This window comes from Rana temporaria, chromosome 1 (genome assembly GCF_905171775.1).
Source record: "Rana temporaria chromosome 1, aRanTem1.1, whole genome shotgun sequence".
NCBI lineage: Eukaryota > Metazoa > Chordata > Amphibia > Anura > Ranidae > Rana > Rana temporaria.
Window position 1 is genome coordinate 635,521,696 of NC_053489.1, and position 144,179 is coordinate 635,665,874.

The following is a 144,179-nucleotide window of genomic DNA, read 5'->3' on the forward strand; positions in this document are numbered from 1 at the left end:
CCCTACCCATCTTTCACCCATTCTTCCAGAGCACCCTTCTCTGCTTGGTAACTGTTTAAATTGGTGTGGAGATCTGCTTATGTGTTGGTTCTACATCTTACTGCGCCTACCTCTAATGCAAACTCTGCTGATGCATGTGTTACTGCCAGGAGGTGCACAATAAGGATACAATAGCTTGTCCCACTTCCACTCACCAGAAAATATGTGCACGGAGCTACCTGTGGGAAGGCAGCAGTGCAACATCATGCTGTTCCACTCGGCAGACCACCTTAGCCAGGTATGCAGTGCATGAGGCACATGTGGCGGCAAGCCCATTTCAGGAAGGGATTATTGAGCAATGTTGAGCTTGGATGTCCATACGTGAAGCAGAGGGGAACATTACACTTACATCTTCAAAACTATGACCTGTCTCACCATGCTGAAAGTTTCAGGGCTCTACATTTAGCCAGTGTGCCCAAGCTATGTTCTTAGGGTTCTTTAAAGGATGTATAGGGTTGTCTAAAGGATGGTATCTGGGACTCAATCCCATCCTTCTGCAGACATGGACTAGCTTTCATTCCATAGCCTCACTGCCCATCTCAGGAGACTTCCACCACCTTTCTTAGGGAATCCAGTCTTATTTGGCTCAGTCACTACACAAGAGAGGCACATTGTCCTCTCTCAGTAAAATTACCTTTGTATTACTGTCACACACTTTATTTCTTAACCCGTATTTTCTCCCCCACAACCAACACTTACTTCACAACTAACTGCACAGATTCTTTGTTAGTGCCACTGGAGTCAATAGGCACTAAATCATCTGCATGCTCAGAAGCTTTACTCAATGTCTTTACAAATTCATTAAAAAATATCTTGATCATCAGATCAGGCACACATTTAAAAGGCACCAGCATTACTCAACTCTATTTGCTATCTATCTATTTATCTATCAAACAAGTCTTTCCAGGTCACTACAAAAGCCTGGGGCAGACAAACTCACTTGGCGTGCCTAATTTTCTCTCACAACACAGACAATAATGAGAATAATGTTACTTCTCACGACTGTCTCCAAAAAAATCCCATTCATATTTTAGCAACTGGTGCCTGTTTCACTGACTGGGGGACATTGACAGACTCTAATTTTGGCAATGCCCACATCTTGCTGCAGAGTGCTCTCTTATTTCCTCATATAACCCAGGTCACTTGCAGTCCTAGAAACTTTCCACTATCAGTGCTTACTTTGACAAGCTCTTTGATATTTTTTCTATGACAGGCTGCCTTTTTCTCTACTTGTGTCAGCAATTTTGACAGTTAAACTTATAAAAAGACTCAACCTTTTGAAGAGCGAGTGCCACTTAAGCGACTTAGTAACCGGTCGCGGGCCACAATGAGCAGAGCGGGTGGATGGCATGTCCGTGTCTGCTTTGCTATACTCCTTTTTTTTTATCGGATTGAAGGTAGGACACAATTCGGTGTATTTCTGGCACTACTTAGAGGTGAATGGAGGGTCCAATTGGTCGGACCCCCCTTTCACACTGATGTGCTGTGGTTTACTTGCACCGTGGGGGAAAAGCAGTGTACCCTTGGCTCCTGCACTTTGCAATAGACTTCTTTTATATTCTGCAGGATTACAGCACTTTCAGAAAGCTCACCAACCTTGCAGGTAATAACAGAAGTCTATGGCTCAGTGAACTGCTCTGCACCTGCTGATCAGTTTGAAAACAGCCCAGTAACCACTGCAGAACAGATATGCCCATATATACACTGTGATTTTAGTAATAAACGTAAATTTAATAACATTTTTCTATTCTATTCCATCCCAGAGCAGGAGGTCGCAGGCCACATCAGAGGGCTCCGTGGGCCACTGGTTGGGCACCCCTGCACTAGACCATGAATTTCAACAACAATTTTCCCATAAAGAAATTTGATTTTTTTGCTATTCTATGCAACTTAATTAGCTGTAAAAGCCTACCTCATATAGATATCCAAATGTATTAAAACTGCTGCTTGGTGCCGGCATTATGAGTGCAACGTCTGCAGACCCAGTCAATTCAGAGCTGCCACTCCAATGATAGTCTATAGTATATTTCCCCACTGCCTGGCCATCCCGTTTCCTCATATTGCAATCATCTAAAATATGCTCCCCACACATTTTTTCCTCTGTAGTTCTGGCCAACCTTTTACTCTCAATATTGCACTGTTTAAAATAATTGTTTTCCCCTAAATACTTAATTTTACATTTCTGAGGCGAACCTTTGAACAGTTTTTTTTTTGGTGCAATCAGTCAAGTATTTTCAATCCAATTGGTGTGTCTTTCTAAACACTGTAATGACAGTTAGGAATGTCGCTACTGTGCAGCTCCAAGGCTTGCTGGAGAGGAAGCTGTACCAGAGAACTGTTTAATTAATTGGGTAAATTATTGCTTTGTCCACCTCTCTTGCTTTCTTAATATTTCCCCCATCAACTCACTTTTCATAAGTTCATTATTGGGGACACAGTGCAGAACAAGGCATGGTAAGTCAATAATGGGAGAAGATTAGTTATAGGGAACATACAATACTAGTGACTAGACCTTCACTTTTTGTTTTTGTTTTGGATAGAGTGGAGAGGGATTAGAAACCTGTCATCTTCCAATGCTGCCTGTGCCCCTGCTAGGGAGATTCAACCTCTCTATTTGTCCTGTACTATTATCAACGTTAGTGAAAATAAAAGAAATCCCAAATTTGGGTTGACATCAACACACTAACAGAGGTTAACCTTCCTGGCGGTATGATTCTTTCAGAAAAAAGTGCTGAAAGCGGTACCATTATTTGCAAGGAAATTTGGCGTTTTATATTGTAGGCCTGCAATTCTTAGGAATAACTCACTTAAATCTGACCAAACAAGAGTCTAGTAGGCATCCCGGGTATGAAATTTTTTTAAAAACAAAATTATAAATTATAATATAATAAATAATTATAAATAATTATAACAAATAATAATATAATTATAATAAAAATTATTCAATAATGTAATCAACTCAAAATCACTGAAATTTGCTCAGTTGCAGAATTGTCGCTGTCATTACTTTTATTTTTTTATGACGAATTTCCCCACAAATCGCTATCGCACAATTCTGCAAGTGATTATAATTTATTATCGCTGTTTTCTAGCTGCTCTAAAACCATTTTTGACATAAAGGGACACTTTTGGTTGCTATGGACAATCTACAGTTTGCAGGCAGAAAAAACAGTTTTTATTATATAAAAGAACAGGTAGGGCACTGGGCAGACCACTAGGGACAAGGGGGTGTGTATTTTTTACATACAGTACTGTAATCTATAAGATTACAGTATACTGTATGTAATGTGTTTGTTTATGTTTTTGAATTTGGCGCCGTTCTCCGCTCCCGTGTGTTGTAACGTCGCATGGAACGGAGATCGGCAGCACACAGAGACACTGTGTGAATCGAGCGAGGTCCCGCTCGCTCACACAGCGCGGTGGCATCGCTGGATCCAGGGACAAGGTAAGTAAACCAAGCCTATGGATGCTGCGAGGCGAGCCCGAGTCTGATTCGGGGTTACCGATCGCAGCCACAAAATTCCACCCCGAGTCAGACTCGGGAACACCGCCAGGGAGGTTAAATCTTCAAATGGGGACACTAGTTCTGATGACCCTAGTGACACACCAGGATTCCCTCACTTTGAAGGGATTTCCTCTCACTTCCTGATTGGCTATGGGACAGGAAGTGAACGAAAATCTCCCCAATGGGAAAAAAAACTGATGGGGGTTATAACCCTTGCTTACTCTAATGCCCTGTATACACGATAGGTTAGTCTGATGAAAACGGTCCGATGGATTTTTCCATCAGTTATCCGATGAAGCTGACTGATGATCAGTCGCGCCTACACACCATCAGTTAAAAAAACTATCGTGTCAGAATGGGGTGACATAAAACACAACGACGTGGTGCTGAATAAAAATGAAGTTCAATGCTTCCAAGCATGCGTCGACTTGATTCTGAGCATGCATGGATTTTTAACCGATGGACGTACCCACAGACGATCGTTTTTTTCTATAGGTTTTTTATCCATCAGATAATTTTAAAACAAGTTCCTATTTTTTTAACCTATGGATAAATAACCGATGGGGCCCACACACGATCGGTTTGGTCTGATGAAAACAGTCCATCAGACTGTTTTCATCAGACTAACCTATCGTGTGTACGCAGCATAAGCAAAAGAAAAACAAGTTTTGCCTTTAGCTAAACTTTACATGTTTTATTTTTTAAAAGCAAATACCGTATTTATCGGCGTATAACGAGCACCGGCGTATAACGCGCACCCCAATTTCAGAGGGCAGTTTCAGGGAAAAAAATGTTTTTAATTTTGTGGTTCATCTGCAGCCTCAATGCAGCCTAGCCTGTGCCCAAATGCAGCCTGTGCCAAAAATGCAGCCTGTGCCCAAATGCAGCCTGTGCCCAAATGCAGCCTATGCCAAAATGCAGCCTGTGCCCAAATGCAGCCTGTGCCCAAATACAGCATGTGCCCAAATACAGCCTATCCCCAAATGCAGCCTGTGCCCAAATACAGCCTGTGCCCAAATACAGCCTGTGCCCAAATACAGTCTGTGCCCAAATACAGCCTATGCTCAAATGCAGCCTGTGCCCAAATACAGCCTGTGCCCAAATGCAGCCTGTGCCCAAATACAGCCTATGCCCAAATGCAGCCTCACCTTCTCTCGTGGGAATCGCCGAGCCGTCATCCGAGCCGAGCCGTCATTTCCTGTTCATTCGGCGGCAGTCACACACACACACAGTCCCGCCTCCGCCATCGGCAATGGACCAGCTTCTGTGATTGATAGAACACTGGTCCAATGCCGGTGGCGGAAGCGGGAATGTGTGTGTGACGTGTGCTGAGTAAACAGGAGAGACGGCGCGATAATTTCCTGCGGCGCTCATCGGCACTCGTCCCCCTCCTTCCCCTCCGAGCCGAGGTACACACAGGTACAGTATCGGCGTATAACGCGCACCCGTGATTTTCCCCATATTTTCAGGGGAAAAAAGTGCGCGTTATACGCTGATAAATACGGTAATTCTTATTTTTGAGCCTGATATATGCAATGATATGTATTCTTGTGTTTTTATCAAAACTGTTAATTTAAAACACATAATGTACTTACTTTGGGTTTCTTTTTCTTCTTCTGCAACATTTTTCCATTCCAGGGTGGTTTGTGGATCTATGTCTTCACAGGTGTCTTCCCAGATTTGTTTTTTTCTCATATTGTCTGTATATGATATTTGTGTTGGATCGAATAGCTCTGACTGTTGTTTTAATAAGTCTTTAAGGTGATGTACATCTATAATTTCTCTGGAAGCCATGGTTGTATCGGCATCTTCTTCCTGCTGACATAGGTCGCAAGACCCTGAGATGACTTTTAGAGTATCAATTAGATTAACAGTAAATATTTATTAAAAGTCTCAATGGGGTGGTAAAGGAGAACCATCACTGGCACCACCGTTTTTTCTTGTTGACCATCACTGGTAAATTCTAGCAACATGTTTTGTTGCACTGATTGTGTGATTTTGAGTACCTACTATAAATTGTACAGATTCTATCATCACACCTGAAAGCATTGTCTTTTAATCAAAGGAAAGCAATAAGGCTGGGTTCACACTACTACACTACTTTCATCCTACTTTGCTCTGCTACATTGGTCCTACATTTATCCTACATTGGTCCTACATCCATCCTACTTTCATGAACAGGATACTACTTTGGTCCGACTTCAATGATATTCAATGGGCCTGAAGTAGGATCAATGTAGGACCAAAAGTAGTACAGGGAGCATTTTCAAAGTCGGACCGACTTGTGTAGGACGCTACAAGACGCTCTCATAGGGAAACATTGAACACAGAGCAAAGTAGGATGAAAGTAGTGTAGTAGTGTGAACCCAGCCTCAAACTGATTAAGAGTAATTACTACCATCTTGTTTGGAACCCTGATAAAAATGTTACAAGATGCCATGTATGTTATACCCAGGGATGGACTGGCCATAGGGACTACAGGGAGTTTCCCGGTGGGCCGATGGCTCAGTGGGCTGTTTTTTTTAAAACGGAGATGCTGCTTGGAGGACTTTTTGTAAAACCCTGGCAGAGCCCCAGTGTGAAAGCACTCAGGCTTTTACACTGGGACTGCAGCGGACGTGTTTTTCAGTCGCTTTACAGGCGCTATTTTTAGCCCAAAAGCGCCTAAAGAAACGCCACAGTGGTCCTACACTCACCCCCTCTCTTTTACACTCACTCTCTTTTTCTTACACTCACCCCCCCCCCTCTCTCTCTCTCACCCTCTCATGATATACAATAATGGATGTAGGGGCCTTTTGGTGGGCGTGATTTTTCGGGGGGGTGGGGGCAGCATTTTATTGAATTAAAGTGGGCCGGTCTGGATGAAGTCCAGGGCCACATTTTTGTCCCAGTCCAGCCCTGGTTATACCCAAGGGAAATAGTCATCCAGGTTTTTCTCAACAAATGATTAATGGAACTCTTCACTGTAAATGCGCACATTGTCTATGGCAGCCTTCATTTTCAGCTACAGGCACAAAACAGTATAGAATTGTTTTATAGCAAAAAGTAAAAAGCAGACAGAATGATAACAATCTGCTTGTTGTATTCATTTTTGATATTTGTATTTTGCTTGGTAGGTCCTGACTCAAAGGGTATACTTCCTTTAGGGAATATCTGCATTATAACATTTGTGTTCTGCATCCGGCTGCCCAGCTGGCTAAATTCTAATTATGGTTCTCTTTTCTTATGAATATCCTTGAATCTGTGCTTTTAAACATGTAGACAAAACAGTTCAATGTTTTCAACCTCACCCTCCCTCTTGAATCTACTGCAGTCTTCCTTACACACAGGTAAGTTGCAAAGCACAAGATTATGTGTTATAAAGAACTTTCCAAATCTAGTTTTATTGTATACTGTACTGTATTGCTAAATGAGCGGATTTCTAACAGATGCAATGTTTTCAGGATAGGTTAAAGAGGAACTATACTCCCCTCTACTCCAGTGATGCTGACATCATCGGTTGGCCTCCTTCTTGGTTCTGAACGTTGGCCATTTTGATTCCGTCCAAGATGATGTTCATTCATCTCAGCAGATGCGGAAATTGTACACTGAGCTCCTCATGCTCATTGTATATTGTTAACAAGCAGGTAAGAATGCTTTAATGCAAAGCAGACAGTGTGGGGTTGATTTACAAAAGGCAAATAGACTGTGCACTTTGCAGTTTCCCTCTGCAAGTGCAATTGCTCCAGATCTTAGTAAATGAGCAGAAGCTCTGCTGACTTCCATCATCCAATTATGTGCAAGCACAAATGCTGTTTTTTTTTTTTTTTTTTTTCCTTGCACGTGATTGGGTATTCTTTGCAAAGTGAAGCTTTAGCTCATTTACTAAGCTATGGAGCAACCGCACTTGCAGAGTTCAACTGCACTTTGCAAAGTGCACAGTCACATTTGCCTTTAGTAAATCAACCCCTATATCTCTTCTGCATTAAAAAGTCTGCCTATTCACTATTTTGTTTTTGTTTTATTAACCACTTAACGCCCGCCGCACAATTATTTCTGTCCGCAAAATGGCACGGACAGGCAGAAGGGCGTATATATACGCCCTTGCCTTCTAGCGGGTGGGGGTCCGATCGGGACCTCCCCCCGCTGCGTGCGGCGGGCGGATTCCCTCGGGGAGCGATCCGGGACGACGGCAGGGCTATTCATTTATAGCCGCTCCGTCGCGATCGCTCCCCGGAGCTGAAGAACGGGGAGAGCCGTATGTAAACACAGCTTCCCCGTGCTTCACTGTGGCGGCGCATCGATCGTGTCATCCCCTTTATAGGGGAGACACAATCGATGACGTCAGTCCTACAGCCACACCCCCCTACTGTTGTAAACACACACTAGGTGAAGCCTAACACGTTCAGCGCCCCCTGTGGTTAACTCACAAACTGCAACTGTCATTTTCACAATAAACAATGCAATTTAAATGCATTTTTTGCTGTGAAAATGACAATGGTCCCAAAAATGTGTCAAAATTGTCCGAAGTGTCCGCCATAATGTCGCAGTCACGAAAAAAATCGCTGATCGCCGCCAATAGTAGTAAAAAAAAAAAAATTAATAAAAATGCAATAAAAATATCCCCTATTTTGTAAACGCTATAAATTTTGTGCAAACCAATCGATAAACGCTTATTGCGATTTTTTTTACCAAAAATAGGTAGAAGAATACGTATCGGCCTAAACTGAGGGAAAAAAATAATTTTATATATGTTTTTGGGGGATATTTATTACAGCAAAAAGTTAAAAATATTGAATTTTTTTCAAAATTGTCGCTCTATTTTTGTTTATAGCGCAAAAAATAAAGACCGCAGAGGTGATCAAATACCACCAAAAGAAAGCTTTATTTGTGGGGAAAAAAGGACGCAAATTTTGTTTGGGAGCCAAGTCGCACGAGCGCGCAATTGTCTGTTAAAGCGACGCAGTGCCGAATTGTAAAAACGCCTTTGGGCATTTAGCAGCATATTGGTCTGGGGCTTAAGTGGTTAAGTAAACTTTTAAACCTGAAACTTTTCACTGTGTACAGCATATGTATTTTTATATATAATCTATATGCGTTATTTTATGAATACATAGAGCACACACAGTATAATTCACATTTATGTACTCATTCCAAATCAACATAGATTACCTTTACATTGCTTTCCTCTGCTGATAGTTTACCAGGAAATGTGTTTGACTGTATATTGACTATTCTCTCCCTTTTTTTGGAGCATTCTGGTATGGGTCTTCCATTGTTGCTGTGTGTAGTTACTGAGGAGCCAGCTAAAGAAATAAAAAAATAAAAAAATAGCTATATTAGGAAAATAACATAACAGCCAGATTTATTAGGAAAATACTATTTTTTATCTGCATGTGGTAGAGCTTCCCACGTATACATTAGTTTTGGGCTCAAATCTTCTCACTGGCTAGCAAACCAGGCATTTTTTTTTCTCAATTATCTCAATAGCTGCTGATTGTTAAGACATCACTGACTATATTATTAAGGTTATAAACTGTGCCAAGTAATGTAAGTGTCCTTTAGACGTCTGTTTGTGGCACAGTTATTAAATCAAATTCCCTGCGATTTATAAAGACTGGCTCAGGCAGATTTTGCGAAAGAGTCTCTCGTATCATCTAAAAGTGGTGCAGCAAGCACCAAATCCAAGTACAGTACCTGTCTAGAAATTGTCATTGAATTTGGCGCATGCTGCGCCGCTTTTAGAATGCACACAAGACACTTTGGAAAAATCTGTCTGTGCCAGTTTATCTCTGCACGCCAAAAGAGAGTTGGTCTTAATTAGCCCCTCTTTTGTTAGATGCGTGTCAGTATTTTTTAAAAAAAAATTGTCGCATTAAATGCCACACAATTGATTTTGGCACATTCAATGCGAAATAATGTAAAAATTATGCATTTAGGAATTTGTTGCAGTCACTGTCAGAGCCAGAAGTGCTGCATGTGCTTCATAAATTTAGTGCAATACCTTAACAAGGGGGATTAGCAGCAGAAACGTGGTGCAGATGTTTTACTGATTTCCCCAATTGTGTGTGTACAAGAACTGTGGCATATGTGTTTAGAACATTGGTCAGCAAAATTCCATTGAATTTAATTGCGCAATTTAAACTGCTTTTTGTTGCACTGCATTTTCTGGATTCATCATGTCCATTTTTAAAACATACAACTTGCTGGACCCAAAGCAGCATGGCTTTACAGAGGAAAGATTATGTTAGATTAATCTCACTGAATATTTTGACTATTTTACTTATGTTTTAGACCAGAGCGGTGTTATGGACATAGACTATTTTCCAGCAAAGCATTCCACATAATAATCTCATAAAAAAAAGTTTTTCAAGCTAGAATGTAACCCTTGGGTAGGTTAGTGGATATGCAGTGGGCTAAAGGGTAGATAGAGTGTGGTTGTAAATGGGGTTTATACAGAATGAATCCAGAGACAGGCAACAAAAACCCAAAAACATTTGGCATGTCATTTTTTGGGGGGGGGGGGGTGCCTGGGAGCCGATACCCTCTTTTCTTTATCGTTACATCACGGGACACAGAGCGGCATTCATTACTATATGGGTTATATGGAGTACCTTCAGGTGTAGACACTGGCAATCTTCAAACAGGAAATGCCCCTCCCTATATAACCCCCTCCCATAGGAGGAGTACCTCAGTTTTTACGCCAGTGTCTTAGGTGTTAGTCATGGTTTAGCTTGCCTCCGCATCCTTGGGATTAGGTGAGCTACCGGTTCTGTCCAAAAAAGCCTGCGCGCTAAAGTGGTCAGTAACCGGACCCCAAACCCTTGGGGTATAGCCCATAATGCTTTCTTTTTAAGAGAGCTGGACCCTGGGCCCAGAACTTAGAAAACCTTTGGGGCGCCTAATGTTTTCTGTTTGCCAGGGTGCTGTATGGGCCCAGGACAGTGGATCCTTCATGGAAGAAGAAGGTTCCCAGGGCCTGAAGGTCTAGACATCCCCACGGAGATGGGGGAAGATTGGACCTCTTGCTTGGCAAAGTCCTGCGGCATGGAGCAGGTAAGTAAGGGGAAAAACCTGCGGGGCTTGGCTCTTAGCAAGTTTTTTCTGGGAGGTCACAGGGGACATGCCTAAGGTTATGCATTGCATCTGGCAAACCAGTCACATATCATGAAGATAGGATGGCTCTATATGTTATATTTCCCCATAAAAAGTGACCTCCCTGGTAGTGTTGGAAAAGCTGTGAGTGGGGCCTTTTATGTACAAGTGTATGTGTGTGTCAGAGAGCTATGCTTACCTGCAAGCCTCCAGGCGATGCTCTATCCAGTCCTCTCCCTCATGCCTGCAAGGCAGGCAAAACGCTGACCTCCTCGTGTGTTCCAGGCCTGCGGCTGCAGGAACAGAGAGGCCCTTCCTCCCAACCCCCCCCCCCCCCGTCGGCGGGCGCGCGCGCGCGGTGCGCGTGCACGTGTTATAGACGCATTTGGCGCCGTTTTAGCTGGGGGGGAAGGGCGGGTCAGTGGTTTAAAGGAAGGGGCGGTGAGGACACACAGTGGCCAGAAAGAATACTACAGTCTTCAGAAGATTGTGGTTTAGCCTAGGAATAGGCTGGTTTTCTTTTCCATCTCATAGTCTTTTCTTTGGCAATACTACTCAGGGGGATAGAATGTTTTTTCTTGCCTAGATTGAAAAAAAAAAAAAAAAAGAAGAAAAGTTTTTCTTTGAAAAAAAAAAATAAAAAAGTGTCATCTAGGGTAGAGGAAACATTTTTTATTCCCCAAACAGGTGTTTGGGCATTTAACTATTATAAGTCCCAGGTACCAATAAGTAGCAGGTGTACCTCGGTATTGTACCATGGCATCAAGATCAGAGGGTACAAAAGGTGGGGATTCCCCCGCAGAATCTGAGGTCTCGGATAGAGCTATGCCGCTGCTTTCCCCACAGGGAGCCTTTGGGCCATCGGGGTCTGGGGCTAGAGCTGACGCGAGTCAACCCAACCCTAAGGTGGTCACGGAGGAGGTGTTACTCGCCTCTTTAAATGAGATGCGGAGAAGCATGGGAGAAATGATAGCCGCAGCCATGCGGGGTAGTAAGCGGAATAGATCTCCGTCACCCGTGCGCGGACCCTCGGAAGAGGAGGTCCTTTCCTCTGGGGAATTGGACCTCTTGGACAGAGACCAAGTAGGTTCAGGGATCGAAGATCCGGATACAGAGGAGTCTGGGGCAGTCTCCCTGAGGGAGAGCTGGTGGATTCAGGGCTTGACGGACTTGGTCCATAAGGCATTCAACCTGCCTGTACCAGATCTCCAGGTATCGACGGTTTCAGCTTTGGGCTCACTGAGGGCGCCTCAAAGCAGTGCTGTGTTTCCGATCCATCCTCTATTGGAGGAAGTCTTGTTCCAAGAGTGGAACAAACCAGACAAGGTTTTCTTTCCACCTAAGAAATTTTCTGTCTTATATCCTATGGAAGAAAAGTTTTCCAAGAGATGGGCTTCTCCTGCAGTAGACGCAGCCATCTCATGTGTTAACAAATCGTTAACATGTCCTGTAGAAAACGTACAGGTTTTCAAAGATCCAGTTGATAGACGCTTGGAAGCCCTACTTAAGAACTCCTTCACTTCTGCAGGGGCAGTAGTACAGCCAGCCGTGGCTGCGATTGGAGTCGCTCAAGCTTTATCGGATCAATTTAAGCAAATGCTTGAACTTATTCCTGCCGAGCAGGCAGAAGAATTTTCGGATGTCCCTAAGGCCATATGTTTTACGGTAGACGCAATCAAGGATTCTATCCAACAAGCGTCACGTTTATCATTATCCCTTATCCATATGAGAAGACTCTTATGGTTAAAAAGCTGGGAGGCTGAGCCCCCATGCAAGAAGCTCCTGGCAGGGTTTCCCTTCCATGGAGGACGGCTCTTCGGAGAGGACTTAGATAAATACATTCAGACCATTTCAAGCGGCAAGAGTACTCTCTTGCCAACTAAGAAGAGGGTTCAGGGACCTGCGTTTAAACGACAGTCCTCCCCTGGGCAGGGGCCCTCTAATGCCAAGCAGTATCGACGGCCTCCTGCAAGAACAAACTTCGGCTTCAACAGCAGATCACAAGGACAGGCTGTTAGGGGCAAGAGGCAGTGGTTTCGCAAGCCAGCAAAACCAGCCCCCAAGTCTACCTCATGAAGGGGCGCCCCCACCCACGAAGGTGGGGGGAAGGCTGCTAATCTTTTCGGAGATTTGGGAAGCCAGCATTCCCGACGAGTGGGTACGGTCTTCCGTGGCCACAGGCTACAAGCTAGAATTCCTAAGGTTTCCTCCTCCTCATTTCCAGGAGTCGAGGATTCCAAACGATCTGGAGAAAGGAGCCGCATTAAGGTCGGCTCTAGATCATCTACTTTCCCAGGAAGTAATAGTAGAGGTACCAGTCCTGGAACAGGGGCTGGGTTTCTACTCCAACCTATTCATCATCCTAAAGCCCAATGGAGATGTCAGGCCAATTTTGGACCTAAAGATGGTAAATGCATACTTAAAAGTCCGCTCATTTCGGATGGAATCCGTGCGGTCAGCAGCTGCCACACTCCAAAAAGACGACTTCATGGCGTCCATAGACATAAAGGATGCCTACCTTCATGTTCCAATTTATCAGCCACATCAAAGATATCTACGCTTTATGGTGGCTTCGCGTCATTTCCAATTCGTGGCGCTTCCCTTCGGGTTGGCTACGGCCCCCCGGGTGTTCACGAAGGTTCTAGCTCCAATCCTAGCCAAGCTAAGGATCCAAGGGGTCACGATCCTAGCATACCTGGACGACCTCCTAGTCATAGACCACTCATCTCCCGGCTTGGAACGAGCAGTGGCCCTCACGGTCCAATACCTCGAGAGGTTCGGCTGGGTCCTAAATCGAGAAAAGTCAGCATTCCAGCCCACAAGGCAGTTGGAATATCTCGGCATGAGATTAGACACGGAACAACAAGGGGTGTTCCTACCTCTGAGGAAGGTCAAAGCCATCAAGGAATTAATCCTACTGGTTCTAAGCAAGAAAGAACCGACTATTCGCCTATGTATGAGATTACTAGGCAAGATGGTGGCTACTTTCGAGGCGGTGCCATACGCCCAGAGCCACACTCGCATCCTGCAGGCAGCCATCCTGTCAGCATGGAGCAGAAGGCCACAGGCCTTGGATATCCCGTTGCCTCTCTCATCAAGAGTCCGGCAAAGTCTGTGTTGGTGGTTAGACCCTCAGAATCTACTGAAGGGAAAATCTTTCAGCCCAGTGGCTTGGAAGATAGTGACCACAGACGCCAGCCTGACGGGCTGGGGAGCGATTGTGGATGGTTCCACTCGCCAAGGTATTTGGGCAAAGCCAGAGAAGCTTTTACCCATCAACATCTTGGAGCTCAGAGCTGTTCGACTAGCCCTCAGGGCTTGGACGTCGAAATTGCAGGGGCTCCCGGTGAGAATTCAATCAGACAATGCCACGGCAGTGGCATACATAAATCACCAAGGGGGGACCAGGAGTCAGGCCGCTCAGAGAGAAGTGAGCTTGATTCTCCTATGGGCAGAGGCTCATGTGCCCTGCATATCGGCAATATTCATTCCCGGAGTGGACAACTTTCAGGCGGACTTCTTAAGCCGCCAGACTCTATGGCCGGGGGAATGGTCTCTGCATCCACAAGTCTTTCAAGCACTCTGCCAAAGATGGGGAGTGCCGGACGTGGATATCATGGCATCGAGACTCAACAAGAAGCTAGACAGGTTCATGTCCCGCTCAAGGGATCCGATGGCCTGCGGAACCGATGCTCTGGTTTGCCCTTGGCATCAGTTCAAGCTTCTTTATGCGTTTCCCCCGCTCCAGTTACTACCCCGCCTGCTGCGCAGGATCCGGGTGGAGCACATACCAGTTATCCTGGTAGCTCCAGCATGGCCCAGAAGGGCTTGGTACTCACTAATCCTAAGGATGGTAGTGGGAAACCCTTGGACTCTGCCTCTAAGGCCAGACCTGCTATCGCAAGGTCCGATCCTCCACCCTGCCTTACGGCATCTAAATTTGACGGCCTGGAAGCTGAATCCTTGATTCTCAGGGGTAGAGGTCTGTCTCAGAAAGTAATCTCTACCCTAATCAGAGCCAGGAAACCGGTCTCTAGGGTGATTTATCACAGGGTCTGGAAGGCCTATATAGGCTGGTGCGAGTCCAAGCTATGGCTTCCTCGCAAGTTCACCATAGATAGAGTTTTAAGTTTTCTCCAGCTAGGAGTGGATAAAGGATTGGCATTAAGCACAATCAAAGGACAGATTTCTGCCCTGTCAGTGTGGTTTCAGCGGCCGCTGGCCACCCACTCGCTGGTTAAGACCTTCCTTCAAGGGGTCTTACGTATTAAACCTCCAGTTAAATCCCCGCTTTGTCCGTGGGATTTAAATCTTGTTCTGTCGAGTTTACAGAAACAACCGTTTGAGCCGTTGGCTGAAGTTCCTTTGGTTCTACTGACAAGGAAGTTGGTGTTTTTGGTTGCCATAGTTTCCGCAAGAAGAGTTTCGGAACTGGCAGCCTTATCCTGTAAGGAACCATATCTTATATTTCATAAGGACAAGGTCGTTCTCCGCCCTCATCCTTCCTTCTTACCGAAGGTCATATCCAGTTTTCATTTGAACCAGGATTTGGTATTACCATCCTTCTTCCCTAAACCTACTTCCAGAAAGGAAGGGTTGCTGCATACCTTGGATATTGTCAGGGCCATGAAGGCCTATCTTAAAGCTACAGAGAAGATCCGGAAAACAGATGTGCTGTTTATTCTACCGGATGGGCCCAAGAAGGGGCAGGCAGCTGCAAAGTCCACCATTTCTAGGTGGATTAAGCAATTGATCACTCAGGCCTACGGCTTGAAAGGGTTGCCTCCTCCAGTATCATTAAGGGCTCATTCTACTAGAGCCATGGGCGCCTCCTGGGCAGCACACCACCAGATCTCTATGGCTCAAGTTTGCAAGGCGGCAACCTGGTCTTCTGTCCACACATTTACAAAATTCTACAAGTTGGACGTAAGAAGGAATACTGATACTGCCTTCGGGCAGGCAGTGCTGCAGGCTGCAGTTTGAGACCCTCGGATTCCGGGGGCTCCTCTTTTTTTTTAGTTAAATTTAAAATTTAAGATTATTTTTCTCAAATAAGTTGGATTTATTATGATTTGAGTATATCTCTAAATTAAATCCTTTTGTCTTGGAGATGTTCTCCCTCCCCTCATTGTAAGCATTGCTTTGGGACATCCCATATAGTAATGAATGCCGCTCTGTGTCCCGTGATGTAACGATAAAGAAAAAGAGATTTTTAATACAGCTTACCTGTAAAATCTTTTTCTTGGAGTACATCACGGGACACAGAGCTCCCACCCCTCTTTTGAGGACCATTTTGGGAGGCATACTGCTTGCTACAAAACTGAGGTACTCCTCCTATGGGAGGGGGTTATATAGGGAGGGGCATTTCCTGTTTGAAGATTGCCAGTGTCTACACCTGAAGGTACTCCATATAACCCATATAGTAATGAATGCCGCTCTGTGTCCCGTGATGTACTCCAAGAAAAAGATTTTACAGGTAAGCTGTATTAAAAATCTCTTTTTTAGAGGGTTCCAGCTGCCACTTCCTCCCGGGGCACTGTGGCGCCGGAAGGAAGTTCAAAACTAATCACAGAAAGTATTATACAGTGTGGTATGCCTGTAGTGGATTCAAACATGCTTGGGACAAACATAGCTCTATACCCAGAATTATATATATATATATATATATATATATATATATATATATATATATATATATATATATATATATATATATATATATATACACACACACACATACGCAGTAACTTGAAAAAGTATTCATGTTTATACCCCTTGAAATTTTCCACATTTTGTCATGTTAAAACCAAAAACACAAATGTATTTTATTGGGATTTTATTTGATAGACAAACACAAAGTGGCACATAATTGTGAAGCGGAAGGAAAATGATAAATGGTTTTCCAAATTTTTTACAAATAAATATCTGAAAAGTGTGGTGTGCATTTGTATTCAGCCCCCTTTACTCTGACACCCCTAACCAAAATCTAGTGGAACCAATTACCTCCAGAAGTCACCTAATTAGTAAATATAGTCCACCTGTATGTAATGTATTCTCAGTATAAATACAGCTGTTCTGTGAAGCCCTCAGAGGTTTGTTAGAGAACCTTAGAAAAAAAAAAGCGGCATGAAGACCAAGGAACACACCAGACAGTTTAGGGATAAAGTTGTGGAGAAGTTTAAAGCAGGGTTAGGTTATAAAAAAAATCCCAATCTTTGAACATCTCACAGAGCTCTGTTCAATTTATTATCCGAAAATGGAAAGAGTATGGCACAACTGCAAACCTACTAAGACATGGCGGTCCACCTAAGCTGACAGGCCGGGCAAGGAGAGCATTACACAGAGAAGCAGCCAAGAAGCCAATGGTAACTCTGGAGGAGCTGCAGAGATCCACAGCTCAGATGGTGATAATCTGTCTACAGGACAACTATTAGTTGTGCTCTCCACAAATCTGTCCTTTATGGAAGAGTGGCAAGAAGAAAGCCATTGTTGAAATAAAGCCATAAGAAATCCTGTTTGCAGTTTTTGAGAAGCCATGAGGGGGACACAACAAACATGTGGAAGAAGGTGCTCTGGTCAGATGAGACCAAAATTGAACATTTTGGCCTAAAAGCAAAATGCAATGTGTGGCAAAAAATTAACACCCTGAACACACTGGCCCAGATTCAAGAAGCACTTGCGCGGGAGCAAGTGTGATTTGCGCCGCGCAAGTACTGATTTGCTCCCATGCAAATTTGCGGCTGATTCTGTAAACCAGTTAAGCCTGAAATGCGGCCATTTTCCCGCGCACGCAGCCTAGCTGTTCCTGCGCAATTTTCGCGCAATTTTGCGCGGGGTGTAAGTTGCGCCTTCATGGAGTTCCCTCAGCGAATATGCAAATTAGGTACTGCCGATGATTCAGAAACATGCGCGTGTGATGCGCATCTTGCGCTGGAAGCGCGCAAGCTTTTTTCCCTGGGCAAACTTGCTCCTGTTAAAAGCAGGGGCAAGTTAGCAAAAGATGGCCAAATGTCATCTGAAGGAGCGCGCAACTTCAGCAGCACCTAGACAGACGAGCTGAACAAGCAGAGCACCCACATTTTCGGGACCTCACATCTGTGCACCAACATGCCAGGGGCAGCTATGGTTCTTGATATTCTATTGACTGAGCCGACTCGTAGGAGGGCACGGGAGAGGATTTACAGAGGGCGCTACAACCTTTTTCAGATGAGTGATAATGAGGTGTATCGCATGTTTCGCTTCAGCCCTGAAATCATCCTTGAGTTGGTAACAATCCTGCAGGATGACATCAGCAGCCCGACCCATCGGGGACAGGCAGTGCAGCCACTGGTGAAGGTAGTGGCAACCCTTCATTTTTTGTCAAGTGGCTCATTTCAGCGCACAGGTGGAGTGGTGGCGGGGATGTCCCAATCCAGCATGAGCAGGTGTGTGCACCAAGTGATCCCTGCAATACTCAGACGAATGGGCATACAATTTATCAAACCAACCACGTCTGACCTGCGGCAGAAGGCAATCAGTGATTTTTATTTATTAGCCAGATTTCCACGCACTGTGGGTGCAATAGATTGTACCCATGTGGCACTACGCCCCCCCCCCCCGGCTCCTCGAGCATATCTACTGCAACAGGAAACATTGGCATTCGATAAATGTGCAGATGATTGTGGATGCACATGGCCTCATATGGCATGTCCGTGCCAAACACCCAGGGTCAAGCCATGACAGTTTTATTTACCGACACAGCCCCATCCCAACCGAGTTTGACCAGAACATGTATGGAGACAGCTGGCTGATTGGTGAGTGACATGGGTGTCAGGTATGACTGCCCCCCCCCCCATGATGCAGACATCACAAGGGGCACATGCACGACTAACATCCTCCTGTCTTTTCCCTTCCAGGTGACTCTGCATATGCCCTGGGACCTCACATGATGACCCCATTTCGTAACCCTCAAACACCAGGAGAGGAAAGATATAACGAAGCCCATGCACGTACCCGTGCGGTGGTGGAGCGCACATTTGGCATCCTTAAATCTCGATTCAGATGTCTGGATAAATCAGGGGGGACCCTATTGTATTCACCCAACTTTGTATGCCAAATCATCGGGGCATGTTGTATTCTCCACAATTTTGCTGAGAGAAGGGGCATGCACATTGAGCTATGCAATGACCTTACCCCCGGACCACGCACCCCCCCCCCCCCCCAATAAACACTATCGGATCTTCTGAGGGAAGAGCAATCCGGAACGGTCTTGTGGAACGTCTCTATGCACATTAAACACACCCTGATCTTGTCACAAGTATAATGCTTGTATGCACACCACTGTGGTCCCTAGCACACACACGACACATGCACCCCAAATTGGATTAGACCCAACAATACCCCATGGTATTAGGGAGCAGCAACGCCGCGTCAAGGCTCCAATTATGTTGCTGTCCATTCATACACCTTTCACATGGCAGAGGGTGACACCCCTTTTCCAGCAGGAGTGCCACCCCCCCCATTCACATACCAGTCACACTGTAGTATACACTCCTCACCGTGTGTAGGGACTACAAATAAATATAAAAACTCATATCCTGAGCATATTAAAGAAAAAAAATCTCATACCCTGAGCATATAGAAAAATAATAAAAAAATCATATTTTGTTGAAAAAAAAAATGTAGACATAAATTTTTTTTTTTGTTTTTTTCTTTGGGCCAAGGGTGCCCCGGCTCCGGCTCCTCAATCTCCGTGGTGTGGAGGAGGCATGGGGTGGGGATGGAGGGGGGGGAGGAGGGGGGGAGGAGCATCAACCCCTACTTCCACACTCCTTGCAGGTGGTGGCTGCATGCCCTCCATGGCGTTGGCCAGGCGGGCAAGGATGGTGTTGGTCTGGGCCAACATCCGCATTTGGCGGGTGGTGGTATCCCGCTGATGCCGGCGGGTAACTCTCGCCTCCTCCTGCACTGCAGCGGTGTTGGCCTGCACAGCAGCGGTATTGGCCTCCACCGCAGCTGTCATCCTGCTTAACAAAGCTGGTGTGGTCTCCAGAGCCACCAAGCAGGTGACTATGGCCTTAGAGTTGCCACTAATTTCCCCCAGGCTCTGTGCGACATGTTTGTCCCGGTCCTCATGCAGGGTGAGGGCATGCTGCATAGAGGTGGAGGTGGATGCCATGCTGTCTGCCAGACGACGCACCTCTCCCACCATGGCCCCTATATGGCGGGTCTGCAGGGCCTGCTCCTCCAGCAGACCGTCACGGAGGCTGGAGGGTATATGCCTCGTTTTGGACAGAGCCTTCCTGGGAGGAGAGGCTCGGCCACGTACAGAGGGAGAAGGGGAGGGGTCCACAAGGGAGGGGCTTGCCCTGGAGGGGGATGATGTGCTGGGCGGGGGGGTGGTGGGTTGCACAGGGATGGTTGTATCCTCCTGGAGGGAGCCAGAGTCCTCCTGGATGAGGAAAAAGGAATCATCCTCCAATACCACTTGCTCCTCCATACTTGTCCCCGGTATGATCTCCTCCTGGACCAGCATAGCCAGAATGTCCATGGGGCCTGACTGGACCCCTGGCTCTGGTATGGATGGGCTGGGTCGAGCCGCAGCCGAAGACGGCCCAGCTTCATCCTCATCATCATCACCACCTGTGGATGACACCAAAACGAAATATTTTGCTGGTGCAACACACTTCTCACATGTTCACTTGTACCCCCTCCCATGATGCACAGCAGATATGAAAGAAAAATAATACTTACATCTTCACTTCTACCCACAAATATGTTCACTTGTACCCCCTCCCATGATGCACAGCAGATATGAAAGAAAAATAATACTTACATCTTCACTTCTACCCACAAATATGTTCACTTGTACCCCCTCCCATGATGCACAGCAGATATGAAAGAAAAATAATACTTACATCTTCACTTCTACCCACAAATATGTTCACTTGTACCCCCTCCCATGATGCACAGCAGATATGAAAGAAAAATAACTTACCAGTCCCCAAGTTCCCAACAGTGGAGTCGTACCCTTCAAGTCCCTCCACCTGCTCCTGCACGAACGTTTGTGCAATAAGCTGCTCCTTCTGATTGAGCCGGATCATACATCGCAGCCCACCTCCCGTGCCACCGGTATGTTTCCTGATAAGAGCCAGTTTTTCACGGACCCTGCGCCTCATATCATTTAATTTCTTCTGGATGTCATCCCAGGTACGCACTTCATTACCCAGGGCCACTATCTCCACCGTGAAACATGGTGGTGGCAGCATTATGCTGTGGGGACGCTCTTTCTTTCATCAGGGACAAGGAAGCTGGTCAGAGTTAATGGTAAGTTGGATGGAGCAAACTACAAGGCAATCTTCAAAGGAAAACCTGTTATGCCGCATACAGACGGTCGTTTTTTGTGATGAAAAAAAAACGACGTTTTAAATCATGAAATAAAACGACGTTTTTGAAACATCATTTTCAAAAACGATGTTGCCTACACACCATCGTTTTTTCACAATGCTCTAGCAAAGCGAGGTTACGTTTCACCACTTTTTTCCATTGAAGCTCACTTCATAACTAGCTTCTGGGCATGCGCGGGTTTAAAAACGTCGTTTTAAACGTAGTTTTTTGCTACACACGGTCAATTTCTGTGAAACAAAAACGACGTTTTGAAAAACGACCAAAAATTCGAGCATGTTCGAATTTTTTTTTGGTCGTTTTTTTGAAGACATAAAACGACGTTTTGCCCACACACGATCATTTTAAATGACGTTTTTTAAAACGTCGTTTTTTTTCATCACAAAAAACGACCGTCTGTACGCGGCATTAGAGTCTGCAAAAAACTTGAGACTGTGGTGGAGATTTACCTTCCAGCAGTGATAAACATATAGCCAGAGCTAGAATGGAATGGTTTAATTCAAAGCATATTCATGTGTTATGCCGCGTACATGCGGTCGCTTTTTGTGATGAAATAAAACAACGTTTTTTATCATGAAACAAAACTGCGTTTTTCAAACTTCATTTTAAAAAACGACAATGCCTACACCCCATCGTTTTTTCAAAATGCTCTAGCAAAGCGCGGTTACGTTCAGCACGTACGACGGCACTCTGTTCCATTCAAGCTCGCATCATAACTTGCTTCTTAGCATGCGTTTTGAAAAACTACATAAAAAATTGAAGCATGTTCGAACTTTTTTTTGTCGTTTTTCCATAAAACGACGTTTTCCCCCCACACGGTCATTTTAAATTACGTTTTTAAAAATTTTGTTTTTTTTTCATCACAAAAAACGACCGTGTGTACATGGCATTAGAATGGTCCAGTCAAAGTCCAAACCTAAATCCAATTGAGAATCTGTGACAAGACTTGAACATTTTAGTTCACAGATGCTCTGCATCCAATCTGACAGAGCTTGAACTATTTTTCAAAGAAGAATGGGCACAAATGTCACTCTCTAGATGTACAAAGCTGGTAGAGACATCCCCAAAAAGACTTGCAGCTGTAATTGAAGTGAAAGGTGGTTCTACAAAGTATTGACTGAATACAAATGCATGCCACACTTTTACATATTTATTTGTAAAACATATTTAAAACCATTTATCATTTTCCTTCCACTTGACAATTATGTGCCATTGTGTGTTGGAATATAAGATAAAATCCCAAAAAAATACATTTACATTTTGGTTGTAACATGACAATTTCAAGGGGTATGAATACTTTAAGGCACTGTTGTGTGTGTATATATATATATATATATATATATATATATATATATATATATATATATATAAATACACACACATATATATATACATACACACTGTATATATATTTGACTGGGTGGACCACTTTTTTTTTTGCAGTCAATCTATGTACTGTAGAATGATCATTGAACAATGAAGTCTCCATGTTTCCCTAAGGAAAGCTTTCCTTTATGATAACCATGCAAACTTCTGTGGCAATTCTTAGGTTTACTCCAAGGTGCTCTCTAATTCAAAGAAAACTCAGTAGTCCTGCATCTACAGTACTCGGTCTTTGCCAAAAGCTCATTATGACTGATAAATGAGGACAAGGAACAAACATTGGAGAGATTTACTAAAACAAGATCGCTCAGAATCTGGTGAGGCTGTGCATGGTAGCCAATCAACTTCTAACTTCAGCTTATTCAATTAAGCTTTGGCAAAACATTTTTGGAAGCTGATCTTTGCAGATCGTGCACGCTCCAGTTTTAGTAAATCAACCCCAGTAGGAAATCACAAGACACATTGAATTAATTTAGCCAACACTTCCTACAAAACAGTAGCTGCTAAACCCATAATACTTTTAGTCTCACTTCCTTTACAGATTCCAGTCCAACTTCCTCTTTTTCATGTTTTCAGAAAGTAACTGCAGCTTTTCAGTGGTGTAATCTCACAACAAGCTGTGTAAAAATGTACACTTTTCTATAAGAAGTATACCAAAACAAGTGGTAAGCATTCTGCAAAATCCTGTTCAAAAAGTTGAGATTGTTTTTCTGATATTTTTATTCTTTTGGCCGATTTACAGGAATTTCTAGGAGCATCATATTTAAAAATGGCGTATATATAGCAATTATATATGTAATTTTGTTTTTAATCAAATCAATTTTTTTGTAATTTTTGATTGAACTTCCTCATGGGAAGGACATAACATTGCAAATCTACTATTACCGTATATACTCGAGTATAAGCCAAGTTTTTCAGCACATTTTTTGTGCTGAAAATGCCCCCCTCGGCTAATACTCAAGTCACCTTTTTGCACCTGATCTCCCGAACCCAGTACCGGACAGCCGTAGGTCCCTTGGACCCCAAACTTGGCACACATATAGCCCCAGTTCTCCTCTACAAATGTGTGCAAAGTTTGCTGTCTGGGGGAGCACCAATTTTTCAAAGCCGGGCACCCCTTCTATATACTCCCATGTTAAACATAAGTCTAGTCATGGACACAGTGAGGTATCGGCACAGTGAGGTATGAACACAGTGAGGCATCAACACAGTGAGGCATCGACACAGTGAGGAATGGGCACAGTGAGGTATGGGCACAGTGAGACATGGGCACAGTGAGGCATGGACACAGTGAGGCATGCACATGGACACAGTGAGGCATGCACATGGACACTCTAGGCTTATACTCGAGTCAATACGTTTTCCCCGTTTTTTTGTGGTAAAAATTAGGTGCATTGGCTTATATTCGTGTTGGCTTATACTCAAGTATATACGGTATATTATATACTGTACATACTAGTTTCAGGTGTACAGGATAACCATATACGTGGACAGTGATAACAGGAGAACATCAGGGAGAGAAGAGGTTTAAACTTTCTGGGTTAAGAGAAGAGAAACATACTGTACCCAAGAAGAAACTAGGTAATGTCTTTTGAGTAATATTACTTTTTCAGGTATTTCGGAGAAAGGGAGTGATAAAAATAACAGATTTCCCCAAGATGATATGGTGTAGTATTAGAAGGATGAGGTGAATTAGGTGTGGCGGAAACGTGGTAATGGAGGGTGTACTAGCTAGCCTCTGTGTAAAGAGTGCAAAAAGAGGGTAGAGGTTAGTGGGGCAGGGGTAGGTAGTCTTCATGCCTCTGGCTACTGACTTGCCATTGAGTACAGTATAAGATCCATGATATCTCTGTAATCTAATGTCAACTAAAAGTCTAACCAGTTATTCCATGTTTTTTAAATGCAGGATGACATTTCCTTGATGTGGGTGATTAGCTCCTCCATGTATGCTATTGACTCATTAACGAGTGGGTTTCCTCCATTTAAAGGGGTATACTTCAGCATTTATAAGATATTTTATATTCTAATTAGTATTTTGTAGCCAATTTCTTTATATATTTATTACACATTAAGGATCTGTATTATAATTATATAATTTTGTGACTTTGTTTGGAGTTCCACTTCCCAAGCACGTACATAGGGAGAAATGAAGTAATCTGATGATACATTAGAGATGGAGTATGTGAGGGAGAGGCAGTGGTTCACTTCTCATGCATAGATTTTCAAATGTGGTGAGGGGATGATTAAAATTGTGAGAAGTTTGTAGAGAGAAAAGAAAATGGGCAAGTTGAAGAGCATTCCAAAGCATATTTTAATCACTTCAGCCCAGATTTGGCACTGAGTCGCTCTGACAATTGCGCGGTTGTGCAACGTTGCACCCCAAAAAAAATTGACGTCATTTTTTCCCACAAATAGAGCTTTCTTTTAGTGGTATTTGATTACCTCTGCGGTTTTTAGTTTTTGCTCTATAAACAAAAAGAGAACAACACTTTCCTGGTGCCTCCATGGCAGCATACCAATGGTTGTGGCTCCGCCCTCGTCCAACCCACAGGACCACGTAACTCTATAAAAGAAAGAGCTACTCCCCCCCTCAGGTATTCTTTTTTCTGTCCTCATCCCTGCAGGATCACAGATCAGCCCTGCCTCACCGTCATATGGTGTAACCATTGCAGGTTCATGCTCTCCTGCAGTATGGAGTCCCATTACTTGGACTGCTAAATGCCTCACATAAGTATGGGAGCCCGTTTTTCTGTGGATCTTTTTGGGGCCCGTCTAAAAACATCCAGGAGCATCTCCTTCTCCTCTGTGGCTTTTGGCTGGCTATTTTGGGGCAAGACAACACAAGGTACCTTTTAGAGCCTACAATAGCATTTCAATGTTTTTTTGCCTCACCCTCTTCATGTCTGCTGACATTTCATCCATGTGCACCTGATTTTGAATCCATGTGCACCTGATTTTGAATCCATGTGCACCTGATTTTGAATCCATGTGCACCTGACAGTGCATCCATGTGCACCTGACAGTGCATCCATGTGCACCTAGCAGTGCATCCATGTGCATCCATGTGCACCTGACAGTGCCCCTGACAGTGCATCCATGTGCACAGTGCATCCATGTGCACCTAGCAGTGCACCAGACAGTGCATCCATCCATGTGCACCTAGCTGTGCATCCATGTGCACCTGACAGTGCCCCTGACAGTGCATCCATGTGCACAGTGCATCCATGTGCACCTAGCAGTGCATCCATGTGCATCTGACAGTGCCCCTGACAGTGCATCCATGTGCACCTAGCAGTGCACCTAGCAGTGCATCCATGTGCACCTAGCAGTGCATCCATGTGCACCTGACAGTTCATCCATGTGCGCCTGAGGCCTCTTCCAAGTGTAACTGGCACTACCTGTGCGCCTGACACTGCCTTCATGTGCACTTAACACTGCATACATGTACACCTGACACTGTCCTGTGTCACCTGACACTGCCTACATGTGTATCTAACACTGCGTCCATATGTTCCTGGTGCTGTCTCCATGTGTACCTGGTCCTACCTCCACGTGTATCTAACACTGCAACTATGTGTACTGGCGCTGCCTCCATGTGCACCTATCACTGCATACATGTACACTTGACGCTATCCTCGTGTGCGCCTGACACTGCCTCCATGTGGGCCTGGTGCTACCCCCATGTGTGTGTGCCGGAATGCCACCCTCCTGTAGGTTCATTTCTGGGAGCCGTTAGTGGCCTGATTCTACCGCCGGGTGCGTTGCCATTTCCTTCCCCCTCTCTTCCTATGCGGGCGCTTCGCGCGCGTCTCCCAACACAGCTTCATCATCTCGGAGGGGCGGAGTCACAGCGGAACGTCACGGCGCATGCGCAGTAACCTTTCTGAGGCTGAGCGGTGGCCATTTTGGTACACCCTGGCCGAGATTGTCTGTCTTAGATTAATGGCTAATTTAAGTCTGACAAAAAAAAAAAAAATACATCTTTAGGTGTCTGCTTCCCTTCACCTCCCTCTTATAGAGCTTAACCTATATACTGATGATGTGTAGGTGTGTATGTATGTGTATGTATATCTATGTGTATGTGTTTACATGTGGGTATATATACATATGTGTATACAGTATATATTAATAGTATTATTTATGCCTTCCTATACTTTACGTAATTAGATTTAATCTTAGTCCTAGCCGCTCTGATATACAATGCCGCATCAATAAAGATCCTCAACATACGCTAGGTAAGGGCTGCAACATAACAGGTAAGTTCCTTCATTCAAAGAGCTTATGGCATATGGAAAACACTCCTTTTTGTTTGTTTCCGCAGCCCGCACCGAGAACCACCCGCAGGGGTTCTCTAGAGGGGCATACCTCCTGCAGTGACTGAGGTCACCCCAGCATACCCCAAGCAGGCATGACATGACTCTGCACATCCAGGGGAAAAGGCCTGTTGAGTTTGTGGGGAACAAACCTTACTGGGAATATTGGCGTGTGGTCCAAAGTCTGTCTACAGAGGAGAAAGCAGTAAAGCGCTATCTTTTCTCCAGACCGGTTCAGAAGCTGATTCGCATCACATTGTGATAATTTTATCACCACATTAAAAGACACGATTCCGTGGGAAGAAGATCCGGTATCCTCTGTCGATTCCGTGGGAAGAAGATCCGGTATCCTCGGGAAAATATTGTTTTCCTCACCTGACGAATAAAGCTGCAGCCGTTACCTTTACGAGGTTAGGAGAACGAGCGGCGATAAGTGGGGAAAAAATGCATCGCCTACAATCAATGTCTCAAATTTTCTGTCTGCTGACATTTCATTCATGTGCGCCTGATTTTGAATCCATGTGCACCTGACAGTGCATCAATGTGCACCCGACAGTGCATCCATGTGCATCAATGTGCACCCGACAGTGCATCCATGTGCATCCATGTGCCCCTGACAGCGCATCCATGTGCACCTAGCAGTGCACCCGACAGCGCATCCATGTGCAGTGCCCCTGACAGCGCATCCATGTGCAGTGCCCCTGACAGTGCATCCATGTGCACCTAGCAGTGCACCTGACAGTGTGCACTGGTGGAAGCAGATGCTCAGCTCCTTGATTCAGATCAAACTTTAGGCACATCGGTCATGACATTAGCCAGGAATGCAGCCATCAGTGTCCGTGGGTGCTCCCCCAGAGCCATGCTATACTTCATCACAGCCAGAAGGGCATTACGATAAAAGCCATGGTCGGCGGACCTATCTGCAATGCATTCCTAGTGTCGCATCCCATATGATTGAAGGCCTGGTTCGGCAATAAAGAAAAAATTCCCCAAGATAGGAGAAGAGAATTTGCCTCGCGGGCAGCTACCAAACAAAGATCAAGAGAGGAGGCTGGGAAGGCTCACAAGCCACCCTCCCAAATTGAGCAATCCTAAGACTCGTTGTCAACGGTTGAGAGCCAGAAGTCCTTTTGCCCCCCTTATCCACCGGTCCGGTAGTAGCAAGACTCAGGCTTTTCTGCCTACGTTTGGGTGGAAAACTGCACTGGTCCATGCAGCCTCCACGGTCCTTCAAGGACTTTTTCTCTTCTGGTGATTCAAAACCATCCTCCACCACTTTCTCTCCGACCCACCAAATTCCGATCTCCAAAGACAAGAAAGAAGCTCTCTTTCAGTCCAATCTTTCGCCTGGGCTCAAAGTAGGCGATTTGCGCCTCCAATCCAAATATCTTCCCTTTGGAATTTCATCCCAAAACCTTTTTACCAAGGTTTTAGTAACCATCCTAGCTTCCTTCTGGGAAAGGGAGATCAGGTTCCTACATTTCTTCCAGTTCGAATGACTTATCTACTCAGTCTATTGGCGCTTATGCACGCATCTGGAAGCTTTATTTAACACCCCGAAGAAGCGACACCGCCTTCAATCAGAGAGGATCCCTGAATTTGTACAGAAGGTGGACGAAGTGAACCAGTTGGCATCTACAATCTCCACTAGGGTTTTTTCTGGCACAATGGAGAAAGGGGCATTTAAGACAAACAGTTATCGGGAAAGTCCAGCCTTGGTAGTGGGCATGACCTCCCAACCTCCTAGTTCACGGCTTCCTTGACCCATCTCATGAACCATTCTTGCATCTGAGGCAAGTCATCTGGGCTGGGGGCTGACACATCACCTAGAGAACCAGTTAGTACAAGTAGGATGGCGGCTCAGTTCGGAAAGAATCTCCGATATCCTAGAGCTAAGAGTAGCATGGATGGCGCATCTAGTCCCTCTTCTTGGGAGCAAGTCCATGCTGGTTCAGACAGACAAGGTGGCAGTGGCCCATGTTCAAAGCCAAGTCGGGACGCACAGCAGGTCTCTGACCCAGCGAGGTGCCCCAATTGATAAATAGACCGAGAATAATTTGATTAATCTTCAGGCTGCCTACGACCCAGCCCCAAGATTCAGCTAGCCGTTCGCCTTTTTCAAGACCTTTTAACAGCAACAATGGATGATCACTAGGCCTGCAGATTTTCCGTTGGATATACCAACAAGGGGGTACTCCCCATTTAGATCATAGAACTTCCAAAAGGGATATGTTTTCCCTAATGATTACTCTGAAACTGCCTTTTCTCCAGCTCCTGACGTTGGTGAGGGTTGCTATCCTGGCAGTCACGCTATTCTGGCAAAGAAGACAATGGATTTCCACTATTAGCCAAATGGCTCGGTACAGTTCCCACACGCGGACAACCTCCTATATCAAGACGACTTCTTTCACCCACATCCAGGGATCCTGGACATGAAGGCCCGAAGGTTGGGCAGAACAGACTGGGTGACCTAATTTGCTCACATGGTTTCACCCAGACATTATTACAGGCAAGAGATTCATCCACCTATGCCACCTACTAATAGGTTTCGAAGGAGGTTCACAGAACTGGAAGAATCCAGCCATTTCAATTCGCTAGGTCCTGGGGGTCCAAAAGATTCTACTCTTTCTACAAACTTGTCTGAACTTAGGCTTAGGTCCTAAAGCACTCTGAAAGTTCAGCTTGGAGCCTTGTCAGCTCTGACGGGCGAACACTAGGCACAGAGTCTTCTCGTGGAGCGCTTCCTGAAAACAGTCAAAGACTACGCCCTCCCGGGAGGACCCACACCCCATATGGGTGTCTGACAGTTGTCTTAACAAACCCTTCCTTTGCTCCCACTAAAGAGTGTGCATTGGAAGACATTACCTGGGAACCTACCTTGCTGATTGCTATCATGTCAGGGCATAGAGCGTCCGAAACGCAGCCTCTAGGGGCACAGAAATCCTACGTCACTTTTTTCCCAGACAAGGTAGTCCTACAGCCTATGCACCGGTATGCCCCTAAAGTACCTGCAGTCTACCATCTTAGCCAGGAAAGGGTTCTCCCGACCTTCAGAGGAGACCCAATCACCTCAAACTACATGGTTTGGATATAGCCAGATCCCTGAGGTGTTACTTAGAACTAACACAACAGTTTCGCAAGGATCAATGTTCATTCGTTATTCCCAAGGGCGAAAAGAAAGCAATGTCGCCTTCCAAGCTAGTCCAAGGACGTATCGTGCTAGTTGTCTCCCAGCCTGTATGCTGAATGCGCTGAATGCTCACGAGGAATCCTCAGCAGGATTTGGGCTGAGGTGTCTCCTGAAACAATTTGCAGGACGGCTAGTTAGTCGTCCTTCATTGCCTTTGGGTCGCACTATAGCCTAGATGCGGCAGTCCTTATCTCCCAAGACTTTGGGAGGAGATTTTGAACTATCAGTTTGGTAAACTCATTTGATTATATTATTACTGTACCCTCCCTGTAAGCGAGTTAATAACCATTGGTATGCTGCCATGGAGGCACCAGGAAAACGGAAAATTGAATACTTACCTTTCCGTAATTTTCCTTTCCTGGTGCCTACCCATGGCAGCATACACCCTCCCTTCTGTAATCCTTAAAGTTCTGAAGACTAGTTACAAGAATACCTGAGGGGGGGGAGTAGCTCTTTCTTTTATAGAGTTACGTGGTCCTGTGGGTTGGACGAGGGCGGAGCCACAACCATTGGTATGCTGCCATGGGTAGGCACCAGGAAAGGAAAATTACGGAAAGGTAAGTATTCAATTTTCCGTTTTTGGAAAAAAAACAATATTTTTTACTTTTTGCTATAATAAATGTCTCCCAAAAATGTATAAATACACAATTTTTTTCCTCAGTTTAGGCCGATACGTATTCTTCTACATATTTTTGGTAAAAGAAAATCGCAATAAGCGTATATTGACAAAAGTTAAAGCGTCTACAAAATAGGAGATAGATTTATGGATTTTTTTTTTATTAGTAAGGGCAGCGATTTTTATCGTGACTGCGATATTATGGCGGACACATCGGACACTTTTGACACTATTTTGGGACCATTGTCATTTATGCAGCGATCAGTGCTATAAAAATGCACTAATTACTGTGTAAATGACACTGGCAGGGAAGGGGTTAACCACTCGGGGGCTAGGAAGGGGTTAAGTGTGCCCTAGGGATTGATTCTAACTGTGTGGGGGGGTCTGGGCTACAAGTGACACGACTAGACATGTGCACAACAAAAAATGTCGCATTTTTTGTTCCGTTTCGTCTCGTTACGTGGATTCGTAAAGATTCGTAATTTCGTAAGACTCATGTTTTCCTATTCGGACCCGTTCGTATTTTCGTAACAGTTTTATTTTCATTTATACTGAATGATTCGTAATTCTGTCTAATTTATTTTCGAAATTCGTAATTTTGTTAGATAATTTTCGTTTAATGGATTCGTAATTTTGTACTTTTGTAAATACATAGCAACACGCGGCTAATCCATATTAAGATATGCTTTCTCTTAAGCCCCGTACACACGGTCGGACTTTTTTGCCAACAAACGTCAAAATGAGCGTTTTCCAAAAAATCCGACCGTATGCACGCTCTATCGGACAAACTTTTTCGGTTTCAAAAGTCTGGCCAACTCCCTTCAGACAAAAATCCACGGAAAAGTTTGTTTGAAGTCCGATCGTGTGTACGAGGCTTTACACTGTGCAATGTGACTCAGCACAAAAGAGATAAGCTGATTGGCTAAGATATTAAGTAAGATACATCACTCACTAACTACACTGCCCAGTGCCCATTCGAAAGAACGATACAAGTACACAAATTTACGAACAGACAAAGAAATGGATTTACAAAACACACAAATGAAAATACGAACATACGAATGAAAATACGAACAGACAAAGGATTTAAAATACGGAATGCAAATCGTTCATTATAGATGTAATTTTCGTTCTTTTGCTTTTTTCGGTGTTTCGTATTTTAGTAAGATTGTCCAATCATACGTTCGTATTTTTGCTTGTTCGTTATTTTGCTTATTCGGAATTCCGTAATTTTCGTATTTTGGTTCTTTCAGCTTAATCCGAATGTACGAATACTAACAAATTCGAACGAAAATCCATTCGTTACGAACGGGAACGCACATGTTTAGACACAACAGTGATCACTGCTCCCGATCACAGGGAGCAGTAGATCAGTGTCCTGTCACTAGGCAGAACAGAGGAATGCCTTGTTTACATAGGCATCTCCCTGTTCTGCAGCTCCGTGACACAATCGCGGGCACCCGGCGGACATTGTGTCCGCGGGAACCACAGTCACACTAATGGAGCCAATAAATTGAACCTCTAGCATTAGAAAATATGAGTTAGTTGAAGATGTACCATCATCCTAATATTCAAAGAATAAATTAAGGGTTCAGGGAACCCCCGTAGACCCTGAAGCACCAACAGTAAAGGTGGGCGGGGAGGACTATAGCGGTACTTGGTAAAGTAGATACACTCAAAATCGAGCTATCACTGAAATAAGTTTAACAAAATTTATTGACATAGTATAAAAAACAAGAATTAAAAACAGAACATATATTGGTAAAAAAAATACACAAGACGTGACGGCAAACTGATCACCAGGCGTGCAATCCCTGGAAGGGAGTTTCAGGTGAGAAGTTGGGGTCACGTAATGGACAATCCCGAGTCTCTACTAGTTTTGCGATTGATATCGCTTCGTCAGGAGACAATCTATAAGTTAAAAACACATAAATTACAATAATATCAACAATATATACAAGTTTATCCAAGAGGTGTGTAGGATATACACCCTCTGGAGTACATAGTGTAACGTTTAGTAGAGGGATTAAGGGTCACTAACAGTGGTGTATCTAGGGTATGGCAGCCATGGCAAGTGCCATGGGCGCCATATGAAGGGGGCGCTGTTGAATGGCTGGGCAGCAAGGCACTTACCAGGGTCTGAGGGTCTCTTCTTCCCTCCTCTCGAGCATAGGCAGGATCTCCTTTTCAGCACCTTTGCTAATGGACAATGGCAGCGCTATCCCTGCTGCATTCAGCCACAGCCCTCCCCTGTTCTCCCAGGCTCTCCCATTCCATCTGGTCGGATTGGCAGCGCACAAAGAAGAAGGAGGAACATCAGTTTCTCCCTCTCCTCTGTGAAAACTGAGGCCTTAAGTGATGAAGATTTCATGACTTCCAGTATTGGTTCTGCATTTACCTGGCCTTGGAGGGCAGAGGAGGGATCAGGGGTCTAATAAACCCCAGATTTCTCCATAAAGAGGAGATGTCACTACCCAAGGTATCACAAGGGATGATAAATATCACTCGTTTTGTTAGCGTTTTTTTTGTTATGGTTATCTGAAAGAAGGTTTTCAAATGTTTCGACGGGGGCGCAGTTTCAGTGCTTGCCATAGGCGCCATTTTCACTAGATACGCCTCTGGTCACTAATGGAGCTGGCGGCGGCGCACGCGTGCCCGCAATGCCACGATTTAAAGGGGACGTACAGGTACGTCCATATGCGCAGCCGTGCCATTCTGCCAACGTAAATAGTCGTGCAGCGGTCGGCAAGGGGTTAATTAGCGTAGACCCACACAACCATGTTTCTGTAATGCATGTTACATGCGTTTATTCATTGTATGGCAACCCAATACACCTGCGATGTGGTGTTCTGTATCAGAAAATTACTGTGGGTAGGTTTTATTTTTTTTCTCTGGTGCATTGGAAGTCTATTTAAAATAAATGTGGTACATTAAAACTACATACGGTAATGCACAGGCATTAATGGAGCACACCAAAGCTGACAGGAAAATAAGTCCTTGGTATTAACAGACACTTTTTTTTACAGTCACCCTCGTAGGTTAGTACATGCTGAGCAGTAAAAACACAAATTATAGGACAGTTTATTTTCAGAAATTTGGCAGCAAACAAACAGCATGTTAGTTTATAAATCTTATCTGTGAAGTATATAATGATATACACAGTTATGAAACAAAATACCTTTGCCTTGACAGAGTTTTTCTGGTTTTAAAGTTCGATCCACAGGAGGACCTATAATAAATGAATATAAACTATATATAATTAATGTAAAAAATATTTATTTTGTGTGTGTCTCACATTTAAAGTTGCAGCATCTTTTCACATTACATATAACAATAATAATGATTGGTTCAATTGACAGCGCAGTATTATACACTTTTTTCATATATCGTATTTATCGGCGTATATCGCGCACTATTTTCCCCTTAAAATAAGGGGAAAATCGTGGGTGCGCGATATACGCCGATAGCCGCTTCCCGCGCTCAGTTTGAAATCCTGCGCCGACATATACCGAGTGCAGTACACTTGGGTACATTCGGCTAGGCTCGGCTTCGCTTGTGCTCACGCATAAACGTCACAGAGCGTGAGCGCGAGCGAAGCCGAGCCTTGCCGAATGTACCCGAGTGTACTGCACTCGGTATATGTCGGCGGAGACATTCTAACTGAGCGCGGGAAGCGGGGACTCGACTTAAGGCGCGCGCTGGAGAAGCTGGGAGGACACCATCGAGGCCGCAGACGAACGCCGGACCGGACGATGGACGCTGGGAAGACACCAAAACTGTAAGTAATAAAATCATATAACATTTTTTTTTACAGGAATTTTCGGGGGCAACTTTAGGGGTGCGCGGTATACGCGGGAGCGCGTTATACCGCGATAAATACGGTATATATAATTTATGTATAATTTTATTATGCAGAATAATCTTCTAGGATTGTGAATTAAAAATGTATAACATTTTTAAAAAACAATAATGTCAGCATGACTACATGACTGGACTTCACTACTGTTATCTCCTGTGTTGACAGGATTTTGGGCTTGAGTTGATGGACACATGGGCCCATATTCTTAAACAAGTTCCGCCGGCGTATATAGAGATGCGCGGCGGAAGTGTAAAGATGCGCCGTCCTATCTATGCGCCGCAGTCACAGAACCAGATCCGCCAGAAACAAGGCTGCTCTCGTCTGTCTTAACTCGTTTAAGTGTACGCGGCGTAGGCGCATATTTCCGCTGAAGGCATCCTACGCGGCCATAGAATTAGTATTCAAATATGCAAATGATGTACATAAGCAGATTCCCAAACCTACGCGCGATCGGCGTAGGCTACGCGCTGTGCGCGTAAGACGAATGGCCGGCGGAAAGTTACCCCTCATAAAGCTCGGTTAACTTTGCTCCAGACCTGAGTAAGTCAGCTTGAAAGCAAATACAGCAGCACCATCCTGGACGAGCTGAGCAACCACACTTAGGACAACACATTCGTATGCCAACATGCCAGGGGCAGGCGAGGTCTTAGCACTACTAGTGTATGCAGAGGAAGAGGAAGAGGCGCGTAGAAGGAGGAGGGCACGTAGGAGGGCACGGGAGAGGGTATACCCACAGCGCATTAGCCTCTTTGGCATGGCTGATGTGGAGGTGTATCGCCGTTTCAGATTCAGCCTTGCTGCCATCCTGGAAATTACCAGAGCCCTGCAGGATGACATCACCAGCCCAACACACCGCTCACATGCAGTGCAGCCACTGGTGAAAGTCCTGGCAACATTGCATTTCCTGGCCACTGGTTCTTTTCAAAGAACAAGTGGAGACGTGATTGGGATATCACAAACCAGCATGAGCAGATGTGTGCACCAGGTTGTCCCCGCAATCCTCAGACGCATGTCCCACCACATCATCAGACCCACCCAGGAGGTCCAGCAGGCGAAGGTAATGCGTGAGTTCTGCCAAATTGCTGGATTCCCACGCACCATCGGGGCCATTGATTGCACCCATGTGGCAATACAGGCCCCCCATGAGACACAGCACATTTATGTGAATAGGAAGCACTGGCATTCCATCAATGTCCAGGTGATCGTGGATGCCCAAGGCCTCATATGGCACGTCCGTGCCAAACACCCAGGATCCAGCCATGACGGCTTCATCTACCGTCAAAGCGACATCCCAAGACAATTTGAAGAGAACGTGTATGGGGACAGCTGGCTGGTTGGTGAGTGACATGGATCTCAGGTATGACTGTCCCCCCCATGATGCAGACATCACGAGGGGCACATGCATGACTAACATCCTCCTGTCTTTTCCCTTCCAGGTGACTCTGCATATGCCCTGGGACCTCACATGATGACCCCATTCCGGAACCCCCAAATCCCAGGAGAGGAAAACTACAATAAAGCACATGCACGTACCCGTGGAGTGGTTGAGCGCACATTTGGCCTCCTCAAGTCACGTTTCCGATGCCTGGATAGGACTGGGGGTACCCTGCTGTATTCCCCAAATTTCGTGTGCCAGATAATCGCTGCATGTTGCATGCTGCACAACTTTGCAGTGAGAAAGGGCCTGGAGATTGAGCTACGTGATGACCTGACCCCCCAACCAGACATTACCCCCCTAACCGAGGGTACCCCGTCTTCTGAGGGATCAGCAGTCAGGAGATGTCTCGTGGAACGAATCTTTGAACGTTAAAAATACACATTAAACATTACACAATGAGAATGCACGCATGCACACCACTGTGGTCCCTAGCACACACACCCCACATGCACATCCCATTGGATTAGACCGAAGTACACCGCACGGTACTAAGGAGCAGCAACGCCGCGCCAAGGCTCCAATGATGTTGCTGTTCATTCATACACCTTTCACACGGACCTGGGGAGAACTTATCCCCAGCGACCGAGGGTGTCACCCCCCCACATTCACACACCATTCACACTGTGCTATGCACTACTTTGTGCAGCACAAAAAAATACAACAGCTCTTACTTAGAGCATAAATAAAAAAAATATCAAAAAGCTCTTACTTAGAGCATAAATAAAAAAATAAATAAAAAATCATACTTAGAGCATAAAGAAGCCCAAATAAATCACTGGCCCCGGCGCGGACTCCGCCTGGTGCCCAGGTTCCTGGCCCTCACTTGTCTGGGGGAGCCTCATTTGGGGGTGGTGGGGCATCAGGTGGAGGAGCCTCCCTCGGTGGATTAACATCCCCAGGTGCCTCCCTGGCTGGCTGTCTGCCCTCTAGAGCCACTGCTATACGGCTGAGCAGGGCCTCCTGGCATGCAGTCTGGGCCTGCACAGCCATCCGCAGGCCCCTGACCTCCCCCACAAGTTCGGCTGTGGTGGTTTGCAGCTCACCCAGACTTGTAATGGTGGCTGCAGAGTTTCCTGCCACATCCTGCAGAGCGTCGGGCACTGCTCCAGAGGAGGACAGGCTATTATTGAGCCGCCTCAACTCCTCCAAAATGTCCCCCATATGGCGGCTCTGCTGGTCCTGCTGCCTGGCCAGCTTTTCCTGCAGGACTCCTGCCACACCCCTGGTCTTATGGGTGGCCTTCCTGGGGACAGGAGTGCCTGGGGCCCTTGAATAGGGGGAGGGCCGTGAGGGGCTGGTGGTGAGGGGCATGGGACGGGAGGGGCTGGAGAGGGTAATGGAAGACCCTGAGGGGCTGGAGATTCGGTGGTGGTGTGATGTTCCGGGCATCTCATGTGAGTCGTCAAAAAATAAAATGACCTCCTGCACACTCTGGACCACCTCCTCTTCATTGCCCACCACCTCCTCATGGGCAATATCCTCCTCAACCACCTCCTGTGCGGAGGACTGGCCACTCCCCTCCAAAAAACCTGTAGGCTTCCCAGGGGGTCAGCCACTGTAGCAGGCTGCTGGGGGGACGGTGTTGGACGGACAGCAGAAGACGGCCCAGCTCCCTCCTGCACACCTGTGGATGACACAAAAAAATCCCATGTTGGTGGACCCACACACTTGTCACATGTCCCCCCCCCCCCCCAAACATGCTACACACCATATAGAAGATAAAACACACTTACCTGTCCTCATGGGCGGCTCACTGGAGTCATGGCCCTCCAGGCCCTCCACCTGCTCCCTCCGCAGGCATCTGGCAATAATTTCTTCCTCCTCTGACAGCCGGATCGGACAGGGTGGCCCACCTCCAGTGCCCCTGGCATGTTTGGCAATGGTGGCCATTTTATTTCTGACCACCCCCCGCAGGTCATTCATTTTTTTCATGATGTCCTGGGGGGTCCTCACCTCATGGCCAAGGGCATTGACCTGTGCCGTCACTTTGCGTAATATTTCGTCCTTTTTAATTTTGCTGGTATTGCCACTCTCAGCACCATGGAGCCTGGCATCAAAGCGCTCCATTGCTGAGATAATAACTTCCCTCTCAGCAGGGCTGAAGTTTTTTTTCCTGCGGTCTTTCCTTGGCATAGCAGCAGCAGCAAAGTGAAAACTCCAATAGGGAAATACAAGGGAGTCACTTTGCACTAGCTGGGCGGATGCTTGAAGCTTTTATACACTGGGCCGGCCCAACTCAGCATGGATTTACGCCTATTGTCATTGTGCGCATGCGCAGAGGGCGGAGCACGTCCGGCACATGCGCCGTTCGGTCTGGACATCATTTGCATGGGGTCACGGATCATTATAATGCTTCACGCCCACATCCCTCCTACCGTCACTTGCGCCTACTTACGCCAACACATTTAAGTTACGCCAGCGCAGCGTAGGACGCAGGTGGTTCGGGAATATGGTTCGACTCTCGCCAAGTTAAGCCGGCGGTGCGCATCGGAGATCCGCTCCGCCTCACTAAATATGCGCCGATCTACGAGAATATGGGCCATGCAGCTTACTTCTGGGTACATCATTCACCAGTTGGAGAATAGATTATGACTTCCAGCTTTTCTTCTTTGATATGGGAAAGGGGAACACCTTATACAATAAAACCTTGGATTGCGAGCATAATTCGTTCCAGAAACATGCTTGTAATCCAAAGCACTTGTATATCAAAGCAAATTTCCCCATAAGAAATAATGGAAACTCAAATGATTTGTACCACAACCATTTATTCATAGGTCCTTCAGTTTATAATCCATATAAAAAGATTATAGCAATGTGATAAGTTGTGCAACCAAAAAATATCCATCCACAAATGGAAGCCTCCACAAGGGGATTAGAAGCAAAATCCAGCAGGAGCTCCAGAGTACAGTAAAACCTTGGTTTGAGAGTAACTTGGTTTAAGAGCATTTTGTAAGACAAGCAAAATGTTTTAATAAATTTTGCCTTGATATGCAAGCGATGTATTGATATAAGAGTAGCGTCATGTCACAACTGAGTATAAAAAAGAAGAGAGGAGCCTCTAAGTGTAGCAATATGGTTACATTTAATGAAGGCACATCATTTAGCAACATTTTGCTACACTTAGAGGTGCCTCTCTTGTCTTTTATACCCTCTAAAAAAATGCTTTGATATACAAGTGCTTTGGATTACAAGCATGTTTCTGGAACTAATTATGCTCGCAATCCAAGGTTTTACTGTATAAAAGAGAAGAGAGGTGCCACTAAGTGTAGCACTATGTTGCTAAATGTTGTTCCCCCTATATTAAATGTAACAATAAATCCACTTAGAGGCGCCTCTCTTCTCTTTTATACTCAGTTGTGACAGGACGCTACTTGTATATCAAGCCATCGCTTGTATATCAAGTCAAAATGTATTAAACATTTTGCTTGTCTTGCAAAACGCTCTCAAACGAAGTTACTCTCAAACCAAGGTTTTACTGTAGCACAAAGTATGTCGCCCTCTCGTTCGTGATAGACGAGAGGGCGATCGTGATAGGCGGAACACTGAACACAGTGTTTTCTGGGAAACCGAGTGTTTCGCTTATCGCGAAACAGCACAAGGAGGAGCGAGATTTTTTAAAACTGCACGGGCCACCGTCTATGTCACAGACTCGGGTACACATATCGGATTCTGCAATGGGCACAGTGAGGTGAGGCTGCAATGGGCACAGTGAGGTGAGGATGCAATGGGCACGGTGAGGTCAGGCTGCAATGGGCACGGTGAGGTCAGGCTGCAATGGGCACGGTGAGGTCAGGCTGCAATGGGCACAGTGAGGTCAGGCTGCAAATGGGCACAGTGAGGTCAGGCTGCAAATGGGCACAGTGAGGTCAGGCTGCAAATGGGCATTGTTGACCCTTATTTCCGCTGCATTCTCACCCTCGGCTTATACTCGAGTCAATACGTTTTCCTTTTTTTTTGTGGTAAAATTAGGTCCTCGGCTTATACTTGGGTCGGCTTATACTGGATAATATGCGGTATGTGTGCGGCTTAAAACCTAACTCCAGCTAATATTTTATTTATTTTTGGTGTGAATTTTTCTCATATGCTTGTTTCTGTCTGGGACCCCATCGCAATGATTTTCCCTAATGTCCTGTCCTTGTGATCCCATTACAAGAAATTATGGGTCTGATTGTCACTTGGCTTAGTAGGCATTCTCAGGAAGTGAGGAAAAATGCCCCCCATATGTAAACAATCATGTCAGAGGATTTCACCCCCCCCCATCCAAAAATAAATAAAAAGCTGGATGTACATCCCGTACAGTACATGTGCAGATGTTTACACATGCCTGGTATTAACCTTGGCATCTAATATTATTATTATTATATTATTTAAAGCTAAGCCTTACATGAGATAACTGCTACGTGATCTTCAGCTGTAGTGTACCCCTGTGTCCTGAACTATGCTCCTTGTATGCTCTGCTGTACGTGCCACTGCTGACTTTGCTTTTATCTACGATTACCTGTTGCTGACCTTGGCCTGGTCCACTTAACCATGCTCTGTATGCTGATTGCTACTGCTCTGCTGTTTATTGACATTGGCCTGTGACTTCTCCTCATTGCCAACTAGTCATTCACCCTAGCTTGTCCTGTGACTAGGGCCGCCATCAGGGGGGTAAAGGCATTACACCTGTAGGGGGCCCGATGGTCCCCAGGGGCCCGGTTGCCCCCACCTTTTTTTTATTTATTTATTTTAGTTTAAATTTTTTTTTCATTTGACCCCCCCACCTTTAGAAATTAGCTTGACTTGTCCTGCTTATCATCTCGCGGGAGGAGAGAGAAGAGAAGAGATGACACTTTCGTTACCACAACCCCCCCGCTTATCTTGCGGCAGGAGAGAGGAGGGCCCCCCTCTCTGCTCCAGGGGGGCCCTGCCTAAAGCTGTGTAAGGGGCCCCAAAATTTGTGATGGCTGCCCTGCCTGTGACTGCATATTTCTATAACCTAGTGCTTCACCATCCACATACAGAGAGGTCTGAACTGGTTTCTGCTTCTACATCTGTTGTGTAACCTGTTAATCTATGAGTGTACATTATTCCAATTGCCATGGGTGTTGCATTATGGAAATTCACATCTGATGGTCTTTTGAGCTCCAGTCATACAACTTCCTATTGGCAATTAGGCCATTCCACCAAACCTGTACTACCCTAGCACCTTAAAAGGAGCTTGGGTTAGAGAAGCATCTTCAATCAACTACTTTTAAAAATAACTTAAAGGGTCACTAAAGGAAAACATTTTTTTAGCTGAAATGACTGTTTACAGGGTATAGAGACATAATAGTTAACTGATTCCTTTTAAAAATGATTAAAAATAGATAAAAATCAATCATATAATGTACCTCCTAGTTTCAGTTTCATTTTTGCATCTAGCTTAGTTTTTGCATGTTATTTGATGTGCTGGACAGACCCATAGAGCAGTATTGGTTTGAAAAAAATAAACTAGAATCTACCAGTACTGTGGTGACCAGGAAACAGACAACCAGGAAGTGTCCAGAACAGAGCAGAATTACAGCAACATAAGAGCAACAACGAACAATGAGGACATGAAACCAGGACTGCAGTAAGGTAAAGGAAGCTTAAATTTTTTTTTCCTTTAGTGACCCTTTAAGTTACATCTATCCAATTAGAGTATCCACAACAAACATACTGGCATTTAAAGTACATTTTAAAATGTACTTAATTGCTTGCAGTGTAATTTTATACCTTGAAATGGAACTGAATCCATCATTTTACTTTCTGATTCATAATCCTGCAAAGACAAAAACAAAACATCACTATTAAATAGGTAGCTGGGTAAAAATACGTCTCAAATAAATTGCTTTGATAATTTGAAATGAAAATATACTACTGAAGGAGCAAGGTCCTCTATCACCCTATGTGATAAAGGCCTTCCTCCCCCTGCTTCGGCTATTTCCCAACACATATATTTCATCATGCACGCTGCTACCTGAAAAACATTAAGGGACCCTATGTTTGCCCCTAATTAAAAGAGATGTATGTTTTTTTTTTGTTTAAGAATCATATTTACTCATTGGCACTTATGCCATTTCACCAACCATGTATCACCTTAAAAGTTGTGTTGGAGAAGCAAGAGAGGCCATCCTCATCGTCTCTTCAATCAGCTACTTAAAATAACTCTGATGCTGCAGCTGTCCCGTAGCGCCTCAAACACTGAGAACCAATCGATCGAACACCGCCGATCTCTCAGTTCTCACAGCTCCATGAGCAGAGAGCCAGAGACTGACAGTCACCAGCTCTCTGCTCTGGAGTGCTGGGCTGTCGAGGGGGCGGGAGCGACTGCCTCAGCCTCTCAATGGCTTGCTGAGAGGCTGAGCCAGGTGCCGGTCCAGGAATGTGGATGGATCTTGGCGGCATTGTCACGGCCTTGCTCAAGCCTACAGCGGCTCTGTAACATCAGCTGAGAGCGGGCAGAACTAACTGCACTCCTGTGATCCACAGGAGAAGTACAACCAAACGAGCAGTTAGGCTGTAATCAACCTGAACTTTTGTTTCCTCCCTTAGCGGAGAAGTGCTACAAATACTGTATATAGGTCAAATCACAAGCACAGAGTGATAACATACAGCGCACACCATAACACAACAAGACAGCATGTCCCCATGTGTACTCAGACCTATACTACAATTAGTCTAATAATAGCTGAGAATGCATTTTACAGGGTGATATGTACAATATCTCTAAAAAGTGAGTACACCACTCACATTTTTGTAAATATTTTATTATATCTTTTCATGTGACAACTCTGAAGAAATTACACTTTGCTACAATGTAAAGTAGTGAGTGTACAGCTTGTAAAACAGTGTACATTTGCTTTCCCCTCAAAATAACTGTCACATAACTGGTGGGCGAGCCTGATGTGTAGAGGAAGGCCTCTCGTACAGTCATGGGTCGTGGACCACTGATAGTGAGACAGCAGACCCAGGAACACAGCTGGGTAATAGGGTCTATGATCAGTCCAGAAGTTTGTACAGGTAGAAGCCAGGAACTCACGAGCGGGAACCAGACACAGTAAGTGACGGGCAAGCGAGATGGCAGACAGGCTGGCAGACTTGGCAAGAGACAAGTGGAGATGCACCACTGGAAGCAGAACTGGCGACAGGTTGGACAGCTGGAGCAGGGTCAGACAAGCCGGGTTGACAATAGGCAGGCAGATCAGGCATAGACAGCAGGCAGAGGCGTAGTCGGGTCATAGGCAGGCTTTGGCAACAGACGGTCAGATCAGGCAAAGGCAGAAGTGTAGTCGGGTCACAGGCAGGTTTAGGCAACAGGTGCCGAATAACAAGAACTGGAGGCAGGGATCAATCCATAGGAAGCCAGAGGTCAGGGCTGGAAGCAGGCAGAGGTATTCGAAAACAGGCCCGAATCAGTATAGGAAGTCACACACAGAAGTATCAGGATTCAAGTAAGCGCTGTAGACCAAGCAGCAATAGGTCAGTTTCACAGCTCTGTTTAAATAGAGGCGCCAGTTCCGGTGACAGGCAGGCGCACACACGTGCACGCGCATTAACAGAAGCACTCATGGCCGTTCTGAGCGTCCTTGGTTGGCGCATGAGCACAGGCGCGCCCTGGGTAACAGCAGCTGTACCTTGCAGACGTCTTTCCTGACAATAACTCAACCACTGGCAACAAAAGTGAGTACAGCCCTAAGTGAAAGGTCCAAATTGGGCACAATTAGCCATTTTTCCCTCCCCGGTGTCATGTGACTCGTTAGTGTTACAAGGTCTCAGGTGTGAGTGGGGAGCAGGTGTGTTACATTTGGTGATATCGCTCTCACACTGATGACTGGAAGTTCAACATGGCACCTCATGGCAAAGAACTCTCTGAGGATTTGAAAAAAAGAGTTGTTGCTCTACATAAAGATGGACTAGGCTATAAAAAGTTTGCCAAGACCCTGGAACTGAGCTGAAGCACGGTGGCCAAGACCATACAGCGGTTTAACAGGACAGGTTCCACTCAGAACAGGCCTCACCATGGCCGACCAAAGAAGATGAGTGCACATGCTCAGCTTCATATCCAGAGGTTGTCTTTGGGAAATAGACGTATGAGTGCTGCAGAGGTTGAAAGGGTGGGGAGTCAGTCTGTCAGTGCTCAGACCATACGCCGCACACTGCATCAAATTGGTTGGCATGGCTGTTGTCCCAGAAGGAAGCCTCTTCTAAAGATGATGCACGAGAAAGCCTGCAAACAGTTTGCTGAAGACAAGCAGACTAAGGACATGGATTACTGGAACCATGTCCTGTGGTCTGATGAGATCAAGATAAACTTATTTGGTTCAGATGGTGTCAAGCATGTGTGGCGGCAACCAGTTGAGGAGTACAAAGATAAGTGTGTCTTGCCTACAGTCAAGCATTGTGGTGTCATGGTCTGGGGCTGCATGAATGCTGCTGGAACTGGGGAGCTCCAGTTCATTGAGGGAACCATGAATGCCAACATGTACTGTGACATACTGAAGCAAAGCATGATCTCCTCCCTTCAGAGACTGGGCCGCAGGGCAGTATTCCAACATGATAACGACCCCAAACATACCTCCAAGATGACCACTGCCATGCTACAGAAGCTGAGGGTAAAGGTGATGGACTGGCCAAGCATGTCTCCAGACCTAAACCCTATTGAGCATCTGTAGGGCATCCTCAAACGGAAGGTGGAGGAGCACAAGGTCTCTAAAATCCACCAGCTTCATGATGTCGTCATGGAGGAGTGGAAGAGGACTCCAGTGGCAACCTGTGAAGCTTTGGTGAACTCCATGCCCAAGAGGGTTAAGGCAGTGCTGGAAAATAATGGTGACCGCACAAAATATTGACACTTTGGGCCCAATTTGGACATTTTAGGGGTGTACTCACTTTTGTTGCCAGCGGTTTAGACATTAATGGCTGTGTGTTGAGTTATTTTCAGGGGACAGAAAATTTACACTGTTATACAAGCTGTACACTCACTACTTTACATTGTAGCAAAGTGTAAATTTTTCAGTGTTGTCACATGAAATATAACAAAATATTTACAAAAATGTGAGGGGTGTACTCACTTTTGTATATGGGTAACAAAATGTCCTGTTCACTTTCACAGTACAACATTCCACACTGTCAAAAGTATATTAACCACATATGCCTCAATCTGTATTACTTCAAGTCATTTGAGCCAACGATGGAGTGGTGATCATGTAGACAGGGCCATATATCTGCCCCTTCCTTAGTGTAGTTAAATTCACCTCCTTGGACCCTGTGTAGCTATATACCGTGTTTCCCCGAAAATAAGACCGGGTCTTATATTAATTCTGGCTACAAAAAACACACTAGGGCTTATTTTCAGGGGATGTCTTATTTATTTATTTATGGTATGTACAAAAAAGTTTCTCCCCCTGTCAGCTCTGGAGTCAGCATTGTGAAATTCAGTAATCCCAAAAATAAACCTTTGTTTAAAGACCTTATAAAATGATGTAATCTATTCTGTAAAAAGATAATATCATATGCAGTGTGTCCCCTTGTGGAAAATACCTTATTTACAGTGCCGCTTGCCGCTCACGTGACCCGCTGGAGCTCTTCTTCCCTACTCCAAATACTGCAGAGGGAGGGGCCAAGATCCTCAATGACGTCAGCCCCACTCTGAGTACTGCAGTGGGTAGGGGCTTAATAAGGTTTTATTGAGAGAAAAAAAAACAGCTGACATTAGCCGGGAGGAGAGGAGAAGAGCTCCGGCGGGTCACGTGAGCACCCAGCAGTGCTGTAAATAGGGTATTTTCCACAACAAAGTTACAAAAGGGAGACACACTGCACATTATATAATCTTTTTACAGAACGGATTATATGTTTTTACAAGGACTTTAACTAGGGCTTATTTTTGGGGTAGGGCTTATATTGCAGCCATCCCAGAAACTCACGCTAGGTCTTATTTTCGGGGTAGGGCTTATTTTTGGAGAAACAGGGTAGTAGCACCCCTTCATCCAGTCACCTATTGACCTCTCTATGCATCTCTATTTTCCTGTGCAAACATGCAGCCAGCTTTCCACACCCTGCAGCCATTTATACCCCCCCCCCAAACTTTTTATAGATCTTCTATCAACCATCATCCCAGGCCCATCTCTACATTAAGACTCGCACCCTCCCCAATTCCCACTCAGGTGTGAAAAGTCACAGCTTGGCTGCTCTGTCTCACCAAGACAGCAACACTGAAGCCTCGTACACACGGCCGAGAAACTCGAAGGGCAAAACACATCGTTTTGCTCGTCGAGTTCCTTGTGAAGCCGCCGAGGATCTCGGGGAGCCAAATTTTCCCATTGCCGTCAAGGAAATAGAGAACATGTTCTCTTTTTGGCCCAACGAGATCCTCGGCGCTTTCCTCGTTGAAAAGTGTACACACGACCGGTTTCCTCTGCAAAAAAAAACAAAACGGCAAGCTTCTTGCTGGTTTTTGCCGAGAAACTCGGTTGTGTGTACGAGGCCTCATATATACGACAAGTTGTTTATTTCGTTATTGTTTTGTGTATAAAATGCATGTTTCTTGCTGTCAGTTCATGACACCATTGTATGAAATAACCTAACAAGACGTTGCCATCAATTTCAGACTGTATTAAATGAAAATACAATTATTAATAAAATAATTTAAACAAATTCATCATAATGAATGTAAAAATCACTATACAAATGATAAAACACAGTTAAAAATGATGTCAAATATCCGTCCAAAAAGCTTCTACACCAAAAATAAAATATACAAAAAAATAAACTGTCCAAAATTCATAGTTTCCCTTAACCACTTCCTTACTGGGCACTTCAACCCCCCTCCTGCCCAGACCAATTTTCAGCTTTCAGCGCTAACGCACTTTGAATGACAATTGCACAGTCATACTACACTGTACCCAAATTCAATTTTTATCATTTTTTTTCACACAAATAGAGCTTTGTGTTGGTGGTATTTAATCACTGCTGGGGTTTTTATTTTTTGCTAAAGAAAATTTTGAAAAATAAATAAATTATGTTTCATAGTTTGTTATAAAATTTTACAAACAGGTAATTTTTCTCCTTCATTGATATGCACTGATGAGGCTGCACTTGTGGGAACTGATAGGCTGCACTTGTGGGCACTGATAGGCTGCACTGGTGGGCACTGATAGGCACCGATGAGGCGTCACTGATGGGGACAGATATGGCGTCACTGATGGGGACAGATAAGGCGGCACTGATGGGGACAGATGAGGTGGCACTGATGGGCATAGATGCGGGGGGTACTGATGGGCACAGAAAAGGCGGTACTGATGGGCACAGATAAGGCGGCACTGATAGGTGTTTCCTGATAGGTACCACTGATGGGCACTGGTAGGTGGCACTTATGGGCACTGGTCGGTGACACTTATGGGCACTGGTAGGTGACACTTATGGGTGGCACTGGTAGGTGACACTTATGGGTGGTACTGGTCAATGGCACTGTGAGCACTGATGGGTGGCACTGTGGGCACTGATGTGTGGCACTGTGGGCACTGATGGGTGGCGCTGGAGGGCACTGGAAGGCCGCACTGTTGTGCCCTGCTAGGTGGCACTGGCAGGTGGCACAAATGAGTAGACGGCTGCTCTCCCTGATCGGGGCCGATGTTCCTTTAACAGCCTCCGGTGATCAGCTTTTTTTTCTCGTCACGCTATCAGCGTGAGGAGAAAAAATAGCCAGTTGCCGGCTCTCTTTATATCACATGATCAGCTGTCATTGGCTGATAGCTGATCACGTGGTCGGAAACGACCCCTTACTCCGATCTATGATCCAGAGAGTCTCATTCGGCTATTCAGGTCTGCGCTGCAGCTGTCTTTCGGCTATAGCGCAGGTCTGAAGAGGTTAAAATATACATATTGAATACATATATGGGACCCATTTTATATGCCAAAATTATTTAATTGAATATTTAATTTTGTATAGCCAGTGGTGACAGACAACAAATACAGATTTTTGTCCTCCATTGTAGCAGCAGTACAGCTTGGTCCGAAGTACTAGTCAACACAAACCCAGAATATTGATGGAACAATAAATAATATAAAAAGATGAACAATAACATGATGCACCTAATAACATGTCCTAATGTGCTGTCCTGTTTTGAGACAGACGACCAGTGTCTCCAGACCAGTGTCTCACCTGTCTGTGTGTTCTTTTTATCATGGTCATATGACATTAAACACTGAGGCCCGGATTCTCAAAGCACTTATGCCGACGTATCTTTATATATGCCGCGTAAGTGCACAGAAGCGCCATCGTATCTATGCGCCGGACTCTTAACCTCCCTGGCGGTATGATTATTTCAGAAAAAAGTGCTGAAAGCGGTACCATTATTTGCAAGGACATTTGGCGTTTTATATTGTAGGCCTGTAATTCTTAGGAATAACTCACTTAAATCTGACCAAACAAGAGTCTAGTAGGCATCCCGGGTATGACATTTTTTTAAAAACAAAATGATAAATTATAATATAATAAATAATTATAAATAATTATAACAAGTAATAATATAATTATAATAAAAATTATTCAATAATGTAATCAACTCAAAATCACTGAAATGTGCTCAGTTGCAGAATTGTCGCTGTCATTACTTTTATTTTTTTATGAGGAATTTCCCCACAAATCGCTATCGCACAATTCTGCAAGTGATTATAATTTATTATCGCTGTTTTCTAGCTGCTCTAAAACCATTTTTGACATAAAGGGACACTTTTGGTTGCTATGGACAATCTACAGTTTGCAGGGAGAAAGAAACGTTTTTATTATATAAAAGACATGTAGGACAGACCACTAGGGACAAAGGGGTGTATTTTTTACATACAGTACTGTTATCTATAAGATTACAGTATACTGTATGTATTGTGTTTGTTTACGTTTTTGAATTTGGCGCTGTTCTCCGCCCCCGTGCGTCGTAACGTCGCAGGGAACGGAGATCGGCGGCACAGGAGGACACTGTGTGAATCGAGCGAGGTCCCGCTCGCTCACACAGCGCGGTGGCATCGCTGGATCCAGGGACAAGGTAAGTAACTTTGTCTCTGGTTGCAGCGAGGCAAGCCAGAGTCTGGCTCGGGGATACCGCTTTTGGTATAAAAATCTCACCCCGAGCCAGACTCGGGAACACCACTAGGAAGGTTAATGCAAAACACGCCTGAAATGTGGCTTCATCCGACCGACGTAAGTTCCCTACACCGTCGGAGCCTGGGCGCATATTTACGCTGGCCGCAAGGGGCGCTTCCATTGATTTACGCATTGAATATTCAAATGACCGAGATACGCCGATTCACGAACGTACTTGTGCCCGTCGCAGTAGTATACGCCGTTTATGTAAGGCGTACCCCCGGCGTAAAGTTATTCCACCTATTGGAGGCGCATCCCATGCAAAGGTATGGACGACGGAACAGCCGTCATATTTTACGTCGTTTACGTAGTAGTACCTGAATGGGGCTGGGCGTAGGTTACGTTCAGTGATTCGACGTATCTTAGGCGTTAGGTCTGACGTGATTCTGAGCATGCGCACTGGGAAGCGTCCACGGGACGGCGCATGCGCCGTTCGTTCGGCCCTTCATTTGCATGGGGTCACGCTTCATTTAAATGCATCACGCCCACACTCCACCTACTTTGAATTAGGCGGGCTTACGCCGACGGATTTAAGTTACGCCTGCGCAACGTTGGGAGCAAGTATTTTGAGAATACTGTGCTCGCGGCTTTACACTACGTCGGCGTATCGTATATTCCATACGCTACGCCAGCATAACTATGCGCCCAGGTATGGGAAATCTGAATTTCCAGTGGTGCCGGTACTTCTATGTACTTTTGTGGTTCGTTTCTGGATGTGGGAGGGACATCCTGAGCCAGAGCACCTGGACTAGGTGTGCCACCGTCTATCTCATTATTTGGCTTTTCGGTGTGATTTTGTGTTACATAATATTAAGTGTTGTTGTACATCCCTTTTACCGTATTATTTAGAAAATCTAGTACATTTGTCCTTACTTTCCTACTGCAGTGGTTCGGAGGGTTAATCTGTGAAATAAATCTTGGTGGAGCTCTGTGGTCCATTCTGGAATGTTTTTGATCTGCGTGAAAACATAAATATTACCTGGTGTGAAAGTTTTAGAGTATTTCTGACATACTGAAGGTCATCTCTGAATGCAAGATCACAGAAGGTGGCCAAAATAATGGAAACACTATGTTAAACATTTGATACCTTTTAACTAACCAAGTCACACGGTTACAAACACAGCGGCAAAGGTGAATAATTTTAGACAAATTACCAGTTTTTGCCAAATATTAAAGTTGAGGTTCCCCCTAAAATTTTTTTCTAACAATACATTCGGAAGACTGCTTACACTGCGGGTAGGCTGCCTTTTTTTCTTTTTCCGTTTCATCCCTCGGCTTCCGGGTATGATTCTTGTGGGGCTGGGCGTTCCTAGTTGATTGATGATCCTCCGACCGACGCATACTTGACGTCACGACTTTCCGAAAGAAGCCGAACGTCGCTGCGCAGGCACCGTATAGAGCCGACTCTATATGGCGCCTGCGCAATGACGTTCGGCTTCTGTCGGAAAGTCGTGACGCGCAGTATGCGCCGGTCGGAGGAACGTCAATCAACGAATCATACCCGGAAGCCGAGGGATGAAACGGCGATATCGAGGTATGTACGAAAAAAAAAAAAAAAAAAAGCCAGCCTACCCGCAGTGTAAGCAGTCTTCCGAATGTATTGTTAGAATTTTTTTTTTAGGGGGAACCACCCCTTTAAGTAGTGTGCAATAGGAGTATCTAGAAGTGGTTGCTAATGCTGTCTGCGTGTGAACAGCTGCAGCTGTCAGAGTTTTACTCTGTACAAATCTATGTCTGCCACTGCTGCTGTTCGTATGCAATCACTCATCTGGGTGACTACATGTGAATGGAGCCTCCGCCTGACCCTGGACGCAGTCAGTGTGCTTCCAGATTTGGAATTTATGCTGAGTTTGGGCCACACACAAATAGGCCGCAGCTAATCAGCCCATTTGTGTTCGGCCATACTACACAGGGGTTGAGTTATTAAAGACAAATACAGGTATACCCCACTTTTACATACACAATGGGGTTTATTTACTAAAGCTGGAAAGAGAAAAATCAGGCTCCAGGTTGTTCAATTAAGCTTTGGTTATAAAACCTGAGGTGATTGTAGCTGTATTAGTGCAATTGTGACAGAGAAAAAAAAAATTCAGGACAGGCTTTCGGGGTGTGTCCCCTTCTTCAAGGTCCAAGCAGTACTGATTCACAAATGTTTTAGCAGACTGTAAAAACAAACAAGAAAAAAAAAGAACACACAATCTCTGAGAGCCGGTTTACACTGGGGCGACTCGTCAAGCGCCTCAGCCGCCTGACAAGTCGTGTCTCATTCTATTCAATAGAACCGTTCTAATAGGAGCGACGCAAGTCGCTCGGACTTAGAAAAAGGTTCTTGTATGACTTTGGGGGCGACTCGGGGCGACTTGCATTGACTTCTATACAGAAGTCATTTTGCAAGTCGCCTCTGAAGTCATCTTCAGGACGCCTTGCCGAGTTGCCCCCGAAGTTGTGCCGCCCCAGTGTGAACCGGCTCTGAGGGAAAAGAAAAAAAAAGAAAAGAAAAACAAACAAATACAAATCAATGGTAATAAAGCTAGCAGCAGAGCTAGTGAGATAAGACAGAGGTAGAGCTATAGACTGGAGGGGGTCGTAAAACTGTAGTATAATGGGTAAGGAATCCAATATCTAAATGTAGGCAATTATTTTTTGTGTCAAAAAATAATTAATTATCACTGGCAGTGTGTGTGATAGGTTCTCTCTCATGTCACGCTGCCCCGATGGCCCCTCCCCTCTTCTAGTCAATCCCCATTTGCTTGTGGCATCATCTGGGATGGACTAGAAGAGAGGCGAGGCCGCTGGGGCAGCGTGACATGAGAGAGAACTTATCACAGATGCTTCCTGCATACTGACTGTCAGGTAAACGCTGTGCCCCAATGTGCTCCAATATGCCCCAATGTGCACTAATATGCCCCGATGTGCTCCAATATGCCCCGATGTGCTCCAATATGCTCTGATGTGCGCCAAGTGCCCTGTGCCCTGATGTGCAATGTGTCCTGATGTCCCGTGCCCTGATGTGCTGTGCCCTGATGTACTGTGACCTGTGCCCTGATGTGCTGTGCCCTTTACCCTGATGTGGCCTGGTGTGCTGTACCCTGATGTGCTATGCCCTGATGTTCACTGTGCCCTCATGTGCCCTGATGTGCACTGTACCCTGATGTGTTGTGCCCTGTGCGTGCGTGCGCGCCGGGGCCGGGGGAGGGCGTCAAAATGCACCTTCGCCTGAGTTGTCAAAAATCCTTGCACCGGCCCTGCACATGTCCCAGGAAGCTGAAGGACCATTCACAAAGTGAATGCACATGCACAGTGGGGAGTGAATGAACTTGCATATGCACAGTGGGGAACTGACTGTGGTTCCTTAACTGGCCCCATATCCAAGATGGCAGCACCAGGGACCTGCAGAGCTCAGAAGAACTGGCTGCAGAAAGACATTGCTGGACCTCATTTTTTAAAGTCGGCAGAGTATTTGTAGCTTCTGACTTTTTAAGAACTAAAAACAAACTGAAGTTCCTGTATCTATAGGCATAGGTTAGACCCTCCGTCAAACTTTTATTGCTGCCATTGTCACCAAGAAAGAAAGTGAAGGTAATTCCAACATTTTACAGTTGTCACCAGAATAGTAGGTAAGAAGAAATCTTCCATTGGGGACACCTGTATCAGGGACATGGAAGAAGAGAATCCCCCTCACTTTGGGGTATTTTCTCTAACTAAGGCCCCTTTCACATTGGGGCGTTTTTCGGGAGTTATTCAAGCGTTTTTCAGTCGCTTTGGTGTTAAAAAAAAGCCTGTAAAGCGCCTGAAAGAAGCCTCATTTGCAATCCCAATGTGAAAGACCGAGTACTTTCAGAGCCCTTTCACACTGCCAGCGCCCAAAAAACACTGGTAAAGCACCGCTAAGACCCTAAAGTTTTAGGGCGTTTTTGCAGTGCCTCAGTGTGAAAGGGTAAGGCGTTTTTACAGCGCTTTCAATTCATTTCAATGGAGAGGGGCATTTTTGGAGCGTTTTTTTCAGCGCCCAAAAGCTGCTCCAAAGATGCTGCTTGCAGGACTCAGTGTGAAAGGGTCCATTGAGATGCACGAAGAGCGTTTTAATAGCGCTATTTTTAATGCTAAAACGCTGTAAAAACGCTTCAGTGCGAAAGGGGTCTTACTGTTGCATCATGGAGAATTTTCTCTAGTGATACACAGGTTGGAAAAAAATAACTGCCAGGAGTTTTTCCAAAACAATACAAATATTTTGGCTATTTGCACTTTACGCCCACCGCACATTACTATCTGACTGTAAAATTTTCCATTAGATCTACCAAAACGTAGTACAATAAGGTCACCAGATTTTTCAAATAAAATCCGGGCAATATTGGTTTTCTTACTAGTAATGGTGGCAATCGGCGACTCTCTGCCCACCGCCGCCCGCCTCACAGCCTGTCAAGTCTTACTCTCCGGGCCCCCGGCTACTACTGGGTGGGGATCGGAGGAAGATCACTCCGCCAGGGAAGGCAAGGAGATAAGCAGGCGGTTGGCCGGGACTTGAGCGAAGACAGAAGAACATGCGAGCGAAGCTGAATGGGCATGCACCCGAAACTTAAGAAATATTCCCTCTGCTCCGACCAGCACATGATCATCAGAAAGGTGCACAGATAATGGAAAAAAATACACCCCCCTAAGCTAGAATGAGCAGGAGAGCGGGGTGTGTAATTCAGATTATTTTTTTAATTCTGCACTGACTGGGCCAGATTCACAAAGAGATACGCCGTCGTATCTCTGAGATCCGACGGTCGGATCTATGCGACTGATTCATAAGAATCAGTTACGCATAGATCTCCCTTAGATCCGACTGGTGTAAGTGACTTACACCGTCGGATCTTAGGCTGCAATATCCTGCCGGCCGCTAGGTGGCGCTTCCATATTATTACGCGGGGAATATGCAAATTCCGATTTCCGCCGATTCAGAAACGAACGCCCGCCGTCGCTTTTTTTTTACGTCGTTTGCGTTCGGCTTTTTCCGGCGGATAGTTACCCCTGCTATATCGTTCCCGCGCCGAGTTTCAAATTTTTACGCCGTTTGCGTAAGTCGGTCAGGAATACGGATGGCCGGAATTACGTTGCCGCCAAAAACAATGACGTCCTAGCGACGTCATTTGGAGCATGCGCACTGGGAAATATCGCCGGCGGCGCATGCGCAGTTAAATCGGCGCGGGAACGCACCTGATTTAAATTGTACACTCCCCCTAGCCATGGAATTTGAATTCCGCCGAGGGAGTTACGATCCGCCGGCGCAAGTTTGGAGGTAAGTGCTTTGTGAATACTGCACTAGCCTCGCAAAAGTGCGCCGGCGGATCGTAAATCACATAGATTACGCGGATCTAAAGATCAGCTAATCTATGTGAATCTAGCCCACTGTCTTTGAAATTGCCCCAGCCTCTGTTCAAATTCAATTCGGGGACAAAACCTGGGGATGTCTGGTCACCCTATAGTACAAGGCCTGCCTGACTGGACAGTTAAGGTAGGTCCTCACGTTTAAAAGTTTTTGGTAATTATAAAATTGATTGTGAAAGGATCTAAAGATGGCAATTTTTTTTTTTTTTTACAAATGATCCCAAATTTAAGCACTGTAAAAAAAAAAAGATTGTAGATTGTTTGTGTATTACAACTTTCTATTGGCCGAGGGAAGGGATTGAAGGAAATTACCTATTTGCACTATATAAATAAATGAAATGAATAGTCACTAAAACATGAGTAATGAAAAAAAAATATGAGATTGTAAAAAAATAAATAAAAATAAATAAATACATAAACAAAGGTACCCAACTGAAGCCACTTTTTATTACCTCTGACTGACTGTGACTCCTTAGGGCGAGGGTTAATAATCTGCCAAAATAATAAAACAATAAATAATACAATAAAAAAATATTAAAACTCCTACAAAAGTTGTCATGAAAGAAATATATTTGTTACGGCAGAGCTTGGCTTCTAGACATGACATTTGCCTGACTGCCAGGTTGAACCTCTTTCTTTAATACTTTCAATCCCATGGAACAGGTATCTCTGATTTTCCTGATCTACATATTTGTTAATATAAGGTTAGTTAGTTATAGGGCAGGGGTGTCAAACTCAATTTCATTGTGGCCCACATCAGCATTATGATTGCCCTCAAAAGGGACATTTTATCTGCAAGATTAGATGTCCAGTGCATCCCCTCCCCTTACATTACATGTCAAGAGCCACTGCACCAGAAGTTGAGTCCCCCACTTTCCCTTACATCGCAGTGTACCCCCCTTTCCTTATGCTGCTGATGGGAAGAAGCTGGATGCATTGCTTGAAAGCAGAAAGTAAGGGTCTGGAGGAGGACTAGAGGAGGGCTGGAGCTCTCCGGCAGCTGCAGGAGGGGTACGAGGGCCAAATGAAATGGCCTGGAGGGCCGGATTCGGCCCGCGGGCCTTGTGTTTGACACCTGTGTTATAGGGTCTTGAGAAACACTGCCGTTGATTAACCACTTGGGATCCGCGCTATGGACAAAAGACGTCCACAGCGCGGCTCTCAAGTGCCGAGTGGATGTCTTTAGACGTCCTGTTGTTGTCTTTCCCCATGCGCGCCGATGCGTGTGCCTGGCGGTCACGATGTCCGCCGGGTACACGCGATCGTCGGTTACAGCAGGGACATGGAGCTCTGTGTGTAAACACAGAGCTCCACGTGATGTCAGGGAGAGAGGAGACCGATCTGTGTCTCTTGTACATAGGGACACAGCATCGGTCACCTCCCCCAGTCACCCCCCTCCCCCCACACAGTTAGAGCACACCCAGGCTACACATTTAACCCCTTCCTCACTCCCTAGTGTTAACCCCTTCACTGCCAGTCACATTTATACAGTAATTAGTGCATTTTTATAGCACTGATCGCTGTATAAATGTGAATGGTCCCAAAATTGTGTCAAAAGTGTCCGATACGTCCGCCGCAATATCGCAGGTCTCACAAAAAAATTGCAGATCGCCGCCATTACTAGTAAACAAAAAAAAAAAAATCATAAATCTATCCCCTATTTTGTAGGCGCTATAACTTTTGCGCAAACCAATCGATAAACGCTTATTCCGATTTTTTCTTAACAAAAATATGTAGAAGAATACGTATCGGCCTAAACTGAGGGAAATTTTTTTTTTTTTTTAAATGGGATATTATTATAACAAAAAGTAAAAAATATTGTGTTTTTTTTTCAAAATTTTCTGTCTTTTTATGTTTATAGCGCAAAAAATAAAAATCGCAGAGATGATCAAATACCACCAAAAGAAAGCTCTATTTGTGGGGAAAAAATGATAAAAGTATAATTTGGGTAGCGTCATTCAAAATGCGTCAGCGCTGAAAGCTCAAAATTGGTCTGGGCACGAAGGGGGTTTAAGTGCCCAGTAATGAAATGGTTAAACTACATTAGAAAATTGTTCCAGATACAAGTCCCATTTAGTGCACCTACCTACTGCCTGCTTCATATGTTATGTACTTTTTTCATGAATTACACCAATATCCCTACAAACATGTGCAGTGGCCCACCTCTATACTGTTTGTTAATAAAATTCAGTGACCTGAAAGATTTGAAAGCCAAAAAGACAGATTTACTAGCGAAGTATTAAAGCGTATTTTTACGATTTGGTACTGTGTCGCTTTAACTGACAATTGCGCGGTCGTGCGACGTGGCCCCCAAACAAAATTGGCGTCCTTTTTTTCCTCACAAATAGAGCGTTCTTTTGGTGGTATCACCTCTGCAGTTTTTATTTTTTGTGCTATAAACAAAAATAGAGCATCAATTTGGAAAAAAATTCAATATTTTTTACTTTTTGCTATCATAAATATCCCCCAAAAATATATAAAAAAACATATTTTTTTCCTCAGTTTAGGCCGATACATATTCTTTTATCTATTTTTGGTAAACAAAATCACAATAAGTGTTAATCGATGTTAATCGATTGGTTTGCGCAACATTTATAGTGTTTACAAAATAGGGGATAGTTTTATTGCATTTTTATTAATATTTTTTTTTTTACTACTAATGGCGGCGATCAGCGATTTTTTTCGTGACTGCGACATTATGGCGGACACATCGGACAATTTTGACACATTTTTGGGACCATTGTCATTTTCACAGCAAAAAGTGCTCTAAAAATGCATTGTTTACTGTAAAAATGACAATTGCAGTTTAGGAGTTTACCACTAGGGGGCACTGTAGGGGTTAAGTGTGACCTCGTATGTGTGACGTCAGTGATCGTCTTTCCCTATATCAGTGAACAGACGATCAGTGAGACTGCCACAATGAAGAACGGGGGAAGGTGTGTTTACACACACCTCTCCCCGTTCTTCAGCTCCGGTGACCGATCGTGGGTCCGCGGGTCCCGCCATGGAGCTTCGGACCGGGTCACGAGTGTGCCGCCGGCAGTGTGCTCGCGACCCCATGGCTGGGCTTAAAGAGACACCTACAGGTACGTGATTGTGCCCAGCCGTGCTATTCTGCCAACGTATATCGGCGTGAAGGGATCCTTAAGGCTGCATTCACACCTAAGCGACAGCCGCGTTCGTGTGTAGCGGCAGATTTGCCGCGATTACAAATGTTTCAATTTTTTTTTTTTTTTCCTAAAGTATTCCCATTGCTGTCTATGGGAAAACGCGCCTGTCGCGTGAAAAAAAGGGTCCGGGACTTTTTTTCAGGCGACAGGCGTTGCGCGTCTATGAGATGTGAACCATCTCCATAGACGGCAATGGGAATTCTCCCCTCTAGCGACAGAAGCGTCCCGCGTCGGGCGTTTTGTCGCTTAGGTGTGAATGGGGTCTAAGTGGTTAAAAAGCCAGCAGCTACAAATACTGCAGCTACTGACTTTTAAAAAATGGACACTTACCTGTTCAGCGCGCCCACGATGTCAGCAGACAAGGCTGAGCAATCGATCGGTCCTCGGCTGCTTCCGCCGCCATCCTGGGTAAGGGAATCAGGAAGTGAAGCCTTGCTGTTTCACTGCCCGGTTCCCTACTGTGCATGCGCGAGTATCACGGCGCGCCGTCACTGGTCCCCGCACTCTGCTGGGAAGAGTGGTTCCCAGAAGACACCGGAGGGGGGGAAGGTTCCAAAAAGTTCACTTTTTGTGTGAACCTCTGCTTTAAGCCTCAGGCCGCGTACACACGTCCGAGAAACTCGACAGGCGAAACACATCGTTTTCCTCGTCGGGTTCCTTGTTCGGCTGTCAAAAAACTAGTCGAGCCAAATTTTTCCATTGCCCGTCGAGGAAATAGAGAACATGCTCTCTTTTTGGCCCAACGAGTTTCCTGACGAGTTTCTCGGCGAAAAGTGTACACACGACCGGTTTTCTTGGCAGAATACGTCTTCCATCGAGTTTCTTGCTGAGAAAACCGGTCGTGTGTACGGGGCCTTACACACACGATCGGACTTTGAACAAACTTTTCCGTGGATTTTTGTTCGAAGGGCGTTGGCGGTGAACTTGGTATGCATACACACGGCATGGTAGCCCCCAACATTGCCCATATGACATGATAAGGCATGAACACACGGACTGCCCTTCTCAGTGCTTTTTTTTTTACCTTTGTTCTTCTATTAATGTGAACATGGCTGGTAGCAGCAATCATCTGTTCTTCTGTAGACATTGGGCTGTTCGTGTCTGCTCCAAAACATCTTTTATCTGGAACACAATGATGGACAATTACCGCTAAAAGAACAATTACAGAACATTTTCATAATACATTTTCCCTGCTTTAAATAAGAAATTTTCTAGTTTGGACAGAATAAGGGAAGGCTAAAATCTCTTTCAGGCTTTTAGGCCTCGTACACACGACAGAGATTCTCGGCAGAATTCGCCGAGAAACTCGGTCAAAACCCGGATTCTGCCGAGAATCTCTGTCGTCTGTACAGTTTTGGCTCGATGGAGCCGCCGAGGAGCTCGACGAGAAAATAGAGAACATGTTCTCTATTTTCTCGTTGGCCGCGTTGTTCTATAGGAGAAGGCGGCCCGCCGAGCTGTTCGGCGGCTTCATCCCAAAACGAGACGAGGAACTCGACGTGCCAAGCACGTCGAGTTTCTCTGTCGTGTGTACGAGGCCTTATTGTTCGCATCTCCACAGATTTTTCCTCACTTCTTGTTATGTTACCGAGACAGGAAATGTGAAGATTTTCTCCAGCTGGGAGACAGACAGTAAAAAGACAAAAAAACAAAAACAAACACTTTGTCAGTGGTAGAACAAGAACTAGTGCCAATAAAGTTTGTTGTTGCTCAGCAAAAACCAGAGTGGTGTGCAGCCTTAAAGGAGTTGTATATAAAAAAAATGTTTTTGCTGAAATTACTGTCTACAGGGTATAGAGACATATAGGTAGATTCAGGTAGGGGCGCGCAACTATAAGGCGGCGTAGCCTAGCGTGTTTACACTACGCTGCCTTAAGTAAAAGAGGCAAGTATTGTATTCTCAAAGTACTTGCCTCCTTACTTAGGGCGGCGTAGCGTAAATGCGGCGGGCGTAAGGGCGCCTAATTCAAATGTGTTTGAGGGTGGCGTGTTTTATGTTAATGACCTCACGTTTTTTATGTTTTTTTTTAACTGCGCCGGGCGCCTACATTTCCCAGTGTGCATTGCGGCTAAGTACGCTGCACGGGCCTATTGATTTAGACGTGGACGTAAACGACGTAAATCCCGATTCGCGGACGACTTACGCAAACGACGTAAAAAATTTGAATCTCGCGGCGGGAACGGCGGCCATACTTTAACATTGTTATTCCACCTAATAGATGGAATAACTTTAGGCCTGATAATGCCTTACGGAAACGGCGTAAATCTACTGCGGTGGCCGGGCGTACGTTTGTGAATCGGCGTATCAATTCATTTACATATTCTACACCGACCGCAATGGAAGCGCCACCTAGCGGCCATTCAAAAAATTGCAACCTAAGATAGGACGGCGCAAGCCGTCTTATCTTAGATATGTTTAAGCGTATCTCTGTTTGAGCATATGCTTAACCATAAGTCAGCGTAGATTCTGAGTTAGGTCGGCTTATCTACTGATAAGCCGGCCTAACTCTTACTGAATCTACCTAATAATAGTTAACTGATTCCTTTTAAAAACGATTAAAAATAGATAAAAATCAATCATATAATGTACCTGTAGTTTCTAGTTTCGTTTTTGCATGTTTCCTGCTTCTCTGCGGTACAAAGCCACAGAGCCAATACAGGGCAGTGATGGTTTGGAAAACGAAACTGATTGGTGCTGTGGGGTTTTAGACACACAGTAATCACAGCTCCTTGATTAGTGACCACAGAGAGAAAGCTCCCAGTACTGTGGTCATCAGGAAACAGACAACCAGGAAGTGTGGAGATCAGAGAATTACAGCAACTTGAGAGCAAAAACGAACAATGAGGATAAAGATAACAAAAAAAATTCCTTTACAAACCCTTTAATTCTCATGTGTTCTGTGGGAAGGAGGCGGATCATGGAAGATATTTGCGATTGGTTGCTGTTTAATTGTCTGTAGTGTTGTTTGTATTGGTATCCCAAAGACATGGATACCAAGGCAGTTCTCCGCAGACTAACATCAGCAACATAGCTGAATTTATTGTCCAACTGATACCCGTAGGATAGCAATTTTACTTTCCAGTGACACCACCAACACAGGGGCATTTACTCCCTACACCGAAGTTGGGCCATTTCCTCCTTCATTACTGTCAGGCCTCGTACACACGACCGAGTTTCTCGGCAAAAACCAGCAAGAAACTTGCTGGGATTTTTTTTTTGCAGAGAAAACCGGTCGTGTGTTCATTTTTCGACGAGGAAACTGTCAAGGATCCCGTCGAGCCAAAAAGAGAGCATGTCTTCTTTTTCCTCGACGGGAATGGAGAAACTTGCCTTGTCGAGTTCCTCGACAGCCTAACAAGGAACTCGACGAGGAAAACGATGTGTTTCGCCCGTCAAGTTCCTCGGGCGCGTGTACGAGGCTTCAGCCCTATTTATTGGCTCTGCTAATAAACGCTTTAGTTAGCTGCTGTGTGACACAACTATTACCATGACAATTATTTGCCTATTACAAACGATTTTGACGCTCTAAAGCCTCGTACACACGACCAGTTTTCCCAGCAGGAAAACTGCCAGGAGAGCATTTGGCCCGGGAATCCCAGCCGTGTGTATGCTCCATAGCAGTTTTCCCATCAGGAAAACACCCGGGAATCCTGACGGGAAAATAGAGAACCCTGCTCTCTATTTTCCCGTCAGGATTCCCAGAAGAGTGTTTCCTGCCGAGAAAACCGTGCGTCTGTATGCTTACCCTGCCGGGTAATGAAACCGTGCATGCTCGATTCACGCCTGTGCGGTAGCATACAAAGTTAGTGTGGGGTGTAGCAAGATGGCGGCGACGTAATAGAATGTGACGAGATGCCGGCTTGTCGTAGTCGATGACGTCACCACGTTCTTGCCATTGAAAAGAACAGCGGTTCTTTTGAGTGGCTGTCTGTATACACGGCTTTGCAAGGCAAGCTTGCCAGGAATCCTGTCAGGAAAACCAACGTTTTTTTTCCTGATGGGATTCCCGGCCGTCTGTACAGGGCTTCAGAGACTGCTTTCACACTGAGCAGCACCAGGCATCGGCAGTAAAGCGACGATATTTCTAGCGGTGCCTGACCATCTTTTTTGCAGTGCTTTTTGGACACTAGCGGGGCGCTTTTAACCCCCACTAGAAGCCGAAAAAAGGATTAAAAACGCCCGCAAAGCGCTGCTGCAGAGACACTTTCCAATGCTTTGGCGGCGCTGCCCATTAATTTCAATGGGCAGGGGTGCTTTAGGAGCGGTGTATACATCGCTCCTACAACGCTGCAAAGATGCGGCCAGCAGGACTTTTTTTAGTGTCTTGCCATCGCACCACTCCAGTGTGAAAGCCCTCGAGCTTTCACATTGGAGTGAGAGGAGAGGCACTTTACAAGCGCTATGCAGGTGCTATTTTTAGCGTTATAGCGCCTGTAAAGCGCGTCAGTGTGAAAGTAGCCAAAGCGTAGTGGTATTCGTCTCTCCCCAACTCTTTCCACTGTCCCACCCCCATTTTCAGGCCCACTGATTTAAAAGAGTTCCAAGACATGGCCATGGAACAAAATCTTACCTAAAAGCTACAGCACAACTTCAACAATTAAAAAAAAACCTGCTGCTTAAAGCGGTGGTTCACCCTAATGAAACATTTTTTTTTTTATAGCATTAAATTAGGCATAGTAGCGCGAGCTCGGTACTCACTGTGCAATCCTCTATAGAAGATTCCGACTCCCAGCGGGGAATGGGCGTTCCTATTAGGAGGGAGGATGATTGACGGCCGGCTATGGCACGTCACGCTTCTCCGGAAATAGCCGAAATAGGACTTGGCGCTTCACGGCGCCTGCGCATAGTCTGTGCGCAGGCGCCGTATAGCGCCGTGAAGCGCCAAGTCCTATTTCGACTATTTCCGGAGAAGCGTGACGTGCCATAGCCGGCCGTCAATCATCCTCCCTCCTGATAGGAACGCCCATTCACCACGGGGAGTCGGAATCTTCTATATAGGATTGCACAGTGAGTACCGGGCAAAATAAATCAATACAGGCATACTGTAGCTCGCGCTACTATGCCTAATTTAATGCTCAAATGTTGTTAGTGTGGGTGAACCACCGCTTTAAGCAGATCCAGATTTTTTGTATAATCTGAATGCACCATATTGTTCGATGATAGCTGCGCTTTCAGTATAGATGCTATACTAGCCTTTGTTGATGGACTCTGTTAAAAAAAAGCAGAGGGGATCAGGTGTCTGTCTTAATATCAGTGTTTTACATATCATTAAATAGTTCACACCCCTCCTCCCATGACATCTTGTTCTCTAGGTCCCTTGTTATCTCCTCCCATGCTTGCCTCCAGGAGTCTCTCCCATCCTCTGAACTCCCTACACCAGTATGTCCAGTTATGTCCTACCCTGTTCGCCTTCAGGCGATCCTTGAAAAATAATTTATTCAAGGCAGTCTCCTTCATCTCCACCTAAAGCCAGTCATAAACAGAGCGATTTTTCTTTCCTGGAACCACCAGGAAAATCCAACAGGCTGGTCATACCCAAGTTGATTGATTAACCACTTAAGTCCCAGATCATTTTGCTGGTCAAAGACCAAGCCACTTTTTGCGATTCGGCACTGCGTCGCTTTAACTGACAATTGCGCGGTCGTGCGACGTGGCTCCCAAACAAAATTGACGTCCTTTTTTCCCACAAATAGACCTTTCTTTTGGTGGTATTTGATCACCTCTGCGTTTTTTTTTTTGCGCTATAAACAAAAATAGAGCGACAATTTTGAAAAAAAAATCAATGTTTTTTACTTTTTGCTATAATAAATATCCCCCAAAAACATATAAAAAAACATATTTTTTCCTCAGTTTAGGCCGATACGTATTATTCTACATGTTTTTGATAAAAAAAAATTGCAATAAGCGTTTATTGATCGTTTTGCACAAAAGTTATATAGCCCGATTCAGGTAGAGTGGCGTATGTTTAAGCCGGCGTAGCGCATCTCATATGCGCTACGCCGACGTAACATAGAGAGGCAAGTACAGTATTCACAAAGCACTTGTTCCCTAAGTTACGGCGGCGTAGCGTAAATGGGCCAGCGTAATTCAAAGTAGGCTGGTAGTGGGAGTGTTGTATTGTAATAAATTGTGACCCCATGTGAATGCATGGCCGAACGAACGGCGCATGCGCGCGCATGCTCAGAATCACGTTGCAAATACTCCCTACGGTACAACGTCACAATGCGTACGACGTGAAACCTCACTTACGCCCAGCCCCATTCACGTACGACTTACGTAAACTACGTAAAATCCGACGGCACTTCCGACGTCTATACCCTAAACGACTTAGACCAGCTTTTTGGTGGTTTAACTTTACGCCGGATGTACGCCTTACGTAAACGATGTAGATTACAGCGACGGGCGCAAGTACGTTCGTGAATCGGCGTATCTAGCTCATTTACATATTCGACGCGTAAATCAACGGAAGCGCCCCCTTGCGGCCAGCGTAAATATGCACCTAAGATACGACGGCGTAGGAGACTTATGTCGGCCAAATTCAGGCGTATCTGGTTTCCAGAATACGCTTAAAGATACGACGGCGCACATTCGGACTTACGACGGCGTATCTACTGATACGCCTTTGTAAGTCTCTCTGAATCTGGCTAATAGCGTCTACAAAATAGGGGATAGTTTTATGATGTTTTTATTAATATTTTTTTTTACTAATAATGGCGGCGATCATCGATTTTTATCATGACTGTGACATTATGGCGGACACATCAGACACTTTTGACACATTTTTGGGACCATTGTCATTTTTACAGCAATCAGTGCTATAAAAATGCACTGCTACCGTGAAAATGACACTGCCAGTGAAGGGGTTAACCACTAGGTGGCGCTGTAGGGGTTAAGTGTACCGTAGGGAGTGCTTCTTACTGTGGGGGGTGGGCTGTGTTCACCGATTCTGATTACAGGAAGCTGGGTTCACTGTCATTATCACTAGGCAGAGCGGGGAGATGCTTGTTTACATCAGCATCTCCCCGTTCTTCCTCACCATGAGATAATCACGGGTATCCCTGTGGCGATCAAGTCCGCGGGACGGAGCTCATGGCGCGCGCGCGTCCACAATGCCGCTTCCTTAAAGGGGACGTACAGGTACGTCCTGTTGCCCATTCTGTCAACGTATAAGTGCGTCCGGCGGCTGGCAAGTGGTTAATCAACTTGAGTATATTCAGCCTACCCATACATGGTTTGCAATCAGAAGGAACCGGCCGAGATTCAAACCATCTATGGCCGGCTTAAAACCTGTACTTCACCTCCATCAGCTCATCCCACACAGCTTTTGTACCACCTCCCTATCCCTTTTAGATTATATGCTCCACCAGCAGGGCCCCCCTAATCCTTCTGTATTGCACTGTATTGTAACTGTACTGTCTCCTTTTATATTGCAAACTGTTAGAGCCAAAAAACTGAATAGTATTAATAATAATATTCACAGACTATATGCACCTCTCCCAGGGCTGTTTTTGTGCCGAGGAAGCTGCCCCTTGACATCTTCTAGTCATTACTGTGGTGAGACAGGCTCCCCATCCAGCTAAAGAGAAAATGGTAAACACAAAGGCCTGGATTCAGATAGAATTGCCTATTGGCGGGCGTAACGTAGGGCGCAAGTTCCGTATTCAGAAAGGACTTGCGACCTAAGTTAAGGCGGCGTAGTGTATGTGGTCTGGCGTAAGCCCGCGGAATTCAAATTCTCCATGCAGTGGGCGTGTTGTATGGTAATGAAGCCTGACCCCACGTAAATGAAGTTTTTTGGTAACGGCGCATGCGCCGTCCGTGAACGTATCCCAGTGCGCATGCTCCAAATTAACCCGTAAACACACAGCTCCCGGTCCTGTCAGGGGGGGAAATGCTAATCCTCTGTTCATACAATGTATGAACAGAAGATCAGTGATTTCCCCTAGTGAGGCCACACCCCCCCCCCCCCCACAGTAAGAACACACCCAGGGACATACTTAACCCCTTCCCCGCCCCCTAGTGTTAACCCCTTCACTGCCAGTGGCATTTTTATAGTAATCAATGCATTTTTATAGCACTGATCGCTATAAAAATGCCAATGGTCCCAAAAATGTGTCAAAAATGTTCGCCATAATGTCACAGTACCGGAAAAAATCGCTGATCGCCGCCATTACTAGTAAAAAAATATATTAATAAAAATGCCATAAAAATACCCCCTATTTTGTAAACGCAATAACATTTGCGCAAACCAATCAATAAATGCTTATTGCGATTTTTTTTTACGAAAAATATGTAGAAGAATACGTATCGGTCTAAACTGAGGAAAAAAATATTTTTTTTATATATTTTTGGGGGATATTTATTACAGCAAAAAGTAAAAAATATTCATTTTTTTCAAAATTGTCGCTCTATTTTTGTTTATAGCGCAAAAACTAAAAACCGCAGAGGTGATTAAATACCACCAAAAGAAAGCTCTATTTGTGGGAAAAAAAGGACGCTAATTTTGTTTTGGAGCCACGCCGCACGACCGCGCAATTGTCAGTTAAAGTGACGCAGTGCCGAATCGCAAAAAGTACTCTGGTCTTTGACCAGCAATATGGTCCGGGGGTTAAGTGGTTAAAACATCAAAAACATTTAAAACAATTAAAAACTTGCTTGCAAGCAAGATCTAAGGCAGTTTCCAGTAAAAAACAACACCGGACAGGTGCGCTCCGCTATGGGGATCGTGTGGTCCGCTTGTTTGCGTTCCACCACCAGTCTTCCCCTACCCGGATGTGACGTGTGATGTCTGCCTTAGATCTTGCTTGCAAGCAGGTTTTTAATTGTTTTTTATTTTTTGATGTTTTAATAAAGCGCTGCAATTCTTTGGTACTACACCATGCGGATACTCCTTTTTATTTTTTAACGCTCACACGTAGCCCCCGAGACCTGTTGTGGATTACTACCTCCTGGTGGAAGCTGACTGACGGAAGTAAGCAGTGTAACCGAGGTACACCGGCGATTTTCCCCAATATCTCAGAGCGCAACATCCCCAATAGGGGGACTACAATCTGGTGAGTGGGGATCTCACAGGGGGAGCACGGATGCCACCACGCTGAAGAGCACACTCCAGGATTATTATTCACCACATCACAAGTCACCAAGAAGGAATCACGTTCTGATGCACAGTTACAGTATATATTATATATTATATATACAGCTATATTATATCACCACTGTTGTGGGACTTTATATAGAACTATCTAGACTGGTTGTCTATTTGATTAATTCCCACCAGCTTCTAGCGGTTGGGAACCCACCATCAAATACCAATAGTTATGTTGTTTACTTATTTTGATTGTTAGTGATGTCCACTTGAATTAATTTGCACTCTGTAATACTTTTTCTTCCATTTATGTTTTATTTTTATTTTTTTCCACTCCCCCCCCCCCCCCCCCCCCACAATTTATGTTTTATTATCACTGGAATAGATAGCAACACAATAGGCATTGGGCCTCATAGGATATCACAGTGTTAATACCAACTTATAGGTATACACTCACGAGGTAACACATTACCACCCACAGTACACTTCCAGGTGAAACAGTTTTCGAATCCACATACCAGGATTCTGAGGTTCATTAACTAGGATTACCTCCTGAGAACACTAAGGCCCCATACAGACGAGCGGACTGTCCGCTGAAATCGGTCCGCCGGACCATTTTCAGCGGACATGTCCGCCCGGAGATTCCTGTCTGATGGTTGTACACACCATCAGACAGAAATCCGCGCGGACAGACAGCGCGGTGACGTGGCCGCGCCGTCGCCGCGGTGACGTGCGCGACCCTGGAAGGTCAATGCTTCCACGCATGCGTCAAATCACTTTGACGCATGCGAGGGATGGCGGCTGATCGGACATGTCCGGTGAGTCTGTACAGACGACCGAACATGTCCGACAGACATGGTTCCAGCGGACATGTTTCCTAGCATGCTAAGAAACATTTGTCCGCTGAAAACCTGTCCGATCCGCCGGACATTTTTCCGGTCGGCCGTACAGACGACCAAACATGTCTGCTGAAACTGGTCAGCGGATCAGTTTGGTCATGGACAAGGGAAGTCTCTTGCATTTCTTATCCTCATTGAACACAGTCAATAGCTTTGGTAACATACTGTCAGCATATTGTTTGTACACCTCAATAGGAATGCTGTCCTCATCTGGTGCTTTTGAGTTAGGAAACATTCTGGTCGACATCCGAAGCTCCTCCAAAGTAAGGAGGGCATCTAATAGATTCTTAGCAGCGCCAGACAACGTGGGGAGTTCAATTTTCCCAAGATAAGCTTGTATGGAGTCCACTGAGTTAGGCCCCTTTCAGACGCACGGACGAACGGTCCGTTTATTACAAGTCCGTTTACGGACTTGTAATGGTTCCCTATGGGATTGCAGACGTTAGCGGATGGTCCAGCGGAACAGATCGGATGCATACGGACACACGGTCCGTATTCATCCGATTCCCCATAGGGGAGAGCGGAGGAGAAACAGGGCGGTCTCTGCACTGTGTGCGGGGACCGCCCTGTCTGCCGACAGCTCAGCGGGGATCCCTGCTGAGCTGACGGACACACAAGGATCGGATCAATTACGGATCTGCTCCGTGTGAAAGAGGCCTAAGTCTGTTTACACTGATATAGAGTGGAGTAATAGGATACCAACTCAGACATAATGAGATTTGGTGCATTGGTTACCACTCCTGTCTGAGTCTTTATTGCACCATTGGAGGAAGATACCTGCTGGGAATGTGCTAGTTTAGCTAACAGGTGACCAGTATGTTCTCCCTCCTCATAATACGACAATTTATTAACCACTTGCTTACTGGGCACATATACCCCCTTCCTGCCCAGGTGAAAATTTCAGCTTTCGGCACTGCGTCGCTTTAACTGACAATTGCGCGGTCGTGCGACGTGGCTCCAAACCAAAATTACTTGTTGCTATAATAAATAGCCCAATTTTTTTTTTCCTCAGTCTAGGTCGATATGTATTCTACATGTGTTTGATTAAAAAAAATCGCAATAAGTGACTGGTTTGCGCAAAAGTTAGAGCGCCTACAAAATAGGGGACAGAATTATTATTTTTTTTAATTTATTTTTTACTAGTAATGGAGGCGATCTGCGATTTTTATTGGGACTGCGACATTATGGCGGACACATCGGACACTTTTGACACATTTTTGGCACCATTCACATTTATACTGCGATCAGTGCTATAAATATGCACTAATTACTGTATAAATGTGACTGGCATTGAAGGGGTTAACACTAGGGCAGCACAGTGGTGCAGTGAGTAGCACTTTCGCCTAGCAGCAAAAGGTTCGCTGGTTCGAATCCCAACCACGACACCATCTGCCTGGAGTTTGCATGTTCTCCCTGTGTCTGCGTGGGTTTCCTCCGGGTACTCCGGTTTCCTCCCACACTCCAAAGACATGCTGGTAGGTAAATTGGATCTCATCCAAATTGGCCCAGTATATATGTATATATGTGTGTATGACTGTGTGTCCCTAGCGTGTCATGATCCTATGGGGTAAAAATGACCGCACCAGCCAAGCAGATACTGGCTGGAAAAAGCGCCCAGAGGCGATTCAGTTCGCATGCGTTGCGCTATACAAGTCATTCATTCATTCATTCATTCACTAGGGGGTGAGGGAGGGGTTAAATGTGTACCCTGCATAGTGTTCTAACATTGTGTGGAGGGGGACTGACTGGGGGAGGTGACCGATCTGTGTCCCTATGTACAAGGGACACAGATCGGTCTCCTCTCTCCCTGACAGGACATGGATCTGTGTGTTTACACACACAGATCCATGTCCTTGTCTCTGTAACCGCCGATCGCGGGTGCCTAGCGAACATCGCGGCTGCCAGGCACGTGCATCGGCATCTCAGTGATGCGGCGGGCGCACGTGCGCGCGCCCCCAGTGGCCAGGAGGAGCAGAGGCCGTATTAAGACGGACACTCAGAGAGACGGACACTGAGACGGACACTGCGGCCGTACAAAGTCGTACAGCCGTCGGGAAGTGGTTAAAGAAGCGTTTCCGCACCCCTGCCGAAGTAGCAAGGCGACTAAATACCACACTAGCTGATAGCCATGATTCCCTGCGTTCCTCAGTGGGATCAGAGATAAATTCCGTCTCCAGATAACCCACCAGTCACTCTAGCCCTTCTCTTTGGGCACTGTTGAACTGTTTAATTATGTGTATCTATGTGATAAATGTTCCACAAAGGAAGGCTTTAAAGGTCTCCCATATGCCTCCTACCCTAGACTGACTCCCATGTGTATGCCAGAATTCAACAATTTTGGTTACTATCTGGGATGGGAATAAATTGAGCCAGAAGGCGTTCAGATGCCAAGGGGCCCTGGATATGTTTGAGAGAGGTCGCACCTCAAGGTAAGTAAATACAGGAGAATGTATGTACATTTTAATTGGTGGTCTATTAGGACCCTGGAGAAGCCCCTGGTCACTACAAAGTGGCTGTAACCTGTGGTAAGCCTAAACAATAGCTTTTTACGTTAGATGCCACCAACAAGAGTTTTTTCAATCATTTAGCATATTACTAGTACAGTATACTAGTATAGCATAGTCTAGCCTAATACTAGTGAATATTTTACTACAGAAAAAATGTTCACCTCCTTTGGACAATAAATGTCACATAAGTAATGGTGCATGACCTAACCACCAAATGATTCTTTGCAGCATTCTTTGCATTAATATGCTTGTTTATATTACCCAAGTGTGTAAAGGAAGGGAGGTAAGAGACCTCCTGGCCTGATACTGAGAAAAATATTAGTGAGTGATCTATGTGTTAGCATTACGTGATTTAGTAAGTGGGTCTAACACACTTTTCTGATGATGTGGCAGTGCATACCTGGCCTACTGTATGGATTATTGTATTAACACTTTCACCCTCACACACACCCCTAGGAATCAAAATTAATTTCAGAATGAATAAAATATAATATTAAATATAAAAATACAATTAATAACAATGGGCAGAAAAAAAACAGACAGTGAGCTAAATAAAATAAAACACAAGGATTAAACAGGGAAGCGCGCATTGAGCCATGGCTAAAGATGGGTACACTAGAGGTGGACGGAAACAAAACAAATGAGAGGAGAGAATAAAGAGAGGTGAGGTAGAGAAAGAAAGGAAGGGAGAGAAGGAAGTAAGAGCAGGAAGAAGGGAGGATAGAAGAAAGAAAGGGAGTGAAGGAGGGGGGATGTAAGGAAAGAAAGAAAAAAGGATAGATTATTGCTCATTGAAATGAATGTAACATTGTTATACCTGCATACTCTGAGGGTAATTTAGAGTTTAAATGGGGGGAGAGAGGGGAGGCAGGGGAAACCAGGGAAGTAAGAAAGGAAGAGAGGGAGAGAAATAAGGAAGGAGGAAAAAGGGTAAGGGAGGAAAGATGGAAGAGATGGAGGGAGGAAGGAAGGAATGGAGGGAGGGAGGGAGGGAGGGAGGATAGAAGGGAAGGAAGGGAAGTAAGGAAGGAAGAGAGGGAGAGAAATAAGGAAGGAGGGGAAAGGGTAAGGGAGGAAAGAAAGAAGGATGGAAGAGATGGAGGAAGGAAGGAATGGAGGGAGGGAGGATAGAAGGAAAAGTAGGGGAGGAAGGGAAGGAAGCTAGGAGTGGAGGGAGGGAGGAAAGAAGGAATGAAGAAACGAGGGGAGGAAAGAAGGAAGCATAGGTATGCACAGCCTATTGCATTAGGGTGTGCACCCCAAAGCTCAAACATACACTACCGATCACTCACGATCTTCATTTAGAAAGGGAAGGGGCCAGTAAATTAAATACACACCAGCCCCCTACCCCACTCATTCTAAAACATCCCCACAGCAAAAGCCGGCGGGAGAGGAAGCCAGAAGCACTGTAGTGAGAAGAGGAGGAGTTAGGCAAGTATGTAAATTTGTGCTGCACAGGGTGATTAGGGTGTGCCTGGGCACACCTGGCACACAATGTGCGCTTGCCTATGGAAGGTAGGAAGAAATGGAGGGAGGAAAGAAGGAAGGGAGAGAGGAAGGGGGGGAAGAAGAGAGAGATGGAGGGAGGGAGGGAGGAAGGAAGGAAGGAAGGGAGGGAGGGAAGGAAGAGAGGGAGGGAGGAAAGAAGGAAGGAAGGAAGAGAGGGTGGGAGGAAAGAAGGAAGGGAAGGAAGGAAGGAAGATAGGGTGGGAGTAAAGAAGGAAGGAAGAGAGGGTGGGAGGAAAGAAGGAAGGAAGATAGGCTGGGAGGAAGGAAGAAAGAAAGAAAGGAAGAAAGAAAGGGAAGGAAAGGAGGGATAGATAATTGCCCACTGAACTGTATCTGACATTGTATTACCTGCATACTCTGAGGATGCTTTAGAGTTTGAATGCTGCATGTTCACAAATATTTCCGTATCTGGATCTATAATTTCATAGTTTTCAGTGTCATTTTCCTGAAACAAAAATGTGTAATGTATGCTGTTTGATAAACAAATCCTTTTGAAGGGGTTCTGACAGAGAAGAAAAGACCATTTTCACGTAATATCTGCTATTTCATTGTGTCATGACCCAGGAATGGACTTGGACTATATAGGAGCCCTGGCAGAAGGAGCACAATATGCATACACTTTTTTTTGATTGCTGACCCACAATAAACTGTTTTTATTGAGTAAAAGAAAAAAGAAAAACATTTCTGAGGTTTGCTTATAGTTTGAGACTCGCCAGATAACTCAAAGTACTCACAAAGAAACGTTATGTTTAATGGAGCATTAGATTGAATGAACGGTAGAGAGGATTGTGACATAAAAAAATAATAAATCAGCTTACGAAAAAGTATTTCCTGATAAACACAGATAATTATTTTCTAGATCGGACGTGAAGGGAGATGGTGCATGAATTATGAAGACATAATAAAGAAATGCATTTTTCAAGAATACATCACACTTCATTCTCCAAGTCATAATTATAAACTGCTAAAGTAAAACTTTTCCAAATTAAAAAGTGGATGGTACATATACTATACTCACATATTCCACGATATTCTCTTGTGATGCTGTGGAACAGAAGACATAGATTAATATTAGAACAATTATCAGTGTTCAACCAATATACCGTATTTATTGGCGTATACCGCGCACTTTTTTGCCCTGAAAATCAGGGCAAAATCGTGGGTGCGCTGTATACGCCGATATCCGCTTTCCCGCGCCGAGTTTGAATACTGCGCCGGCATATACCGAGCGCAGTACACTCGTGTATCGTCGGCCAGTCTCGGCTCCTCTCGCGCTGACGTCCTGGACGTACAGGACGTCAGCGCGAGAGTTGCCGAGCCTGCCCGACGATACACGAGTGTACTGCGCTCGGTATATGTCAGCGCAGTATTCAAACTCGGTGCGAGAAAACGAGCGGGGAGGACGCGTGGACGCCGCAGAAGGACGCCGGACCCGACGAAGAGGACACCCGAAGCCGCAGACAGACGCCGGACCCGACGAGGCCGCAGATGGACGCCACGCAAGACACCAAAACTGTAAGTACAAAAAATCTTTTTTCCACAGGAATTGGGGCAACTTTAGGGGTGCGCGCTATACGCGGGAGCGCGCTATACCCCGATAAATGCGGTAATACTAATATATATATATACAGTATGATACTAATATATGCAGCAGATTTGTATTTCTTTATTGTGGAACTTTAGTTCCATTTTAAGTTTACCATTAAAAGGGTTTTCTCTTATTATGCTACGCCCATGCTTCAAAGACGGTGAGGGAAAAAACGTCCATCCAGAAATGACAACCTCTGACCAGGACTTTTTCTTTTCTTCACAGTCATAACATTATGACCACCCACCTAGAATTGAGTAGGTCCTCCTTTTGACACCACAACGGTCTTGACCCATTGAGGCATGTTCTCCACTAGACCTCTGAAGGTATGCTGTGTGGTATTTGGCACCAAGCCATCAGTAGCAGATCCTTTAAGCCCTGTATGTTGTAAAGTGGGACCTCCATGTATCAGACTTGCTTTTCCAGCACATCCCACAGATGTTCCATTGAACTGAGATCGGAAGAATTTGCTTACAAGCCCCTTGTAGGTCCTTTGATTGCTCTGGCAGTAGGCTCAATGAACTATAATTCTTTGGGACATATAAAATATAGATGCGCTAATATTAACTTAAAAGGTGATAAAAACGTACAAAGAAAACTAATCAGGGAGAACACTCCATAAACTGTGAATTACTAATATGTCCTTAATTAGTGCACAGTGATTAGCAGGATTCCATGCAGGAATATTGCGCAATGAGGCTTTTTTTCTCTTTTCTTTCATGCAATCCCTGTCTGTGAGTGCCTGTATCATCTGATCATCTGTATCATCTGATCACAGTGGTGGAGGGCTGGATTGGCATTCAGATTGAAGAGAGTGATTTTTTTTTTTTTTTCCTGCATGGAATCCTGCTAATCACTGTGCACTAATTAAGGACATATTAGTAATTCACAGTTTATGGAGTGTTCTCCCTGATTAGTTTTCTTTGTACGTTTTTATCACCTTTTAAGTTAATATTAGCGCATCTATATTTTATATGTTTCACTGTTTGGATTTGGTATCACTCAAGTTAGCAGCTATATTATTTGGTTTTTTATTTAGGTGCACGTGGAATTGATTATTTAATTAGCGCTGTAGTATATTTTTCACAATTCTTTGGGACACTCACCAATATCCCCTTTGGATGACACACGTCCACTGACTTTACTAGCTTGAAAGGATGAACCTCACAGAACAGGCCCCTAGATGCAGATCTGTACTCACAGTAGCCAGGAACTAGGGTGACCACGTGTCCCGGATTGCCCGGGACCATCCCGCATTTTGAAGGTCTGTCCCAGGTCCCGGGCACCTTCATTCCAGCACAATACAGTGTCCCGGAATAAAGCTGACACAGCCATCCCCCCTCCCCTCTATCTGTTGCCCCCGAAAAGGCCACCACATCGCTGCTTTACTCACTGACAGCACTTGTCCTGGCCGGGAATGTCTGGAGAGGCACAATCCCCACCCCCTGCTTGTGATTGGAGAAATCATAAATCCCACCTCTTGTGTCTAATCACAGCAGGGCAGTGTAAAGCCAGCATTGGAACAAGGTAAAACGGGTCACGGCCAGTCAGGACAAGTGCTGTCAATGAGTAAAGTGGCGATGCAGCTGCCTTTTTTGGGGGTGTGATCAGTTCTTCTGGGTAGAGCGTTCATCCGCTGCCCCAGCTGTGCTTTGATTCATTACAGCACAAGCTGATTTTTGGGAAGGGGGTCCCCGAATGGCCGTTTGGGAATGCGGTCACCCTACCAGGAATAGATCCTCCTAAAGGCGCCTCCCTCCTAGTCAGCTCTGCAGGACATTTGGGTTGCAGCTTCTGCGACTTCAGCCCTCAGGTCGGCCACCTGAGGCCGCAAGGCAGCCTATTCAGACGAGAGGCAGCAGTAACCTTTCTCCGGGACCCAGCTCGCCAGCCAAAGGCCAAGAGGACATGTGCTCTAGGCATATATACAGTCACCCAGCATGCCTTGAGGCACCCACTGTACAATATGCTCCATCCTATTGGACCACTGTGAAACAGGAAGACAACATGAGCAGCATCTGAGCACACTGGTCAGATCCTATCAATGGATCACTGCTCCCTGGTAGGCAGAAAGCACCTACATTTTCCTAACAGCCCCCCTGTTGGAAACCCATCAACGATACTCTCTCTAGCACCTACCTAAGATGGTGCTACATCAGTAACAAGGGTCAACTTTGTAGCAAACATATAAAGAAACAGGGCACACCCCCCTGTCACGCCCTCTTAAAGGAGAATTAAACAAACACAAAAATTATTATTAGTTAAACCCACAAGTGCTTTTTTTTACCACTACTATTCCTTTATACTGGCTTTTGATATTTAGAAAAATGCAGCAATTTAGAAATTAGATGAAAGGTTTGCACTGAGAAATACTTTTTGAAAGATTATTAGTGCATTTTATATACAACTATATAGAACAGACAGGACAGTTAAAGAGAAAAGAGGAAAAGAAGGGCACACCGACCTAGTGCATTACCAATGGCTAGGTTTAATTAAAATTGTATAAAAAGTCATAATACTCACAAACCAAGTAAACATCATTCCATCAAAGGGATAGATGCCTTCCGAAAGGTCTCCTACTGGAACCAAACAACTGGAGAATCCAGACGACATTGATTACAGCTACGGCTTACACGTTGCGAGGGCGAACCCTCTTCCTCAGAGCCAAAACTAATACTATGTAATCTATGTCGCCTGGACTCTCCAATTGTTTGGTTCCAGTAGGAGACCTTCCTTTTTTTTGTACAATTTTAATTAAACCTAGCCATTGGTAATGCACTAGGTCGGTGCGCCCTTCTTTTCCTTTTACATTTTAGTCTCAAGAATACCAAATATTCTGAGGAGGGCAGCAATATCCCTGGTCATTCCCTATTCCAACGGAAGACTCTGGTTGTTCACTAAGTGATCAAGCTCCCAAGTGCAGGAGACTGTGTTTTTTAAAGAGAAAAGAGGGACAGAGGGACTGTGTTCCAAGTCACGCAGGACCCCTTCGTCAGGCATGTGATTATCACATGCCTGACGAAGGGGTCCTGCGTGACTCTGAAACGTTGCACTCTCCTTGTGTTGTGATCATGCAATAAACTATCCGTTTGGACGCTATTTATGTCGCTCCATGGTGTGCTGGCAAATATCTTTGTTGTGACTTCAACCAGTATCCAGCTGGTTGTTGCTGCAGCACCCAAATTTGAGCGCTCATCCAGGAATGTGTGCTATGGGAATATGAAGTATTATTTGTTCCAAATCAGGGACAGTCCCTCGAAATCAGGGAAAGTTGGGAGCTCTGCACTGCTCGTTCCAAACAAACTGAAGGAGAAAGGAGAGGTTCAAGAGCTCATGGAGGATGTTACATGGAGGCAAGAAACACAGCAAGTAACAGTTTCATGAAAAACAGATTACCGGGCCATTAGGTAGTGGATGTATATGGATTTTTTTTTATTTAAAGTGGAGGTTCACAGTATAAATTTTTTTTAACACTGCATCCAGCACCGTGCTGCATATAAAATGTCACTGACCTTTATTTTTTTCCCCCCATAGATATCGTTTAGGCGTGGAATTCACCGCGGCTTCCGGGTAGGGAATCCCGCGGGAGTGGGCACACCAGCGCCGAATAGAGCCGAGCTGACCCGAGCTTCTTTCGGGAAGTCGTGACGCGCTGTGTGCGCCGTCGTTTAGCATGCCAATTGATTGGCATGTCAATAGGAACACCCTACCTGGAAGCCGCGGTGAATTCCACGGCTAAACGATATACACGGAAAAAAATAAATAAAGGTCAGTGACATTTTATATGCAGCACGGTGCTGGATGCAGTGTTATAGGGTGAACCTCCACTTTAAGGATATTGCTTATGCCGCGTACACACGATCGGTTAAACCGATGAGAATGGTCTGATGGACCGTTTTCATCGGTCAAAACCGATCGTGTGTGGGCCCCATCGGTTATTTAACCATCGGTTCAAAAAAAGCCAACTTGTTTTAAATTTAACCGATGGATTCCTAACCGATGGGAAAAAAAACGATCGTTAGTAGGCACAAACATCGGTTAAAAATCCACGCATGCTCAGAATCAAGTCGACGCATGCTTGGAAGCATTGAACTTCGTTTTTTTCAGCACATCATTGTGTTTTACGTAACCGCGTTTTGACACGATCGTTTTTTTAACTGATGGTGTGTAGGCGCGACGGACCATCAGTCAGCTTCATCGGTTAACCGATGAAAACGGTCCATCGGTCCGTTCTCATCGGATGGACTGATCGTGTGTACGCGGCATTAGTGTCACTTTAGGCAATTCTACTCTTAAAAAAAAACATATAAATAGGCTCACTAGGGGTTATTGGTCTGTCAAATAAAACCTAAGCCAAAAGTCCAATAAAACAGCTGTGTAAATCATTCCACCTACGGTGCATCCCACTGTGATCCTGGAAGCACAGGAGCCATCTTACTTGACATCTAGTTCTATTACTGCAGGATAGCACAGACTCCATGGGCCAGATTCACAGAAAAAGTACACCGGAGTATCTGCTGATACTCCGGCGTACTTTCAAATTTGCCGCGTTGTATCTTTAGTTTGAATTCTCAAACCAAGATACGACGGCTTCTGGCTTCGATCCGACAGGCGTACGGCTCCGTACGCTTTCGGATCGTAGGTGTAATACTTCGGCGCCCGCTGGGTGGAGTTTGCATCATTTTCCGCGTAGGGTATGCTAATTAGCTGTTTACGGCGATCCACGAAGGTACGCGCGGTCGTCGCATTCTCTTACGTCGTCGCTAGTCGGCTTTTCCCGGCGTAAAGTTACGGCTGCTATTTCGTGGCTTATATTTAGACTAGCCATGTTAAAGTATGGCCGTCGTTCCCGCGTCGAATTTTAAATATATATTTTTTTTGCGTAAGTCGTCTGTGAATAGGAAAGGACGTAACGCACGTCGCCGTTGATTACGTCGGTGCGACGTCATTTCGCGCAAAGCACGTCGGGAAATTTCAAAACGGAGCATGCGCAGTACGTTCGGCGCGGGAACGCGCATAATTTAAATGATACACGCCTCATTTGAATTAGGCGGGCTTGCGCCGGACGGATTTACGCTACGCTGCCGCAAATTTACAGGCAAGTGCTTTGTGAATCAAGCACTTGCCCGTAAAACTTGCGGCGGTGTATCGTAAATGCGATACGTTACGCCGCCGCAATTCTATGTCAATCTGGCCCCATGTTTTTTTAGCATACTCGTGAGTGTTTTTAATCTTTAAATTTCTGAATAAAAAGCCGTACTGCACTTAAAGGAGTTTTTTTTTCTCTTTTCCTTACTTATATTACTTACATATACATATATCTTTTAGTTTTCATGATAGGTGTTACAGTTTTCACCAGTAAATATAAGCATATCAAATCTTTACAATTAAAGAGATTACTCAAGTTAATGTAGGTAGTATGCTTTTTTTTTTTAATCAACTCCACAAAACTACTAGCAGACTCTTATATGATACGCTGCCACAATTTCCTCCTCTAGATGGCAGCAAACAGCTATTTATCTTTCATTGTGAATATTTGGAACAAGTCAATCAAAGTACAGATTATGTCTGAAGTTCTAACAGGATAGGTATACTGTATGTACAAGAATTCTCAGCAATTCATTTTCCAAAATATGTTGCAGGTTTACTGTCATTTTATGGCTATTTTTGTTGCTGTGATTCAGTATATATTGGTTACATATACATGCAAAATAATCTCAGACTGTATTAAAGATAATTTGTGAGATACAAGCAATAGTTTTCTCACACTCCAAACTATTATCATTATTATTTTTTTGGCTTTAAATTGTAATAAGAGCTACAAAGTCCCATTGCCGTAACCTAATTTATTGCTCTACAACACGGTCCTCCAACACCGACTGCATAATATGATTACATTTTTTCACTTTCAATAGATTTTTATTGAAAGCATTGAAGGTACAAAACATAGGGTCACGCCTCATACACACGATCGGTTTTCCCATCGGAAAACCTGCAATGAGAGCTTTTGGCCGGGAATTCCGACCATGGGGTAGATTCACGTAGGGGCGCGCAATGATACGGCGGCGCAGCGTATCGTATTTACGCTACGCCGCCGTAACTTACAGGAGCAAGTGCTGTATTCACAAAGCACTTGCTCCGTAAGTCGCGGCAGCGTAGTGTAAATGGGGCCGGCGTAAGCGCTCGTAATTCAAATGTGGAATGGGGCGTGTTTTATGTAAATGTATGATGACCTGACGTGATTGACGTTTTTTGTACAAATCCCAGTGTGCATTGCTTCCAAGTATGGCGCAACAACGTATTGGTTTCGACGTGAACGTAAATTACGTCCAGCCCTATTCGCCAACGACGTAAAAAATTCAAATTTCGAAGCGGGAACGACGTCCATACTTAACATTGGCTGCGCCTCCTAATAGCAGGAACAACCTTACGCCAAAAAAGCCTAACGTAAACGACGTAAATACATTGCGACGGGCGTACGTACGTTTGTGAATCGGCGCATCTAGGTAATTAACATATTCTACGCCGACAACAACAGAAGCGCCCCTAGCGCCCAGTGTCAGAATGCACCCTAAGATATGACGGCGTAAGAGACTTATGCCAGTCGTATCTTAGGCAAATGTCGGCGTATCTAGCTTTCTGAATACAGAAAGTAGATACGCCGGCGCAGATTTGAATTTACGCGGCGTATCTATGGATACGCCGGCGTAAATTCTACCTGAATCTACCCCAATGTGTATGCTCCATCGCAGTTTTTCAGACGGGAAAACTGCAGGGAAAAAAAGAGAGCAGGATGTCTTTTTTCCCCGTCAGGAAAAAATCCTGGTGGGAAAACCGTTCGTCTGTATGAGACGGGAGCGCTTGTTCTGGTAAAACTAGCATTCGGAATGGAAATAGCACATTCGTCACGCTGTAACGGACTGAAAAGCACAAGGTTGAAAAGCGCGAATCGTCTCTCACCAAATTTTTATTAATACAGGGATCAGCAAAAGCAGCCCAAAGGGTGGCGCCATTGGAATTGAACTTCCCCTATATAGTGCCGCCGTACGTGTTGTACATCACCGTGCTTTGGACGGGCGGAATTTGGTCTGATCATGTGTACGCAAGACAAGCTTGGTGGGAATTCCGTCAGGAAAACCATTGTTTTTTTTTTATCTGACGGGAAAACCGGTCGTGTGTACGTGGCATAAGAGAACTTTTTGTAATTGCCAGGAAGATGTTAGACAGCTGGAAACGTAGATGCCGAGAATGTAAAAACAGCCAACAGTATAAATAGCATATTAGGAAACAAAACTTGAAGCCTGCAAGTTAGAATAGGTATCGATGAGCCAGGTACATTTTTCACAGGCTGAGAAACAATAAGTTATGATCTGCAATAATTAGATAAGAAAGAAGGAAAGAGGAAAGAAGAATGTTCACAGTAAAAAGGTGGGAAAGAGAGGAGGGGTGAATGGGATGGGAGAGAGTGTTGGGAATGCCAAAAACCAGCACCCCTAGAGATATGATTTTATTTTTTTAATAATATAATTTTCCATAATGTCCTCCATAATGGCACAATGGCCCTGAAAAAAAAAAACCTGTTAGACAAAGACATAATGAGCTAGTATGCATGCCATACTAGCTCATTATGAAATACTTACCGTATATACTCGAGTATAAGCCAAGTTTTTCAGCACATTTTTTTGTGCTGAAAATTCCCCCCCTCGGCTTATACTTGAGTCACCTTTTTGTACCCGATCTCCCGGATTTTGGGGACCAGGTACCGACCGGCCGTAGATCCCCTGGACCCCAAACCTGGCAAACATGTAGCCCCACTCTTCTTCTACAAGTGTACAAAGTTTGTTGTCCGGGGGACCTACGGCCGGGCACCCCTTCCATAGACTCCCATGTTAAACGGTAATTTCTCCGGTGATTTTAGGGACCCGGTACCAGCCGGTTGTAGGTGCCCTGGACCCGGAAATTGGCACACAAGTAGTACCATTTCTCCTCTACAAGTGTGCAAAGTTTGTTGTCTGGGGGACCTACGGCTGGGGAGCACCGACTTTTCAAACCGGGCACCCCTTCCATAGACTCCCATGTTAAACGTCAGTCTAGTCATGGACACAGTGAGGCATGGGCACAGTGAGTCATGGGCACAGTGAGGCATGGGCACAGTGAGGCATGCAGATGGACACCCTAGGCTTATACTCGAGTCAATAAGTTTTCCCATTTTTTTGTGGTGAAATTAGGTGCCTCGGCTTATATTCGGGTCGGCTTATACTCAAGTATATACGGTACATTAGAACAAAGCTGTCAAGCGGTACCCGCACACCGCTGAGACAGCTGACATCTTCTTCAGTGTCTATCCCGGGTTTGTGGGCTCCGGTGTTGTAAGTGCCGAGATCTAATTTGGCAGCTTCAGTATGCACCAGATTACTAAAAGATGAATTCTAGGTATGGATATTTTACACATAGTAATATGAGCTCAAGCTGGACCAATGTTACTATGTATACCATACCTGGCTGACTCCCCTAGATGCTGGAAATCACAGAAGTAGACACGGCTACACCAGAGATCTCCACTTGCCTCTGGGTCCCCTGTTGAGCGGCTGCCCTGCTGCACTCTGAACAAAGGAGGTCGGCTGCTCAGCATAGGCCCCATTCAGAGAGTGCATTGCATTTTCAAAATTAATGGAAAGCGTTCTCTGATTGGACGAGATGGAGAGTGAAATATCACTGCCCTTCCACCTTGATTAATCTGAAAACGCTTTGCCTAATGCCGCGTACACACGATCGGTCAAACCGATGAGAACGGTCTGATGGACTGTTTTCGTCGGACCAAACCGATCGTGTGTGGGCCACATCGGTTATTTATCCATAGGTTAAAAAAAAGCAATCTTGTTTTAAATTTTACTGATGGATACCTAACCGATAGAAAAAAAACTATTGTTAGTAGGCACGACCATCGGTTAAAAATCCATGCATGCTCAAAGTCAAGTCGACGCATGCTTGGAAGCATTGAACTTCGTTTTTTTCAGCACGTCGTTGTGTTTTACGTCACCGCGTTCTGACACGATCGTTTTTTCAACATTCAGTCAGCTTCATCGGTTAACCTATGAAAACGGTCCATCAGACCGTTCTCATCGGATGGACCGCTCGTGTGTACGCGGCATTAGACAAGAAGAGATATCTAACTACTTTAGTAGTTACTTTACTCTAGACAATCTCGCTATCAGTATGAGAAAGCTAATGAAAACTGCCAAGGGGGACTGACTTTCATAACTTGTTCTCTTTTAATTCTACAAAACAACTTATGGCTAAAGGCCCTTTATTTCTTACAGAAGCCTTATTGCTGACTATAGGACTCAAAACCATAGGCAACTTTCTCCTAGTGTAGGATGCTTTAGTCCTTGCCTCTTTCTGTAATCAAGAGCGCAGTGATCATTTGTTCTGGCCTTCTCACAGGCTGGGAGTTTGATTGCTCCCCCTGCCTCTAAAATAAGCTTCCAGAGCTTAGGGAGGGAGATTCAAAACAACCAGCTTGAATAGGGTCGTAAAGGTTAGTTTTTTATTTTCTAAATTGGTTACCGTATTTATTGGGGTATAGCGCGCTCCCGCGTATAGCGCGCACCCCTAAAGTTGCCCCGAATTCCCGCGGAAAAAAGTTTTTTTTGTACTTACAGTTTTGGTGTCTTGCGCGGCGTCCATCGGCGGCCTCGTCGGGTCCGGCGTCCGTCTGCGGGTGTCCTCTTCATCGGGTCCGGTGTCCTTCTGCGGTGTCCTCGCGTCCTCCACGCCGAGTTTGAATACTGTGCCGACATATACAGAGCGCAGTACACTCGTGTATTGTCGGGCAGGCTCGGCTACTCTCGCGCTGACGTCCTGTACGTCCAGGACGTCAGCGCGAGAGGACCGGAGACTGCCCGACAATACACGAGTGTACTGTGCTCGGTATATGTCGGCGCAGTATTGAAACTCGGCGCGGGTAAGCGGGTATCAGCGTATACCGCGCACCCACGATTTTGCCCTGATTTTCAGGGAAAAAAAGTGCGCGGTATACGCCGATAAATACGGTACTTTAAGCTAGAGCATTGTTCGTTCACTTACCTTTACCTTCCATTTCCCTTCTAAATGTTTTTTTTTTTAATTGTCTGAATTTCTCACTTCCTGTTTCTCCTCAGTAAGCTTGCCCCCATCATCCATGGGGGTTAGTCAGCCAGAACACCTTACTGAGGAGGAACAGGAAGTGAGAAATTCAGACAAAGAAAACAAAGAAAAAAACATTTAGAAGGGAAATTGAAGGAAAAGGTAAGTGAACCAACAATGCACTAGCTTAAAGGAACCTATTTAGAAAATAAAAAACGAACCTTTACAACCCCTTTAATTGAGTGGAGATAAATATTTTGAGACACTGGAGAGCAGGGTCCATTCTTTCCAGGAGGGTCCCAGAGCCATAGGGGAAGATGTCCTCAGGCTGCCCATGGACTGAACAGCTAGCTCTTGAGCATCTCACCAGTGCCAGAGCTGGACTTTGCTTAGAGCTGATTGCAAAACCACACCTGAAGGGATTTGGTTTGGAGAGGTACTGTCTCACTCATGGGCCATGTCCGAAGGAAGCTGGGGGGAGGCAGCTGTCCTGGGAACTTGAGTATTGACCTTAAAGTGGTTCTAAAGCCTCAAGGTTTTTCACTTTAATGCATTCTTAGGAATTAAGGTGAAAAACTTTCTGTGCTGCAGCTCCCCCCAATCCCCCTAACCCCTTTTTCTTACATGCGCTCAATCGGATCCAGCCATGTGCACGAGTGCAGCAGCTCCGGGCACCGTCTCTCTCCTCATTGGACAGATGAATAGCAGCAGGAGCCATTTGTGAAGGGGGGGGGCGGGGCCGAGTCCTTTTATCTGTGTCGATAGATGCAGCAGTTGTACTTTGGAGTGAGCCAGCATGGGTGCCACCAGGGAAAGCACTGGCAGGGCACCATAGAAGAGGATCGGAGCTGCTCTTTGTAAAATGATTGCAGAGAGCAGGTAAGTATAGGCGTTTTTGTTATTTTTATTTAAAAAAAACGAGGGTTCACAGCCCCTTTAAACTGATTCCTGTGACTGAGAAAAATGCTAGAAGCTGCACTGGGTACCCACAGATGAAAACACAAAGGCTTTTCCCGTTGTCTTCAGCTGTGGGGACTTATGCCGCGTACACACCATCAATTTATGTGATGAAAAAAAAACGACACTTTCTGTGAAGTAAAAAACGACGTTTTTGAAACTTCAATTTTCAAAGACGAAGTTGCCTACACACCATCGTTTTTCTCACAATGTTCTTGCAAAGTGAGGTTACGTTCCACCACGTTTTACCATTGAAGCTCGCTTCATAAGTAGCTTCTGGGCATGCGTGGATGAAAAAACGTCTTAGAAAACAACGTTTTTTGCTACACACGGTCAATTTCTGTGAAGTAAAAAGTGCACTTTTGAAAAACGACACATAAAATTGAAGCATGCTTCAATTTTTTTTGGTCGTTTTTTACAAGACATAAAACAACGTTTTCCCCCACACACAGTCAATTAAAGTGACGTTTTTAAAAACGTCATTTTTTTTCATCACATAAAGTGATGGTGTGTACGGGGCATTAGACTGTCTCCTAGAAAAGATTGTCCTCTAATTTAAAATTATGTAGCGCCTGTGTACGTTTCCGTACAGGTGCTATGTTAAATTTAGTGGGATGAGAGAGTTATTTGCTTTCATCAGGGTTGATCTGTTGAAATTTTTGGCTGTCGTCATCCCTGAACTGTCCTGTGGGTCATTCTGTGCTCCAGAGATGCAGTTCCATCTCTGGATGGCAGGTGGCGCCAGAGGGGTCTAGGTGGAGCCGCTCTTCCCCAGCAGCCAATCAGAGGAGCGTTTCCCTCGCGGGACATGCTGGGGAGGGGTATTTCTGTGGTTCGGGGTTCTTTGCGGGTTCCTGGTTACAGGTGCGGCACCCACCTTTAGGGTGTGCGCACAATCACCGGCCCCGGCGATATGGCCTACCTGGCCGGGGCGCACGTGCTACGGGAGTTCTTGACTCTGGGCCCTCATGGCTCAGAGCAACTGAAGCTACAATGGGGCCCCAGTGACTTACTGGGTCCCCACACTTTGAGGGAAAGATCCCAGGCTGGCTGTGCTGTTCGGTGGGGAGTTGGTCTGAGGTGACCCCGAAGGGAGGTGATCCAATAGGGCTTGGACGAACCATCGGGGATCTGGGTGGCCAAGTACTGGCAGGTTGTATGATGCTAACTGTCCCCAAATTATTGACTGGGAGGATTCGCTCTACTTTCATGTTCCTGAGTACTGGGCCTGTGGCAGAGATCCTTTACTGATCTAAAACCTAATAGAGCCAAGTCGGTTCCGAGTGACACCCTGGCTGCCAGGCCTGTGAGAGGGACCTGTCCAGGGGCACTATACCCACTCCGGCTGGAGTGGCGAGGAAGCAAGCATAATTAGTAGAGGCAGGACTGCTTCTTCTATCCATAGCCTGAATTTGCAAAGTTTATTCTTTCTTTTCACCAACCTATTCTATCTACCTCGAGTTGACTGTTGGTCGTGTTGGACCCGAAATAAAGCATTGAAAACGTCAACCAACTGTCTGGACATTCCGTCATTGCTCTCATCATTCACCATCAACCCTAGACACATCACAGAGGTAACATAATTATGCCGTCCCAAATCTAACCAGCGGCTCCTTCGGGGATAGCGCTACAATTACATTGGGGAGTAACTCATGTCTCAGTTCCCCTCTTCTATTGAAGCTTTGTAAGCAATAAAACTAGTGGCGTTCCCTAAGGCCTCGTACACACGACAGAGTTTCTCGGCCGAATTCGGCGAGAAACTCGGTCAGAGCCGGATTCTGCCGAGAAACTCTGTCGTCTGTACACTTTTGGCCCGATGGAGCCGCCGAGGAACTCGTCGAGAAAATAGAGAACATGTTCTCTATTTTCTCGTTGTTCTATGGGAGAAGGCGGCCCGCCGAGCTCCTCGGCGGCTTCATCCCTGAACTCGACGAGGAACTCGATGTGTTTGGCACGTCGAGTTCCTCTGTCGTGTGTACGAGGCCTCATAAGAAGCGCAGGCATACCTCCCAACTTTTTGAGATGAGAATGAGGGACACCTATCAGCAAAAGTATGCAGGCATAGGACACACCCCTTTCCACGCCCCCTTAAAGGAGAATTATACAAAAAAAACATTGGTTAAACCCACAAGTACTTTTTTTTACCACTACTATTCCTTTATATTGGCTTTTGGAATTTAGAAATGCAGCAATTTATAAATCAGATGAAAGGTTTAGGACTGGAAAACACTATATAGATCAAACCAAAATGAGGGACAAATCAGGAGGAATGAGGGATAGAGGGACATTGCACCAAATCAGGGACAGTCCCTCAAAATCAGGGACAGTTGGGAGCCATGGCGCAGGGGCACCGCCCCCTATTCCATGCGACTGGCCCCTAATCCCCAAGCAGGGCACCGGGCGCATGGATTTCAATGTTTTTTTTTTAAGCACATGATTAGAGCCTGAGGCTCTAATTGGTTCTCCCCCAGCCAATCAGGAAGTGGGTCCTGAGACCCGTTTGGCCAGAAGTCCTATAACTCGATTGGCCAGGAGTCCTAAAACCCAATTAGCCAGGAGGAGAAGCGACCGTCGGGACTCAGGAGGAGATGCAGGGGGGGAGCCGCCAAAGCTGCAATCTGGATGGAATAAGTGCGGAGCTGGCGGGTGCACAGTCTAGTGGGCAAATGGGGGGCCAGGTGTGTTTGCCCCCCCAAAAGATTGAGCACCAGCTCAATAAAACTTAAAAGGGACTCTTCTTACAATGCTTATTGAAGCCAGTATGAATGGACGTTTGCTTATGGGGACAGGCAGCCTCTGTACTCGTCAGGGTAAAAACAGTTAATACCAGCGGCCCCTTCAGGGGTAGCACTACATAATGTTTTTTTTTTCTGCAGAAGTAAGATCATCAAGCAATACACAATGATACATTTTTAAATATATAGACTGAGCAGTGTTCAAAACTGATTTCAATACTTTCTTGAGAACACTAGATGGCGATGAAGGCATTCATACTTCCACCAATGAACTGAAACTCTCAATTGAAACTTTTTTTACTTTCTAAATAAATATTTTTTTCTTCACTATTAAGAAAGGTACATTTATTTATTTACAGTCTCACTTTTAAACATTTTACTTTCATTACAATTATTAAAGAAATGAACAGATAGACTCTTAAATACAAAAGTATTGGGACGCCTGCCTTTACAAGCACATGAACTTTAATGGCATCTCCTTTCTGATTGTTGACCTGACATATGAGCTTATTTACACATGTTCACACTATTCTAAGCCAGGTTACAACCAGGAAAAAAATCTACGTGAAGAGGTGATTCTAGCAAAGCAATGTTACTTTTCTCATCAGTGATCTGTCCATGGCTATGGATTTTTTAAAGCGGTTGTATACCCTCTTGTCATAATTGCGCCTACATTAAGGCTTACCTGTAGGTGCTTGCAATATCTCCTTAACCTACATGGTTAAGGAGATATTTCCAGAAAAGCGGGCACCGATGTCTATGGCGCGTGTGTGCTGTAGACAACAGCGCAGACGCACTGAGCATGGCGGCTCTTGATTGGGAGCCTCCCGGAAAGTGCCGGAAATGTGCGCATGCGCAGAGATCGTAACATTCCGTGCGCATGCGCAGGAGTGACGTCATCGCCACTCCGGCCAGTCACAGCACTGGAGCGGCGATACCCGGAAGTCACTCTGGGTATCATGGCGACGACGGAAGACATGTCCGAGGACCGCCGTGGAGGCTTCGATCTAAAGTAAGTAATAATGAGCTAGTATGGTAGTCATACTAGCTAATTATGCCTTTGCCTTGCAGGTTTAAAAAATAAATAAAAATTTGGGGTATACAACCGCTTTAATTAATAAGATGGGTAACAGGGAATTTCCTCTGCAAAACACCCAACAAGCATGCCAAAGACAGGAACTAGGCTATCACTAAGCCTCTACCGATGGAAGGACAGGCAGAGATGTCACTAGAGTGTTTTAATTCCAACACACACTCTGGACCAAAGAATTAAAAGTCAACATCTACAAATACCGACTTTTTAAAAACAAACCTTCTATCCACCAAGTCCCAATACAGCCAACAATAGTATGCCAGTACAATTCATTAAAGGGCCAGTCACAAATTTAACCTGTTCCCAACCGGCTCACGCAAATATACTGCGGCAGAATAGCTCTTCTGGGCAAAATCCCATACATATACAGCTTCGCCCAGGAGAGCCACCAGAGGACCGCAAGACCACCGCTGGAGGCATGCGCGCGCTCCCACTGCACAGTGGGGAACCCGATGTGCGTGGCCGGCAGTCGTGATCACGGCTGGCCATGCGCGATCTTGTGCACGAGCGGCAGACAAATCCCCATGATGTCTGAGGAGAGATGACAGAGCGTGTGTTTCAAAGTAGTAGTTAGTCCCATCCCCTCCCCCCACAGTTAGAACACACACTAGGGAACACAGTTAACCCCTTGATCGCCCCCTAGTGTTAACCCCTTCCCTGCCAGTGACATTTACCTGTACATAGTAATTAGTGCATATTTATAGCACTGATCACTCTGTAAGTGTCAATGGTCCAAAAAAATTGTCAAAAGTGTCCGACCTGACCGCCACAACATCGCAATACTGCAAAAAAACACAGATCACGCCATTACTAGTTAAAAAAAAGGCCATATAAATGCCATAAATCTTTCCCATAGTTTGTAGACACTATGGGCCAGATTCAGGAATAATTACGGCGGCGTAACGTATCCCCTTTACCGCGCCCGACGTGTTTTTTGAACGGCGACGTGCGTAACGTACTTTCGTATTCCCGGACGTCTTACTCAAAAAAAAAAAAAAATTAAATTTGACGCGGGAACGACGGCCATACTTTAACATGGATGGTGTAATTTTAAAACTGACATAAGAGAATGCGACGAACGCGCGTACCTTCGTAGATCGCCGTAAACAGCTAATTTGCATACCCGACGCTAGAAAACGGCCGCCGGAAAATTACACCTACGATCCCAAGGCGTCGAAACAGTATGCCTGTCGGATCTTTGCCAAAAGCCGTTGTATCTTGGTTTGAGGATTCCAAATCAAGATACGACGCGGCAAATTTGAAAATACGCCAGAGTATCAGTAGATACACCGGCATATTACTGCTGTGAATCTGGCCCTATAACTTTTGAGAAAAACAATCAATATACGCTTATTTCGATTTTTTTATACCAAAAACATGTAGAATAATATATCGGCCTAAACTGAGGAAAACATGTTTTTTTTTTTTTTTTTAATTGGGATATTTATTATAGCAAAAAGTATTGTTTTTTTCAAAATTGTCATTCTTATTTTGTTTATAGCGCAAACAATAAATACCGCAGAGATGATCAAATACCACCAAAATAAAGCTCTATTTGTGGGGAAAAAATATGTCACTTTTGTTTGGGAACAACATCGCACGACCGTGCAATTGTCAGTTAAAGCGACGCAGTGCCGAATTCGCAAAAAATGGCCTGGTCATTGAGCAACCAAGTCTTCCGGGGCTACAGTGGTTAATCAAAAACCAAAAGGATCAGAAATTTAATCCAAGAGATACGAGAAAATTTGAAATAAAGAGCCAATTACAGTAAGGTTGGTTGTTGCAGACTGTTTGTCAAAATCCAAGTCTTTCAAACTAGTTTTGCACGTGTATGGGCTGCTAATAACACGTGAGGCAGTTATCTGATTTTGACAGGTGCCCGCTCTCACTTTTTCCTCACTTTTTCCTCACCCCCTCCATCCTGGCAGACATCTGGGACACATCACAGGTCCCAGAAGACTGTGGGACCTTTCACAATGTGCAGCATGGCCCGCACCTGCGCAGTGAGCACTCGGCTGGGAAGCCTCAAGCTGTCACAGTCAGGTGCCCACAGTTAAGATGATAGCGCCCTGAAACCTGATGACTAGTAGACATGTGCATTCGTTTTCGTCCAAATGCATTTTCGGCCGAATTTCAGGTATTTTCGTTATCGTTTTAACAAACGATAACGAAAGCACTGAAAACGAAAACCGAAAGATCCGACATAAACAAATGCTTTATTTTCGTTTTCATTGCGGTCGAATGTGCCTAACCTTAACTCTATTAGTCCAATATTATTCTACATAAAGAGAAAAGATTCGACATTATAGAGACATGAAGAAGAGTTGACATAGAGAGAAAAGATTCGACATAGAGAGACACGAATATTCGACATAGAGAGACATGAAGATTCGACATAGAGAGACATGAAGATTCGACATAGAGAGAAAAGATTCGACATAGAGAGACATGAAGATTCGACATAGAGAGAAAAGATTCGACATAGAGAGACATGAAGATTCGACATAGAGAGAAAAGATTCGACATAGAGAGCCATGAGGATTCGACATAGAGAGACATGAAGAGTCAACATTTTTTTTTTTTTTAAAGATTCTGTTGAATTTTTTTTTATTTCTTAGAACATTCGAAACAGACACCATAAGCCTTCAATGAAAGATTCAACCTTAATTTGGATTTTTGGACGAATGCATTTTTTTTACGAAAAACAAAATAAATAAAAACAAATTTCGGGAGTAACTAAATAAATTTATTTTTCGGACGAAAACGAAATTACGAAACCAAATATTTCAGTGTGCACATGTCTAATGACTAGTGAAGAACTAGTCTAGCTGAGGGCAGTGCTGGATTGTGGGACAAGTAAGTGGCTGTTTTCTAAAAGATAGATTTTGTAGTTGCATTTTTTTAATTAAAGATTCGACATAGAGAGAAAAGATTCGACATAGAGAGACATGAAGATTCGACATAGAGAGACATGAAGATTCGACATAGAGAGAAAAGATTCGACATAGAGAGACATGAATATTCGACATAGAGAGACATGAAGATTCGACATAGAGAGACATGAAGATTCGACATAGAGAGACATGAAGATTCGACATAGAGAGACATGAAGATTCGACATAGAGAGACATGAAGATTCGACATAGAGAGACATGAAGATTCGACATAGAGAGACATGAAGATTCGACATAGAGAGAAAAGATTTGACATAGAGAGAAAAGATTCGACATAGAGAGACATGAAGATTCGACATAGAGAGAAAAGATTCGACATAGAGAGCCATGAAGATTCGACATAGAGAGACATGAAGAGTCAACGTTTTTTTTTTTTTTAAAGATTCTGTTGAATTTTTTTTTTTTTTTCTTAGAACATTCGACAGACACCATAAGCCTTCAATGAAAGATTCAACCTTCATTTGGATTTTCGGACGAATGCATTTTTTTTACGAAAAACAAAATAAATAAAAACAAATTTCGGGAGTAACTAAATAAATTTATTTTTCGGACGAAAACGAAATTACGAAACCAAATATTTCAGTGTGCACATGTCTAATGACTAGTGAAGAACTAGTCTAGCTGAGGGCAGTGCTGGATTGTGGGACAAGTAAGTGGCTGTTTTCTAAAAGATAGATCTTGTAGTTGCAATTTTTTTAATTTTCACACAGGAAAATTACGCTCCTCTTTAATTTCCACTTCTAATTTCTTGAACAATTATTGTTGAAACTGAGAAAAAAAAAAAAAAACCTTCTTTGGATTGTGATTTGCTCTTTGCACATTTTAGGAATTTGAAATGTTACAGTATATGCCTTACCTGATTTGGACCATGATTGCCACGATTCACTGTAATGAGGAAAATTGATTATTATCATTCTTCATGAGCTATAGAATTACAAATCATTCAAAAAAGCATCATTATCATTATCTATCAATTTAAGAAAAAAATATATATGACATAAAGACATTTTTTTTAAATACCGGTACATTTCTTTTGAAATTTTTTGAAAAAAATTATCATATTGACTTAGAGCAACCAAATACATACAAACGAACACAATAGAATCAAAAACATATAACCTAATTGATCATGGTGAAACAACACAAACAGATTATGTTTCAGACATTTTGGCCTAAAATGTGCTTCAGGTGGAGTATTGGCAGAACATGCATACATACAGTATGTACTTCTGCAGGGTTATAGTAGTGTTAACCGCTGTTTTTAATGCACTTTGTTTAATAAGGTAGACATTTCCATTTTCTTATGATATTTTTAATGATTATGTTTTAGCAGCATTTACTGCTTACAGTCATGGTAGGTGGTGACCAGTGTTAATTTCGTCTACTAAAACCAACTAAAACTTTTTAGTCAACTAACTTAATACCATTATAGTCGACTAAAATATGACAAAAACTAAAACAATTCAGATGACTAAAATACGACAGAAACAAAACTGGCATTTTAGTCAAAAGACTAAAAATGGGATCAAAACTAAAATGCCATGTTAGTCAAAAGACTAAGACTAAAACTGAATTGAAATTTGACATCAAAATTAACACTGGTCTGTAGTGCATGTTCATACCTCAATAACATAAATAATAATATATTCGATTTTCGACTCCAGCAGTATATGAGTTTGGAAATTGTAGAGAAATGCTTAAATAATGCATTACAATTTAACTAAACCCATTAGATTTTAGAAGACTAAAATGAGTTTTAGTAGACTAAAATGATTTTAGTCGACTAAAATGTCCTGGAGATTTAGTCGACTAAATATAACTAAAACAAAAAAAAATGAAAACGAAAAAACTTAAATTGCAGAAGACTAAACTGGGACTAAAACCATTTCTCCCAACTGTCCCTGTTTCGAGGGACTGTCCCTGATTTGGAACAATGGGCCAGATTCACGTAGAATTGCGGCGGCGTAACGTATCGTAGATACGTTACACCGCCGCAAGTTTTCAGCGCAAGTGCCTGATTCACCAAGCACTTGCGTGAAAACTTACGCTGGCAGCCTCCGGCGTAAGCCCGCGTAATTCAAAGGGGCGTGTGCCATTTAAATTAGGCGCGCTCCCGCGCCGGACCTACTGCGCATGCTCCGTTTTGAAATTACCGACGTGCTTTGCGCGAAGTGACGTAATTTTTTCGAACGGCGACGACGTGCGACGTGCGTAGCGTACTTTCGTATTCACGGACGTTTTACGCAAGACAATTTTTTTTTTACATTTCGACGCGGGAACGACGGCCATACTTTAAACAGCACATACGTGTGCTGTCTAAAGTTAGGGCAGGTCAAACGACGCCTAAAATTGCGACGGGAAACTATACTAGCGACGACGTACCGAACGCGAAAATCCGTCGTGGATCGCCGTAACTGCTAATTTGCATACCCGACGCTGGAATACGACGCAAACTCCACCCAGCGGCGGCCGCGGTATTGCATCCTAAGATCCGACAGTGTAAAACAATTACACCTGTCGGATCTAAGGGCTATGTATGCGTAACTGATTCTATGAATCAGTCGCATAGATACTCTGAGAGATACGAAGGAGTATCTGAGATACTCCTTCGTATCTCCGCTGTGAATCTGGCCCAATGTCCCTCTGCGCCTCTTTCCCCCTCATTTGTCCCTCATTTTGGTCTGATCTATATAGTTTTATATGAAATGTACTTTTTATCTTTCAAAAAGTGTTTTTGTAAATTCAAAAGCCAATATTAAGGAATAGTAGTGGTAAAAAAAAAACTTGTGGATTTAATTAACCTTCTTTTTTTGTTAATTCTCTTTCAAGGGGGTGTGGCAGGGGGCGTGTCTTTTGCCTACATACATTTACTAGTAGTTGTCCCTCATTCCCATCTCAAAATGTTGGGAGGTGTGCTAAAACTAAAATTTTCTTTTAGTCCTAAGACTAATGCTATTTTTAAAATTGGTCGTTAAAAACGGTCGTGTGTGTGCTCCAGAGCATTTTTCTCATCAAGAAAAATGGCCATTAAAAATTTAGAACATGCTCTTTTTTTTCTCGTTGTTTTTCACATCGTCGTTTTTCTCATTGTGAAAAACGGTCGTGTGTATGTTTTAACGACGGGGAAAAAGACGCGTATGCTCAGAAGCAAGTTATGAGACGGGAAATTATCATAATCAGCCCAAAGGGTGGCGCCATTCGAATGGAACTTCCCCTTTATAGTGCCGTCGTACGTGTTGTACATCACCGCGCTATGCTCGAGCATTTTTTATCACGATCGTGTGTATGCAAGGCAGGCTTACGAGGAATTACGCCGAGAAAAACATTGTTTTTTTCCATGTAATGAAAAACGGTCGTGTGTACGCGGCATAACACTAATACTAAATTGAAATTTGCTGCCAAAATTAACACTGGTGCTGACTGCAGAGCACTCTGTGCCGCTTCCCATAACTTCTGGGTAGGGAAGAACTAGTGACTGCTGTCAGTAAATCAAGTGTCTTGGAGGAGGGAGGAGCAGGGGAAGGGCTTATGTACTATATGCCAGCTGGAAGTGTGCTTGCAAAGGTAGCTCTATGAGTCAATTTTTTTTTAGAAGTACAGACTTAAAAAAAAACAAAAAAAATACACAGCGAACCTGGTAGGTTATGAAGTCTTTGGCGCTATAGAATTTTTTTTATAAGATCAGGGTTTAATAACACTTTAAAGCAGCCGTAAAACCATGACAAAAAAAAATAAAAAATCCATGCAAAAGAAGTATATAAATAACAAACCACTTTGCTTAAAAAAAAATAAAAAATAAAGTTAAATATTTTTTTCGCTTTGCTCTTGTTACTGGTCCACTTTTGGACCAGTAAAGCTGTCTGGAGCTGTGGATGGGCAGGTAGATCGTGTCACTTTAGGTGACATCACTCTCACATCCTGAAGCTTAAAGTGGAGTTCCAGCCATTTAAAGTCAGGAGTAGGAATGAGCTTCGTGTTCGAGTCGAACATGGTATGTTCGACTGTTCGTCGAATTGCGAACGTTATGGGCCGTTCGCTCCAAATTCAAGTGGTGTGTCATGGCCAATAATTCACTGCGGGATCGCAGTGCATTGCTGACTAATGATTGGCCAAGCATGCACTATGACCCGCATGCTTGGCCAATCACAGGTTGGCTTTGGCCAATTATGCCTCAGGGGATTTAGTACACGCGCCTAACTATATAAGGCCGCCTGGAAGTCAGTATAGTGTGTGGCGGCGTTGGTGAAAGACAGACAGACAGAGAGAGAGAGAGAGAGAGAGAGAGACAGTGTCATTTCAATTAAGTTAGATAGAGCAGGCAGGCGAGTCATTTAGCTGCAGTGACAGTGTGTAGAGGATATACATGCATCCCAGGTGTTGTATATATATTTATACACTGTATTCAGTTTAGCTAGATCCGTTCCTGTATGTTCTTCCTAATATACTGACAGGCAGGCAGGTGATTGTGCTAGCTGCAGTATTTTCACTTAGTGTACTGTGTCCTTTGCACAGTGTGCACCTAATGCCGCGTACACACGTGCAAACATGTACGATGAAACCGGTCCGCCGGACCGTTTTCACCGTACATGTCTGCCCGGGGATTTCTGTACGATGGCTGTACTAACCATCGTACAGAAATCCGCGCGTAAACAATACGCGGGGCGTGTCCGCGCCATCGCCGCGACGATGACGCGGGGATGTGGGCGGCCCTGCCAGTTAAATGCTTCCACGCATGCGTCAAAGTCATTCGACGCATGCGAGGGATGGCGGGCGCTCGGACATGTACGGTAGGTCTGTACAGACGACCGAACATGTCCGAGCGGGTAGGATTCCAGCGGGCTGTTTTAAAACAAGTCCAGAAATATTTGCCCGCTGGGAAAAGGCCCGGCGGGCAAATGTTTGCTGGAATCCTGCACGCTCGGGCCTACACGCGACCGAACATGTCTGCTGAAACATGTTTCAGCAGACATGTTCGGTCGTCTGTACGGGGCCTAAAGCTTACCTGGATACAATTGCTGGTGTTCTCATACAAATACAGGCAGGGACCTCCAGTATCCTAAGGCCCAATTTTTCTGCCCCTGTTTAACAGGGGTGTGTAATTACAATTTTTTATGCAATACTTTGCAGCAGGGCTCATTCCTGCACTCCAACTACAGTATCTGTGAGGGGTTGCTGTGTTGTGGAACCAGTGCCTAAGGTCCAATTTTTCAGGGGCATGCAATTACAATTATTGATCTAATATTTCACAGCAGGGCCCATTCCTGCGCCCACCAAGAGTAACTGTGAGGGCTAACAGTGTTGTGGCACCAGCACCACCAACAAAGGCCCAATTTTTCTGCCCCTGTTCAACAGGGGCATGTAATTACAATTCTTGATCTAATATTTAACAGCAGGGCCTATTCCTGCGCCCACCAAGAGTAACTGTGAGAACTTACAGTGTTGTGGCACCAGCACCACCACCAAAGGCACAATTTTTCTACCACTGTTCAACAATGGCATGTAATTACAATTTTTGATATAATAGTTCACAGCAGGGCGTTCCAGCGCCACCAAGACTAACTGTGAGGACTTACAGTGTTGTGGCAACACCAACACCTAGGGCCCAAATTTCTGCAGAGTATATACGGCAGGCCCCTACTTTCAAACATCCAACTTACAAACGACTCCTACTTGCAAACGGAAGGAGTCAACAGGAAGTGAGAGGAAATCTACCCCTAGGAAGGGAAATTATCTCCTGTAAGAGGTGTCTCCTGTCCACTGATGCTTTATCACAACCCTTGTTTCACTAAAAATCCCAATTTTTCAAAAAATAATTGTCATTGGGACAGAAAGTGAGGTGAAATCTTCTGAACAGATGCACAGACAGCAAAACAAATGTTACAGGGGTGATAACCCTTCTCTATGTTTTCCAAAAAGCTTAAAACTTGATTTTTTGGGCTGGAGCTACACTTTAAAAAAGTACCAGTTCAAAATTACAAACTGATTCTACTTAACAACAAACCTACAGTTCCTGTCTTGTTTGCAAAGCCTGTATACTGCTGTTCAGAGTATATAGGGCCTTTCCTTTTGTTTCACAAGAAAACGCCTTTCCTTTTTATAAGTTGGCTGCAGGGTTCCCCTTAATATCCATACAAGACCCAAAGGGGCTGGTAATGGACTGGGGGGGGGGGGGGTACCCATGCTATTTTTCTCAATGATTTTCATCCATATTGCCGGGACCAGACATCACATTAAAGCTGCATTCAGTTTTAAATGACTGTTTTCCTATATAAATGTAATTTTGTGCAGGAACAGTTCTAAACACTGTAAACACGTGCCACTTCACAGGCATACTATAGACACCCAGCAGGTACAATATTTAAAGGAATATTTCACTTTTTTTTCACTTTAAGCATCATTAAAATCACTGCACCAGAATAAACGGCCGTTTTAAAACTTTTTTTTCGTTGATACTTGAAATTAGCACTTTTGATTTTGAACGTTCGCGAACATTCGGTCCGTTCAAAGGTTCTGATGCGCACCCAACCGGGGGTGTTTGGCTCATCCCTAGTCAGGAGGAGGACGGTCTATGTGGACAGGTTTTCCCAGGATGCCTGCATACTTAGATGTGCCGGTTTTAATCATCAACCATGTGAGTTGCTAAATGTTGAACCTTCATTAAATGTAACCATATTGCTACACTTAGAGGCACCTCTCTTCTCTTTTATACTCTGGGGCTCCTGCTGGATTTTGCTACTATTCCCCTTGTGGAGGCTTCCATTTGTGGATGGACATTTGATGGTTACACAACCAATCACATTGCTATAATCTTTTTATATCTTTTTATTTTTTGATACAGCTATATATAGTCTAATATATTACTGGCTTATAAAAATCACTGTTTGGTGCTTTAATAGGTTCCTATGTTTAAAGTCAGCACGATTTATGAACAGCGATCTGTCATTTCCCCAAGTCAGTCCCACCCCCCCTTCAGTTAGAACACACCTAGGGAACATACTTAACCCCTTCCTCACCCCCTAGTGTTAACCCCTTCCCTGCCAGTGGCATTTTTATAGTAATCAATGCATTTTTATAGCACTGATCGCTATAAAAATGCCAATGGTCCCAAAAATGTGTCAAAAGTGTCCGAAGTGTCTGCCATAATGTTGCAGTACCGATAAAAATTGCTGATCACCGCCATTACTAGTAAAAAAAAAATATTAATAAAAATGCCATAAAACTATGCCCTATTTTGTAGACGCTATAACTTTTGGGCAGACCAATTAATAAACGCTTATTGCGATTTTTTTACGAAAAATATGTAGAAGAATACGTATCAGCCTAAACTGAGGAAAAAAATTGTTTTATATATTTTTGGGGATATTTATTACAGCAAAAAATAAAAAATATTATTTTTTTTTCAAAATTGTCGCTCTATTTTTGTTTATAGCGCAAAAAATAAAGACCGCAGAGGTGATCAAATACCACCAAAAGAAAGCTCTATTTGTGGGAAAAAAGGACGCCAATTTTGCAGGACCCCGCAATTGTCAGTTAAAGCGATGCAGTGCCGAATTGCAAAAAGTGGCCTGGTCATTGACCAGCAATATGGTCCGGGGCTGAAGGGCCCATTTGCAGCCTGATCTATGCCCATCTGCAGCCTGATATGTGCCCACTTTCAGCCTGATATGTGCCCACTTTCAGCCTGATATGCGCCCATTTGCAGCCTCATCTGTGCCCATTTTCAGCCTGATCTGGGCCTATCTGCAGCCAATCTCTCATAAATGCAGCCTGATGCCCATCTACACCTGGAATCACTGAGCCATCATCTCCTGTTTACTCGTTCGGCAGTCACATACACAGTCCCGCCTCCACCATCCGCATTGGACCAGCTCCTGTGATTGACAGAACACTTGTCCAATGCCGGTGGCGGAGGCAGGACTGTGTGTGTGACGTCAGAGCCGAGCGAGAGCCAAGTAAACAGGAGATGACGGCTCAGTGATTCCAGAGGCGCTCGCCCCCCTTCTTCCCCTCCGAGGTACACGATCGGCTTATAGCACGTACCCATGATTTAACCCCCTATTTTCATTGTTATACGCTAATAAATACAGTAAATCTATATTTGTGGGAGAAAAATTCTGTGAATTTTGTTTGTGTACAGTGTTGCATGACCTCGCAATTATCAGTTAAAGTAGCACAGTACCGCACAGCAAAAAATGGCCTGGTCATGAAGGGGGGTAAAACCTTCTGAAGCTGAGGTGGATATCTATCTACAGTATAAGGGGTCTACTAATATATCAGAGACTGTGACTTTCTAAGTATTTGCTGTTAAAAAATGAATCATTCCCATTTAAAACTCATGCACCTGGATTATTGGAAACAAGGGAATGCTTGTAAAAGTCACATTCTCAGCACCTAAATAGAGCCCTAAATGTCAAAATAGTAAATAACAAACCACACCGGTATAGATAAGCCCAGGCGTAAAGACTATTACAGAGGATAAATGGCTGCTGTAATGTTTCCTTATCAGAGAATCATGAGGTCAAAATGGAATAATACACAGAAGCAGACTCCAGTCAAGGCTGGATTTGTTGAAACACAATGTACGTCTCGGCCTATGACACAAAATTTTATAAGGTCAGAAGGTTACTTCTTGTTTCATTAGTTTAACAAATGTCATTCCTTTGTAAGTATGCATAATGGTTTCCAGAGCAATAGGTTGCTCGCTGATCTGAATGTGACTGCAGGCACACAAACACACATTATTAAAGCAGAGTTCCATCCATTTAAAAATCAGCAGCTACATACAGTGTAGCTGCTGACTTTTAATATTCAGACACTCACCTGTCCCAGGGTCCAGCAATGCGGGCGTACGAAGCCCCGGTCCTCTCCCCCTCCTCTCCGAGGCGCCGACATTCTAACTGTGGGCGCTTGGATGTGGCTTAACAGCTGGGCGTGCACTGTGCATGTGAATGGTTGGGCAATCTTCTGAGACCTGTGACGTGTCCCAGAAGATTGCAGGGAGGGAGGGGGGAGAGGTGGACTTCCTTCCGGCACCGCAGAGCCCAGGGAGGAAGTGGGAGCTGGGTGCCCATAAAAACTGGGTATCCGTTCCCCCCTACAAAAAAAATTACATGCAAAATGTGGCACGTCAGGGGATCACCATCACTTAAAGCGGAAGTTCAGTTTTTGGATGGAACTTTTTTGATCAAGAAAATACATAAAGCCAGGAAGTAACGCGCAAAAATTGCTATTGGGTAACGGACAAATGGGGCACTCGTGGGAAGTTCGCCCGCCGCAAAATGTCCTATAATGCACTGCGTACCCATGCCAGGTGTGAAAAAATACCGTATTTATTGGCGTATAACTTGCACAGGCGTATAACACGCACCCTAACTTTAAGAGGGGAGTTTCAGGAAAAAATCTTTCCACAGCCCCCTGCGTGTAACACGCAGTCACAGTTTACCCTCTATTTTCAGGGTAAGAAAGTGAGTGTTATACGCCAATAAATGCAGTAAATTTTAATAAATAACTAAAAATAAAAAATGTAAAAGCATCCCTGTTCTCCCCACGCATACATTGCAAACACACATGTAAGTCCCACGCACACATGTAAACAGTGAGTGCTCCACACATGTGAGGTATCCTGGCTAACTTCAGAGTGAGAGTAATAATTTTACAGCCATTAGTTACAATCAAAGCTGCACTGATAACCTGTAAAGGTTATGAACATTTTTAGGTACCATAATTTGTCACTGTTTCAAAGGCAAGCGCAATTTTGAGTCTTGGTGTGTTTGGTATCTATTTACTTAATGCAATATTAAGTTTTATATTTTACCAAAACATTGGGTACTTTATTGTATTTGTATCCATCAAAATACATTTTAGTGTATTTTTTCCTGCAACGTTGTGTTTAACACCTTGCCAACCAGCCGTTGTCGTTATATGGCAGCAGGTTGGCGCAGCTGCACAGACTGCTGTAGGTGTACGTCGGCCAATATAAGAGGTAGAGGGAGCGTGCGCGCGACCTTCACGCAACACCGAAGTCGATGCGCATGCCCGGTGGTTGCAATGTACGCCGACCACCCACGATCGCTCCATAGAGTGCTGTAACAGGAGTGACTTTTGGGCACAGATTGAGCCAGGAGATGGGGGACACATGTTGGGTTGTTTTGGCGTGGACAGTGATCTACAGTATATTCCTTAATGCCTGCAAAGAATATTCTATGACTCATCTCTCTGTAAAGACTGTTAACATGTTAAATAAGGCTGGCTCTTGAAAGGCCTTTAATTGTGTGATAACACTGTTTAAAGACTATTGATGCTCAGAGGTGTGAATAGGTGTCAAGCTGTATGCGGAGACAGAACGTCTGCCTAGGAATGTGGATGGAGAAGAGATCATTGTGTGATGGTGTTTTGTTTGAGTTCTGTTAATGAAGGAACGTGCAGTGATTAGGTCATGATAATTATAGCCCGGCGCCGAGATGTCTAGAATGTTTAGTAATTAGCTCAAAGAATGTGATTGAAGCCCCCCACGGTGTGATGTGTGGGTGGGGAGTTGATTGTTCCTTTCATGCCTTGTACTGCATAAAAAGCTGAGAAGAAACCATTAAGAGTTAGTTCATATTTTGACGCAGTAACAGAGCTTGTCAGTCTCGTTATTGAGGGAATTCTTATGGAATGGATCGGGTCTGCCTGTTGGTTGGAGTGTCGATAAGCTGTCGTGGGTTGATGGAAGGTCATAAACGGTGGTGACCGTTACAAGTGCCAAAACAGGGATCTGTGTATGTAAACAAACAGATCCCTGTTCTGATAGGGGAGTAGAGAGGGATCTGCTGTTCCTAGTGATCAGTACACTCCCCCCCATAGTTATAAACACCTCCCTAGGGAACACTTAACCCCTTGATTGCCCTGTAGTGTTAACCCTTTCCCTGCCATTGACATTTATACAGTAATCAGTGGCTATTTTTATTTCTGATCATATAAATGTCAATGGTCCCAAAAAAGTGTCAGAAGTGTTCGATGCGTCTGCCGCAATGTCGTAGTCCCACCAAAAAATCGATGATCACTGCCATTACTAGTAATAAATAAATAAATAAATAATAATAATGCCATAAATCTATCCCCTATTTTGTAGACGCTATAACTTTTTCAAAAACCAATCAATGTACGCTTATTGCGTTTTTTTTACTAAAAATATGTAGAAGAATACATATGGGCTTAAACTGATAAAGACATTTGTTTTTTGGATATTTATTATAGCAAAAAGTAAAAAATATAGTATTTCTTTCAAAATCTTCGCTCTTTTTTTGTTTATAGCGCAAAAAATAAAAACCGCAGAGGTGATCAAATTCCACCAAAAGAAAGCTCTATTTAGGAGAAGAAAATGACATTTGTTTGGGTACAAAGTTGCATGACAGCGCAATTCTCAGTTAAAGCGACACAGTGCTGTATCACATAAAATGGCCTGGTCACGAAGTGGGTAAATCCTTCCAGGGCTGAAGTGGTTAACAAATGTCTGACATGAAAAAATTGCAATGGGCACTTTAATCTCCAGGGCCTCTGCTTTCAGAAAATATGTAATGTTTAGAGGTTCTATGTGCGGTAATTTTCGAGCAAAAAAAAAGCAGATTTTTAACGTGTGTAAAAAATCTAAAAATTGCCCCGGTCAGCAAGTGGTTATTTTTGTTAAACTTATTAAAAAAATGGCATGAGAGAATTGGATGGTTGGTGGTGAATGAAGTTTTTGGCTTTTAGATTGGAATTTTATTAAATTTACGTGTCTCTACTAGATCCGTTCCTGCAGACAGTAAACTTTACCTGTTCTGCCTATACTAAACAGATGTTTTCACAGCTGGCCTGAGTTCTTTAACATGCAGACAGCAGACGTGGTGTATGCTTTATTCTTGCCCCTGTCAATTCCTGTATCTAACAATTTATTACAGTTAGTACGGTAGAAAACCACAAGGTCATCTACTGTGTGGTTAGACAAGATATTGAGTTACTCGTTTCCTTTCCTGATAACATCAACTGACTCAAATTCTGTTAAAATTGGACTTTATTCGCCTTTGGCTATCAAAACCAACAAATGTTCAAGATATAAAATAAATGATTGTATCCAAAAAGGAAATACAGCACACAGATTCATTTATCTTGATCGGTTTTAGCACTTCAATGTGTAGCAGATGCGGTGCCATTTTTACACCTCAACATATTGGAAAGCCAGAATTTTTGATCTGCATACTTGTTCCAGGTCTGTGTCTCAGAAAGTATTAATATAGTAAACATAAAATAGATAAAGGTCGTGTATATACAAATGTAAAAATTAGATAATTAGAACAGTTCACAGTGATGTGAAAATAAATCCTGATGTCAATCTCCACCATCCACCACCGTAGTGATCTTAACTAGACATGTGCATTCGTTTTCGTCCAAATGCATTTTCGTCCGAATTTCAGGTATTTTCGTTATCGTTTTAACAAACGAAAACGAAAGCACAGAAAACAAAAACCGAAAGATCCGACATAAATAAATTCTTTTTTTTTCGTTTTTGTTGCAGTCGAATGTGCCTAACCTTAACTCTATTAGTCCAATATTATTCTACATAAAGAGAAAAGATTCGACATAGCGAATACAGATTTGACATTTTAGAGACATGAAGAAGAGTCGACATAGAGAGAAAAGATTCGACATAGAGAGACATGAAGAAGAGTCGACATAGAGAGAAAAGATTCGACATAGAGAGAAAAGATTCGACATAGAGAGAAAAGATTCGACATAGAGAGACATGAAGATTCGACATAGAGAGAGAAAAGATTCGACATAGAGAGACATGAAGATTCGACATAGAGTCAATTTTTTTTTTTTTTAAGGATTCTGTCAAATCTTTTTTTTTTCTTAGAACATTCGACAGACACCATAAGCCTTCAATGAAAGATTCGACATAGAGAGACATTAGGATTCGACATAGAGAGACATGAAGAGTCAAAATATTTTTTTGTTATTATTATTAAAGATTCTATCTAATCTTCTTTTTTTTTTTTTTTTAGAACATTCGACAGACACCATAAGTCTTCAATGACAGATTCGACCTTAATTTGGATTTTCGGACGAATGCATTTTTTTAACGAAAAACTAAATAAATAAAAATGAATTTCGGGAGTAACTAAATACATTTATTTTTCGGATGAAAACTAAATAACGAAAAATATTTCAGTGTGCACATGTCTAATCTTAACCTTAACTTGCCGACTGACAACTAACGCACTTATACATTGGAAGAATGCCACGGGCAGGCAAAGCAACGTACAGGTACATTGCTTTGAATCTGCCGTCTAGCTCAGTGACCATGCCCGCGGGACCCCGCAGACTCGATGTCCGCCATGTCCCACGATCGTGTCACGGAGCGACAGAACGGGGGAATGCCATTGTAAACAAGGCATCTCCTTGTTCTGCCTAGTGACAGGACAATGATCTTCTACTCCCTGTGATCGGGAACAGTGATCAGTGTCGTGTCACTGGTAGCCCAGCCCCCACACAGTTAGAATCACTCCCCAGGACACACTTAACCCCTTCCCTGCCAGTGTCATTTACACAGTAATCAGTGCATTTTTATAGCACTGCTCGCTGTATAAATGACAGTGGTCGCAAAATAGAGTCAAAAGTGTCCGATGTGTCCGCCACAATAAAAATCGCAGATCGCCACCATTACTAGTAAAAAAAAAAAATAATAATAAAAATGCCATAAAATGATCCCCTATTTTGTAGACGCTATAACTTTTGTGCAAACCAATCAATTTACACTTATTACGATTTTTTTTTACCAAAAATATGTAGAAGAATACATATTGGCCTAAACTGAGGAAAAAAATCGTTTTTTATATATTTTTGGGGATATTTATTATAGCAAAAAGTAAAAAATATAGCTTTTTTTTAAAAAATTGTCGCTCTTTTTTTGTTTATAGCGCAAAAAATAAAAAACAGTAGAGGTGATCAAATACCACCAAAAGAAAGCTCTAATTGTGAGAAATTTGTTTGGGAGCCACGTCGCACGACCCTGCAATTGTCAGTTAAAGCAACGCAGTGCCGAATCGCAAAAAGTGGCCCGGTCATTTGGCAGCCAAATCCTCCGGGGGTTAAAGTGGTTAAATATCAGTGCCTACACCAACAGCTTAAAGGCTCCCTTACCAGCTCCTATTGATCTCTTATTACAAGGGATCGTTAGTGCTTGTGGCTTTAGCGCAGCCAAAGCCTTTCTCCAGGTCCAGATGGTCTCCCAACAAGGTCACCCCTTGGCACCATATAAGATGTGAAGATTTCCCACTCAGGTTCCAGGTGATGCATCTACTACACCCAGAGGGGGGAAAAAGCATTGCCCTATATAATGCTCCTTTCCTTTTGGACATTGTTCGTATTTCTCCCTTATAAGGAGGGAAAAATCTTCCCACCTTCTTTATGGTGAAATCTTCAGACCAACACATTTTGCCAATTGCCAAACACGCGGAATTATTGATATGATGGCATGCAAGTGCGGTGCCTTCTATATAGCCAAAACAAAACAAGAATTTTGTATACAGCATGCAAATTGGGAATCATTATCTCCCCATAGGCCAGTGTTTCTCAATTCCAGTCCTCAGGCCCCCCCAACAGGTCAGGTTTTCAGGATTTCCCTCAGATGAAAAGGCTGTGGTGATTACTAAGGCAGTGAAACTGATCAAATCACCTGTGCAAAATAATGGAAATCCTGAAAACCTGACCTGTTGGGTGGGCCTGAGGACTGGAATTGAGAAACACTGCCATAGGCAGACACGTGGTGTTAAAACATGACTATAGAATACCCAAAGTAACATTCACCGCTTTCGACCGAATATATATTCCGGATTGAAGCAGAGATTGGAATGAAACATTGCTCCAGCATCAGCAAAGATAGATATTTAGCTTAAAGGTCACTACCCCTTCAGGCCTTAAAGGAGTTGTAAATAAAACATTTTTGTTTTGCTGAAATTACTGTTTACAGGGTATAGAGACATAATAGTTAACTGATTCCTTTTAAAAATTATTAGAAATAGATAAAAATCAATCATATAATGTACCTGTAGGTTCTAGTTTTGTTTTTGCATGTTGTTTCATCAGGAAACAGACAACCAGGAAGTGTGGAGATCAGAGAATTACAGCAACTTGAGAGCAAAAACGAACAATGAGGACATGAAAACAGCACTGCATTGAGGTAAAGGAAGCTATTAAGATAAAAAAAAAATCCTTTACAAACCCTTTAACAAATCTATTTCATACGTTCCTTTTTTAAAGGATTTGCATCAGGAAAAACACACTAACCCAGACCAAATAACTCCGGTTTAATAAATATAACATGATCTTCAATTTAAAAAAGAATAATAAAATACTCGATAAGCCCACAGCTCTTTAAAGAAAGACATTTCTAACAAGCTTTTGGATAAATAATCACAAATATTTGCATGGTGCCATCCACATCTCCTGAGGTGAGTGGCAGCTTCCACAGGCTTCCCGGCACGGTAGAGAGACGTGGTAACTCCACGATTCTCCCCATCATTATGCTCCCCTTGTTGTGTTGCTACCAGGGGGAGCAATACCATGCCGGCTATGTCCCTTGATCATCGCTGGATGTCTAGCGGTGCTATGCACAAACTACATCCCGCGTGCGCATGGAGTAGCGCACAGGGCTGATGCAAGGATTTTTTACACCCTAGGCAAAACCTAATTTTGTCGCCCCCCATTGGCTTCACCCCTAACTCCACCCTCTTTGCCCTGCCCATGTGACAGGAGACGGCACTATACAGGAAGCATCGGCTCTGCTTCCACCTAGCGCTGGCTCCAGTGCTGCACTGCGCCTCTAATTAAACTACAGGTCGGACGGAGTAGCTGCCTTAGACTGAGTTAGTTATATGTGGCAGCCTGCAGAGCATGCAGACGTGGAGGGAAATCAGTTTCCGGGTGCCCCTAGGCAGCAATGCGCCCTAAGCGGCTGCCTAGTTTGCCTAGTGGTAGTACTGGCCCTGGTCACGCTGTTGTGACAGAGGAGATGGTAATAGCCAGAGCTTCGGCTTTCAGGAATACTAAGGGAGCCACGCGGCCGCCACAATCATGGTGGCCAGGACGGGGAGGGGGACACCTGTGACTAATTGGCTTAGACATTATTTAAAGGGGTTGTAAAGGAAAACATTTTTTCCCCCTAAATAGCTTCCTTTACCTTAGTGCAGTCCTCCTTCACTTACCTCATCATTCCATTTTGCTTTTAAATGTCCTTATTTCTTCTGAGAAATCCTCACTTCCTGTTCTTCTGCCTGTAACTATACACCATAATGCGAGGCTTTCTTCCTGGTGTGGAGAAAGCCTCTTGAGGGGGGAGGGGGCGAGCAGGAGTGTCAGGACGCCCACTAAGACCCCTTTCACACCTGCAGACCGTATGTCCGCTTCTTCAACCATCCGTTTGCGAATGAAAAAGGGACATTTGTCCCTATGAGATTACGGGTGTCAGCGGATGAATATCCGCTGACACCCGATCTCGTCCGCCTCCGCAATGATCCGATTCTGCAGACGGAAGAAAAATAGGATTTTTTGTACTCACCGTAAAATCCTTTTCTCTGAAGTCCATGGACGGACACAGCTCCTTAAATCTTGACAAGTGGGTTATGTTCCCTGTTTACAGGAGAGGACTAGGCAGAAACATGTTAAATAGTTAAATACATGTTACATTAACAGATTTGAACAGCCCCGCCCAGGGGGCGGTCCCTCCAGACATAACCCTCCTCACTGCAGCTTGCAGCCTCAGTTCGTAACAAGCAGTACAAACCTAAAAAGGAGGGGTGGGAGCTGTGTCCGTCCATGGACTTCAGAGAAAAGGATTTTACGGTGAGTACAAAAAATCCTATTTTCTCTTATCGTCCATGGACGGACACAGCTCCTTAAATCTTGACAAGTGGGACGTCCCCAAGCAGTGTAAAAAAACGAGGGGTGGGAAATATATCAGTAAAAACAATTTTAACTTCACCCCAAAACAAGCAGAGCTCCTCAACGGAGGAGGTGCAACTTTAAACAGCCGCCGGCAAAAACTAGCGGCTGAAAAAAACATCATAAGATGCACTCACAGCAACCATGTAAATTCTGGAAAAAGCGTGAACGGACGAGCAAATCGCCGCCTCGCACACCTGTGAGACCGACGCATGATGTCGGAAAAAAACCCCCAGGAAGCACCAATTGCCCTGGTCGAAAGTGCCGTGACCGGAAAGGGGGGCCCGCCCCTTAGGAGCATAGGCCTGTATGACGGCCTGCCTGATCCACCGAGAAATGGTGGTCGACGAGACCGCCAGGCCCTTTTGTGGACCAGACACCGACACAAAAGAGAGTCAGAAGCTCCGAAATGGAGCCGTAGTAGGCTGGTATACCCGCAAAGCGCGTACCACGCCTAAAGTATGAAAGGCCGAAACCTCCTTCGGAAGAAGGAAAGGTCGCGGGCGCACCATCACCTAATCCTTATGGGGGATCAAGCATGGCGGCTTGCAAGACAAGACCGCCAACTCAGAAACCCCTCTAACAGAGGTAAAGGCCACTAAAGGGGCCACCTTCTGAGATAGTGTCAAGAGAAAATCTCTCTGATGTTTCCAAAAGGAAGGTTCCTGAAGAACCGAGAGCACCAGAGTCAAAACTCATGGGGGAAGAGATGGGCCAAGAGGGGAAAGTATATGACAAACCCCTTGCACACAAAAAAAGGGGACCCACCAGGGAACGGGCCGCAAAAAGGCCACTAAAAGAACACAGCCAAGGCTGAAATCTGCCCCCAAACGGTGCTTTAAGCAATTTTTAGATCCAATCCAAGCTTTAAAAACAGCAGGACCCTGGACACCGAGAGTACACCCGTGGACGTCACTCCATCCCTTCGCACCAAGAGAGGTGCGACGGTAGATCCTCCAGAAGAAGACTACGGTGCCCTGTTGAGATGACCGAGTCAGACAGACCCTGGTCACCTAAAGTCTGGCTTCCAATAACCATGTTGAGCAAGTCAGTGACTGTACAACAGGAGGAAGTATGGGACCTTGAGACAGGAACCTCCTGCCCTGGCAACCGCCAGGGTGCCTCCGCTACCAGGCGCCCGATATCAGCGTACCAAGGACGCCGAGGTCAATCTGGAGCGATTAGAATCATCGGATCTCCTCAGCATCCACTCTGTGGAGCGGCCGAGGAAGCAACTACCATGGAGGAATGGCAAAAAATCACCGATACAGACAACACAGGGCCACCAGCGCGACTGACGCGTCTGTACAAGATCACTAGACCTGGCCACTAACTTTGACACCCTTGCGGCGGAGACAAGCTGCCAGGAGATCCATGCCATGTGAGGCTCACCTCCTGCAAGGGAGCCGAAACACCCCAAGCACAAAGACCAGTCGCCCTGGTCCAGCATCTGGCGACTCCAGTAGTCCGCCTGCCGGCATACCTGATGGTAGACTGAAGCCACGGCCGTGGCGTTGTCCGGCTGAAACCAGATCGGTCGACCACAAGGAGAAGCATAGCCTGATCGCCTAAAATAGTAGGACAATGAACAGTAGACAGCACCTGGTATTCCCAGGCTGTCTCCCACCAGGCACTAGCCAGGCCCGACCCTGGATAGCTACTGAGACCAGACACATTCAATGAGGTGTGGTCATAGGTCCACGCAAGTCCAGCCAACTGGACCCCCCAGTTTTGTGAACCTCCAGGTTCACAACCCATGAGCTGGCATCCGTCGTAAACACCGACCACTGGAAGGAAGAAACAACTTCCCGGACCGAAGAGTCGGGAATCTCTGTCACCAACTCAGAGAGACTCTGACTAGGTGGCGCACAGGAATCTAATGATTTCAGAGACAAGAGATTTTTACCACCTGGACAGTAGTTCCCCTGGAAAACCAGGGTGTGGAACTGGGCATACAGTACCACCTTGAAGGAGGCTACCCACAGACCCCGAACCACTCTCGTCCTGCAGGAAAGGTAAAATTACCTCGCAGCTTAGCAAATCCCACACTGCCCAAGGCAGACCGACGGGCCGGGAGAGGAAGACACAAGGACAGAACTTTGTTCTGTGGATAGGAGGAAACCCTATCTAGTACTCCGAAGAGACCACCTCGCAGACCCACTAGTCGGAGAGCAGGGAGGTTTCACTGAATTGTGAACCTGCAAGCCGCCCCTCCCACCTAGAGAGACAGGGAGGGAAGGCTATATACTTTGGCAGGATTTGTGTGATCGGCTTATGCACCCAGGGACATATTAGTCCCCCAGCTGGGCCTTTGACGGCCTGGGAGGGTTGCCCCTAAATAATACACACACATAGTGTGTATGTATATTATGTAGGTGTATGCACACATGTCTTTGGAGGAAACCGGAGTACCCGGAGGAAACCCACGCTGACACAGGGAGCAACAATGCAAGCTCCAGGCAGATTGGCGTCAGTGTGCGGATTCGAACCAATGACTCTTTTGCTGCCAAGTAATGGAGTTAAGCACTACACCACCGTGTGCATAAAACCATTCTGAAACAGACGCCCTGGATAACAAGGGCGCAGCATTCAATGAAGCATCACAGACCTATATGAGGCCCTGGACCAGCTGGTCCGCTAGGCTAATAACCTCAGGAGAGAGTCGGTGCTCCTCCACTGTCTGGTGCAAAATGCTCACTCTGTGAGTTGTATACAGCACTAGGGGTCAGAACTACTCCAGGATGGCCGCCGAGCGTTCAGAACGCGGCCACAGGAAAATGGCCGGCACAATGTAAGCTGCGCCATAGCGCGGCTACGACAAAATGGGCGCCAATGGGAGTTTTCAATGTAATTGAGAAACCTCCCAAAAAATGGCGCCAGCGTCGACTGAGACCCCAGTGTAGTGGCCACAATAGGCCCGCAAGCCAGACCCCAGCATGGTAAACATGGAACGGGTCAGTACTTCGGATCTTCTATCAGTCAGATCCATACAAGCGGGGGTTCCCGCCCGGCGGTGAGGGACTACAAAAGCCCTCAGTGGCTTTTCTCATTCCGCATCTCAGAAATTATCAAAGAAGGGCACAGAAGGAAAAAACCTACACAGCGGTCTGATTTGTGTGATCCAAAAAAGACCGAGCCCTCGGCGGAAACCCAGCTGCACTATGCAGCTTAGGAGAGTCCCTTGCAGCAGTAAAAAGCGCACCCATAAATGCCTTATTCTGCCTTTTTTTTTTTTTTTTTTAACTAGGTACCTGGTCCATGGCTCCATAACAGAGCATTCCCCAGGGGATAACGGGGGAAGGGGGCACTCTTTTACCGCCCGCCCGCAGTCCACCCCCACCCTGGCACAAACTGTGTCCAGGACTAACAATAAAAACTCTGTGGGAATCCCAGGTGCTAACACCTGCTGTCACCACCAGCATGTGGGGAAGGACCCAGATACTGACTCCAATATTTACATAGTGTGTATTATAATATGCACACCTGTCCATACAAATAGACAAAAGCTCCTAGAGCCCTATTCAGGGCCTCTCACCCACTTGCTGCGCTGACCAGGGGTAACCAGGGGACTCCCTCAGGAGGAGACTGCCCAGCGCTGCCTGTGAGGAAAAGAACCGTGAGGTAACTTTTGCAGGGACCTGTGTTTAAACAGGAAAAGCCTCCTAGGGCTGTTTTATTTAAGGATAAGACACAGATACAGCATAAAAAGCAAAACCGTTACAGGTGTCACCAATCAGTCAGCGACTGCTGAAGTATAATCATAAACATATGTTCTCAACACAGGGCTTTTTACCTCACAGGAAAGCCCAATACAAAAAAGAAAAAACACAGGCTAGATAACACAGTCCCCTCAGGAAGGCCCCCTGACAGCGGCAATGTTAGCAATGCAGCAAGGGAAAGGAGCAGGTAAGTTAAGGGAAGGGACCCCTGAACGCCTGGAATGCCCAGCCGTACCAACCCACCGAAGCAGGAGGGACTGTACTTACCCGTCCAAGCGAGGACTCGCTGACGCATTCCTGACAGAACTACAACCGAAATGGAGGTAGCTGTCGGCCCGGTCCACTGTGAGTGAGACAACACCACAGCCCAGTCATATGTGGACCTTGGAGCAAAGCTCACCGGCCACCCCAGGAGTCATGGGGTATGGCGTGGCAGACCAAGCCTCTTTGCAAAGGTGTGCCCACGCTTGCTGGTTGGACTGAGTAGACTACAAGGATCTATATTATCCAGCCTGTCTCTCAGCCGACAGTTGAAAGAAGATTCTTCAAGAAAAAGTAAAATAAAATTTCTCCTCAGGGCGCTGGGCCCAAAGGGAGCCATACGTCCTTCTCCTTTGCTAGGCAGAACGAAACTGAGGCTGCAAGCTGCAGTGAGGAGGGTTATGTCTGGAGGGACCACCCCCTGGGCGGGGCTGTTCAACTCTGTTAATGTAACATGTATTTAACTATTTAACATGTTTCTGCCTAGTCCTCTCCTGTAAACAGGGAACATAACCCACTTGTCAAGATTTAAGGAGCTGTGTCCGTCCATGGACGATAAGAGAAACTCTATTTTTCCTTCCGTCTGCGGATCGGAACGGATGAACACGGACATACGGTCCGTGTTCATCCGATCCCCCCATAAGGGAGAGCGGAGAAAAGACAGGGCGCCCTGTCATCCAACAGCTCAGCGGGAATCAATGGAGCGATCCCTGCTGAGCATACGGAGGCGGATCATTACTGATCCGCCCCGTGTGAAAGGGGCCTTACACACAGCTCCTTTCTCTATCTGCAAAGTAGAGAGTGTCCTGACTTGCCTGCTCGCCCCCTCCCCCTCAAGAAGCTTTCTCCACACCAGGGAGAGAGCCTCGCATTACGGTGTGTAGTTACAGACAGAAGAACAGGAAGTGAGGATTTCTCAGAAGAAATAAGGACATTTAAAAGCAAAATAGAAGGATGAGGTAAGCGAAGGAGGACTGCACTAAGGTAAAGGAAGCTATTTAGAGAAAAAAAAAATCTTTTACAACCCCTTTAAGCACAGAGGCTCCTGTGGATCTTGAGGTGATCCCAGGAGAGCTCTTGAGACACATATACACAGAAAGGATTGGAGTTGAATATAAGTACTAATATTGGAAATACCAGACTAGCCTTCCTACTTGCTAACATTGCATCAATACATATTGTATAATTGCAATACACCAGTTACTATCTTGGTGATTTTACTATTATTGATTATTATTCCTTACATCTAATATAAATACAGCTTAATTAAAAAAAAATCCTCTGTGCATTACCATCTGGGCTACACACCCATGCTAATATGTCATTATAACTGCAATCACTGGTTACAAATAATCTAATTTTATCAGTCAAGGTTTTTGCATTTTTCTTTTTGATTCAATCACTTGATTCATTAATTTTCACTTTTAAATGTTTTTTACACTGTGGCTTGTACTGTTTTTTTTTTTCTTCTCTCTTATACACATGATTCATGTCTCTACCCTATTAAAATATTCCTCCAATACACTCACATATGAACTTATAATATACATGTTTTAACCTCCCTGGCGGTATGATTCTGTCTGGAATTACGTACCAAAAGCGGTACAATTATTTTGCAAGGAAATTTGGAGTTTTATATTGTAGGCCTGTAATTTTTAGAAATAACTCACTTAAATCTGACCAAGCAAGAGTCTTGTAGGCATCCCGGGTATGATTTTTTTTTTAAAACAAAATTATAAATTATAATATGATAAATAATTATAAATAATTATAACAAATAATAATATAATTATAATAAAAATTATTCAATAATGTAATCAACTCAAAATCACTGAAATTTGCTCAGTTGCAGAATTGTCGCTGTCATTATTTATTTTTTTTATGACGAATTTCCCCACAAATCGCTATTGCACAATTCTGCAAGTGATTATAATTTATTATCGCTGTTTTCTAGCTGATCTAAAACCATTTTTGACATAAAGGGACACTTTTGGACAATCTACAGTTTTTAGGCAGAAAGAACATTTTTTATTATATAAAAGTACATGTAGGGCACTGGGCAGACCACTAGGGACAAGGGGGGTGTGCATTTTTTACATACAGTACTGTAATCTATAAGATTACAGTATACTGTATGTAAAGTGTTTGTTTACTTTTTTGAATTTGGCGCCGTTCTCCGCTCCCGTGCGTCGTAACGTCGCAGGGAACGGAGATCGGCGGCACACGGGGACACTGTGAATCGAGCGAGGAGGTCCCGCTCGCTCACACAGCGGGGTGGCATCGCTGGATCCAGGGACAAGGTAAGTAACTTGCCTGTGGATTCAACGAAAGGTAAGCCGCGCCGCTGCACACTCTGCACGTCCACCCCGAGCGTGACTCGGGGTTACCGATCCTAACATGAAAAACCAACCCCGAGTCACGCTCGGGTTTACCGCCAAGGGGGTTAAAATAGAGCATATATACTCATACTCATACTTATATGGTTGATATTTCACCCACACATGTATCACATTACAATGTCACACTTATTTTAATCCTTATATTGGATTTATTATTCACTTTTAACACCCTAACAAGTCACCTTATCACTAGAGTTGAGCGGACACCTGGATGTTCGGATTCGACGGGTTTGGCCGAACTTCGGAAAAAAGTCCGGGTTCGGGACCCGAACTTGACCCGAACTTGACCCCGAACCCCATTGAAGTCAATGGGGACCCGGACTTTTGACTACAAAAATGTCTTTAAAAAACTAATGGAAAGGGCTAGAGGGCTGCAAATGGCAGGAAAATGTCGGTAAGAGCATGGCAAGTACTCTGCAAATAAATGTGGATCGGGAAATAACTTAAAATAACGTAAAAAAAAAAATCTTGACCTAGGAGGACGAGATCCATATGGAGTAGGAGGTTGAGGTGGCCGTGGATGTGTATATTTCTATATATTTCTCTCCCTATAAGAACAATCAGGAATCTTTCCCTAAAGTATCTAATGCAGAGTATCTCACAGGAACATATGCAGTGCTGTTGCAATATGCAGAGTATCTCACAGGAACATATGCAGTGCTGCTGCAATTTGATTTGTGAAGCAGGACTGACTCCTATATATTTCTCTCACTATAAGAACAATCAGGAACCTTTCCTTAAAGTATCTAATGCAGAGTATCTCACAGGAACATATGCAGTGCTGCTGCAATATGCAGAGTATCTCACAGGAACAAATGCAGTGCTGCTGCAATTTGATTTATGAAGCAGGACTGAATCCTATTTATTTCTCTTCCCGTAAGAACAATCAGGAACCTTTCCCTAAAGTATTTATTGCAGAGTATCTCATAGGAACATATGCAGTGCTGGTGCAATATGCAGAGTATCTCACAGGAACATATGCAGTGCTGTTGCAATATGCAGAGTATCTCATAGGAACATATGCAGTGCTGGTGCAATTTGATTTGTGAAGCAGGACTGACTCCGATATATTTCTCTCCCTATAAGAACAATCAGGAACCTTTCCCTAAAGTATCTAATGCAGAGTATCACACAGGAACATATACAGTGCTGGTGCAATATGCAGAGTATCTCACAGGAACATATGCAGTGCTGCTGCAATATGCAGAGTATCTCACAGGAACATATGCAGTGCTGCTGCAATATGCAGAGTATCTCACAGGAACATATGTAGTGCTGCTGCAATTTGATTTGTGAAGCAGGACTGACTCCTATATATGTCTCTCCCTATAAGAACAATCAGGAACCTTTCCCTAAAGTATCTAATGCAGAGTATCTCACAGGAACATATGCAGTGCTGGTGCAATTTGATTTGTGAAGCAGGACTGACTCCTATATATTTCTCTCCCTATAAGAACAATCAGGAACCTTTCCCTAAAGTATCTAATGCAGAGTTTCTCACAGGAACATATGCATTGCTGGTGCAATATGCAGAGTATCTCACAGGAACATATGCAGTGCTGGTGCAATTTGATTTGTGAAGCAGGACTGACTCCTATATATTTCTCTCCCTATAAGAACAATCAGGAACCTTTCCCTAAAGTATCTAATGCAGAGTATCTCACAGGAACATATGCAGCGCTGGTGTAATATGATTTCTGTAGTAGGACAGTCTGACTCCTATCTAATTCTCTCCCTCAGATCAGATCAGCAGCAGCCCTTCCCTACCCTATCTAAAGCAGACTGACGAGCTGTGCTATGTCCCTCTAGCTTATATAGAGTCTGGGTCACATGCTGGGTCACATGCTGCACTGGCCAATCGCAGCCATGCCATTAGTAGGCATGGCTGTGATGGCCTCTTAGTCACAGGAGTAAAACAAATGGTGATTGGCTGCCCTGCAGCCCGCCATTACATTGCCGAACACCGGACCTGAACCCGAACTTATAGCAAATTGTTTCGGTTCGGGTCTGGGTACAAAAAAAACAAAAGTCCGTACCGAACCCTAACTTTACAGTTCGGGTTTGCTCAACCCTACTTATCACACATCACTTTTATTTACTTTTCACTCATCACACACCTTATTGTGTGGCACATTAACAGCAAGATCTTTAGATATAGTAAACATCAATATATTTTGCAATATCCCGGAAGAGGACACAGCAGTAGTGGTTGGAACTATCATCAACTCACGACTCGACTATGCAAACGCCCTCTACTTAGGACTACAAAATACCAGATATCACGTCTACAAGTCGTCCAGAACACGGCAGCCAGACTGGTAACAGGTAAAAAGCTGTGGGAACCAATCTCCCTGATCTTGAGGTCCCTCCACTGGCTGCCCGTACAGGACCGGGTGACATTCAAGACACTCTGCCTTACGCACACATGTACACAGGGTAACGCTCCTCAATACTTAAGCGAGAAAATAAAGCCCTACGTCACCAAGCGCGTGCTCCGGTCAACCAACCAAAACCTTCTCCAAATCCCTAAATCACGCTACAAATCTAAGGGAGAACATAGATTTGCAGTCCAAGGACCATGGCTCTGGAATGCTCTACCCACTACCATCCGCTTGGAAGAAAACCATCGGACTTTTAGGCAAAAACTAAAGACCCTCCTCTTCTGAAGGACCAGGACGACACTGGATGCAAAGTGCCTTGAGGCGATTAAGTTCGCATTTGTTGCGCTATACAAGTTACTCACTCACTCAATATAGCCAAAATCTTTTCAACTCAAGTTGAAAGTTGAAGGGGTTGTAAAGGTAAACGTTTTTTCACCTTAATGCATTTTATGCATTAAGGTGAAAAAACATCCGAGTATTAGTGGCCCCCCAGCCCCCCCGTTTACTTACCTGACCCCTCGAAACTCTCGCTCTGTGAACGCGCAGGCTTCTCGGCCGTCTTCCCGGCTCATTCATTGGTTCATTGAAAGCAGCGCAGCCATTGGCTTGCGCTGCTGTCAATCACATCCAATGACGCGGCATGCCGGGGGGCAGGGCTGAGTGATACAGTGAGCGGCTTTGGCCGCCGGCTGTATCACGGGAGCGCGCCCGCAGGAACTCAACACCATGCGAGCACGCTCGCATGAAGGTGTTGCGTTCTTGCGGGGGGAGCCGAGACAGCCGCCGAGGGACTCCAGAAGACCAGGTTCGGGGCCACTCTGTGCAAAACGAGCTGCACAGCAGAGGTAAATATAACATGTTTGTTATTTAAAAAAAAATTTTTGTCTTTAGTGATCCTTTAAGGTCAATAATTTTTTAAGGGTGTAACGTAACAAAATGTGGAAAAAGTGAAGCACTGTGAATTCTTTCCGGATGCACTATACTCCCTGAAGAGTTAGCAATCTGCTCTTCCTTTCTAGATCTGCAAATAATATTCAGAGGTGATATGATAAATGCTGAAATTACCCAGGAGGAAATGGCAAAGCACTGTGGAAAGCGCAGATAGTCTCTACTTTCAATCAATAGATAAAAATGTATACTAAGGTACTACAATGCATAGTCTTGATCACATGTTAAAGCCTCACCAATGCCCACAAATCGTTTGAAGGATACAGAGATGTCCCCCCTGATGCCTTGTACACACGATCGAAATTTCCGATGAAAAAAGTCAGACGGACCGTGTGTATGCCCATCAGAGTTTTTCCATTGGAAATTCTGAGGAATTCCATCGTTGATTACATAGAGATAATGTTCTCTTTTCCTCCGATGAAATTCCGTCGGAATTCCAATGTGAGTTTGGTCGAGCCAAAGCCCGATCGTGTGTACGAGTCATTAGATGTTGACAGAAAGAGGGACATTGCATATGAGTCATGTAAATGACCCAATACCATTGATGAGGTTTAAGTTACGGATATGAATGTAATTAATCATGTGCATTGTAATTGCATTTTATACATTTTTATCTATTCCTTTAAAAGGGGATTATTGGTGTATTATCCAATACACACATTCTTCTCTGATACTTTTATGATATGCATTATTACCACTTTTTTTTACAAATCCAAAGCAAGGTGTTTGTTCCTTAATAATTTTTAAGGATTGGTGGTCAGACATGCATATGTCCCTGTTATTCCCCTTTAACCAACAGTGAAGATAAAAAAAGAAGAGCACAAAAACTGGCCTGAAATTGAACATTAAGAAAACTAAGATCATGACGACCGGTTCCATCACTCCTTGGCAAATAGAAGAAGAAATGGAAACGGCGATAGATTTTATCTTCAAGATCACGGCAGACAGTAACTGTAGCCATGAAATGAAGAGACGCTTGCTTCTTAGGAGGGAAACAATGCAAACCTAGACAACATTATAAGAAGTAGAGACATCACCCTACCGACAAAGTGCGTATTGTCAAAGCTATGGTATTCCCAGTAGTAACATATGTCTGTAAAAATTGGACCATAAGGCAGGCTGAACGCCAAATAATTTATGCTTTTGAACTATGGTGTTGGAGAATAGAGAAGGATTGCCGCTCTAAGCCCCGGTCTTTAACCCCCTTGGCGGTAAACCCGAGCGTGACTCGGGGTTGGTTTTCAATGTTAAGATCGGTATCCCCGAGTCACGCTTGGGGTGGACGTGCAGATTGTGCAGCGGCGCGGCTTACCTTCTCGCTGGATCCACAGGCAAGTTACTTACCTTGTCCCTGGATCCAGCGATGCCACCCCGCTGTGTGAGCGAGCGAGTCCTCCTCGCTCGATTCACAGTGTCCCCGTGTGCCGCCGATCTCCGTTCCCTGCGACGTTACGACGCACGGGAGCGGAGATCGGCGCCAAATTCAAAAAAGTAAACAAACACTTTGCATACAGTATACTGTAATCTTATAGATTACAGTACTGTATGTAAAAAATACACACCCCCTTGTCCCTAGTGGTCTGCCCAGTGCCCTACATGTTCTTTTATATAATAAAAAATGTTCTTTCTGCCTAAAAACTGTAGATTGTCCAAAAGTGTCCCTTTATGTCAAAAATGGTTTTAGATCAGCTAGAAAACAGCGATAATAAATTATAATCACTTGCAGAAATGTGCGATAGCGATTTGTGGGGAAATACGTCATAAAAAAAAAAAAAATAATGACAGCGACAATTCTGCAACTGAGAAAATTTCAGTGATTTTGATTTGATTACATTATTGAATAATTTTTATTGTAATTATATTATTATTTGTTATAATTATTTATAATTATTTATTATATTATAATTTATACCCGGGATGCCTAGAAGACTCTTGCTTGGTCAGATTTAAGTGAGTTATTTCTAAAAATTACAGACCTACAGTATAAAACTCCAAATTTCCTTGCAAAATAATTGTACCGCTTTTGGTACGTAATTCCAGACAGAATCATACCGCCAGGGAGGTTAAACACACACGCCCTTTTAGGAACTTACAGGTGTTGGCTCTGCAACACACTAGGAAGGAAGAAAAAATCCTGGACAGCCGCACACCATTGAAGGCATCTTTATTGATAAAATAAAATAAAAATATTTCCAAAAGGGAAAGAAAACACTGCGCTAACGGATAAAAAAATATAAAATTGTGAAAATATCCCAAAATTAATATAGGGAATAAGCTGCCAGTACCAATTACCTAAGATACCCAAAGTAAACAAACAATATATAAAAATAAGGTACAGCGCTAAGTGAGCAATGATATAACCAAAGGATAAGTGAAAATAAAAACGTGAACAACAAACAACTGTGACATAGAAGTTCCAATCTAGGAATATGAAAATCCATAAACTGTGATTCACATCAAAATAAAGTGAATAGATGAATGCATCGCTCACTTCATTTTGATGCAAATCACAATCTATGGACTCTTTTCTATTGACTTTATTTTGATGTGAATCACAGTTTATGGATTTTCATACTCCTAGATTGGAACTTCTATGTCACAGTTGTTTGTTGTTCACATTTTTATTTTCACTTATCCTTATCATTGCTCACTTAGCGCTGTATCTTATTTTTATACATCTTTATTGATATCTTGTGTAGCAGGTGAAATCCAAAAAACAGTTGCTTCATGTTACAGAAAACAGGAAAAGCTGCTGACACGTTTCACACCGTATGAAGGTGCTTAATCATATGGTGTTGGAGAAGACTTTTGGAAGTCCCTTGGACGGCAAGAAGATCAAACCGGTCAAATTTAAAGGAAATCAACCCTAAATATTCACTGGAAGGACAGATCCTGAAGCTGAAACTCAAATATTTTGGCCACCTGAAGCGAAGAGAGGACTCATTGGAAAAGACCCTGATGCCAGGAAACATGGAAGAAAAAATGAGAAGAGGGTGACAGAAAACAAGATGAATAGATAGCATCATGCAAACAATGAACATGAAGTTAAGCAAGCAGAAGAGCCTGGTGTGCTATGGAACACAAGGTCACAAAGAGTCGGACACAACTGAACAACAACAAGCCAACAGTGCATTCAGAATTTCTGGCCAAGCTATCTTGGATAATGTTTAATGAACGTTTATCTGCTCTGAGGGAAGATAAGCTAGACTGGTTTAATTTGGTTTGGGAACCCTGGATTAATTATTTACAGTATCTATTTAAAATATTTTATTCTGTTTCTGATTATTCCTCTTTTAAATAGGAGAGTACCTCCCCCCTCTCCCTTTCTCTCCCCCTTTTTCTTTAAATTCAATCTGTTGATTTATTTATCTGTTTAACTTCAGAATTTAACACATAATTACCAAATTGGTCGTCCTGACCATATATAGAGTTAAAATATATCTTTAAGTCAAAATTATAACCTAATACGATGTCTTGATGATATAACCAAGACAATTTGAAGATTATATGTTTGTAACTTATTTTATTATAATATCTGATGTGATATATTGTATCTTTTTGCCATCAAAATTTCAATAAACACATTGGGCTAGATTCAGATAGCCCGGTGTAATTTTCTGTGGGCGTAACGTATCTCAGATACGTTACGCCGCCGTAACTTAGGGTGCAAGTTCCGTATTCATAAACAACTTGCGCCCTAAGTTACGGCGGCGTAGCATATGTGGTCCGGCGTAAGCCCACCTAATTCAAATGTGGATGATGTGGGCGTGTTTTGTTTAAATTACTTATGACCCCACGTATTTGACGCTTTTTTACGAACGGCGCATGCGCCGTCCGTGAAAGAATCCCAGTGCGCATGCTCGAAATTACGCCGCAAATCGTCAATGCTTTAGACGTGAACGTAACTTACGTACAGCCCTATTCGCGAACAACTTACACAAACAACGTAATCGACGGAAAATTTTACGCTGGCCCGACGTCCATACTTAAAGCGGTGGTTCACCCTCCATAGCAACATTTTAGCATAAAATGAGGCATAGTAGCGCGAGCTACAGTATGCCTGTCTTTATTTTTTTAGCCCCGTACTCACAGTGCAATCGTAGAGACAAGATTCCGACTCCCCGCGGGGAATGGGCGTTCCTATGGAGAGGGAAGGTGATTGACGGCCGGCTCTGGCACGTCAAGCTCCCCGAAGACAGCCGGAACAGGTCTCGGCTCTTCACGGCGCTATATGGCGCCTGCGCACAGACTATGCGCAGGCGCCGTGAAGCGCCAAGTCCTATTTCGGCTATTTCCGGAGAAGCGTGACGTGCCAGAGCCGGCCGTCAATCACCTTCCCTCTCCATAGGAACGCCCATTCCCCGCGGGGAGTCGGAATCTTGTCTCTACGATTGCACAGTGAGTACGGGGCTAAAAAAATAAAGACAGGCATACTGTAGCTCGCGCTACTATGCCTCATTTTATGCTAGAGGAAAACATTTTTTTTTTTTTTTTATTAATAGGGTGAACCCCCGCTTTAACATAGGATACGCCTCATATAGCAGGGATAACTCTACGCCGAAAAAAGCCTAACGTAAACGACGTAAAAAATGCGCCGGGCGGACGTACGTTTCTGAATCGGCATATCTACCTAATTAGCATATTCCTCGCGTAAATCAACGGAAGCGCCACCTAGCGGCCAGCGTAAATATGCAACTAATATACGACGGCGTAAGAGACTTACACCAGTCGAAACTTAGCCTAATTTCGGCGTATCTTGCTTTCTGAATACAGAAAGAAGATACGCCGGCGTATCAATAGATACGCCAACGTAAATTCTTTCTGAATCTAGCCCATTGAAAACAGAATTTCTGGCTCATTGAAAATAGATTTTTTTACAAACAAATTTTTAGCATTATAAAGTGTGAATTGTAGGTACAGCAATTATGGAAAAAGCAGCTGGTGTGCAGTAATGCAGCCTGAAAGGCCTTATATAAACCAAATGAGCTTTTAATCCTCAGAGCCACCATACATTAATAGGTTATCTGAGGATTGGAATGGTCTCAGTCTCAGCGACAACATATGGAGAGAATACTTTCAGCTTAGTTATTGTGGACTTTCAAGTTTAAAACAGAGCAAGGCAACTTTTAACACCACATGATTATGGTTGAGCGAACCCGAACTGTAAAGTTTGGGTTCGGTACGGACTTTGGGTTTTTGCCGAACCCGGACCCGAACCCGAATAATTGAAAAAAGTTTGGGTCCGGGATCGGAGTTCGGGAAAAAAAAAATGTGCGGAGGTCCCCGCAAATTCAATAACCAGACCCTTTAGGTCTGGTATGGATATTAAGGGGAACCCCGCCGTCAATAAAAAAAAAATGACGTGCGGTTCCCGGTAAATATCCATAACCAGACCCTTCAGGTCTGGTATGGATATTCAGGGGAACCCCGCCGTCAATTTAAAACAAAAATGACGTGCGGTTCCCCCTAAATATCCATAACCAGACCCATTATCCGAGCACGTTGACCTGGCCGGCCGCAGAAAAGAGGGGGGGACAGAGTGCGGCCCCCCCCCCTCTCCTGAACCGCACCAGGCCACATGCCCTCAACATGGGGAGGATGTCCCCATGTTGATGGGGACAAGGGTCTCATCCCCACAACCCTTGCCCGGTGGTTGTGGGGGTCTGCGGGCGGGAGGTTTATCAGAATCTGGAAGACCCCTTTAACAAAGGGGACCCCCAGATCCTGACCCCCCCCTGTGTGAAATGGTAATGGGGTACACTGTACCTCTACCATTTCACGAAGGAAGTGAAAAGTATTGTAAAAAAACACACTGACACCGTAGAATAAAGTCCTTTAATAAAAAAAAAAACAAAAAAACTCCAGCGCTGAAAAATCCACTCGTTCCCGGCTTCCAGCGTTGTCCTCATCCTGCGACGGTGATCTCCCGCGATGAGAAGATCCTGCGGCGTCCATGTCATCTTCGATCCATCGCTGAGAAGATCCATCCGGAACGCAGCATCTCCGACCTCCTCATCGCCGGACACAGCCCAGCGGAATGACGCGCTGGGGCTGTGTGACATTACTTATATAGAGGAGGCAGGGGCACCCGTCACGTGACCCCGCCCCCTCTGACGTACCCTCTGCTACGTCACTGGCGAAGCCCGGCTTCCCTTTTTTTGGGCTTCCCCAGTGACGTAGCAGAGGGTACGTCAGAGGGGGCGGGGTCACGTGACGGGTGCCCCTGCCTCCTCTATATAAGTAATGTCACACAGCCCCAGCGCGTCATTCCGCTGGGCTGTGTCCGGCGATGAGGAGGTCGGGGATGCTGCGCTCCGGATGGATCTTCTCAGCGATGGATCGAAGATGACCCGGACGGGAACGAGTGGATTTTTCAGCGCTGGAGTTTTTTTTAATAAAGGACTTTATTCTACGGTGTCAGTGTGGTTTTTTTACAATACTTTTCACTTCCTTCGTGAAATGGTAGAGGTACAGTGTACCCCATTACCATTTCACACAGGGGGGGGTCAGAATCTGGGGGTCCCCTTGGTTAAAGGGGTCTTCCAGATTCTGATAAACCTCCCGCCCGCAGACCCCCACAACCACCGGGCAAGGGTTGTGGGGATGAGACCCTTGTCCCCATCAACATGGGGACATCCTCCCCATGTTGAGGGCATGTGGCCTGGTGCGGTTCAGGAGAGGGGGGGCCGCACTCTGTCCCCCCCTCTTTTCTGCGGCCGGCCAGGTCAACGTGCTCGGATAATGGGTCTGGCTATGGATATTTAGGGGGAACCGCACGTCATTTTTGTTTTAAATTGACGGCGGGGTTCCCCTTAATATCCATACCAGACCTGAAGGGTCTGGTTATGGATATTTACCGGGAACCGCACGTCATTTTTTTTTTTAATTGACGGCGGGGTTCCCCATAATATCCATACCATACCTAAAGGGTCTGGTTATTGAATTTGCGGGGACCTCCGCACATTTTTTTTTTTCTGAAAGTCCGTGTCCCATTGACTACAATGGGGTTCGGAGTTCGGGTTCGGGTTCCCGAACCCAAACTTTTTTTTTAAAGTTCAGGTTCGGACCCGAACCCGAACATCCAGGTGTCCGCTCAACTCTACACATGATCACTTTGAAAACTTTATGTCTGATCAACATTTATTTTTTAATTACCCCTATTTGTCATAAGCTGAACAGGAAGATCTACGACTTTTTCTATGTACACAAACGGCCTATTTCTCTCAAATATTGTTCACAAATCTGTCTAAATCTGTGTCAGAGCCGGTTCACACAGGGGCAGCATGACTCGCCGAGTGACTCGGCAAGGCGATCTGCCCACGGCTTCAGAGGCAACTTGCAAAATGACTTCTGTATTGAAGTCAATGCAAGTCGCCCTGAAGTCGTCCCAAAGTAGTACAGGAACCTTTTTCTAAGTCGGAGCGACTTGAATCGCTCCTATTAGAATGGTTCCATTGTACAGAACGGCGTACGACATGTCAGGCGGCTACGTTGCCTGACGAGTCTCCTTTCTCTTAGTGAGCACGTCTCCTTTCCGGAGATAATCCATCCACCTCACAGGTGTGGCATATCAAGATGCTGATTGTATAGCAAGATTATTGCACAGGTGTGCCTTAGGCTGACCACCTCATCGGGGGCTCCACCTGACTGCAGTTCGTCATCGTAACCGACTTGAGTGGGCAAATGCTCACACTCAGTGCCAGACACTGGATGTCCACTGGCACCCGCTGATAGCCGGTAAAATACACAAAGCAGGGATCTGCCTATGTAAACAAGGCGGATCTCTGTTCTGACGGGGGGAAAAGATGGATTTTGTGTTCCTGCAAAGCAGAAAACAAAATCCATCTCTTGCCTTAGTAATAAGCACCTCACACAGTACATTAAAACACTTGCTAGGCACACAGTTAACCCTTTGATCTCCCTAGATGTTTAACCCCTTCTCAGCCCTTCTCACTGATCACTGTATTTGTGCCACTGGTTCCCACAAAGTGTTGAAAGTGTCAGTTAGTGTCCGAATGTCCACTGCAATATCGCAGCCCTGCTATAAGTCACTGGTCGCTGCCATTACTAGTATAAAAAAATTGTTAAAAATTCCATAAATATATCCCATAATTTGTAGACGCTATAATGTGTATAAACCAATCAATACACGCTTATTGGGATTTAAAAAAAAAAAAAAACATGCAGCAGAATACATATTGGCCTACATTTATGAAGAAATTCTAATGTTTTTATTGGATGTTTTATAGCAGAAAGTAAAAAATTGTGTTATTTTTTTCAAAATTGTTGCTCTTTTTTTGTTATTAGTACAAAAAATGTAAAACCCAGTGGTGATCAAATACCACCAAAGCTCTATTTGTGGGGCATAAAAAGACAAAATGTTCTTGGGTACAGCATCGCACGACCACGCGATTGTCAGTTAAAGTAATGCAGTTCTGTTTTGCAAAAATGGCCTGGTCATGAAGGGGGGTAAATCTTCTGAAGGTCAGGTGAATAATAACCAGATAGAAATAACAAGCCCATTCTTTTCATGAATATGAATTAAAAGTACAGCCAAAACTTTTTTGCTTATGGATAGTGTAATGAAGAATTAAAACTCCTGTCATTTTTTTAATTGTTGTTTGTATCCCTGCATGGGAGATTTACCCCTCTATTTGTCCTTATAGCCACTGTCAGGGAGACAGAAAAAAATGGTAAATCTAAAATTTTAGACTGCTTACCAGAACAAGAAGTAAGGGGAAATCATACAATGGAGACATATACATAGAAAACTCTGGCGCTGTCTGATAGACTAGGGTGGGGGAGACTGCAGCAGCACCTGTGGATCTGATCCTAACAGAAAAAGTGATAATAATGTAAAGTATGGTAGCTGTGCTGTGAGGGAGGGAATGGGAAGAGGAAGTGAAAAGGGAATGAGGGTGAACTAAACAGTGAAAGAAAAAAAGAGGGTATCTGATGATACTACATTGAACAATACAGATGAAAGTGAAAAAGCACCTATAATCCTGTAAAGATTTAACAGTGAAAATACATAGTAAAATGGCTACTACCAAACACCAAAACTAGCATAAAGTAAGTGGAAAAAAAGTGCAAAACTATCAAAAATCACACATGTGATAAAGTCCTGTCTATAAATAAGGATCAAATCTAGCAGTCCAGTAATTCCTCCACAGAACAGTGTCTAGATGAAGCACCTCCACCCAAGATGCAACGTACAAAAAATTAAATCTTTAGTGATGACACCTCTGAGTGTGCTAGCAGCTCACCTCACGGCTGTTTGTCCAAACAGCTAACAGAGATACTGATCGCAGCTGGATGAGTGGGCTGAAAAAACACCTCCTCCTGACTCTTAAGACAGCTCTCAGCGGCCAATATATGTCATGGAAAAGAAAAGATATATGCAATGCATATAGCGTGACACTGTGAGGGTACCTCGAACAGGTAAAGATTTGATAAAATACACTCACATGAATGAAAGGACAGCGGGCATAAATCCACGTGATATATTGTTTCACATAGAGGGTGGATCGCTCATTATTTTTCACTTAATAGTCTAGCAATATTATATGTGTGTTTTTTTATTTGATTCTTTTGAGCGCTGCTTAATATCACATTTGATACCTTTTTTCACATCAGGTAGCACTGTATTTGCATATTACATTTTGATTGTTTAACTTTTAAAGCAGCAGCTCACATATATTTATTTATTAATTTATTTATTTATATTATCAATATCACTATATTTTCACTTATATTCTCCAGTTACGCGCAGTGGGGGTGGCTCAATTAGACGGCCCTTATTTCCACCTTTTTCCCATAAATCCACGAGTGCCGAACTCGTATCCACCTCAGAGTGTCAGCCATACAGGTGAGAGTGTAATCTGATCCTCATACGTCCAAATGGCAAGGCTCAATGTATCATAGGAGCATTAAGAAGAGCGAGAAAGAGACCATAGCGTGACTCCATATAGTGGATAAATTTTATAAAAAACTGATAAAAAAACTTACATTTAGGTAGTAAAGTAGAATAAAACATTCACAAGCTCCAAACTCGTATTAAAACTTCAGACTCTGTCTGTACCCTGTGCTCCAATCCCTACGTATCGTCACATCACGTGACTTCATCAGGGGGTAACACAGGGTAAAAGTGAATGTACTTAAATAGTCTCCAGTGACAGGATGGCTGTCGGCCATTTTCTAGAAGAGTCAGGACGCTCTCTACGTTGCAGATAGAGAAAGGAGCTGTGCGATAGTGGGCATCCTGAATCTCCTGTAGTCCAAGGGAGGGGGCGAGCACGACACTCCACACCAGGGAGAAAGCCTTGCATTACGGTGTGTAGTTACAGACAGAAGAATAGAAAGTGAGGATTTCTCAGAAAAAATAAGGACATTTAAAAGCAAAATGGAAGGATGAGGTAAGTGAAGGAGGACTGCACTAAGGTAAAGGAAGCTATTTAGGAAAAAAAAATTGTACGTTTACAACCCCTTTAAAGTGTATTTTTATATATGTTTGTTCTCTGTTGAGACATTCACACATAGACTCTGAAATACACGCCTGAAGAAGCGGTCTTAACGCGAAACATGTAGAGATTGAACTGACAAGGGACGATTATCTGATCCCCTCTTCGTAGAGGAAAACACGTTTGTTCTTGCAGTTCTTTCTTTCAGAGATGAAAACTTGTGTGTATTGTATCTTCACTTTAAAGAACCATTTTTAATTCTGAAACGTTCTCAATAAATTTATATTTTTTTATATGTATGCGATTCTTTACCATACCATGAAAGTCCAAAGTTGCCTCAAAATTTCTGCCTTTTTCTCTTGAATGTGAATCTTAGGGTCTGTTTAGAAGGTGTTCTTTCTTATGTCATTGAACAGGCGGGGGATCTCCAGTATCTGGGGGAAACCTTGTATTCTTTGAGGTCTGTGAAGAACGCTAATACTTCATCTTTCACTTCCTTTCTTACTGGTTGTATTCTGTTTATATTTAACTGACCTTGGTGGTTTCCTGCTTCTGCATGTTAATGGTGCAGAACATGGCCAGTGCTTTTAAGTGTACATGATACACACAATACATAGCAGTTCATGTTATTCCTCATCTTTTCAACCCATTGTCATTGCTCCTTTTTATGAGCAAGTCTCCTAGACTCAAGGACCCCTGGCTAGAGGATGTCTGACATTGGAACATTGGAAGACAATAAATTGTTCATGCACGCATCAACTGTTCCCTTTATCTCTGTTACTTTGATAACTCACTATTCATATTTCACCCCCTTTGTTGTGCCCCCGCTGCCATTATTAGTCAACCAATAGACCCAATTGCAGAGGTCTTCAACAATAAATAAAAAATCAAGGCATATAACAAAATACACTGTTGAAATACTCATTTAAAAATGGTCTTCTATGTCAAAGTGTCGTTGAAGGTTCTCATTTGTCCAGGATATATCTAGTGGTAGTTAGTCATATTTTACTGGACTGGTAAAGAACAGGCTACAGGTCGGAGCTGTTGACTCGGAGCGCGTAGTCTGTTCTTCCCAGCCCTTTTGCCTCTCGGTCCCATTTCATCCCCTGCATTACACACCGGCCCCAGCTGACTTCCTGGAGGCCACAGGATAGACTGCTGCTGTCTTCTGAAAACCTGCCTACCCGTGGACGAGATGTACCAGAGACCGGATCACACCGTGTGTTAAAAGATACAGATGAGCCCATTTTTAAACTGCTTCTTGTAAGTGCATTACCTGCTGAACATATAAATATTACCTTGCACTTAGGTGGCACTTCCTGTTTTTTCCCTTGATTCCCATAGACACAATCCTAAACTTTGTGGACAACCTTCCCAGAAGAGCTGAAGCTGTTATAGCTGCAAAGGGTGGGCCAACTCAATATTGAACCCTACGGACTAAGACTGGGATGCCATTAAAGTTCATGTTTGTGTAAAGGCAGGTGTCCTAATACCTAAGGCCTCGTACACACGACCGAGTTTCTCGGCAAAAACCAGCAAGAAACTTGCTGGGAGATATTTTTTTGCAGAGGAAACCGGTCGTGTGTACATTTTCGTCGAGGAAACTGTCGAGAAACTCGACGAGCCAAAAAGAGAGCATGTTCTCTATTTCCTTGACGGGAATGGAGAAAATTGGCTTGTCGAGTTTCTCGACATGTGTAGAAAAGTGTAGCGCTAACAATGAAACAATTAGTGATAAACAATTGTAAAAGATAACGTGCAACACCACGTGAATTAATAGTATATTAAAGTCCATATATTAATGACTGAATCTGTGAATCCTTCTCAAATGAATGGAAAACGCACACATAATCCAATGCTTAAAAAATGTGAAGAGTCCACCACCACTTATGACAAGGGGCTTACCGGATCGATTGGACCCAGACAGGCATATACCTACTAGGCCAATCAAACTTTGTTAAAGATGATACGCTGAAGAGGGTACACCATACACGTCATGCGATTCGGTATCAATGAAGAAAACCTCAGGCAAATGGTATGAAAATGGTTTTCAGCAAGCAGCGACATTCACACGGAGGGTATATCAGTAATCCAGCCGATAAGTATGAAAAAGAAAAAGCAGGGCGCACATAGCATAATTCCGTAAAAAAAAAACAATATTTATTTTAAAAGAGAGTAACTCACATTTTGCAATGTTCAATCGAGCTCATAAAAAAAGGGTAGCAGGAACAACAGCAGTTCATCCCGACATGTTTCGTTACAAAAAGAACATCATCTGGGGTGCTGTCATCATGCTACACTTACCCTTAAATACATCAAAGGACCCCCACATTCATATCAAGGCTCCAATAGGCAGCTGGTGTCCATATCACAGCACTTCCTGTTTGTTACAATGGAGGATATGGCGTGCGGGTCAAGCCTCTCTTTCAGTACAGGAAGTACATCGAGAGGGTGGATATAATGGACCAAACCTCAAAGAAAAGAGGATTAAAAATAGTGGAGCTATAAGATCGCTGAATAGCATCTGCTCCGATTTATAATAAAATTGGCTGTGCAAAGACCCGATCCATGGATCGCAGCGTCTATATTACTAAAGGGATGTGTGCTCCATATTCTCACAGCACATCATGTGACAGTGCAACCAGGCCTCGTTCTGAAATCCAGGACGGTTGCACATGATTTTTCCCTATTGGTAGATTGCGGTCACCTGACCGCATTACCAAGCCTCGTTATGGATCCAAAGTTATGCACTCCACAGCAGTCTGATTGCCCTGAAAAGCATAGCTGCGGATGTGCATATAGGGACACAGCCAGGCCTCGTTCTGAAAACCAAGACGAGTATACATACTTTCTCCCTATTGGTAGATGGCAGTCACCTGACCTCACTACCAAGCCTCGTTGTGAATTTAAAGCTATGCGTTCCACAGCAGGCTGATTACAATGAATAACATCACTGTGGATATGCATATAGGGAAAACATAATCAGGGGAGAAAACACTAGGGAATAGGAAAAGCACATAATAAGAGCCCATCCACATCACAAAAAATGTGAATACAAAGATATTAAATTTAAAATATAAAAGGGAAATTCTACCCTTCAATTAAAAAATTGCTGGTTGATATAAAATGACATAGACAACATAATAGAAGGAGAATATGTCAGATCAAAAGACTTGTATATATGAAAAATATATATATATATATATATATTTTTTTTTTTTTTATGATAAAATATGCCACTAAAGGGAATTAAATCCACAAAAAATGTCCTTTATAATGATTGCTAAAAAGCTGCAACGAGTATCAAAAAAAAGGAAGAAGGGATGGACATGTATTACCATTGGAGCCAAGATTGAACATAGGTTTACATGAACACCAAATAAACAGCAGAGATGCTATATATCATAATAATAATCAGAAAAAAGGAATTATTAACCACTAATAAATTATTGGGAATTGGGTGGGATCAACTAATAAACTAAGACTGGTTGATAAATGCGTTGATATCCCACTCTACATTCATACCCTGTGGGGAGTGAGTTTGCAATTCGTATATCCAGTAGGTTTCGAGTCTGGATACTCCCCTGGTCTTGGCTCCCCCTCGCCAGGGTGGGATATACCTGTCAATGATCAAGAACTGTGACCCTTTAGGATCCCGACTATGACAAGATCTATAATGCCTTGGTACAGTATGCTTAGTGTCACCCCCTATGATCTTGGCTATGTGCTCACCTACCCGTACAGAGAACGCACGCGTCGTGCGACCCACATACTGCTTCCCGCACGGGCAAGTGATCAGATAGACAACGTGAGTGGTGGCACACGTGCAAAAATGTTTGATCGGATAGCTCTGGTTGGTCACTCTAGATTGAAATTCCAAAGTTTTGCGTCTACCACAAAGATTGTATTGGCAGACTGTGCATTTTTTACACGGAAAGTATCCCTCCATATTTTGAAAAAAGGTTGGCCGTACTGGAGGGTCAACAGTATTTGGAGCGATACTGCTCCTCAAGGAGGGAGCACCTTTAAAGATGATCCTAGCCTGTTCAGGCAAAACTTGTCCGAGAACCTTATCCTTTCTTAGCACGTTCCAATGGCGATTAAAGATATTTTTTATATCTCTATGTTGGTTGGAGTAAGTTGTAAGCATAGAATAACTGAAAGAGTTATCACTAACTCGTGGAGGTCTATCAGCTAGGAGACATCCCCGATCAATCTGCTCTACGTTTAACATCTCTAGGTTCACAGAGGATTCATCATACCCCTTTTCAATGAATCTCTGTTTGAGCAGAGAAGCTTGGGACAGATATGTGTCGGTATCACTACAATTTCTCCGTAAACGTAAAAACTGACTCCGGGGCACAGATTTAAGGCATGACCTGTGGTGACAGCTATCCATGGGGATAAAGCTGTTACGGTCTGTGGCTTTAAAAAGGGTCTGAAACTTAAATTCCCTGGATTCCAACCTAATCTCGAGATCTAGAAAATTGATCTTGGTGGTACTCCATTCAAATGAAAGAGAAATACCTCGATTGTTGTCATTTAGTGTGGAAAAAAATGCTTTAAGGGATTCTGGAGAACCATCCCATAGGAGTTTCTCGACAGCCTAACAAGGAACTCGACGAGGAAAACGATGTGTTTCGCCCGTCGAGTTCCTCGGTAGTGTGTACGAGGCTTAAGACTTTCAGTCACTATAAACACTTTAAGGACTTCACAGAACACTGGAACAGAAGGTGTGGAATATCGTTCTATAGGGAAACTTGTTACTTTGACAGCTTTTAAATCTTTAGAGAGATTTCCCTTCACTTCCTGTTAAAGTGATACTAAAGTGTATTTTTTTTGTTTGTTTAAAAATAACAGACATGTTACACTTACCTGCTCTGTGCAGTGGTTTTGCATAGAGCGGCCCGATCCTCCTCTTCTCAGGTCCTTTGCTCTCCTGGACCCTCCCTCCTGCCAAGTGCCCCCACAGTAAGAAGCTTGCTATGAGGGCACCCGAGCTGAACTGAGACACTGCTCTATGTGTCCATTCAGACACAGAGCCATGGCTCGGCACCTCTCTCTCCCTTCATTAGCTCACTGACTTTGATTGACAGCAGCGAGTGCCAATGGTGCCCGTTGTGTTTCTCAGCCAATCAGGAGAGAGAGCCCTTGTGCAACATCGCTGGATCGAGATGGGACTTAAGTAAGTATTAGGGGGCTGAGGGGGACTGCTGCACACAGAAGGTTTTTTAAGATAAAAAAACCTTCTACCTTTCCAACCACTTGAACTGGCAACTGGTTAATTTATGAAGAGTTTGACAACAACATTATTTTAACATTCAAGAACAAAAATTCACTTCAAATTTTACTTCAGTAATTTAGCTTTCAAGCTGTATTTATTTTACGTTTATATAATTTATACATCTGAGGTTTTTGAAATTGAAACTGCACAGTAAATGAAAATGAAATTCTCCGCAATGGGACATAGACAGCAAAAAATAAACAGACAGGAGTTTTAACTATCTCCTTCTCCAGGGGTCAGCAACCGGATGCCGCGTACACACGACCTTTTTTCATGTCAAATCTTTCTCGACGTGATTCCTCTTAAGCCTGCCTTGCATACACACGATCGTGATAAAAAATGCTTGAGCAAAACACGGTGACGTACAACACGTACGACGGCACTATAAAGGGGAAGTTCCATTCGAATAGCGCCACCCTTTGGGTTGATTATGCAAATTTCCTTTCTCATAACTTGCTTCTGAGCATGCGCATTTTTTTTTCCTGTCGTAAAAGCGTACACATGACTGTTTTTCACGACGAGAAAAACGACAAGAAAAAATAGAGCAGGTTTCTAAATTTGTAATGCCCATTTTTCTCGTCGATAAAAATGCTCTGGCGCCTACAAACAACCATTTTTAACAACCAATTAAAAAATCTAATTTTTCTCGTCATGAAAAACGGTTATGTGTACGCGGCATAAGGCTTATTTTCAGTGGTATCTGGAAGTTTGATCATCACATGTCTACAAAGGTATTTGATATTTCCTAATGAAATGTAACTGTAGTAGTTTGTAAAATTGATCTTGTTATACCAGTAAAAAAAAAAAAGATTAAATGAGTTCAAAACATCTTCACTGGAAATGTAAGTTCACAGAGCTCTGCAAAACACTTGAAAATGCCGACCAAGCAACATCCATTGTGACCTATTGGAAGAGTTTACCAAAATAAATTCTTATGTCAGGCTGGGTTCACACCATTGCGAATCACAATAGCAGGAGATTTTGACCGGTTCTCAATGGAGCCTGTTCGCATTCTCCGCTGCGGCTCCAGTGCGATTCTGCCCAGGAGCCATGTGCGTCTTTTGGTCTGTTTCAGGTCCGAATTCAGCCAACAATTCGTGCTGAAATCGGACCTGAAACGTGAAACAGGACACACCGGACCCCTGCTGTGAGCCGCATGCGGCGATGGTGTGGAGTAGAGAGGGATTAGCGCCCCTGTCTATTTTTATTGCTGTCTGTGCCCCCCAATAAGGTGATTCACGCTTTCTATTTGTCCTGTTTACTAATATAATTGAAAGTGGAAGTAAAAATGAAAAAAAAAAAAAAAAAAAATTGGGGTTGTCTCCAGAAAAGTAATAGATGGGGAATTTTCCAATGGGGACACAAATTCTGGTGACCTGGGGGTCTCAAAGAAACTCCTTTAACCACTTCAGCCCCGGAAGAATTTTCCCCCTTTCTGACCAGAGCACTTTTTGCGATACGGCACTGTGTCGATTTAACTGACAATTGCGTGGTCATGCGATGTTGCAACCAAACAAAATGTACATCTTTTTTCCCCCAAAAAATAGAGCTTTCTTTTGGTGGTATTTGATCACCTCTGCAGTTTTTATTTTTTGCGCTATTAACAAAAAAAGAGCGACAATTTGAAAAAATATTTTTGAATAAATAGCCCCCAAACTATTTGTTTCCCTCAGTTTAGGCCGATATGTATTCTTCTACATATTTTTTCTAAAACAGAAATCGCAATAAGTGTATATTTATTGGTTTGTGCAAAAGTCATAGGGGCAGATCCACATACAAATGTAACTTACTTTTGGCAGCTTTGAATCCACAAAGAATTCACGCCGTAAGTTACGGCGGCGTAGTGTATCTCTCGCGGCGTAACGGCGCCTAATACAAATCGGCGTAGGGGGCGTGTTTCATTTAAATGAAGCGCGTCCCCACGCCGAACGAACTGCGTATGCGCCGTCCCTAAATTTCCCGCCGTACATTGCGCGAAATGACGTCGCAAGGACGTCATTGTTTTGACTTGGACGTAAATTACGTCCATCCCGCGATTCACGGACGACTTGCGCAAACAAAAAAAAAATTCTAATTAAACGCGGGAACGACGGCCATACTTAACATAGCAGGTCTAACTATACGCCACGAAACAGCAGCTTTAACTATATGCCGGAAAAAGCCGACTAGAGACGACGTAAAAGAATGCGGCGGCCGCTCGTACGTTTGTGGATCGTCGGAAATAGCTAATTTGCATACTCGACGCGGAAAACGACGTGAACGCCACCCAGCGGACGCCGAAAAATTGCATCTTAGATCCTAAGCCATACGCCTGTCGGATCTAACCCAGATGCCGTTGTATCTTGTTTTGAGGATTGAAAACAGAGATACGACGCAGGAAATTTGAAAGTACGCCAGCGTATCAGTAGATACGCCGGCGTACTCGCTTTGTGGATCTGCCCCATAGTGTCTAAAAAATAGGGGATAGATTTATGGCATTTTTATTAGTATTTTTTTTTTTACTAGTAATGGCAGCCATCGGACACTTTTGACACTATTTTGCGATCATTTATACAGCGATCAGTGCTATAAAAATGCACTGATTACTGTGTAAATTACACTGGCAGGGAAGGGGTTAAACACTAGGGGGATAATGTGTCTTAGGGAGTGATTCTAACTGTGGGGGGGATGGGCTACCACTGACATGACAGTGATCACTGCTCCTGATGACAGGGGGCAGTAGATCACTGCCATGTCACTAGGCAGAACAGCATAGCTCCCAACTGTCCCTGATTTTGAGAGACTGTCCCTGATCTGGAGCAATGTCCCTCTTTCCCCCTCATTTGTCCCTCATTTTGGTCTGATCTGTATAGTTGTATATAAAATGCACTTTTTATCTTTCAAAAAGTGTTTCTCAGAGCTAAACCTTTCACCCAAATTCTAAATTGCTGCATTTGTAAATTTTAAAGCGGAGTTCCGGCCACAATTTCACTTTTTAAATATAAATACCCCTGTAATACACAAGCTTAATGTATTCTAGTAAAGTTAGTCTGTAAACTAAGGTCCGTTTTGTTAGGTTGTTACAGCATTTAGACACTTTATAAAATAGAAATTGACTGGGGCCATCTTAAGTGTGTGCATCATGAAGCCAGACTGTATGACTTCCTGGATTTCAGCCTTGCAGATCTCGCACATGCTCAGTGCTGCACAAGCAGTGTCAGATCAGGTTTCAGCACCTGTGCTGTCCAAGTCACATGATTCTTTGAGACTGGGGAATGCACAGACTCCTGGAAAGTTACACCCACTACATTCCCAGGAGTCTGTGCGGTGTAGGTTAGGAAGCATTAAGCACCTAGGTGCAGGAAGTGGGAAGATTAACTATTCTGCCTAGCAACAACACTTTGAAGGCATCTAAAAAAAAAGAAAAATTTCGTAAAGGACTAATGACATTTTTTTAAAACTACTGATTTAATGTTATATTTATGGGTGGAACTCCACTTTAAAAGCCAATATAATGGAATAGTAGTGGTTAAAAAAAAGTCCTTGTGGATTTAATTAACCTTTTTTTGGTTAATTCTTTCTTTAACCTCCCTGGCGGTATGATTCTGTCTGGAATTACGTACCAAAAGCGGTACAATTATTTTGCAAGGAAATTTGGCGTTTTATATTGTAGGCCTGTAATTTTTTGAAATAACTCACTTAAATCTGACCAAGCAAGAGTCTTGTAGGCATCCCGGGTATGATTTTTTTTTTAAAACAAAATTATAAATTATAATATAATAAATAATTATAAATAATTGTAACAAATAATAATATAATTATAATAAAAATTATTCAATAATGTAATCAACTCAAAATCACTGAAATTTTCTCAGTTGCAGAATTGTCGCTGTCATTATTATTTTTTTTTTATGACGTATTTTCCCGCAAATCGCTATCGCACATTTCTGCAAGTGATTATAATTTATTATCGCTGTTTTCTAGCTGATCTAAAAACATTTTTGACATAAAGGGACACTTTTGGACAATCTACAGTTTTTAGGCAGAAATGACATTTTTTATTTTTATAAAAGTACATGCAGGACACTGGGCAGACCACTAGGGACAAGGGGGGTGTGTATTTTTTACATACAGTACTGTAATCTATAAGAATACAGTATACTGTATGTAAAGTGTTTGTTTACTTTTTTGAATTTGGCGCCGTTCTCCACTCCCGTGCGTCGTAACGTCGCAGGGAACGGAGATCGGCGGCACACGGGGAGACTGTGAATCGAGCGAGGAGGACCCGCTCGCTCACACAGCGGGGTGGCATCGCTGGATCCAGGGACAAGGTAAGTAACTTGCCTGTGGATCCAGCGAAAGGTAAGCCGCGCCGCTGCACACTCTGCACGTCCAGCCCGAGCGTGACTCGGGGTTACCGATCCTAACATGAAAAACCAACCCCGAGTCACGCTCGGGTTTACCGCCAGGGAGGTTAAGGAGGTGTGCCGGGGGGGCGTGTCCTATGCCCACATATGTTTGCAAGTAGTTGTCCCTTATTCCCATCTCAAAATGTTGGGAGGAAAATGCCTTGTTTACATTGGCATCTCCCTGTTCTGCTTCGCCGTGTCACGATCGTTGGCCGCCAGCGAACATTGAGTTTGCAGGGCCCGCAGGCATGGTCACGGAGGACGTGGCGGGCGGGTGCGTGCGTCTGGAACGCGGCAAATTAAAGGGGACGTACCTGTATGCCCATTTGCCCACCGCTGCCACTGTGCCGATACATATCGGCGTGCAGCGGTCGGCAAGTAGTTAATTTGCAGAGATTTCCTCTCACTTCCTGTTTGGCTATGGGACAGGAAGTGAAAGGGAAATCTCCGCAATGGGACAAAATTTTTTTCAAATTCTGACAGGGATTATACAACTCTCCCTTGCTCTATCCAAAATGGAAAAAAGTTTTGCCCATAGTTCTACTTTAACCACTTGCCGACCTGCTCATGTACATATACGTCAGCAGAATGGCACGGACAGGCACATGTACGTACCTGTACGTCCTCTGCTTGACGGCGGTGGGGGGTCCGATCGGGACCCCCCCCCGGTACATGGCGCGGGTCGGTAATCTTCAGGAGCGATCCGGGATGCGGGGGCGGCAGTTCGTTTTTGTCCGCCCCCTCCGGATCGCTCCCCAGCCAATCAGCTTCCTCCCCCGCCCTCCTCTGCCTGCATTGTAAACACAGGCAGAGGAGGAAGTGATGTCACCGCTCCTCCCGCCGGTATTTTCGTCCGGCGGAGGAGCGGAGACATCACACAGTGAGTACACAAGCACTACACTGACACCTGTACACATAGGCTTACGATCCCCCCCCCGGTCACCCCCCGATTGCCCCCACCAGCCCCCCCCTGTCACACTGTCACTAAATTGCAGTGATCATTTACTGATCACTGCATTTAGTTTCAGTGTGACAGGCAGTTAGTGTCAGGCAGTTAGTGTTAGGTCCAGGATAGCCCCCCCCCCCAATAAAGGTTTTAACCCCTTGATCACCCCCTAGTTAACCCTTTCACCCCCCTTTTTCCAGCGTCACTAAGCGATCGTTTTTCTGATCGCTGTATTAGTGTCGCTCGTGCCACTAGGTAGCTAGTTTTTTTTTTAGGTTCGCCGCCATGTTTTTATAGCGTTAGAAAATTTATGGGGGTACCTAACGCTATAAAAACATGGCGGCGAACCTCAAAAAAAACTAGCTACCTAGCGGCACGAGCGACACTAATACAGCGATCAGAAAAACGATCGCTTAGTGACGCTGGCAAAAGGGGGGTGAAAGGGTTAACTAGGGGGTGATCAAGGGGTTAAAACCTTTATTGGGGGGGGGGGGGGTAGGGGGCTACACTGGACCTAACACTTTTAACCCCTTGATCACCCCCTAGTTAACCCTTTCACCCCCCTTTTGCCAGCGTCACTAAGCGATCGTTTTTCTGATCGCTGTACTAGTGTCGCTCGTGCCGCTAGGTAGCTAGTTTTTTTTTAGGTTCGCCGCCATGTTTTTTTTAGCGTTAGAAAATTTATGGGGGTACCTAACGCTATAAAAACATGGCGGCGAACCTCAAAAAAAACTAGCTACCTAGCGGCACGAGCGACACTAATACAGCGATCAGAAAAACGATCGCTTAGTGACGCTGGCAAAAGGGGGGTGAAAGGGTTAACTAGGGGGGTGATCAAGGGGTTAAAACCTTTATTGGGGGGGGGGGGGTAGGGGGCTACCCTGGACCTAACACTTTTAACCCCTTGATCACCCCCTAGTTAACCCTTTCACCCCCCTTTTGCCAGCGTCACTAAGCGATTGTTTTTCTGATCGCTGTATTAGTGTCGCTCGTGCCACTAGGTAGCTAGTTTTTTTTTGAGGTTCGCCGCCATGTTTTTATAGCGTTAGAAAATGTATGGGGGTACCTAACGCTATAAAAACATGGCGGCGAACCTCAAAAAAAAAACTAGCTACCTAGTGGCACGAGCGACACTAATACAGCGATCAGAAAAACGATCGCTTAGTGACGCTGGCAAAAGGGGGGTGAAAGGGTTAACTAGGGGGTGATCAAGAGGTTAAAACCTTTATTGGGGGGGGGGTAGGGGGCTACACTGGACCTAACACTTTTAACCCCTTGATCACCCCCTAGTTAACCCTTTCACCCCCCTTTTGCCAGCGTCACTAAGCGATCGTTTTTCTGATCGCTGTATTAGTGTCGCTCGTGCCGCTAGGTAGCTAGTTATTTTTTGAGGTTCGCCCGCCAGGTTTTTATAGCGTTAGGTACCCCCATACATTTTCTAATAAAGGTTTTAACCCCTGATTGCCCCTAGAGTTAACCCTTTCACCCCCCTATTGCCAGCGTCACTAAGCGATCGTTTTTCTGATCGCTGTATTAGTGCCGCTGGTGCCGCTAGGTAGCTAGTTATTTTTTGAGGTTCGCCCGCCAGGTTTTTATAGCGTTAGGTACCCCCATACATTTTCTAATAAAGGTTTTAACCCCTGATTGCCCCTAGAGTTAACTCTTTCACCCCCTACTGCCAGCGTCACTAAGCGAACGTTTTTCTGATCGCTGTATTAGTGTCGCTGGTGCCGCTAGGTAGCTAGTTATTTTTTGAGGTTCGCCCGCCAGGTTTTTATAGCGTTAGGTACCCCCATACATTTTCTAATAAAGGTTTTTAACCCCTGATTGCCCCTAGAGTTAACCCTTTCACCCCCTATTGCCAGCGTCACTAAGCGATCGTTTTTTTCTGATCGCTGTATTAGTGTCGCTGGTGCCGCTAGGTAGCTAGTTATTTTTTGAGGTTCGCCCGCCAGGTTTTTATAGCGTTAGGTACCCCCATACATTTTCTAATAAAGGTTTTAACCCCTGATTGCCCCTAGAGTTAACCCTTTTACCCCCTTTTACCAGCGTCACTAAGCAATCATTTTTCTGATCGCTGTATTAGTGCCGCTAGGTAGCTAGTTATTTTTTGAGGTTCGCCCGCTAGGTTTTTATAGCGTTAGGTACCCCCCATACATTTTCTAATAAAGGTTTTAACCCCTGATTGCCCCTAGAGTTAACCCTTTCACCCCCCTATTGCCAGCATCACTAAGCGATCATTTTTCTGATCGCTGTATTAGTGTCGCTGGTGCCGCTAGGTAGCTAGTTAGTGCCAGTAACGCTTACACCCACGCGCAAAACATACTCCCCCCATATGTGGAATTACACCCCAAAATACATTCTGCTGCTTCTCCTGAGTACGGGGCTACCACATGTGTGAGACTTTTTGGGAGCCTAGCCGCATACGGGACCCCAAAAAACAATCACCGCCTTCAGGCTTTCTAAGGGTGTAAATTTTTGATTTCACTCCTCACTACCTATCACAGTTTCGAAGGCCATAAAATGCCAAAATAGCACAAAAACCCCCCAAATGACCCCATTTTGGAAAGTAGACACCCCAAGCTATTTTCTGAGAGGGATGTCGAGTCCATGGAATATTTTATATTTTGACACAAGTTGCGGGAATATGATAAACTGATTTTTTTTTGCACAAAGTTGTCACTAAATGATATATTTCTCACACATGCCATGGTTATATGTGGAATTGCACCCCAAAATACATTCTGCTGCTTCTCCTGAGTACGGGGATACCACATGTGTGGGACTTTTTGGGAGCCTAGCCACGTACGGGGCCCCGAAAACCAATCACCATCTTCAAGATTTCTAAGGGCATACATTTTTGATTTCACTCCTCACTACCTATCATAGTTTTGAAGGCCATAAAATGCCAAGATGGCACACAACCCCCCCAAATGACCCCATTTTGTAAAGAAGACACCCCAAGCTATTTGCTGAGAGGCATGTTAAGTCCATGGAATATTACATTTTTTTGCCCCAAGTGATTGAATATTGACCAAAAAAAAAAAAAAAAAAAACAAATTACAAAACGTTGTCACTAAATGATATATTTCTCACACATGCCATGGTTATATGTGGAATTGCACCCCAAAATACATTCTGCTGCTTCTCCTGAGTACGGAGATACCACATGTGTGGGACTTTTTGGGAGCCTAGCCAAGTACGGGACCCCGAAAACCAATCACCGCCTTCAAGATTTGTGTGAGTGAAATCAAAAATGTATGTCCTTAGAAATCTTGAAGGTGGTGATTGGTTTTCGGGGTCCCGTACGCGGCTAAGCTCCCAAAAAGTCCCACACATGTGGTATCCCCGTACTCAGGAGAAGCAGCAGAATGTATTTTGGGGTGCAATACCACATATAACCATGGCATGTGTGAGAAATATATCATTTAGTGACAACGTTTTGTAATTTATTTTTTATTTATTTTTTTGGTCAATATTCAATCACTTGGGGCAAAAAAAATTAAATATTCCATGGACTCAACATGCCTCTCAGCAAATAGCTTGGGGTGTCTTCTTTCCAAAATGGGGTCATTTGGGGGGGTTGTGTGCCATCTTGGCATTGTATGGCCTTCAAAACTATGATAGGTAGTGAGGAGTGAAATCAAAAATTTATGCCCTTAGAAATCTTGAAGGTGGTGATTGGTTTTCGGGGTCCCGTACGCGGCTAGGCTCCCAAAAAGTCCCACACATGTGGTATCCCCGTACTCAGGAGAAGCAGCAGAATGTATTTTGGGGTGCAATTCCACATATAACCATGGCATGTGTGAGAAATATATCATTTAGTGACAACTTTGTGCAAAAAAAAATCAGTTTGTCATATTCCCGCAACTTGTGTCAAAATATAAAATATTCCATGGACTCGACATGCCTCTCAGCAAATAGCTTGGGGTGTCTACTTTCCAAAATGGGGTCATTTGGGGGGGTTTTGTGCTATTTTGGCATTTTATGGCCTTCGAAACTGTGATAGGTAGTGAGGAGTGAAATCAAAAATTTGCGCCCTTAGAAATGCTGAAGGCGGTGCTTGGTTTTCGGGGTCCCGTACGTGGCTAGGCTCCCAAAAAGTCCCACACATGTGGTATCCCCGTACTCAGAAGAAGCAGCAGAATGTATTTTGGGGTGCAATTCCACATATAACCATGGCATGTGTGAGCAATATATCATTTAGTGACAACTTTTTGTAATTTTTTTTTTATTTTTATTTTTTTGTCATTATTCAATCACTTGGGACAAAAAAAAAAAATATTCAATGGACTCAACATGCCTCTCAGCAGTTTCCCTGGGGTGTCTACTTTCCAAAATGGGGTCATTTGGGGGGGTTTTGTACTGCCTTGACATTTTAGCACCTCAAGAAATGCGATAGGCAGTCATAAAATAAAAGTTGTGTAAATTCCAGAAAATGTACCCTAGTTTGTAGACGCTATAATTTTTGCGAAAACCAATAAATATACGCTTATTGCGATTTTTTTTACAAAAGACATGTGGCTGAATACATTTTGGCCTAAATGTTTGACTAAAATTTAGTTTATTCGATATTTTTTACTTTTTGTTATAAGAAAAATCTTTTGTTTTCCAAATTTTCGGTCTTTTTCCGTTTATATCGCAAAAAATAAAAATCGCATAGGCAATCAAATACCATCAAAAGAAAGCTCTATTTGTGGGAAGAAAAGGACGCAAATTTCGTTTCGGTACAACATTGCATGACCGCGCAATTACCAGTTAAAGCAGCGCAGTGACAAATTGTAAAAACACCTTGGGTCTTTAGACAGCGTATTGGTCCGGGGCTTAAGTGGTTAAGTACATCATAACAATAAATACGTATGAACATGTTTTCTGTGTGCACCAGATGATAAAATAATAATGATTAATACGTTTATTCTGCCATTAACAGTTCAACTATGAAAGCACAAATTGAAAAGAGACTATACAGCTACTGTGGCTATTGTTTGTTGGGAGGCCGGCTGTCGGCTGGTGCTTGTATGAGTTGACATGTAATGCAGAAAAGGTTATGGACCCTGGCCTTACTCTATTTAAAACAAAGGGAAAAAAATGACTAGTCATACATTTTTCTTAATACATTTAGTTTTGATTTTGCATTAATTATATACATCAAAACCTCATTCTTTGGATGACCCTGGGTTAGGAATACAAAAGCAATCTATGTAGACATTGAGTAGCAGTTGATGAATGTTTTAACATTTAAAAAACTTAAAATAAAAGTGTATCGCGCATAATGGAGATTCTGTATAAGTTCAAGATAAAGTTCATCGGTATGTAAGCTATTTAACTGTGTTTATTGTAAGTTTTTAATATATATAAATCTGAAGTTTTAAGGATGAAAATTGCATAAAGAGTTTAGAGACACCCAGCATACACCCAGCATACTAGCAAATTGTTCCTGTACCTTGGATAACTCATTTGGAACGATGTGATTTATGAAAGTGTAATGCCGCATACA

At 44.2% G+C, this 144,179-nt stretch overlaps 1 protein-coding gene across 1 annotated transcript; it reads right to left on the bottom strand.

Moving 5' to 3' along the window:
* Positions 1-2,326: 2,326 nt before the first annotated feature.
* On the bottom strand, positions 2,327-91,885 carry LOC120943118. Its single transcript, XM_040356241.1, has 11 exons — positions 91,791-91,885; positions 72,501-72,526; positions 71,831-71,927; positions 58,506-58,603; positions 54,764-54,803; positions 49,815-49,897; positions 41,537-41,582; positions 33,682-33,732; positions 8,696-8,829; positions 5,140-5,359; positions 2,327-2,361 (listed from the first exon to the last, which is right to left on the bottom strand). The coding sequence occupies exons 1-11, from the start codon at positions 91,846-91,848 to the stop codon at positions 2,327-2,329; spliced, it is 888 nt and encodes a 295-aa protein (XP_040212175.1). The 5' UTR covers positions 91,849-91,885.
* Positions 91,886-144,179: the final 52,294 nt, after the last annotated feature.

Excerpts from the sequence above, each read along its gene's own strand:
- LOC120943118 (XM_040356241.1), bottom strand. The coding sequence starts at position 91,848 with ATGATAATAATCAATTTTCCTCATTACAGTGAATCGTGGCAATCATGG. Across the intron at positions 72,527-91,790 it reads GCAATCATGGTCCAAATCAG|CATCACAAGAGAATATCGTG; the intron begins GTAAGGCATATA and ends TCTGTTCCACAG. Across the intron at positions 5,360-8,695 it reads CAGAGGAAAGCAATGTAAAG|GAAGAAGATGCCGATACAAC; the intron begins GTAATCTATGTT and ends CTATGTCAGCAG.